Source organism: Pleurodeles waltl, chromosome 7 (genome assembly GCF_031143425.1).
Source record: "Pleurodeles waltl isolate 20211129_DDA chromosome 7, aPleWal1.hap1.20221129, whole genome shotgun sequence".
Lineage (NCBI taxonomy): Eukaryota > Metazoa > Chordata > Amphibia > Caudata > Salamandridae > Pleurodeles > Pleurodeles waltl.
Window position 1 is genome coordinate 1,044,091,440 of NC_090446.1, and position 144,179 is coordinate 1,044,235,618.

Here is a 144,179-nt window from a genome sequence, read left to right on the forward strand (position 1 = left end):
TCAAATTTCATCCCCCACAAATTAAGAACGAAGCATTAATCTTTGATGTCAGAAAAGATAACCATCTACTGGCTGAATTGCACAGTATGAAACTCAAACTGAAAAGTCTAGGGTCAATCCCAGCTTCCCTGCTTGATCAAACTTTGTGAGTAGGTAAATACTTTCATTCACCGAGCGTGATTCTTGTCCATGACCAGATATCAGAGCACGTTCAAACACGAGTTCAATAGGTGCGGTGTACAAAAACCTGTCTTAAGTTTGATGTAATAGACTCTAGCATTACTCCATCTATAATAGTAATCTAGGCCACATATAAAGTACACATGACAAATTAATTGCCTTTGAGTTCATAATATCATTGCCATCAGGGCGGATGCAGCAATGTTTCTCAGTTCATATTTAACAAGGCTTGGTAAAGCCAAAAGGTCTGGCAATGGCCACCAGCGCTTTGGCTTTAGCAATTTTTATTTCGCTCTTGTAGAGCCAATAGCTCTGGCTTTGGCCGCCAGCCTTTTGGCTTTGACAATTGTATGTTGCTCTCTCATGGTTTTTGCAAAACTTTATTGTTGGGGAAACTACCAGGCCCTCATCAATCTTTAAAAAAAAACATAGGCTAAAGACAAAATATTTTTTGGTTTAAGAAAAGCGCACATTACCATAGTAGTTCTTTGCATTTAAGGCAAATGCTTTGTGGGTGTGCTCTTTGTGAAAGGGCAGCAGGCCATAATCCATAGGGAAGTCAGCCAATGGGTGAAATGGGCTGACCCATTACTCCATGATGTATTTCCGAGTGGGAGGAAAAAGAATGTGAATGATCCAACAGCAGACAAATTGATGAACTCTGGCTGAGAACCCCAAATAACTACAGATGTTCTACACATATTTTTTGTAAAATTAAAATGTATTGGCTAACATCAATCGTTAAAAAAAAGCCAGTCAAGATGGTACTGGCTGCTAGCCTCTTGCCTTTGCTAATGCTTATTTTGTAATGTTTTTGTAAATCCTTTTTACAAATAGAGAGAATTGAAAAGGTAGATGAATGGAGAGGCTTGCAAAAAGACAGAGTTGTAAATATTAGATAGATAGATAGATAGATAGATAGATAGATAGATAGATAGATAGATAGATAGATAGATAGATAGATAGATAGATAGATTTGTGAGTTCTCGTGGCAAGTAGTGGTATAGAGGTGAATACATTCAGAGATGTTGCTCCATTAGGATATCAAGTTAAGGTCTAAAATTGCCAACGGCTAATCTGTCTGTTGGAGCATCTCATCTTGCAGACTCTTAGCCATGTAAGTTTTTTGGGGGGTCTTACTAATAGAAAAGGCCTCTGGAGTTTCCAGAACTATTCAACATTCATATAAAATGTCCCAAACAAACCGCACAGCGCATGAAAAACAAAAAAATCCATTATAAGCAGGCAGAGCCGTTGGCCCGTATAATTCACTAGGAGTCACTATCAAGTAGCCTGATGCCTGGGCAGCTCAGAACATCCTCCTCTTGTATCATGGGTGTGAACATTGAAGTCAACATATTTTTTCTCTTTAATTCTGTCCTCTGCAGCTCTCAATTGCATTCTCATAAAGATATAATTTTGTGACGTATTTTACATATTTAACAAGTAAATGATGAGTGCAATGAAATATCATGTTCAAAATACCTTGACCAAAATTAAGCTTTAAAAAAATTGGTACACGCATATGCTTTTCTGTGATGAAGGGTACCAACTGCTATTTGTATTTTACGTTTAGTAGGAAGCAAAGGATTTACAATTAATACATTAGTAATGTATAAAGAAACACTTAGTTTTCTTGATTATGTTTGCAAACGTGTAAAACATTCTGCAAGTTCTGAGAGGAAGCTTTTTGACAGATTTCAGGAATAAAATGTGGGATGAGTAAGAATTCTGTAGCAGTGATTCTAAAGGTTCCTCTTCCTGACTGGCAGCAATCTGTCTGTGCTTAATTGTTTCAGCCCTACTTCTACATAACAACTTAATTGCCACTGCTGTAGTATCTGTTTCGGAGATCGCAGTGAACGCTGGGATACTGGGTCAATGTGGCTCCACGACGACTTGGGAAACTACAATTATTTTTGGCCTCCTCTGTTTAAATTGTTTGTGTACTAATGCAAATGCAATCAACCATTGACCAACTCTAGCGTGAGCTACAGCAGTGAATGTCTTGAACAGTAAAATGAACGAGCGGTCTGTAGCAGTCTGCTTTCAGCTGCCGGCCAAAGGCATAACAAGCATTTGCAATGCAATGGGTCTCGCATTTGCTCGAGTTAGAGCTACGGGTGTTGTAAATCCCTAGCTGGACTTTTCTCGCCACATACATTGAAAATGAAAAGTAAAATAGTTGACATTTTGACATAAGCAAGCGGATTCAAAGAGCCATGGCCGCCATGAGCATGAGGGCAAAGGAGACGCACAAAAGGAAAAAGAAGTTCGCTCAGTCAAACATATTGGCAATCGTGAAATTTTCCATGTAACAGGGTCTGTCTGCAAGGCGGTAGCTAAACCTCCCCAAGGTGGGACAAAAGTAAAGCATTTACCACTGATTACAAAGGATTTTTGAAAGGCAAGCCCACATACAAGTAAAAGTGATGAGCGCGAGGTGGGCATGGTTAAAAGCCACGGGACTTACAACAGGTTAAAGCGCTTGCACGCTCAACCTAAAAACAAAGAAAAGTTTAAAAGATGTCAATAAAAGAAACTTTGTCCCAAAGTAGTGGCACTGAAGTGTACTAATTAATGTGGGGATGATTTCATTGTGCACAGGCAAAAGCCATCACTCACATTGAGGAGAGCCAGTACCTGAAGTATGCTGACTCAGTGCCCGATATTATGTACCGCGGTGGATGGGATTAAAATATTAATGACAATACAGCAGACCGATGGATGAAGAGGGATGACTGACAGTCTTCTCTATGTATGTATAGGTATATATTTTATGAGATTTTATTTGGGGAAAACACCAGACCTAAAAATGAGCACTTTAAATAAATACTTGTCAATACAGAAATGTATTCTAAGGTGCAATGCTTCCGGATGTTAAAAAAATACACTTTAAAAAAAAACATTTTATAGTCATCTTAACATTTTCTAACATGATCTTTGTTGAATTATTTACAGGCCAAATATTTTTAAGAGACGGCTCGTGCACTGGCTCTTGATGCCAGAGTAGACCCTTGGCTTGGTCACCCTGTTAATTTCTTGGCTCTCTCACCTCTATGTTTAAGTCTGTCTAGTAAACTTGCAGCCTGTCAGAAGTTATGCTGTGCAATCTGACTTCACCTTCACTTGACAGGGTCAAGTGATGGGTAGAATAGACCTCGTTCCTGGAGAGGAGAACCAGAGGAGTTAGAGATCGAAACAGCAATGATGAGAGGGTTGTCTGTATTATCCACATTTCTAACCAAGATCCTTTTTGCAGAAGCACATTCCGAGTAATGCATATTTAAATCCCTCTCAGGGCTAAAGTCCTCCCAGCCACCCCTCTCACACTTAGGGTGAGCATGATCCCTGGCCTGCAGCACTGTTTAGGACTCAAATAAGTCACCCTCTTGCAGCTGTTAATCGCTGCTGTTGAGAGGAGGGATCCTAATAGCATAGGTATGTTGGTGTACCTCTAGGGTCTTTTAGGTCCTACTTTTTCAGTATGCTCCCAGCTGCTGAATGGTTATAGGTAGGACAGAAAAATGAAGGGTGAGTGGATGCTGAGTGCACCCTAGAACAAAACCGGCATACTCCACCACCAAGTTTAGCATGGGGGGGTATAAGTAGTACCATTAGTACCCACAATTGATAACTAAGGCTCTTTTCACTTGAAGGTGAAACACATCACAAGCCAATCCTGAAAGTGAGATGCCTCCCAGTACGACAAATACACCTTTCCTAAATAGGCTGCGAGAAAGATTGTGAGAGGACTCCACAGTGACCCACAACCCCAAAGACAAGTATTGCACTTTAAAGAGATAATAGAAGTTAGAATCACTCAAAGTCTGGATGTGGGATACTGTGAGAGGCAATTATACTGTTGCAGGGACGTCAACTCCTTCCAGAGAAGTAGGCAAGGACCAAGTCCAATTCAGGCTCAGGAAGAAGGAGAACATGTGGAATGAAATAGGTAGAAATGGTGACAATAGCAAAACAGCATTAAGACCTCAGTCTGCCCAGCAAGAGACCATAGGGTAGGAACACTTTCAGGATGTAAGACTGTTAGATAAGAGAAAGGATAGGACTATGATGCCTCTGCAGTGCTTGACTGAGGCTGGTGGTTGCTGATGGGGCCCACCGGAAGAGAAAGACAGAAAAACAGAGAAAGGGATCAAACAGAGATGAAAAAACCCTGCAAAAGCGAGATAAATAAGAGGGCCACTGCAGCTTGCATCACACATTGTCCCTGCCAAGGCAGCCAATGACAGTTCCAACACAACTACTAACCATCACACTCCTACAAGTAAGGCAACTCAGATTGTTCCAGGCAAGGCACCCAAAGCTACACGAATGGCTTGGCCGGCAGGTAATAGTCATTTTTAATGTGTATAGAATTAATATTCAACTGCTGTTGTGCTCACTCTACATTAAACACACAGTGGCACCATGTAGTTGATTGTCAAAATCCCCGGTATTGACAATTAAGTGCTGCTGCCGAGCACTGGAAACCACACGCTCAAATTAAGCACTGATTGCTATATAGAGTATGTATTCATATTGGGATTTGCACTATAATTCTTCTTTCTATCTGTCTATAAGGATGATCATTATTACCTTGTTATTAATGTATCTTATTGATTTGTGCAGTGATGTATTTATAAAATATCTTCTTAAAAACTGAAAAACATGGCATAGTTTCAGTTATGAGATTGTGAAAATATTGCAAAGTTCATTCAAATTTTATTTTTCATATTTATCAAAAATCGAGTTCACTTGTGAAAGTAGATTTTGCGAAATGTCTCAAAGGTAGCCCTAGTATTGATATTTTCTTTGTTTTCTTTTGCTTACTATTCAGGAAACAGGGCAATCACATCATTCTCGGTCAGTAACATAGATAGATAGATAGATAGATAGATAGATAGATAGATAGATAGATAGATAGATAGATAGATAGATAGACACTCTTGTGATAAGCAAAGTGCAGTTTATGAAAACATGGTTTCCCCCCCATGGGGAAGCGGTTTCTTAATAAACTGCACTTTGCTTATCTCAGGAGTGGTTTGGTGTATCTTTTCTTGGCTGTTTGGAGATATATGATTGGATTTGCATGGGGCTGCCGGAGCCCTGTTCAGACCACTACCCTGCAGCCAACCCCCACAACGTATGGCCAAAAGCTGTGCATGACATGGGGTTGGGTGGGTATAGGGGGTTGGCCAACGTCAAACCCCACCGTGCATGCAGTTGTTAACTTAACGTACAGTAATTCAAATTACTTTAAGTTTAAGAAAACATAGAAATTCACTGAATTGACCAAAGGTTACAGGGACGTTATAATTAGGAAATAGATTTTAAAAAAACATATAAATTCACTTAAAAAACAAAGGTTACAGGGAGGCTGTCATTTTAAACATACAAAACCACAGAAATTCACCTGTTATAGTGAGAGTTATTTCAAGAAACTCTTAACTCGTGCCCTAAGGTAACTATAACTCACACCCTCGCCTTGCACTGCTAACTACCCAGATACTACAGCACTCTTGACATCTTTTATAACATCATTGATAATATCACTGTAACTTTTGCTGTAAAAATATTCATTAAAAAATTGTGCTTGGCGACAGCACTAGTTATAGTTTCCTTAGGGTATGAGTTATAGATATACAGATATATAGATATATAGATACACTTGCACACATGCAGAGAGTACATTTAGAAAATTAATTAAACAATCTACACGTGTTGCAAATCAGTCTGTAACATACATTCTAACTCAGGTATAATGACATTTATCACTGGATATTTTTCCCTGAATAAGTGATATTTGCAAGCTGAAAATCTCTTTGGCAAATTATGTCAAACTGTGACATTGCTGTTGGAATGACTATTAGGCACTATCTGACATTGTTATTGGCATGAATATTAAGTCTGAACTAACAATTCAAATCTGAACTGAATCTGATCAAGACTGGAACAATACATTTTAAATACATTGTACTCTGACGTGCCTCGAATTGTTGCCTTTTGAATGTATTCATTACAAAGTGGGATTTAGGAATGTTCCTTCAATCACTGCCCCTACAGCGCAGGTGTTACGTTTTTTAATCATTTGCTACAAGCCAACGCGGCTTCTCTTGTTACAAGATAAACTTCTTAGTGTATCATTATAACCCTCTGCTGGGGTCAATGAGGGTTGTTGGACACTCTCTACCTACATGTGGTTTGGGCCTATAACTCGGGTAGAGGGGGTTTGAAAACTGTTATATGTGTTGTTCAAGCTCAGCACCAAGAGGCTCCCCACTCCACTCACTGATGAATGCAACACACAAGAATTACCCCTATTACATAATGTTAAAGAAGGGTAATTGTGGTATCTTATGCTCAGATGTTATGATATGGGACTTCATGTAATAGCCCCTAGTGAGGCACCTATGGATAATGTGGACGCTGTAGCTATGTCAACGAAAAGCTACACTTCTGGCAGCAAACATGTCTACCCTACTTTTCTCCAATTTTAGTTTGGACTTGGACTGCTTGGACTGCTTTTACTGCTCCAAGATAACCCTGTGGTCTCGCCAAGAAAGCCATTACCTTCCCCGCTCTGGTCCTGGCGAGGGCTTTCGGGGTGCCTGGGAGTTGGAGCGCAGCCGTGCAACTTTATATCAGTGTCCGATGCACTCTCAGCTGTTTGTGCGCGCTGAAAACGCCTGTATCAGGGGGTCATATAGCGTTACGCAGACCGGTTTATTTCAGCATTACGATTAAACATGTTTACTAAAGGCGCCGCGCGATGTTAAAGTCCTGTGGCTGTGGGCACTTAATTATTAGTTTCGTCAAACCACAGCCAGGGTTGAATCCAGTGGGATTCGGAAAATCCCGAACAAAGTAGGCCTAGTCACGGAGCTGTAACGTGAGCGTCGGCTACTGCTCCTTCGGCCTGCTGGGTACATTAATAGACCGTACACTCTGAAGAAGTGAGGTTGTAAAAAGGTCCAGATTTAGCTCGGCAGCTGGACTGACGGCCTCGAAGCCCCCGGCCCTGCCCATGCCAGCACCACCCGGCCTGACATTTCAAAGTCTCAGACCTTCCAAGGCTTGGGCGGTGGAGAGAGGCCCACTTGACGCAGCTCCTTGAGTCGAGGAAGGCGACGCACGAACCACACCAGCCAGCTTTGGAACTACACTCCCGCCACCGAGCACCATGATCGAGAACAAAGTCACCAAGATCCGGTTGACCTTTTGTGTCATTCTGGTGGGCATTTCTTTAATGCTGGCGGCGGTGGTGACCGACCATTGGGCTGTGCTGAGCCCGCGTGTCGACAAGTTCAATGCCACCTGTGACGCGGCCCACTTTGGACTGTGGCGGCTTTGCACCAAGAGGATTTACATGGAGGGGCCAGATCCCTCAGGCAAGGGGTGCGGACCGCTGAGCCTGCCCGGAGGTAAGTCTTGTACTGTGAACCTCTAGAGAACCACCGCGCACAGCTGCTAACACTTACAACAGGGAAGGCAATACTACAAGTCCACAAAAGTTAAGAACTTTTACTAAAAGTGAAAGACAGACCAAAGAAATAATTCGTGGCACCGGGGAAAGTGTTCAAGGCACACGGGGCAAACTGGGTGCTTTCAAGCGCTGTTTGAGCAGGTGTGAGCTACAACAACATGCATATTTCCAACCAAGCACCCTACATGGTATTGCGTGGTATCCATGCAGGCAAGTGCTTCGGAGCCCCACATAGGAGCCGTAAGCTCTATATACGTGACACTACAATACAATAACATAGTTTGCATATGCGCATTTTAACAGCCTATTTTCTATCCTTACCCTCTTCAGAGAGGCTCTCAAGAAGGCCCTTCCACAGTAGGGAGGATGATTTGGCCCAGAGGGACATTGAACGTATTGTACCATTTCAATTCTTTTTTCAGTGACCCCTGTATTCTGATTTAAGGCAACCTTAACGGAAGCCGGTGCTCTGGCAGTCGGAATAGGTCATGAAAACCGCCCCGTTTACCTGGATCGAGAGCAACGAGCGGTTAACACAGACGTAGCACTCATGCATAAAATACCATTGCTCTAGGAAAAAAACACTGTGAAGGCATTGAAACAGAGAACTGTTGTCCCAGGTAGCAAGAACAAAATCGATCAAATGTAAAAGAGGGATATAGAAAGAGAGCAAGAAAGAAAAGAAGACAAACTTTTACAAAGTCAATTGGTCCGTTCTTGGTTAATTTTCTTAATCTATTTTTATTGAAAGCATATGCCACACAGTTTAACAGAAACAGTATACAGCCACCTAAAAGTGAAGCCTGTGCTTGGAATAAGCAATTTGTACATTTAAAAAAAAAAATCAATTGCCTATAATTTGAGTAACACAGTTCTAGCAGGCATGTGTACTTTGAAGAGATATATAAACCTTTTTTAGTTTTAATGCGTATGACAACAAATAAATGATTCTTATTCACTTAAAGAAAGGGCACTATGGCCCTCATCTCCGCCGCCCGCCAAGGTTGGACCGCCGAGCGGCCGCGTATGTGGCCGCAAACCCGCCGGCCGCATTACAACATCCCCGCTGGGCCGGCGGGCGGAAAAAGAGTTTCCACCCGCCGGCCCAGCGGTGATGTCGGCCGTAACATTGCAGCCGGCTCCTGTGTTGCGGCCGTGCAACGGGTGCAGCTGCACCCGTCGCGCTTTTCACTGTCTGCTGTGCAGACATGGCATCTTGATGGATGACTGTTGCTGACGCCGTCACTCGGGTTATAGAGGACAGCTCTGACATAGGATCAGAGACTGAGACAGCAGATACTGAGACAGCATCTGAGGGATAGGACAATGGCGCAGACTCTGGGAGTGATTTTTCAGTCAGAGAAGTCCCATTGGATAACTCCGCTTCCAGTAAGTTCTGAGGGAGGTGATGAGGACAGTCCTGCTGTCCCTTCGCAAGCACAGCCTGTGCAACGGGGCAATAGTGGGTTAGCCCAACCCAGAGAGCAGGTAAATGCGGCGGCAAGCACAGAGAGAGTGTGCTCTCTTGGGAGCCCCCCAATTTATGGAGACATCAGAATTATCTATTACAAAACAAACTGGTTTTGTAAGGCAGGCACCTTTGTTTTTGGTCCTGGCTTCGGTGGCCATATAGGGAAACATACTAAACCCAAACATTTCTGGAAACTAGACATCTGGGGGAGTCCACAGAGGTGTGACGGGTGCAGCTGCACCCGTAGCGCTTTTCAGGTGGGGCTGTGCCTCGGGCCCCTGCACTGCCAATGCCAAGTGCATGGGCAGTGCAGGGGCCCCCAGGGGCCCCGCTACTCCCCTTCCCGCCAGCCTTTCCATTGCGGTCTCTACCGCCATGGGCAGGCTGGCGGGAAGGGGAGTCATAGGCCCTCATTACTTGTTTTGGCGATCGTACCGCCAACAGGCTGGCGGTACAAATCGCCATATTATGACCGCGGTGGTAGCGCCGCGGTCACATCGCCAGGACCGGTGGTTTCCCGCCATCGTTGTCCCGGCTGACCTGGGGATTATGACTTCCCTTCCCGCCAGCATGTCCATGGCGGTAGAGACTGTCATGGAAAGGCTGGCGGGAAGGGGAGTCACGGGGCCCCTGGGGGCCCCTGCACTGCCCATGCACTTGGCATGGGCAGTGCAGGGGCTCCCAGGCACAGCCCAGTGAAAAGCGCGACGGGTGCAGCTGCACCTGTCGCACGGCCGCAGCTGCACCCGTCGCACGGCCGCAACACTGCCGGCTCCATTAGGAGCCGGCTGCAATGTTACGGCCAACATCCCCGCTGGTCCCGGCGGTGTGACCGCAGCACTATCGCCGCGGTCCTAATATGGCGATTTGTACCACCAGCCTGTTGGCGGTACGATCGCCAAAACAACCCTGGCGGTCTTTGACCACCAGGGTTGTAATGACGGTCTATGAGTTTTGAATTCTTGTAACATGAAATCAAACTAAGGCAAACTAAAAACATCAAAAATTATGAAGGATAGAAATAAAAAAACATTGGCTAAGTACAGAATTGGCCCTGTAACTGTCACATTACAGTTCACCTCTCTACAGTCAGAAGTGAACATGTGACCAGGCCAGTGGGAGAAGTGGGTTTACTCATTGCCCCATACTATATGTTGCGATGGCTAAAAGTAAAATGCAAATTACAGCTGAACTGAAACAATGGAAGAAGAGAACCCATCATTATAAATAAATAAATATATATATATATATATATATATATATATATATATATATATATGTAATTTTGTTATCATTAAGAGAGCAGTAAATCCTCTTTTAAAAATCAAACCACAACCAAGGACCATGCTGAATAAATCTAACTTGAGAATATTAGCTACCGCTGCCAATTATCATCACATCATCTACAGAGTAGACACAGGCACGATTTATTGACAGCTTCAGTGCCTTTATTAAAGGCTTTATTTTCCGATCAATACTTAGAACTGGAGATTCCTCACCTCTGTGAATAATGGCAGGTGCAAGCCTGACTTTGGACAATTTTTACAGCATAGCCCCACGCACTAGAAGGTGGCATCAGAGCCGTATATAAGAACTACCCCTGTGTGTTGACATCAGTACCTTTCTTATTTCACCTTGGCACACTGATCCAGAGCCAGCTCTCAACTTTGTTCTCATCAGTTGACAACTTTTTCTAATATTTCTTACTTTTCAATGTACAAGAGAACGTGTCCTTTCCTAAAACATCAGGGTTTAAACCTTGCAGGGACTGTTGCAAATATATGTTCATGAGAGATTCCTACGAGGCGTGTATAGTGTTTGGGTTTAGGCCAGAACTCCTAATCATGCAAGGGGTGTGGCCATATGAATCTGAAGGTGATCTGGGAACAGCAGGCCAAGCTGTACATTTCTGAGTACCAAAAGGAATCACATCAGTCTTGTTCCCACTTGAAATCTATGGCACAGACCCATTCCCACTCTCTGGCTGTTCCAGGGACAGGTCATTGTCATGGTCCAAGTCTTCAGGTAAGTCGAAAAGGAAGCAGAAGAAGGACAAGTCTTGCCACCCTCTTCCTGAGTACTCACAAATATGTCAAGGTACCTCTTGGCCTCGCGCCTACCCCTCCCACTCCTAAAACCTCTTTACCACCCCTCCCCGAAGAAAATCTGATCCCAATGCACCTTAAATTTCTGGGTCCATCAGCAATGTCCCAATAGATTGAGACTTGCAGAGAAGCCAAGCTGCAAATTCTCTGCACTCGTTTAGCACCCTGTGGTGTGCCTTCGGGTCCCATACATGTTTAAAGAACTCCACTAAGATTACTGCTGGTGGATATGTTCTCGACACCGTCTGTGTCTCCTGAACCAATTTCAGTTACAGCTCCGACTCCAGAGAAAACTTGAAATCTACTGCCAAGATCCACTCTGGTTCTACTCCAGTGCTGGAGGAGGACACTGTTACTATTAATGTGTCTGACTCTAAACCAAATTCATCTCAACCAAGATTAGGTCCTAGACCGCTTCAGATGCACTCAGTCCCCATTTATTCTGACTGTGTAAAACTGTCTTCAACTAGAAGCTGAACTTCAGTACTCCAACAACTTTTTGGATCAAACTCTGACCAAAGTCAACCAGTTTTTGGTGATGACGGGGATGAATTATCCCTACAAAATGACAACTGTTTGTATTTGGACCCACAAATGACCAGTGGAATGGACACTTCCTTGATATTAGGTTCTTCCCTGGCACCTCAGCAGAAGAAACAGCCACATTTGCTGTGGTCATCAGATGCACAGCTGAAGTTATAGACTTACAGTTATTTTCTGTTAAGATAAAAACAATGTCCTCACAGAAGTATTGCAACCTAGACGGGCTTCATCGAAGCCCTTGTTGCTGTTCTACAAAGTCCTGACTGACATTCTTATGGGTACCTGGGCTAAGATTTGCACTTGCCCACCTTTAAATAGGCATTAGTCTGATGCCACAGGCCTGCTCTTGGTGTTCCAGCTTTCTTGACCTAGCAACCTACACTTGAGAGCCTGGTAGTTCAGGCATCTACCATCAGAGTCAATACCAATTAATTACTAATTACCTAAGGTTACGCCCCCCAGACAGAGACTAAAAAACATTGAGGTATTTGGGAAACAAATGTTCTCCTTGACCAGTCTTACACGTTGGCCAGCCAATGCTAGCACTTCCTGGGTATATCCCACACATTATGGAATATAGTTATATAGTTGCCAAGATCATGCTGGCAGTCCGGGAGGAATTCCATGCTAGCTTGGTAATAACTATTCATATTCCCCAGAACACAGCTAAATATATTATCAGACCAGGGCGGGGCATTACTGATTGCTTAGGCATAGCAGTCAGGACTAGAGTGATGGACTGGTACTAGGCATGGATGATATCCACAAGCCTGTCTGGTGACATCAGGCATCACTTATGGATATGCTTTGATGGCTCTCGTCTGTTTAGTGATAAGGCTGATTCCACATGTGAGCACCTCAAAGAAAGCAGAGCCATAGCAAGCTCCCTAGGACTGTTTACGCCTGCGAGGTAGTATTTACAACAGTTTTGTTCCTTTCAAGGCATTGCCAGCAACAGGCATCTTAGTCCTTTCAGGGTTCAGGGTTCAGGGTCAGGAATCCAACAGACAATGTCCAGGTCCTTTGGGAACAATTAACCAAAAGGGGAACCCTTTAACTCAACCCAGCCTAGGGTAAATAAAGCATCAACAAAACAAGCATTGGCGGGTAGAGACAGATTTAACCTCAGTTATAAGCACAGTCTTGAATTCTGTTACTATTGAGTTTATTTCTTACTCAGAATTATTTCAAAACCAATTATAATAGTCAAAAAACGATAGGGAAATTAGAAAAATGAAAAGGCTTGTATACAATACAGTGACTGAAAACACATAACAAATTGTACTTTACTAGGTATAACAATCGACCTACACAAACACAGGACTTATACAATCACAATTAATGGTATTACAGGAGGACAGAAACACAAACATAAGCCCTATACATTTAAATAGTGGTCACCGTTAACATTTCACATGTAATCCACTTCTGCATGCTAAGGTACTGGGCTTCTGCGTACACTTACTAATCTAGTGTTAAATATTGCTTTCACACTAGTGTATTCTAGTGTACCTACACTCTTTATATTCTCATCAATTATTTAATGAACCCAGTGCTCTTGCACTCTATAAAGTCAACGCGTTTCGGCCTTTCAATTTAAGGCCTCATCAGGACTGGAAAAGGGCAGAAGGAATTCTTAGTTCTTGTAGCCCACATCTGGGGAACCGAACTTGTTTAAAATCAATTCCTGTTCAGAGCCGACTGAAGATGCTTCTACTGTTGGTAGCGAGTGCTGCACGGAACACGGCTCCAAAATTGCACGTGTTCCTAAACGCGAGCGTTCCCAATTTAGACGCCGGTCACGAGAAAGGCGACTAGAAGCATCTTCAGTCGGCTCTGAACAGGAATTGATTTTAAACAAGTTCGGTTCCCCAGATGTGGGCTACAAGAACTAAGAATTCCTTCTGCCCTTTTCCAGTCCTGATGAGGCCTTAAATTGAAAGGCCGAAACGCGTTGACTTTATAGAGTGCAAGAGCACTGGGTTCATTAAATAATTGATGAGAATATAAAGAGTGTAGGTACACTAGAATACACTAGTGTGAAAGCAATATTTAACACTAGATTAGTAAGTGTACGCAGAAGCCCAGTACCTTAGCATGCAGAAGTGGATTACATGTGAAATGTTAACGGTGACCACTATTTAAATGTATAGGGCTTATGTTTGTGTTTCTGTCCTCCTGTAATACCATTAATTGTGATTGTATAAGTCCTGTGTTTGTGTAGGTCGATTGTTATACCTAGTAAAGTACAATTTGTTATGTGTTTTCAGTCACTGTATTGTATACAAGCCTTTTCATTTTTCTAATTTCCCTATCGTTTTTTGACTATTATAATTGGTTTTGAAATAATTCTGAGTAAGAAATAAACTCAATAGTAACAGAATTCAAGACTGTGCTTATAACGCAGGTCCTTTGGGAAAGCAGACCTCTATGTTCCCCACACCTCCATCGTCAGCCTCAAAGCCGCTTTAGTTTTCCCATAGTGGCGCATGACCGCCTTGTGGAAAGCAGCATAAGTCTTTTCCTCCAAGAGTGGCAGAACATAACATCTGACGGGAGATCCTGCAGATAGTTCAAAAGGGCAATGCCTTGCCATTTGTTCCAGCCTGCCACATCTTCCACCCATAACAGAGCAGCTTTAAAAAAGCACCTGCCCATTTTGCTGTAGAATATGCAGATTATTTTAGCAGAAAGAGCAATAGAGAAAGTGCCGCCCTCAGAAATAGGGGCTGGATTGTATTCCTGCTATTTAATGGTGCCTAAAAGATCAAAGCCCTTTGTCCTGTATTTAGATCTTTGACCTCTCAGCGTCTTCCTGCAGAAAGACAAGCTATAACTTGTGGTTCAAGGTATGAATTACTTCATGAAAGTGATTGTGGTGGTCCTATTTTGGGTCAGGGCATAGATGGTCAGTGTATCATTCTGCTGCCCCCATAGATCTTATTTTCCTTGCCTGCATGAGCTCTTGTGGGCAGGGAACACAGTATATCCCCTGCCTGCACCTAGGATGGGTGCTGGCAGGAGAGCCAGCAGAGCCATGGGCCTTCCCCCGTGTCCACCAGCTTTTAAAAAAAGTTGTTGGGTGCCCTAGGTGAAACCGGGGTGCCCAAAGAAAAAAAATAGATACTAATTGGAGCTGTGTGTTCAGAGCTGGTGGAGCTGCAGGTACCTTAGGGCTCCCCCGCTGCCCCGTACAAAAAAAGGGAAAATATATAACTGATGCAACACAATGCTGCAAAACTGAATTGTAAAAGAACGTCTAGAGCCACTCATTTATTATTCATTGCTCACAGGAAGGAGCACCCCATAATGCCCTTGGTGGGTTAATTCGGTTATTTTTTTAAAGCTCTTTGGCGCCCCAGTCTGGGAAAGAGCTCCACCAACATGTTTTCTAGGTGTTGTTGGGGGGGGAGGGCTACAGGTAGTGCAGCATCCCCCTATAGGACATGACCCTGGGAAAGGTTTATGCTGATTTCAAACTTTCCCAGACCTAGAGCTTGTGCTCTTCAGCTCAGAACTTCAGGGACCCTTGACGGTGGTCTTATGGCTGCATTAATTATGTGGCCTGAGAAGTGTTAAAGAAATACTCTGACACATGGTTAATGTAATTTGGAATATAAATGCTTGATTTATGAGTTTATTGACAAACATTGTAATGCTCACTATTAATGATGAATATCGTTGAATATGGCTTCTATTGGTTTTAATATTGAATCCTAATATTATCATTACTATTTTATAAAGGCTTGCATTTATATATAGATGTTTTGACCCCTTTACAAACTCAGTAGGCTATCCTTTATATATTGACATGTTAACCCTTTGTCAAAGCCAAAAGGCTTGCCTCGTATACTGCTATAAGTACTCCTTTGCAAAGCCAGTAGGCCTGTCTTTTATATATTGCCATGCTGACCCTGGTAAATTGGCTGCCTGCAGTTGGGGATTACTTTACATTTAAAAAAAAACCTAGATATTCACCTGAAAAAAACAATGGTGAAAGTGACATTAAAGACTAAAATGACATAACTGATGGGATCATCAATGATGTAATCATGATTTAATCAACAATGTAATTGAACATGTCATGAGTGATATAATATGTGAGGTCATAAGCAGTGCATGGTGGGGCACAAGTTATAGTTAGCTCAGTTAACTGTAACTGGTAGATCTCGGTTGTTTTCTGAGCTTAAAATGTTGTTTTTAACTGACATTTTCACTTAACTTTAACATCACTTTAACCTTTATTTTGTTCAGTGAATATATATGTAGATATATGTTGGTGCTCCTTTAGGATTTGACTCTTTATTAACAGCAAAAAGTAGAACATCTTCAGATCTGTTAAATTTCTCTGACCAAGGAAAGTCAACAAGCATGAACACAGCATGAAAACAGGCAGTAAGGAATAATCTCTAAAATACGTATCTCTTATTACAACACAACCAGCGTTTAGGCTCACTGTGCAAGAGTAGCGATAGCTTACAGCGGTGTTTGTTATTTCACATCTTGATAAAATGAATGCAGCACTGTCATGCAAAACAATATTTTATTATGTTATACATGAATTGAGTTTTAGTTTTTATATCTGAAAATTGCAAATATTTCGACAACTCGCCACGTTACTGTACTCTCCCACATGCAAGAGACCACCATTATAACGTTAACAACTTAAAGACCATAATTAAGTGAACAACTTAAGGGCATGGCCCTTAATGCACAGTCATTTTAATTCCGACAAGCAGAATGTTGGAAATAAGTGAAAGGAAAAGTTGGAAAGTTTGTATGCTTTAGGGCATCCTCTGAAGTATTTTATTTTGGTCTTTTGGCTAAAATGAGCTTGAAAAGCAGTATTGTTTAATAATTTCTATAACGGCCACAGGAAAAGATAAGATTTTGTAAACAATACATTACACAATGTGTCTATTCGTTGAAGGGTGGGGCTCAAGCAGGGCCTTAACAAAGGCTATTGCATATTATGTGTGCCAAAATAAATAAAGGATCATTTGAACAGCAGCAACCTCACTTTTTTCATTAGATGTAACAATTTTGGGACAATAAACAATTAGACGTCATGTGTGAAAAATAATGCCTTTATGTGTCTGACAGTTTTGTTAAAAGGTTGAAACACCCACACCTAACTGTGACACACTGTCAGAGCACACTCTCACCCCTCTTATCACACACAGAGTGCTGTGCCCTCAGGACTCAGATCCGGGTACATCAATAACAATTACAATGAAAGCTGACACTAAAAAGGGAATTGGGCATCTCCCTCTGCATCAGCTAAGGGCATGGAAACCAGATCAAAATGATCCCTGCCAAAACACATATACAAATGTAACCTGATAATATTTAGTTGACACGCTTTACATTCCCCTGGCTTTATGAGAGTTAATTCATTCTCATGAATGGGGCTGATAATAGATTGTAGACTACCCTTGTGGTTTTGTTAGTTAAAGCTACATTTAGGTAAAACCCAAAAGCATTTAATCTTGTTTGGTTTTTAAGATGAAAACAAAATTTTCATCAAAGGCTATAAGACAACACACCCCTGTAAGAACACGAATCTGGATCAGGTAGTAATCTCTATATAAATACTTCTGATTCGAATGTAAGTGCCATAGCCATTAAGGCAGGAGATAACTGCACATCATTAGGCTTAGGTAATGGTTTGCTCACGTTGTGTGAACATGTAAAGCAGACACATGAAACTGGATACCATGTGCGGCTGGATAAGAGCGTGAGAGCCCCAAGTACAGTCAGTAAATGTAGAGCAGGCAGTCTGGGGTGTGGGAAGTGAATAATACATACAGGAAAAAAAGGCAGGCTGAGTTAAGTAATGGATGTGGTGGGGATGGGGTCAAGGAAAAAAGAGCAATAGCAACATGGAGAGTGCTTGGGGAGTGTCTTTGGTGAGGCAAGTCTTTGGCGGGGAGAAACACATGAGAGAGAGAGAGAGCTTGAAAATATATACATTCTCATAGAATGCCTAAGCAAAAAGAAGCATTGTGAGAGCTATTGACTTTGCCAATGTCCTTTAGTCATGTTGTACAGCAGCATGACTGAAAGTGGAGAAGATTGGTGTAGAGTGGAGTGGCATTCAGTGGTGTAGAGTGGAGTGGCATAGAGTGGAGTGTCCTAGGGTAGAGTGGCACAGAGCAGAATGGTGTAGAGTTGTGTAGAATGGAGGGTGTAGAGTAGAGTGGCATTGAGTACGGTGGCATGGAGTAGAGTAGAGTAGCACAGAGTGGTTTAGAGTAAAATTGCATAAAGCAAAGTGGAATACACTGGAGTGGCATAGAGTAGAGCCATGTAGAGTGGCATAGGTTGGCATACAGTGATGTGGCATAGAGCAATGTAGCATAGAGTGCAAAGAGTGACTTGGTGTAGAGTAGTATAGATTCAACTGGAGTGGCATAGAGTAAAGTCACATAAAGTGGCATAGAGTAGAGAGGTGTAGAGCAGCATAGAGTGACGTAGAGTGGAATGAGTGGGGTAGAGTGACACAGTGGAGTTACATATAATGGAGTGCCATAGAGTGGTGTAGAGTAGAGTCGTGTAGAATGATGTGGTGTGGAATGACAGAGTAGAGTGCTGTAGAATCGCATTGCGCAGAGTGGAGTGGCGTTGACTGGGGAGGTGTAGACTGAGTGGAGTAGAGTGGAGGAGCATAGAGTGGCATAAAGTAGAGTGTTATAGAGTGAAGTGACGTAGAGTATAGTGGCATAGAGTTGGGTGGAGTTGAGTAAAGGTGCGTGGAGTAGAGTGGAGATGCATAACAGAGCAGTAGAGAGTGGCTTAGAGTGGAGTGGCATATAGTGTGGCAAAGAGTGGCATAAAGTAGAGTCAAGTATGATAGAGTGCCATGAAGTAGAGTCACTTAAAGTGTAGTAGAGTGGCATAGGGTAAAGAAGAGTGGTGTGGAATGGAGTGGGTGGTGTAGAGTGGCATAGGGTGGAGAGGAGTAGAGAGGCATGGCATACAGTGGAGTGGCATACAGTAGAGTGCAGTGGCATTGAGTAGTGTAGTGTGGAGTAGATTAGTGTAGAGTGAGGTACAGTAGCATAGAGTGAGTAGAGTATCATGGAGTAGAGTAGAGATGCTTAGGGTAAAGTGGCACACAGTGGCATAGAGTTGCATTGTGTGGCGTGGCATAGAGTAGAGTGGCCTAGAGAAGAGTGGAGTGGCATAAAGTTGAGTGGCATAAAGAGGGGTGGTGTAGAGTGTAGTAGCATAGAGTGGAGTGGCATAGAGCAGAGTGTCATAGAGCGGCGTAGAGTCACATTGTGTGGAGAGGAGTGGTGCAAAGTGGAGTGGCATGGAGTAGTGTACAGTAGAGTTGAGTATTGTAGATTTTAGTGGCCTGGAGTATAGTGCCAATGAGCAGAGTGAAGTGGTGTAGAGTGGCATAGAGTGGAGGGCATACAGTACAGTGGCATGGAGTAGAGTAGGGTGTCATAGGGTAGAGTAAAGTGACAGAGCACAGTGGAATGGAGCAGCATTGTGTGGAGTGGTATGAAATAGCATAGCATAGAGTAGTGTGGCTTAAAGAAGAGTGGTGTAGAGTGGCGTCGCATAGAGTGGAGTAGAGTGGCATAGTGTGGAGTAGAGAGGCATAGTGTGTAGTAGATTGGGATAGAGTAAAGCAAAGTGGCTTAGGATGAAGTGGAGTAGAGTAGAGTCACATAGAGTGGCACAAAGTGAAGTGGTGTAGTATGGTGCAGAGTACTATGGCAAACAGTGGAGTGGCATAGAGTAGAATGGCCTGGGGTGGGGTAGAGTTGCATAGAGTAAAGTGGCGTGAAATGGCCTAGAACAGAGTGGAGTGCATTGAGTGCCGTAGAGTGGGATTGCATAAAGTGGAGTTGTGTAGACTGGAGAAGCATAGAATGGAGAGGATTAAGGTGGAGTGGAGTGGCGTAGAGTGGTGTACAGTAGACTGGCATAGAGTAGACTGCAGTTGATCAGTTTGGCATAGAGTGGCATGGCATAGAGTGCATTGGCATAGAGTGGGGTGGAGTACAGTGGCATGAAGTGGAGTGGTGTAGAATAGAGTGGCAAAAAGTGACATACAATAGAGTGGTGTATAGGTGAAAGGATCGGAATAGAGTGGCCTTGAGTGGAGTAAAGTGGCATAGAGTGGAACAGTGGTGTAGAGTAGAGTGGCATGGCTGGCATGGAGTGGTGTGGCATAGAGTGGTGTGGATTACATTGGCATATATTGGGTGGAGTGTAGTACAGTAGAGGGTCAGAGTGGAATCGCATAGAGTGACATGGAGTGGCATAGAGTAGAGTGGTGTGGCATAGAGTGGGCTGGCATAGAGTGGAGTGGCGTAGAACCGAGTGCTTAGAGTGGAGTGGCTTGGCGTAAAATGGCACAGAGTAGAGTGGCAAAGAGTAGAATGGCGTAGAGTGAATGGAGTGGAGTGATGTAGAGTGGCATTCTGTGGAGTACAGGGGTGTGTTGTGGAGTGGTGCAGAGTAGAGTGACAGAGTGGAATGGCATAAAGTGGAACGGCATAGAGTAGAGTGGAGTAGAGTAGAGTGTAATATAGTAAAGGGGCATAGAGTACAGTGGAGTGACACAGAGTAAATTGGAGTGGCGTAGACTAAAGTGTAATGGTGTAGAATAGAGTGGAATACAGCGGAGCAGCACAGAGTACAGTGTCATAGAGTTGAGTGGCTTAGAGTGGAGTGCCATAGAATGCAATTGTGTGGAGTGGAGAGGAGAGGAGTTGAGTGGTATGGAGTATAGTGGCTTAGTGTAGAATGGTGTGGAGTGGACTGGTGTAGAGTGGAGTACAGTGGCATAGTGTGGAGTAGACTGGTGTAGAGTGAAGCAGAGTGGCATAGAGTGAGTAGAGTAGAGTAGGGTGGTGTGACATAGGGTAAAGTGGTGAAGAGTGAAGTAGGGTGGCATAGAGTGGCATTGTGTAGAGTAGAATGGCATTGAGTGGAGTAGAGGAGAGTGGATTGGCATGGAGAAGTGTAGCATGGTGTAGAATAGAGCAGAGTAGAGTGGCACAGAGTGGGGTGGAATAGAATGGGGTGGTATGGTGTGGCGTTGCATGGAGTAGAGTGGCATAAAGGAGAATGGATTGGCTTTGAGTGACATGGAGAGGTGGCATAGAGTGGATTGGCACAGAATAGAGTGGTGAACAGTGGAGTGGCATGGAGTGGAGTGATATAGAGTAGAGTGGCATGGAGTGGAGTGACAGAGTGCCACAGTGTTTCACTGTGTGGAGTGGAGGGGTGTGCAGCAACATAGAGTAGAGTGGAAAATAGTGCATTGGTGTGGCATAGAGTAAAATGGAGTGGTGGAGAGTAAAATGGAGTGGCGTAGAGTAGAATGGAGTGACATACAGTAGAGTAGCAGTAGAGTAGAGTGGAATGGAGTAGAGTGGAGTGGCATACAGTTGCACAGAATAGAGTCACATGGACTGGCATAGAGTAAGTAGAGGGGCATAGGTCACAGTAGTGCAGAGTACTGTGGCATGGAGTGGCATAGAGTGGAGTGCCAAAAAGTGGTATTGTGTGAAGTGGAGTATCGCAGAATAGAGTGGCACTGAGTGAGGTGGAGTTGCATGGAATAGAGTAGAGTGGCATTGAGTAGAATTGTTGTAAAGGATCATGTCTTCTAGCAGGGAGACCCCGTTCTCATTTCAGTTGGATGAGGTGTTATTGAGCATGTAACAAGTGATGAATTTCTATCTCATCAAATGCATGTTTCTAGCATATGCTTTTTATTCTGTAAATGTATAATGAATATCTCTGATAAGCAAGATGAATCAAAAATACATTCTGTAATAACTTAGTAACTATTTAGCTTAGAAATTATTCCAGCAATGTCATAAATCTTATGATTGTCTCCCTCTAACATTAAATTATTTTAATCACTTGCTTTTGGGCTTCTTTCTTTTAGTTTTCCATTCTATAAGACAGAGATGACAGGTTCAATATTAGCTATAGTTTCCTTTCTAATTAGCCTGTCCAGCTTGTTTACCCTTGGTCCTGGATCTGTCCTAGATAATGGAGGCTGCCATCTTTGACAATTGAGACTGCCATTTTTCCTCAAATTATGAATCATCAGCGTCTGCCTAGGACGCAAAGATTGTCTGTGCCTAGCTTTCCAAGAATTCTGAAAGTGTCAAATCATTCAGCTATAGACAAAACCACCCAGTGTGAGGACAGGTACATTTTTCAAGCTCATGTAAAACATCCATAGCCAAAATAGTGTAGGCTGAATTGACATCTTCTCACCTTATATCTTCATAAGGAAACATCTTGGATACACATAATCTGTCAAACATTCCTCAATTTATGTCAGAAATTCCAATCTCTGATAAAATTCAGTGATTCAGTACATAAGGACTGTCACTTGACCACTTGGGGAGGACCCAAATCACAGACTCAGATCCAGATTAGCACAGTACCAGATTCTATCTCGACTGAAGAAGCCTCAGACAATACTTCCAGAAGCTCTGCAGGCATTCCGTTCTGCCTTCCCAAACTGGTGCTAGGATTGTGTTCTCTTGAAGAAATAATCTCCTAGCTGTTTGCCTCGCGCTTAAAATATCTGACGACCTATTCCAAACATACAACAAAACCCTTTGTGCAGGTATACACCGCCTCTGAAACTTATTATTTATTCATCTGCTAGAGCTAGCATAGCACTTAGAGATAGCACAGTGAGGGTATAAAGGCAATAAATGGTGATGTTACGATTTTTACCTGTTTTCACTTATTTAAAAGATAAGCTGCTTTTTATTATCTTCTGTGATGTTACCAATATTATGCACACTAGATTCCAGCATTTTAAAGTAAATATTTTAAAATAAATATGTTGAAATACATTTTCACTTTCTAGTGATCTTGAGTTTGCAAATAATCAATGAACAATTGTTTGGATTACAACTGCCCCCTGTTAGTAACTCAAAAACATTGACACCACCTCATTTATATACTGGATGGGGTTCTGCAGGGCTACAATAACTGTATTTCACATTCACCGCTGGTGCATTAAACTGAGTTCACTCGTGTCACTTTGTGGGTGTGAAAAAAACCCTTGTAGAGCAGGGCCGGAGACTTAGTTAATGCTACAGAGTGGCGTGGGGTGGCATACAGTAGAGTTGAATGGCATAGAGTACAGTGGTGTGAAGTGAAAGAGGGTGGCATAGTATGAAGTGCCTTTAGAGTGTTATTGTGTGGAGTGGAGTGGTGTAGAGTTGAGTGGCATAGAGTAGAGTGACATAGAGTGGAGTGGAGTGCCACAGACTGCATTGGCATAGAGAGGAGTGGCATAGAGTGCTGCAGAGTGGCGTTGTGTGGCGTGGAATGGCGTGCCATGGAATGGTGTAGAGTAGAGTGGCGTGGAGTGGAACAGTATAGAGAGGAGTGGAGGGGTGTAGAGAGGAGTGGAGTGGCATAAAGTGGAGTGGCATAGAGTATGGTGTTGTAGAGTAAAGTGGCACAGAGTTGGTTTGAGTGGAGTAGAGTTGAGTGACATAGAGTGGCATAAAGTAGAATGGTATGGAGTGGTGTAGTGTGAAGTGGAGTGGCTAGAGTAGAGTGGGGTAAAGTGGCACAGAGTGGAGTGGAATAGAGTACAGAGGCACAGAGTAGCATCAAGTGGAGTGGCTTAGAGTAGCATAGAGCAGAGTAGTGCACAGTGGAGTGTCATAGAGAGATATAGAGTAGAGTAACACAGTGGGGTATAGTAACGTGGCATAGAGTAGAGTAGAGTGCATAGAATGGAATGGAGTGCCATAGAGTACACTGGCATTGAGTGGAGTGGTGCAGAAATAAATGGAGTAGAGTAGAGCTGAGTAGTATAGAGTAGAATGGAGTGGCATAAACTGGAGTGATGTAGAGTAGAGTGGCATACAGTAGAGTGGCATTGAGTGTCATAGGATGGCACTGTGCAGAGTGGTGTGACGAGAGTTGCATAGGTTACCATGGGGTGGCACAGAGTAGGGTGGCATAGAGTGGAGAGGTGTAGAGTGGCATGGAGTGGAGTGATGTAGAGTAGAGTAGCGTAAAGTACAGTGGTCTAGAGTAGTGCAGTTGTGGGTATAACTAACTAGCATGTCAATAAAGACGGCAGAAAGGGGGAAAGCAACATAAATAAGAAGCTGTATGCCTGTTAATAGTAGGAAAGCACATTGCATGTACAGGAATAATATTTTAACACTTGTAAAGGAAGAAAATTATGTTGCAAAAAGACAAGGAAGAATACGTATACTTGGTCTGTGCTACAGGGAGGAGCTAACACAAAGAAACAAAGGAAGCTTACTGGAGATTGCAAATTAGAGTGTCAACACAAACAAATAAAAGTATGCGGTGGGTGGGTTGTAAGCCCACTGAGTTGTAAACAATAGGTCTTGCAGCACAGTGCATGCCCTGTGTAGATGAGACCTAAAAAGTAGTGTCTCAGAAGCGAGCAGTATAAGCAGAGAAAGCAGCCAGTCAGAGAGAAGGTAAAGAAACGATGCTACAGGGGAGGAACAAACACAAAATTGACAAGCTGGGACAGAAGAGCCAAAGAATAAGAAGCAGGCAAAAAAGAGTGCTAGTAAGCAGTGGGCAAGCTGCAGGCCCTTGTATGCGCCTGGTAAGCCAACACTAAGGGGGTGATTCTGACCCCGGCGGTCAGAGACCGCCGGGGCCAGGGTCGGCGGGAGCACCGCCGACAGGCCGGCGGTGCCCCGCAGGGCATTCTGACCGCGGCGGTTCGGCCGCGGTCAGATGCGGAAAACCGGCGGTCTCCCGCCGGTTTTCCGCTGCCCATCTGAATCCTCCATGGCGGCGGAGCGCGCTCCGCCGCCATGGGGATTCTGACACCCCCTACCGCCATCCTGTTCCTGGCGGGTCTCCCGCCAGGAATAGGATGGCGGTAGGGGGTGCCGCGGGGCCCCTGGGGGCCCCTGCAGTGCCCATGCCAATGGCATGGGCACTGCAGGGGCCCCCGTAAGAGGGCCCCACTTAGTATTTCAGTGTCTGCTATGCAGACACTGAAATACGCGACGGGTGCCACTGCACCCGTCGCACCTTCCCACTCCGCCGGCTCAATTCTGAGCCGGCGTCCTCGTGGGAAGGTTGATTTGCCCTGGGCTGGCGGGCGGCCTTTTGGCGGTCGCCCGCCAGCCCAGGGCAAATCCCAAAATACCCTCAGCGGTCTTTCAACCGCGGAGCGGTATTTTGGTGGGGGAACTCTGGCGGGCGGCCTCCGTCGCCCGTCAGGGTCAGAATGACCCCCTAAGTCTTTCTCAACAGGCTCGACCTAATAATGGAAACAGAAGAAAAAAGGTTAGAGGAAAAATAAAAAGGAATAAACATATTGAAAGGAAAAGGATGAAGAAAAAACGGTGGGCGAAGACAACCAAAGGAAATACAGGAAGCAGGAAAGAAAAGATAGAATGTTTGAGAACATGATTGAAGTGGTGACGGTGGAAGTAAGAGAGGAACCACAGTGAGCGTTCAGTCTCCTTTTTATTAAGAAAGCCAGTACGATGAGGGAGCAGGTTTGATCAACAGTGCGTCCAGGCTCATCTGACTCGAAGGGAACTCCAGCGTCATGGACAATGGAATTCCCTCGTGTCATCGGCCAAACATTCCACCATGGAATGTACATACGCACACAACACATCCCCCTCCCTTATTATTTTTTTTATATAAAAAAAACAAATAAACAAAAGAATCCAACAGAATCCAACAATAATAAAACAATTAACCAAGGAAAAACAGATAACAATAAAGGTACTGGAGTTCCCATCATGTATCCACGGTGTCCGCAACAGTAACACCTATATGTCCTAAGACATAATCCTTCAACCAACCCGGACGAGTCACTCTCCTTTTCTCCACACACACTGCACCTTCCACATCAAGATCAGATTCACAACTCCCACACCTCACTACTACCACACTCATTAGTTATCTCCTCACACACTTCACCACTTCCGCACTCATTAATAATCTTCTCGCTCTCACTGATGGAACCTTGTTGAACCAAAGAAGGGGAGCTGTCTCCTTCCGATGATGTTCTCAAACCCTTCAACTCATCCTCTAACCAAACAAAACCATCTTCCTTATTCTTAGTACCGTCAATCTCATGCATAGTATTTTGCTCATTGTTAAGTAGGGCAATGCGTTTGAGATTCCAAACCCTACCATCACTCAATCTGACAGCATTATGTAGCACTTCCACCACTTGTTCTGGTTCAAAATATTGGCTCTCACCCTTCTTAACTTTGTAGGGTTTCTTAACCCGTACCCAATCACCCACGACAATCTTGACCGGCTTCACATGATGAGATTGGTCATAATATAACTTGTTCTTTCCTTGCGATTGGTCCAAGTTGTCCCTTGCTAATTCTACTGACCAATGTTCAACACCAGTAACACATAACCACGCAGGGTTATGCTTACCCCTAGGATTCCTTACTCTCATGATAACAAAAGGACTCAGGCCTGTAGTTACATTCTTAGTGATTCTGTAAGCCCACACTGCCTTGAACACAGCAGTATGCCTGTCACATTTCCCTATAGAACTTTGAATTACGCCTTTGATGACCCTATTAAATCTCTCAACAGTTCCATTACCACTAGGGTTATATAAGGACGTAGTTTTGTGTTTGATTCCCACTCTCTCAAAATACATCCTTGCTGCATCAGAAACGAATTGCACACCATTGTCGCTTAACAATTTCGTAGGGATTCCTTCTGACAAAAATACCTTGTCCATAAACTCCAGTGTCCGCCCTCTCTATTATACCAATTTCTGGCCATTTGGAAAATAAATCAATAAGAACAACTACATATTCTTGATCATCTGCCACTGGACCAAACAAATCCACCGCAACCCATTCCCAAGGTTGTCTGGGCAAGAATGTCTGATCCATAGGTGGTCGCAAGGTATACAAACTTTTGTCCGCCGAGGAACACACTTTACAAGACCTTACAAACCTCTCTACCGCTTTATCCACTCCCGGCCACCAAAATAGATCTTTAACCACTGACTTTGTCCGAACAATGCCAAAATGCCCTTCATGGCACAAATCTAGCACAACGTTCCTCATTCCATATGGTGGAATGATCTTATCCCCTCTCAGAATGATACTTCCCTCTACAGAAAGTTCATGCCTAACCTCCCAGTAGTATTTACACTGCTCCGTGAGTTGGTATCTTCCTAGGCCAACCTCCTAAAATAAACTTCAACACCAATTGCAAAATGGAGTCCTCTTCCATCTCCTTACCCCCAAGAGTCCTTCTCAAGTGCAGAACCACCAGCATCATGTATTAGGGCAACATTAAAATCACTCCAAGGATCATCCACACAACCTTCCAACGGACTCGGCAACCTTGACAAACAATCCGCCATACAATTATTCCTTCCGGGAACATACACAATGCAGTATATGAAATCCTTCATACACATGGATAATCTCAATATTCTAGCAAATGCTAACACACTACCTTCTGATGTGAGTAACTTAATCAAGGGTTTGTGATCGCATTGAATAGTGATATTCTTACCCCATATGAACGCACAAAAGTGTTCCAAAGCCCAGGCGCACGCTAAGGCCTCCTTCTCAATAACCGAGTACTTCTCCTCGGAAGGCAATAACGACCTGGAGGCAAACAATATTATCCTCTCCCTTCCATTCCTATCTCTCTGGGATAAGACAGCACCTAGTCCCTTGTTGATAGCATCTGTAGTCACCAAGGCATCCAACTTGGGGTCAAAACTCTCTAAATTCGCTACTTTGCTCAAATCAGACTTTATACTTTTAAATTCACATTCACATACTTCATCCCATACAAATCGGGAATTTTTCTTAAGAAGGTGTCTCAAGTTATAAACCTTCCCCGCAAAATTTGGGACGAATTTTGCACAGAATTCTGCCATACCCAAAAATTATCTTACTTCTTCCTTTGTAGTGGGGGTCACTGCACTAACAATGGCATCGACTAACGACGCCTTCGGTTTCACTCCCTCACCGCTGATTTCATGCCCCAAATATTCCACACTTCTCTTGGCAAACTTACACTTGCTCAGTTCTACGGTCAACTCTTTACTCTCCAACACCTTCAACACATGTCTCAACCTCTCATCATGCACATCACATCCAAAAACGAAAATATCGTCCTGGAAACACATCACACCCAATGACTTCCCAAACAACTTATACATTAGTCTTTCAAACACTGCAGCCACAGGCGCTAGTCCGAACGGCATTCTCTTGAATTGGAAGCATCCGAAGGGTGTGATGAAGGCTGTTAGTTTCCTCGATTCCGTTGTCTTGGAAATTTGATGGTAAGCAGACGATAAGTCAATAGTGGAAAACCAACAGGCACCCTTAAGATTGGAAACCATCTCAGTGATTTTCGGTAGAGGGAAGCGGTCAATCACAATGTTTTCATTCAAATATCTTAAATCAACGCACAAGCGAATTTTCCCATTGCTGCGACGGGCGATTACTACTGGCGAAATCCATTCTGCACTTTCTATTGGCTCAATAACGTCCATCCGTGTCAGTTTTTCCAATTCTTTTGAAACATCATCCCTTATCATCAAGGGTACTGACCTCACCTTATGAATTTTAGGTATTGCGTTTTTCTTTAAGACAATCTCATGTTTGAAACCCACCAATTTTCCCAACTGTTTATCAAAGACTTTGGGAAATCTTCTTTCCATTTCTACAGCCAAAGAACACTCATCACCAACTACCAACACTTTTTCTTTGCTGTTATGGTCCAAGACCATTTGAAGTCTGCCCTGATCCTTCCATCCCAGGATTGATGACCCCCTTTTTGATACATACAGCTTTCCTCTGGCACTTCTATTTTTGAAGGAGAACAGCAGCCATCTGAACCCAAGCAAGTCGAATTTATCTCCTGTATAGCTTTCCGGTCGAACATCCGGTTGAAACAATTGTTTGCCTATTTTACTCACAAATGTTGTATTCCACACTTCCTCGTTCACGATAGTGAAGGGTGAGCCAGAGTCTGTGTACATTGTTATTGGAATTCCACAAATTTCCATGTCACACATTGGTTTCCCTTTGGTCTCCTCATCGGTGATGTTCAAAATAAAATTCCCGTCGTCCGCGACTTCTCTGGACTCACAGGAATATTCATTGTTTCCACTTCCTGTGTGAACACTACTTTCCACAGTACATTTAACAAGTTTCTTTTTATTCCTGCAAACCTTCGCAAAGTGGCCCACAATACCACATTTGCTACATTTCTGTTTCAAGGCTGGGCATGTCTTAGCGTATGCCAAGTGCTCTTTGCTGTCACATCTATAGCACCTTCTCTCACTTCCGTTACCTTGTGAGGTCCTCTGTTCCTTCAACATACTCCGACTAGTCACCTTGTAAACAATGTTGACACCTTTCTCGGTTGCTTTTAACTCAGAGACACATCTCTCCGAAATTTCTGCCTTCCTTACAATGGCTACAATCTTCTCTAGCGGGGAATCACCATTTATCCACAATCCTTCCTGGATGGATTGATTGTTGCTAAGCATAACTACTTGATCCCTTATCAGGTCATCATGTATTGAGCCAAACTTGCAGTCAAGGGCTAATTTCTTTAAGTCCGCTACATAGTCGTCCACAGACTCCCCTTTCTCTTGCTTTCTTTGGAAAACCTTGTAGCGAGTAATCCCAACACAAACCCTTGTTGCAAAATATTATGAGATCTTGCAAAGCTGCATTAAAAACACATCCATCTCCGCTCACAGGACTTTTCTGCATCTTATTATATGTTTTCAATCCAACAGGCCCTAACGAATGTAGTAAGAGCCTTTTCTTCTGTTCCGCAGGCATTTTATTTTCAATATCAATGGCACCTATATAGTTCAAGAAATAGTCCTTCCATTCTGACCATTTAACAAGCGGGGCACTTCCTGCAGCCCAAAATGCTTGTGGGGGAGTAATAGCAAAAATAGGCTGCGCCATGCCACCCACGCTTAGATGCTCAGTCCTGGTAAATGAGTACAATATGTAGTAACTGGCTGTAAAAACTCCTCAGACCTGCTGCCTTAGAAAAATAATTTGCACCTTCCTTCCTTTCTTTCCTCTCCTTTTTTTTTTAATATTGGAAAGAGGAAAAATAAATAAATAAAAGCGCTAAAACACACACACCACTCTAAAAAAAATCAGTGCGACAAGGTGCAGAGCGTCTCCGTTGCCTTGGAGACGCTTCGTTCACAGCGCCGTGTTACAGCTCCTCCTGGAGATGACGCTGGGTAATGCGTCAGATGTTCCCTTGGAGACGCTTCTTTCCGAGCGCACGTGTCAATCCAATGCGTGTTGGGCTGCGCGGCATATGTTGCGTCTCCGTTCCTGTGGAGACGCCTGGACTCCACAGAACGCGCGAGACGAGCGCACGCGGCTATCCAGTGCGCATACGGCGGCTCGAGATGGGGAGATAACAGCTTTCTCCTTGCGCCGCGTGTCCTAGTGAGGATCGCGTATGCAGAAGAGTCCAAAATACATACCCTCTTCACGATGACAAGTGGAGAATTCAATTGCTTCAGTAGGCGCGGGCTGGAGCAAGGCAAAACACCGTAGTAGAGCTTCCAACCTGCTACACTCCCACCATCCTCGTCGCCAAGTTGAAGTGGTGATGGTGGAAGTAAGAGAGGAACCACGGTGAGCGTTCAGTCTCCTTTTTATTAAGAAAGCCATTACGATGAGGGAGCAGGTCTGATCAACAGTGCGTCCAGGCTCAACTGACTCGAAGGGAACTCCAGCGTCATGGACAAAGGAATTCCCTTGTGTCACCGGCCATACATTCCACCATAGAATGTACATACGCACACAACAATGATGAGCTCTGAAATACTTATGCTTTACTTCCCAAACAGTAATTTCGAATATAACTGTTAAGGCAAGATAGATAGTTCATACAGTGATGTAGTGAATAATGAAGATGGATTTTCTCTTAGTGTAATTGAGCTAGCCATTGCTTCCACATGCAGCTGAGAACAGTTTGCACATACTGTACTGTGTGCCATTCATCGTCACAGAAGCTTAACACCAACACAGAGATCTGCATGGAATAATGTTGCCAAGATACAAGCTCAATAGAGGCTGTGGTAGCAGCTATGAGTTCTTTGGCATCTGCTTCAGTCTCGACAACACCGCTTGTAATCTGGGCGGACTGGCCAGTAGCTGATGCCTGACATACCTGCTTTCCACACTCCTTAGAGACAGGGGTGTAGCTCCAGGGGGGATATTTGGAGTGTGACACCCCCCAAATAAAGGTATTTTTTTCTTTGTAGTTGGGTCTGAGGGCCCTAAGTCGAGTTTGCTATCTCTGTGTCGGTATTCCTGAACCAAGAATGAAAGACAACACAGTGACCTTTTAAGTAAACGGGAGAGAGAGAGAGAGAGAGACAGAGATACCCATCTGGTTGCTGAATTTCAAAATGTGAAACTAGATATACTAACATCACCGTCAGCATCTCTGCTTTAACAAATTGTGTATCCCAGGCAAATATTTTCTTTCAGAGCCTCCTTTTTCTTTATTATCATATATGAGCATCCTTTTAAATCTTGAGTTCAGGATGTGCACTATACAAGCACCTCTTTTATTTGATTTAGTGAACTGTAATGTTGCTCTATCTATAGTAAGAATCTAGGCTAGGTTTAGGTTTTACATGACTATTGACTTGCCTCTTAGTTCACTGATGGCATCCTTGTTGTGGGGGGGGCATGAATGTTATTAAAATATTTAATGAATGCCTGGCTATGCAGCGATATAATCTGATGTGTTAAGGTGAAATGCTTCTGCATGTTAAAGAAATATATTTATTTGAATTTTGAAAATATTGTACCTTCTGTTTACATTATTTTAGTTACACGATTACATGCCAAACGTTTTCAGGACACGGCTTGTGCACGGACTCTTAGAGTCAAGGCCGCCCCATTTGTTTGCCTTCATAACCTCATCTATTTTGAACTTGGGCTTAGTACATGGGTCTGTCAGTCACTTGATAAAATGATTTGCAAAAGGTGAGGCCTAGAAACATTGTGTCCTGCCCACATGCACCAATCTGGCAATTGTACCTTCAAGGCTTCTTGTAGCTGCGATGAAGAAGAGTGTGTGCAGTGAAAATACATTTAAAATAAGTGATCCCAGTGCAGGGACTCCAGGCCTTTGTGTTGTATGTGACTGTACTTGTACGTTCCCTGGAAAAACTACGAAGCATATGTGGGAAAGGCAGGGGCATAGCTTCAGATGGGATGTTTGGGCCCCTGAGTTAGATCTGCGATGTCTGTATCTGATTTTCTCATTGTTTTCATTTCACTAAGAGGTTTTACTTTGTTCATTCTTTTTGGTTCAATATCTTAAATATATATATAGTGAATGGTTTACAAAAAAAGTAGTATATCTGCACCTATAGAAAGTACTCTTGAAATGGGTGCAAATGTACTAATTTAGGTTCAGAAAGTTGAGCCAGTCTCAATTTTCCAGGCATTCCACTGGCAAAAAAAACACCCAATGTGTGATATGGGAGAATGCTTGTAAATAGTCTAATCAGAGGCAATTGCTCGAGGTAGCATTCCAACTTATTGTTTTTCACTCACTGTGCCACTTTAGACAGCGTCCCACCTAATGCAAATCAGAATTGACCATGTTGCTCATGGACACAGCTCATCGGAACCTTGGTCATCTCACCCCTCCACTGCACAGCCCTGTGGTTTTTAGTTAGGAACTTTGAGATTCTCTCTCCCCCACCACCAAATACCACTGACTAAGCTATGCCCCTGCCTAGCAGCCTTTCAGAGGAACAAAGCCACATCGAGTCCTCCAGTTCCTCCTCAGACCAAATTGCTTCTACCCAAAAGCCTTATGGTAAACACCTGCAGAAAAAATAATTTTTACCAGGACAGTTTTTGGCCGCCAATTCTTGGTAGAATGTACTGCTTTGGATAGTTATTATTTTGAATGCACATTTCTCAGCCAGCTTCATAATTTTTCCAAGTTTAGTTTTCCCCTGGCTTAATTTTGTGCAACTACTATATGGCTAGGATGGTGAAGTGAATATCTTAGCTAGCTCGTAAATTGGGTCTGGGTACAACATATACCCATTAGTTCAAGGGTTATTTCCAATTAGAGGACACACAGGCAAATAACATACATGTAAACAGCTAAGACGCTTTTAGATACATACACTGCTTCTAAGACGGAAGTTGACCTAAGCACATTTTATGTTGTTCGGAGATGGGTTGGTTTTAGAAGCTGATGACATCATTGGATTTTGACCCAACCACATCCAACATGTCCAAGACAAGAAATGTGGCATGCTTGTGGCACCGAGGTGTATGTTCATGAGGAATTGTTTTTCATGAGGGCTGTTTTTCAGCCCTGCAGGTCCCTCATAGACATTCGTGTCTGTGAAGAAAAGTTAATTTTTCTCTGAAGAAAAGTTAAATTGTCATCGGTGAAGCTGTAAAGTAATTTCCCCCCACTCAATAGCTATTACAGAGCTTTGTAGTTTATAAAGTGCAGTCACAGGTTAACTTATCCCGCTTTAGGGAAGCACTTCGTTGCTTCTGAGATGAGTGATCAAATTACTGTCATGAATTCTCTGCACAGTTCTAGAGCAGCTGCTGAATATTTCAAAGACTGTAGCAGATTTTGTTTTCTTGACGCTTTCATTCTAAGAAAGACAGTCTTAACCTCTGCCTGTCCATACCATGGTGTAGACCCGGCTATTAAACTAATAGCAGTTGTTAAGTTGGAGTTTTTGCGTCTTTGCTCGCAGTAGGAAATGAGAAATTGCTGGTCCCAAAATGCAGAGTGCGCCTGGCTGAAAACTCGAGGTTCATGAAGTTGTAACTCTGAACAGCTTTGGTGGGTCTGTGTCCCCAGATGCCTTGTTGGCACTGGCATTGAGACACCATTTCCCACCTCTTGTACCATGAAAATCACTTTTTCAACAACCACAAGGGGTCTGCGCATCTAGCTCCAGGTCACTGCTTACACTTCAAATATAAAAGCTGGGAGCATATTTAACTTGACACACATAAGTAGCCTCGGTATACTATCTAGCCCAGTCAAGGGTGTGTATTCAATGTATTGTTTAATACTTTTACGGTGAGTTGTTATCGTTGTGTCGCTGCTGAGGAGAGTTGAGGAGGCTGTTTTTTGCGGATTTGCAAAGCTCGATCTAATGAGCTTTGAAAGTCTGATTTTAATTTTTTTTATTGTGTACTTTGGAAACAATACTGGAAATTAACATTTTATAAAATATACCCATTGCCTATTATCACTCCACAAGCTATGCCCGTGTAATTGTTTCACAGTGTCCCTCGACTTTGCTTTGCATCATGCACTTTTACACCAGTATTGAAAATTGAACAGGTGGGTCACAGAGCACCTCTAGTCTGAACTGCATTTTGTAGTGTTCCCTAGCTCTGAGGCAATCACAGGTTTCTAGCAATGTCATTTGTAGTGAACTGAACCATGCACCAATATCTCAATATTGAGCTGGACTCACGTTGACACCTCTGTCCTAATTTGCATCTTGCACTATACTAAAACATCTGCAGAGCTCTAGAGCTCTTACAAAACACCTTTATACTCACTTGCTTCATGAACTCGTATGTCAGTACTGGGGAATGAACAGATTGGCCCAGGCCCTTCAGTACAACTGTCCCGATTTACATCTCAATCTGGCCTGACTCATGCACGGCATTAGCATGGATGTCAATTCATTGAAATGCTAGAGGTAGCGAAATTAACATGAAACGCCCTTTGACCGCCACTTTCACCACACCCACATGCTTACACATGCACACAAATTCACATTTACATACACCCTTTTTCACGTAAACACGCTCTCACCTGCAAGCTTCCATACAACATACATTTGAAAACATTTTTTACTTACCTCAGCTGCCATGGAAGTGCATATCCCAGCTGATTGTGCTCAATTTTTATTACACTAATAGTGAATAGTATATTATTATTCACTATTAGTGTGATATAAAATATCAGAAAACAAAGAGAGTGAACCCCAACTAATGTCCATAAGGACGAGCTTCCACTGTGTACCTGGCACTGAATTTTCCACCTCTGAGGCCAGGGGTCACAAAGGCAGTGCCAGGGGTAGCAAAGGGCAAGCCAGGGGTCGCAGCCGCAACCCCTGGACACCCCTAAATGACATGGGGATTAGTAAGGCACACCCAATGTATTAAAGTGTGTGAGTTTGCACATGTATCTTTATTTTGTCAAAACAACACCAATGTTATTGGACTTACAAACGATGGGGCATATTTAAGAGCCTCTAGTGCCACCTTGGCGATGCCATAACGTCATTTGTTTTACGCTAAGGCAGCTCTAAATTGGATTTTTCCCTGTGCCATATTTGTAAACCGTTACGCCACATAATGCCTGCACCAGGCATAATGTATACAAGGGGAGGCGTCATGGCTCTAGGAGGCCTGCACAAATGGCGCAGTGAAATTTAACAGATTTCACTGCGCCATTTTTGGCATCATTTTTAATGCCTGCTTAAAGCAGGCGTTAAAATGTCGCTCCCTTAGAAACCTATCGGCGTCCTTGCACTTTGCTACACTAGTGTCAACATTTTTGACACTAGAGTAGCAAAGTGCCACAATATCATCAAAAATGTTGATGCTATTGTGCTAACGACCGCCATTGGGTGCTGTATTACAAATACGGCACAACCATAGTGTCGTTAGGTGCCAGTAGGGAGAACGCAGAAAAAGTGGCACATCAGCTCTGATGCACCACTTTTTCTTAAATATGGGCCTATGTGTTGTTTTGTACTGCCAACAGATATTAGCTTGTTAATTTTTGCTCATCACTACAGCAAACCAGCACTAGCAAAGCCAATAGATTTTGGCTACTTTTTTTGCCTATGTTGAACATCACATCCGATGCTGTGCAGCAGGACTAAATCATTTATTTTTTAAAAGCCACTGATGCAGCAAGGTGCATGATTTTATAGATGAATGCACAATGCAGACACGCATCTACACTATGATGTGGCCAATTTTCTTTTTTGTAGTTTCCCTTCCAAGTTGGATTGGTAACAAAAAAAAGAAAAACATGCAAGAAAGGGTTTTTTAAAGCGGTGGTAAGTAAATGTGGGGCGAGGCAGAAGCAACACAGGCTGCAGGTCGAGACAGAAGCAACAAAGGAGCGCGGGTGAAGGGAAGCAACACAGAGGATGCAACTGGGGGAAAAGCAGGTGACACAAAGAGAGAGCAAAGTGGAGAGCTGGTAGAGCAAATGGATGAAAGAGAGCAATGTGGAACCGAAATGTAGATGACAGAGAGCAATGTAGGTGGAGCGTAGAGAAGAACATGGATGAGAAAGCAACATTGGGGGATAACACATGAGCAAGCAGTACATGGAGGGTGGCAGGGAGAACACTTGGGTGACAGAGCAACACGTAGTGCAAGGGGGAGTCAAAAACCCAAGGGAGACATTGGAAAACACATGAAATCTCATGGAATGCTTAATCCCAAAAAAATTAGTAGTGCTTGAAAAGCAAGTAGTGGAAGCGTAGAAGTAATCCAGTCGAAACAGACGTTAATGAGGTTGTGCTCCATGGGAAGAACAAACGCAATATTGAAAATCTGGGACACAAGTAAAAAGCAGGCAAATGAGAGTGATAGGAAAGCCAACCAATGGCAGGCAGTGGGCAGGTTCCAATCCCCTTTATATTCTTGGTGAACCCACATCTCATGCACTGTCTAGTAGGGGAGACCTAAAACCTCTACATTGAAGTACACCGAATTTGGCAACAAGAAAGAGTTTGCACCAGAATATATATATATATATATATATATATATATATATATATATATATATATGCTCTATCACAATGAGCACAACCACTCACAAAGCAGAGTCCTCTTCAGTGCTAGGGACTAGGATAGCAACGTCTGCTTTTTGAGGCCAACATTATTTTTACTTTTAGCCAGTTGGATTTTACTTGTATTGACAAGGTCTTGTATAACTTTAAAGTTATACAAAACCTATGAAAAACAAGCAGTGACGAAAATAAAAAGGCTGGTAGTCAACTCAAACCTACTGGATTTGCCAGTGCTTGTTGTGGTTTCTTGGATAGCTGTGCTAAACTTTTTTAAATATGTGGACATTTGAAATCTATATCTATCTGGGCAGACTGTGCAAATCTGTGTGTGTGTATTCTATGTCTGACAATTTCTCAAAAGTCACCGGCTGTCTTACAAGAAATAACATGTTGGCTCCGGTAGCCAATACCAAATTCGATACATGATCTATTAGTACGCAACCTACATTCCAAAAAACCTCATGGAGTCATGTGGGTGCATGACAGCACACTCCTGAGAAGTCGAAAGTGGCAATATTATTTTAAAAAATACAGCAGACAGACGTGTGTTCGATTTTGGCATGTACAATTGGAGACCTGATGTTCAATCCACGATCCACAATTTCTCCTTAAAGAAAACAAGAGGAATGGTGATAAGAACAAGACAAAAATGTTGTAAGCAATATAAGTATTGCAGAACAAAAGCCCAGACTTTCACTTTTTAAAGTTGCATCTCATAATGTTATGATCAAGTTACTTCTAAAATCCACAGTAAGGTCATTATCATGATCATAAGGTAGCCATGGCCAAAGTAGAAAAAGACATGGAGAGGTGCTCCCTGGGGACTCCTCCATGCTCCTTAGCAGTAAATCCTGCCTCTCCCATAGCTTGAGGTCAATTTATTACAAAAAAGGTAACATTACAAGTAATTCTGTTGCATCCCTAAAAATAAATTACAGTTTGAGTTGGTAAACGTTCCTGTTTGTCAAATATTTTTAGGTATTTGTGTTTTAATCCCAGACTCTGGATGAAACTCTTTAAAATCTTGTTGATTAAAATACCGGCTTTACCCTTACTTGATAGAACGAGGGGTGCTGTGAACACAGAAGATTTTTGATAAATTATTCTTTCAGGTTAAAGTTTTTTTACCACATTATTAGAATAAAGTCCAGCTATAATCTTACATAATCCATTAGGCCCTCATTACCAGGTGTCTCGCAATGCCAGTTCAGTCTGCAATGGGAGTTACTGGACACATCAGTATTACAAGTAACACAGTATCCCATCACTCCATTTCAACTGTCCGTGAGACAAAAGGGCTGTAAATGTGTAATTATCCCATCTAAATCAGGGCCGTAAAAACAATGTCCCCACTTAGTGTCTGTCTCCAACTCATAATGGACCTGTAATTCTACATCCCAAAGATACCAATGCCTCTGGTATTGGTAACTCCAGGTGCTTAAATCGGTGGTAAAAAGGTGGTTACATCGATGCATTTGTAATGAGTTCATTTTGAGCTTTATTTTCTACAGTTCTAAATATGATTTCCTTCATGAGGTGTCAGAATCATCACTTTTTATCTTTGATGAGCTTTTGGTAGGAGTTGACTATAGTTTTGATGTCAGGTCTACTAGCTCCATCTATAGGGCTTTCTGGAATGAGAGTATACATTCATTACATTGTCCATCAAACCAACATCCAGAGCTCAAAGAATGTTGCTAAACCCCTTAATGTGCTTGAGACCGATGGTGTGATTCACACAATCAAGTTTTGATATGACTGTATGTTACTTGACGGTAATTCTTTTTGTTCAAGTTTTCTAAGAAGAGAATTTAGCAACTTATTTGGTGTTTCCATGAATGTATGACTTTCATGGGTTTTCGTACGACCATTGATTTTCTTTGGTAACAGTGAATCTCCAGTGGTAAGCAGGGCTAGGTATTTCAAAGAGCTAGAGGAGTGTAGGCGGTAAGGACAGGTGTAATCTCATTTTCCTATATTTTAGTAGCTAGACCTTTTATGTTTCTTGCGATCATATATGATGTCACTTTTCTGTTTTTCATCTCTCATCTTAGCCATGCTTAAGAGCCATGCTTAAGTCGTAAACAGGGCCCTTGTCATGTTCTTGTGGACTAAGGACCACATTTAAGGGAAAGTGACAGTGCAAGGCGCTGCGCCAAATTTGGCAGCGTCATGCAGCGTCATTTTCAAAATACAGGGAGGCGCCGTATTTACTAGAATACAGTGCACATCTGTGTTTCCCCCTGCACCGGCGCTAAATTTGCTGCTGTGCGCCAACGCAGCTACCCTTGCACCGTAGTGCAAGGATGTCTGTGTTGAGGGGCAGATTGTTTTTGTGCAGGAAGGATCACCTTCCTTCACAAAAACAATCTTAAATGGCGATTTGCTATTTATATGTGTGCTGAAAAATGCAGCTCACATAGATAGAGCAAAACACGAGGAGAAATTAAAACATTTCTCCTCGTTGTGCCACTCTAATGCCATCCCTGGGGTGGCTTTAGGTTTTGTCGCTGCCTCAGGTTTATGAAAACTGGTAAATCTGGGGCAGCGTCAAAATGCAATGGGTTTTGCTGTGGCATGCTCACAGGAACACCTATTGCACGCCCCTTCCACGCAAACTGTTGAGTGTGAAGGGGCCATATTTGCAAAATGGCATTAAGGCACAAAAAGTGACTTAATGCCACCTTGTAAACACGGCGCAGGGCATAGCGCAACCGGAGGGTCATGAAAAGTGACACTGCGGTGGCGGAAGGGGCTCTTAAATATACCCCTAAATTTCCAGTTGGTATTCACCAGTGGATACGCGTCTCAGATGATATTGGGGGTCATTCTAACCCTGGCGGTAAAAACCGCCAGGGCGAATGACCGCAGTAGCACCGCCAACAGGCTGGCGGTGCACCGCTGGGCATTCTGACCGCGGCGGTTCAGCCGCGGCCAGAAACGGAAAGTCGGCGGTGTACCGCCGACTTTCCGCTGCCCGTGAGAATCCTCCATGGCGGCGGAGCGCGCTCCGCCGCCATGGGGATTCTGACACCCCCTACCGCCATCCTGTTCCTGGCGGGTCTCCCGCCAGGAACAGGATGGCGGTAGGGGGTGCCGCGGGGCCCCTGGGGGCCCCTGCAGTGCCCATGCCAATGGCATGGGCACTGCAGGGGCCCCCGTAAGAGGGCCCCAAAAAGAATTTCAGTGTCTGCCTAGCAGACACTGAAATTCGCGACGGGTGCTACTGCACCCGTCGCACTCCAGCAACTCCGCCGGCTCCATTCGGAGCCGGCTTCATCGTTGCTGGGTCTTTCCCGCTGTGCTGGCGGGCGGCCTTTTGGCGGTCGCCCGCCAGCACAGCGGGAAAGCCAGAATGGCCGCCCGGTGCGGTCATTTGGCGGTAACCGCATGGCGGGCGGCGACTGCCGCCCGCCGCGGTTAGAATCACCGCCATAGTGTTATGCTACTGAGTTTATGGGTTTAATTGAAATGCACCCTGACTGTTTATGGTTCTTGTACTCTGTTTGGAGAAGATTTCAAATTCCTTTTTTTAAACAAAGTGTAACTGCATATTGTGTACATATTTTAATCCTCTCATCTCCAGAAATGCCAGCTGATCTATTTGTTACCTGGCATGCATGAATCAGTGTTGCTGCAGAATGCTCATGCTTCTGGAAGTATTTTGTAATACTATACATAATGTTATGGATCACATTTTGCTATGTGTATTGCCTCGCATAAACTGTTTTTTTTTTTGCTACTGTGTTTCTTGCTTTTCAACTTTACATATTCCTCTCTATGTATATAGTCAAAAAGAAAAAAAACTACGCTCTAAGCAAGTCCGGACTTGGCAAAAAGAACAACACTTAAAACATTACAGGAAAACAACTTAATTAAGAAATTGAGCAGACCAAGACATTATCAGATACTCCTCACATTTTGGCGGGTCTCAATAGCAGTGGCCTCACACTGGATAAGAGAGGACGAGGTGTTATAGTGCGCAATCTTGTCTTGCTCAGAATGGGCCCTTCATTAATGCTGCTTGAGAATGGATTTTTTAGTTTGTTAATATAGTGTGTTCTTACACTTGCCACCCCCCACTGGTTGGCTACTGTCAGAATAGAAGGTCTTTCAGGTCTCACTGGTTGGCTACTGTCAGAAGAGAAGGTCTTTCAGGTCCCATAGGTTGGCTACTGTCAGAAGAGAAGGTCTTTCAGGTACATGGCAAGCTACTGAAACAGATCACAAATTATAATATGGATAAGATTCCCAAACATGCACAGAACATCATATTTCATTTTACTCTTAAACATGGGAGAGATTCTCAGTAAACCCAATGGTATGGCAGCCTCTTGAAATGCAGGCTACACGCAAATGTCTGCATTAGCCACATTAGGCTGCCTCGACAATATACTGTGCGTTGATGCTCGTAAAGCCTTTGTATGTCGCACCGTTAGCCAGCCAGATTAATGACAGCCACCTGGCCCCCACGGCACCGCAGGAGGGGGAAACCAAAACAGCATGATGAAAATTCTCAGGACTGCCCTGGACACACGATCCATTCTTGCGCCCAGGGAGTCGGCACTCACCGCTGTCCATAAGCACACTTCTTGCAGCTGCTGAGTCTGTCTCCAAAGGCGTGGCTTCAGGGGTTTGTTTGGGGTGCGATCCTCTCGTCCCCCAAATAAATGCATTCTTGGCTTGAGAGTTGGGTCTAGGGTCCCTGAGCCGGTTCTTTTGTGCCTTTTTTTAAACTTTTTTTTAAAAAGAAATTCACACAGAGAACCACCTAATGCAAATAAGAATTGAACCTGTTCCTCATGGGAAACAGTGTAAAGCAAACCTTGGCCATCCCTCCACCCTTGGAAATACCGCTTTTTAGTGGGGAAATTTGCCATTCAACCCCCCCCCCCTCCCGTCCTCTCCCCAAATCTCACTGAGTAAGCTACGCCCCTGTCTTCTCTGCCTTTAGTTCCTAGAGCGACTCGGATAGAGCTCTTTCCAGGATTTCACTGTTTCGCATGTTAACACAGCCTACTGAATTCCCACTACACCTTGCTCAAATCCTGGTAGGACTGATAGAGCTATATGTCATTCAGAAGTTGATAAAAGTGAGAACCATTGAGCTGTGTGACAAAAATGATAGTCCAGTATTACACCCAGTGGCGTCAGGGACATCATTTACGGGTCACAGCTGCAACACGTAGACTGGAACTTGCGACCCCTGCCAAGATGCTTGCAACCTCTGCGGCGAGAGTGAACTTGTTTGTTGGTCTTACCCAGTATGGTATACCTGTCGAACTGTGTGTATGGCTGTGACCATGTTGGGAACTCATATCTGCCAATGTCTGTACAGAATAGGTGTAAACTTTGAGTGGGGGCAGAGTGCCCAAAGTTAAGAGGAGTTCTGAACAGGTGAGAGTGTGGACACCTGTAAGTAATGGAGAAATCAGTGCACATAAATGAGGAAGGAATTGCAGGATATAGGTTAGTAGAGGCTTTGTAACTACCTATTAATGGGCACTAGGTGCATAAAACTGACTAGGGGCCTGTGTCCCTGCAAGTGCGAGTGGGCTAGGTGCACCTAGTCAGAGGCCGTGTATGCAAACAGATGATGGGGTATATGCTGGAGCACTTTGAGAGAGATTGGCGCATACAGGTATAGGGCTAAACACACAGGTAAGAAGGGTTAAAAGCCCACATATGAGAGGCTTTCGGTGCACAGAGGAAAGGGAACTGCAGGCACACAAGGCTACCCCGGAAATCTCAGCATGTTCAGGTTAAGTCTGAGTAACTCGGGTGGTTCTTTCGATAGGCAACGTGCACAAAACTGAAAGCAATACAGGCACCCAAAAATAAGTGGCTTCTAACAGCACAGATGATAGATGCTATGTGGATGCAGGTGATATGAATATTTGCTTACCGTTCAAATGGGCAAGGTGTGCAAAGGGGAGGTGTTTCTAGGTGCACTCAGGTAAGATGTGGCTGCATGCACACAAGTGATAGGGTGCTGTGCAAACACACAGAGGAGATGTAGCCAGAACATGAAGGTAAGTGTTAGAGCAATAGCTGCCCTCCACTTAGATGTCTACATCAGTGCTTAATTTGTAAATAAAAACATGCTGGTGCCCAAAGCCCTCCTCTTAAACACGCGGCTGCTGCAATTAAATGTGCGAGCACAGAATACTGAGGCAGAGTAATCCTGAAGCCATCTCAGGTTTCTTCAATCCATTTACAGCCACTCCCTGCCCCTTCAGCTCACTCTTGCAGCTTTCTGCTTTCTACCTTTGTGATGCCTTTTCGTTCTTCTCTTCCTCCGTCTTTCCCATGTGTGTCTTTTGCTCGCAGCAAACACTTGAGGCAAAAGAATAAGCGTTGGCCCTCAAAAATAAGTGCCAGTGCTCAGCACCGGAAACAAGAAGCACAAATTAAGCACTGGTCTACATGCAAACATGCAGGTGCACATAGCCAAGAAGTTGCTAGGTGCACACAGGTTTACAATTTTAAATTTAAAAAGTGTTTCGTTGAGTAACACGTATTAATACATTTTCAAAATACAAATCAGTTTGAGATATTCACTACATATAAAGCTAGCATTATTCATGTATGTCATGGGTGTCCAAAGCAGGTCCGGGAAGGCTTGCTTCATGACAGATTTTTACTATCCACATAAAATAAAGTTATTATCCTGAAAATATTGATGTGTGTAAAAAATAGCATGTAAAGGTATATATATGCTACACAAATAGGTCAATAAACTAAAACGCTCTTTCCAGAATAGGCACTCAGATTTTCTGTGCACACAGTCAGATTTGACTGGAGGAAAAACAAAGGATTAGAAATTGTGTGCAAACAGAGTAACTGGTGTTTTTGGTAGGTGTATTTGCTCTTGGGGTTCAGTAGATGCACTCTGTGCACAGATTGACTCCTATAAGGACAGCTTACACGTGTTGCTTCAACGTGGTGTTCCAACCAGGGACAGCCCTTGATTAATGGTTATGAAAATATTAGTCAGCGCGGGCATATTGGGCTTTGCTTAGACACCTACTGGCTTTGCCTTAACACATGGAAAATCTAAGGGGGATTTTAAGGTTGTACTTTAGTCTTTGAGGGTATGTCTAGGCTTGCTATGGTTGTTCTTTGGCAAAGTATGGCTGGTATAGTGTGGCTGGGCCCAAGGTATGAGTGAGCATTTCAAGCTTTAAGAGAATGATGGCTGTAGCTGGTCTATGATGGCTCTTTCTCCTAGTCTATGCTGATGGCTTTTTGTGGCTGAGCCCCTAAAACTTCATCACAACAGCGTAGTGAATAGGTGGCTGATAACTAAAGCACACTTTTATCTACTTTAATATACTTCTGTTGTTTTTCAATATCACATATTATACGTTTTATTTCAATGATTCCACTTTTGTTAATAACACCCGGATCAATGATTGCGTTCCATCACTTTCTGTGAAATTACCGAGGTCAAATGATGTCACTTCCTGCAATGTCCCTAGGTGTCAACAGGCATGTGTTTCACTTTCACTACCCCTTGGCATTTTGGTGAATTTATGTCCATGAATGGTGAGTAGGCGCTATAGAAAAACAGTGTTTGTTATTTTTCAGAACAGAGGGAAGCTCGCACAGTGTTTGAATTCTCAAAGAATGCACAGCCAGACCTTTCAGAGATGTTATAAAACGGTATTAAATTAATCTGGGTCGCCTCAGGCTTCACTCACCTGAGCACTGTGCCATCACTGAAAGGCCTTGTATCAACCTTGATCAAGGTTTTGCAACATCAATTAATGAAATTCAACTTCACTCATTCTCTCGCTAACTATAATGTGATCTGCTTTTCTAATTTCCTTTCACAGTGAAACCAAGCAGCTTTAATAATTCAGAACATATAGAATGTAAAGCCATAGTGCCAATGTGGTCATTCTAAATATGAAAAATGCAATATAATGAATCCCTAGAAACTCAGGCAACAACGACAATCTTCATCACTAAAGCAGTCAGGCTTAACTTAAGGACAAACTATAAAGTATTTATGCAGCACAACTTATGGAGCACACAGACAGTATTAAAGTGAAAACACAACACAAGAAAAATCCCAAACCAATTTAGAAATATAGAGTAAATTGTAATACATATAATGAAACCACTCTTTTTCTGCCTCAAAACTTCCTTATAATTATTCCTTGCTGGTTCAAATATAATTTTGTCTGTGGTACTACCATGGCTTATAGATAGATGGTGGGATAAACTTTTCTTCCTTAGCCAGCATTCTCTATCAAACCACTGATATTTCATATATAGTTTGGCTTTGTTAGTTGGCTTTGCAGGTGTCATGAATCCACCTGCTTTCTCAATCATTCGATCAAAGTGCAAATGAAGAATGCCTTTACTCTCCTTTTCTGCTTCCATTATACTGTTTATGCCACAAAACAAGCCTTTCATTATCATTGATGCCAACCTTCTATACCTTAGCGGGCTCTATTTAACAACTTGCCTATTTGCAGTTGAGGTTATATCTGGGGTATAACTGCTGTCTTTGGGCTCTGGAGTAGGTAAGGAGAAAAAGGGATCCCTTGAAAGTGACAATCAGTGGCTCATGATCACTCTCAATTCGTTTACCTACTTCCATATTCCTGACCAGATGCCAGCTTTCCCTCACGATCATTATATAATTTATTATGCTTGCCCTGTCATTGATGCTGGGACATTGGCCTGGATGATTGATCACCTAGCAAAGGGTTGTGCATATCTGTTTATGTTGCTATATCTCTTTTCAAACCCGGTCCCACTGGCACTTTTAATATATTAGATAGCATTCCATGCTCTCCTCTAGTCAATTACTTTTCCAGAAATGCCTTGATAGAACTGTGGATTTTGTGTAATGCTACCCCCTCTCCTGGACGACCAGGAGACGATAGCCTACCAAACAGCAGCTACAGTCTCAGAGCAATATCTGCTCAGCCATCTGGCAGTCGAGGTCAACTACCCAGACAAGCAGGCAATAGAAACTGAAAGAAGTAGCGATGCAACAAAAAACTGCTCAAAACTGCAGCAGTACCAGTACCAGCACATATGACCAGCACTTACAGCAAGCTGACCACCACACTGGAGGAGCAACCAGCAACCCAGCAGGGATGCGAGTGCGTCACGCCGCTTCATTGTACTCATGCTTACGTCTCAAGTGCATGTTGCAGAGAGGAGGAGCAACCCAAAAAACAATTCTGTAATATTGACATCAACCATGTTTTTGAATTTTCATTGTTTTAAGGCTCAAAACGAACGATTCAACAGAGAAATGTTAAACTATTTATTGCCTGGTGGAAAAATGTTTGGTAGAACAATGTGTGGTGGAAAAATGAAAGTGAAGGAGAAAAGTTCTATTGCGCAATGCAGGGATGTTTTTGAAATTCTGTGGTTCCTATGGTGCACTGCCACTCAAAAGGTATCCTAGTTCTACCAATGATACTGGAAATAAATGCCGATTTACTATTTTTTAAAGGCAACATGGAGTCAATTTCGCAGAGGACTGCCATATTAAAAGAGTTAACTTTCAAGGGGCACAAACCAATACGGAGACACATTGAACAGGGGATAGGGTGGTCAAACAATTCTATGGATGTGCGGCTTGAGGGTTTCTGAAATAAAATAAAAACATTTAGAAATCTTCCAAAAAGCAAGCATCCCTCTCTACTGTTCCAATGCATACTATCAATACAGACATGGTAGGATTTTTATAGGGATAAAAGTAAAAGAAGGGGCCTCAAGGACAGCCTACAAAACTAGGGTCATTTGGAAGCCATGAAGAACTGAATTGCCAGCAATGCTGGTAAAGTGGAACGCCAAGCCAGTGCTCCTCCTCAGGGTCATTTAATGCAGTGACAAGTTTAAAGCTTGACTGAACAAAGAGTTTCCGAGGCCACTATAGAGAGGATATTGAAATCTATATTTTTTTACATATTAAAGGCACTCCTTAGTAAGATCTCGGGCTTCCAACACTGATGGCCAAATGGTATCTGAAATCAATCATTTTGAATAATTATAAACTTAGCCAAATAATGTGGAATACAAAGGCACTGAAGAATTGCACTGAAGAATTGTGGGTTGGGCTTGCAGTGAGTGAGTCTGAGTGGTTCCCTGTGTTTTCCTTACAAATGAAATGATACAATTGAGCATGATTACTTTCAGTCTACTTTTAGGCTTGTGATCACAACATGGTTCAAGCTGGACACCATGTCTTACTGGAAAGTACATGCCAATTTTACACACCACCAGAGCACATCCTTTCCCGCTCTTCAGTGTGCCAGTGTTTACCACAAAATCATCAAATTCTTCGATTGTCTCTTCATATGCCTGTCCCACTGCCAAAGCACCTTTTCTTTAACCGCAATGGAGATTAGGAAGAGAAGGGATAAAATATATGAGGTTCTCGGGATGGGGAGACTGGAAGGTAGCATGACACCTGTTCCTGAGAAGAACTGAACTGGGTAGGCAATTGTAAAAACACTGTGCCCAGCCTTTGATTCAACTGAATGACACCATCACTTGAGCAGCCCACCACACTAACCAAACACGGCTTACAATTCTCCCTTAAACAGCTAGAATGGAGGAAGGCGTCTCAAACTCCTCCCCACAACGCCTAACCCATCTCACAGTTAACTCCATCCTCATTTGAACATTTAACAATCTGTGTTAGAAATGGGGTCTCTAGCTGGCATTCAGTTTACATCCTGTCCAAGTAGGGACCCTCACTCTTGTCAGGGTAAGGGAGATACACAGCTCAGATAACCCCTGCTCACCCCCGGGGTAGCTTGGCACAAGCAGTCAGGCTGATCTCAGAGGCAATGTGTAAAGTATTTGTAAACACACACAGTAACACAGTGAAAACACCACAAAAATAGCCAATATTTACCTGAGTAAACAAAAACCAAACTGACAAAAATCCAACATAAACACTTAAAATGATCACCTTTTAAAGTTTAAAAAGAGTCTTAATCCTCAAAAAATCAGTGGTTGTATTCTTATAACACACAGTACCTTGAATGCATCAAAATCAAAGATGATGTGGGCCACAAAGGAGGTGATGCATTGGAAAGCATCAATTATTTACCCGCTGGAAGGGTGATGCGTGGATTCCTTTCCCGCCAGGTTTGCGATGCGTCAATTCTTTTTCGGCCAGATGGGAAATGAGTGGATTCTTTTCCCGCTGGACTGGCGATGCATCGATTCCTTACCTCTGTGCAGCGTTGATGAAGAAAATGACGCCCAGGAATGATGCATGGAAAATATAGACGCGCAGCAATGATGGATCTGTGCTGAAGCAGGCGATGCGTTAATATCACAGCCGCGAGACAGGTGCTGCATCAATTTTTCAGCCATGGTGCAGGGGCTGCGTCAATTTTTCTACTACAACAGCCTCTGTGTGTGGATTTTACTTCAGGTCATCACCTTCTAACTCCAAGGGCCCAGGGACTGGATTTGACACCACTTGGCAAGTCACGACTCTCAGTGGAAGAGTCCAGGCATTGGCAGATGAATTCTTTGATGTCCCTGAGACTTCACAACAGGAGGCAAGCTCAGTTCAACCCCTTGGAGAACCTTGGAAAGCAGGATGTAAAAAGCAAAGTCCAGTCCTTTCACTCCCAGGACAGAAGCAGCAGACCAACATAGCAAAGCAGCAGGCAGAGTGGCAGTTCCTCTTACAGCATCCAGCTCTTTTTCCTGGAAGAAAGTCCTCAGTCCAGAAGTGTTCTGAAGTTTTGGGGTCAGCAGTTCAATACTTATACTAATTTCTGCCTTTGGAGTAGGTAAACTTCAAAGGAAAATGGTTGTAGTGCACAAGACCCTGCCTCCCCCTGTTCTGGCCCCAGACACACTCTAGGGGGGTTGGAGACTGCTTTGTGTCAGAGCAGGCACAGCCTTATTCAGGTGCAAGTGTCAGCTCCTTCCTCCACTCTAGCCCAGGAAGACCCATCAGGATATGCAGGACACACCTCAGCTCCCTTTGTGTGACTTTCTAGAGGGAACTCACAAATAGCCTATCAGTCTGACTCAGACGTGTATTCAACAGCCAGGCAGAGGCACAGAATGTTTAAGCAGGAAAATGCCTACTTTCTAAAAGTGACATTTTCAAACTTACAATCTAAAAACCAACTTTGCCAAAAGATATCTTTTTAAATTGTGAGTTTAGAGACCCAAAACTCCATATCTCTAGCTGCACCTACTGGGAAACTGCACTGAAAATATATTTCAAGGCAATCCCCATATTACCCTGTGGGAGAGATAGGCCTTGCAATAGTGAAAAACAAATTTAATAGTATTTCACTATCAGGACATGAATAAAACACACCAGTACATGTCCTACCTTTTAAATACACTGCATCCTGCCCATGATGTTTCCTTGGGCTTACCTTAGGGGTGACTAACATGTAGTAAAAGGGAAGGTTTGGGCCTGGCAAGTGGGTACACTTGCCAGGTTGAACTGAGAGTTCACAATTGCACACACAGACACAGCAGTGGTAGGTCTGAGACATGTTTACAGGGCTACTCATGTGGGTGGCACAATCAGTGGGTAGGCCCACTAGGTAGCATTTGATTTAAAGGCACTGGGAACACATAGTGCACTTTCCTAGAGACTTATTAGTAAATCAAGTAAGCCAATCATGGATGAACTAATCATCAATATCATTTAGACAGAGAGCACTTGCACTTTAACACTGGTCAGCAGTGGTAAAGTTCCCACAGTCCTAAAGCCAACAAATACGAAATACAGCACAGGATCAAAAACAGAAGGCCAGAAGCCAAAACGACAGAGGGAACCACATCAAGAGCTGACACGTCTAACAATCTGTCTCCAATCCTGCATCCCTGAATGCCATCTCTTCTGCTTTTGTGTAATCCACTATCCCCACCGAAAAGAGCTGTGAGTTGTTCAAAGAGCTAGACCTAGTTCTAGCGTTTCACCCACAAGGCCCCCTTCTTTTCATTGGCATCTTCAACCATCACATCGATATCTGCAGGAAGTCCAGCTTACCACTCTTGCATCCCCCTCACAACATGACAAGTGCACAATCTCTTCCCACCACTATCTCAGCCAACTTCTTCAAAAGGGATATTTCTTTTTAACTTTAATGATCCACAAAATCAACTTCCCTCTAACCACTCACCAGCATGATAATCATGGTTCCTCCCTTTCCCCAAGATCCACCCACCCAATGTGTCCATGGAAATTTCATAGTGATGTGACGTTGTCCCACCCTATCTGAACCCCTCCCAGGTTACCCGGCTTTCCCCCAAGCTTGGCAAATCATTAAATCGTCCCTTAGAGAATACATTTATTGAATGGGATTGGCACTGCCCCTTCAACCCTCATCTCATTGCCTCCAACGTTATACCACCCTAGTAATTCAAAATATGTAGATTCCCATGAGCTCTTACCTCGTAACAAAGTCTTGCCTAATAAACAGTTGTCCTCCCTCTTCCATCCATTTTGACTGCTCTAGAGCCTGTCTGCTTGTATGGACAAACTACTGATAATTTGCACAGTATGTCTTATTTAAATTGTTCAGCAAAAAATGAACACAAGCATATAGAAATGCAGTTGGTGTAAGACAAAAAGACTAGAATCATCCCCTACATACTCTACCTTTTTCACCTAAACCCACCCCATGGCCTTGCCAAATGTATGCATTTTCAAACAAGTAGCATCTTTATGTTTATGCACCCATTCCTTCTTGAAGGCCCTGAAACATCTACTCTTTCCTTAAATATCAATATAATTTAGAGATCACACTATCATATTATATTTGTTTGCAATATCAAATAATATGTGTTAAATGTTGCTGCAAATACCCAACATGTTTCCCCTCTTTTTAATTTTTTTAAGGATGCAATTGAATGAAAAATACAAATTGTTACGCACAAAGTATCATCTTTCAATTTAGTTACATTTACCACATTACACTTCTCTATTCATAATTTACATTATAACTCTTACAAACAACTTTCTTAATGTGCAGTGGTTCCGTTTACCATTTTGTGAACGACATAATCTAAAGTTATAGTATCAGTAATATCTTGCAATAGTTTTTGAAGAAGGACTGGGTCTGTCTGCAAACTTGGTACCAGACTTTTCTTAGCAGCAAATGAAAAACAGGAAAAGTTTTGTCACCCATTTTGATACTGCATTTCTCTTAGAGTTATTAATGATGACCATTTGTTTATTGAGCAGCATTTCCACGTAAATCTTAACAGCAACATTCGTAATGTGCGCGTATTACAGTTAGCAACAATTAGAGGGTCACAAGGAGTAATGAAAGTCCAGAGCACACTTTCTAGTACTATCAAAAAGATACAGAATATGCTCTTCCTATTTACACTCCAGGTAAACACCACTAGTGTACCCAGGTGAAGTAAAGGTCGGTGGAAATGTTTAAATTTCGGAGCAAGAGCATTAACCCACGAAAAAGGGTGGCATGCTTCACCATCGGGCAGCTCTTCGTTAGGCCCAAGCTTCAGTGCCCATTGGGCCCGTCAGGGGAACTTTTGCCAGAGTTCTTTTTCCCAGTTTGCCCTTTATGAAGGGCCTGATTTAGACAGGGTACCCTGCCACGTAGGTGGAGTAACCTGTCCGTCTGCCCAATTTATCATAGGGGAGGGGCAGTCAGAGTACGGCCATTAGATGGTCTGCCTATTTAGAGCAGAGTGATGCATTTGTTTTCTGTTCTTCATTGCCAGGAATCTCGAACTGAAAAAAATTAATCCCACATCCCGAGAGAAAACTCCCAGGTTTGGGGGTCAATAGTTACTAGGTTTTAACAAACTCCTATTTTAGGAGTTTGTTTTTGTGAAACAAAAATGTTTAGTGCAGACGCTTGAAAGACGGTGGCTGTGCGCGAACCTTAGGGTGCCTTCAAAAAGGCACACAGATTACCGCTGGGCCCACCTTCTGTCCGTCAGGGTGGCGGATATAATGCCATCTATTACCCTTGCGGAGAGAGAATAAAGACTGCCATACTCTAAACAAATCAGACTCATAAACTGAAAAAGCAGGGCACAGAATTATTTAAAGCCAAAATATTTCCAACACATTTCTTTCTATAACAATTGTGAGCTGTTTTAAATTCTTGAATTCAGTCAAAGTCACTGCAACGTATTCTAGGACTTAGTCAATTTTTTTAACTCCCCTATAAGAGTTTAGGTAGGCCAGTGCTTGATATTTGGGATCGTGTGCGATTTTGGCACCCTAGAATTTGTTGTTTGTATTATCAATCTAATTCCAAATGTTTCACTTTTCAAAACTTTCTAAATCGGGAAGAAAGTCACTCTTAAACCAGCGGCCAGCTGAATAGTCCTGCCAGTATCTAAAACGTATTTCTGTCAGCGATGCTGAGCAAATGCAAATGGCTTATTAAAGCGGCTTCCCATGAAGATTGACAATGAAGTATTCGTCTTTGGAAAGGGGAAACCTGCAGCTCGTGGATTGGTGGTTTTGGAAGACCATAAATAGGTAGCTGCCTCAATAAAATACAGCACGCAAGGGCCAGCTCTCGTGATGGACATGCGCATGTGTCTTTGATAGAGTGACAAGGAATCTCACTCAAATGAGGCGCACTCTTCCCGTCGCCTGCCACTTCTGAATGTACACAGTAAACAGAAATTGCTGTGATCAGGGGTTTTATTCCCGTCCCTTGTCGCACTGAAACGAGCAGTGAAACTGAAAACCTGCCCCTTCACAAGCTTTGAGAGTTTGAAAGAGGCCCTGGTAAGAGTTTCAAAAATAAAACTCAGTGGCACCGCGCACTCTGGGCAAATTATAAATGTCTGCGATCAGTAAATAAGCTAATGCCGGTAGGAGATGATCGAATAAATACAAGCTGTGCCAATAAACATACATAACAAAAACGAAAACCAAAAGTGCCTGGCCTAAAAACTATAAGGCTACAGAGAACCTTGTGACCAACTCATTTGGGATGCATCCAATGTGGGACCACAGAGCCAGAGCAGTGTATACGTCTACCTTCATATATTGAGGAAGACAATGCAGTATAGACTTCAAGATAATTTAAAATTAAATAAAACAAAAGTAAAACATATTAATGAAGGCAACAGGAGTGAGGTAAATATGAGTAGAACACATGGAAGGCCTTCTACAGAAGGTTGGTATCATCTCTGATGTGCTCTCTAAGGGTAAAAAGAACATGTCATCTCACCCGGGGCCTATTAGTCATTGGTGCAATTCTCTAGCCTCCCTTCATAGAGAAAAATATTTTATTTCGTAGTACAGTGATAATGTGCTTTTGCTTTCGTCTCTAAACATGTTAAAACTGATATAACCCTAATTGACACCTTTAATTTACTTGTAAATCCCTAGTATATGGCCCCACATGTACCCATGGTCTGTAAATTGAAAGCTTATAGTGGGCTTCAGCACCTACTGTGCCACCCACTACAGTATTACTGTAAAACGTGTCTCTAGACTGCAGCCATAAATGTTTCTATGTCTGAAGGTAAACTTTGCAATGGGATAAACCTTTTTTCTATATCTGACCCGTGCTTCATTGCGGTCGGAGTAACTTTTGGCTTTGACCCGGTCTAGTGCAACCAGATAATTGCAGTTGGTGCTTCGTACTTTCTGGCACCATTTCTTATTCAAACTTTGAAAATTATTATCTCCAGTTCTACTTACTGGATTTTTTTCATTTTGGTGTCACTTTATTTATTAAAATACTCTCTAATTTCCTAATTTGGTTTGGGATTTTTTATTGTGTATTCATTTTATATTATTGTTTGAGTACTGCATAAATACTTAATACAGTGTTTCTAAGTTAAGCCTGGATGCTTTGTGCTAAGCTACCAGAGGGTTAAGCACAGGTTTATTTAATGACTCTTGTCGTTCACTCTGCTAAGGTTTGTGATTATTATTTGATGTGGGTTCTCACTCCCTCAACTAATACTCCAATCTCTTAAAATTAGTGCGTACTGTTTTAGCATATATGAAGTTCTTGTTGATTTATGGATAGTTGGCAGTTGAGGATGATGCCAAGGTTTTTGTGAGGTATGATGGAGAGGGTGTTGGTCTGAGTTCTGTTGGCCACCAGCTGTGGTCCCATACAGAGGTGTTCTTCCCAAGATCAGGATTTCTGTTTTGTTGGTGTTTAGTTTGAGACAGCGGTTTTCCATGCTTGTTGCTATGTTGGTCATGGCATTGTGGAAGTTGGATTTGGCGTTGTGGGGGTCTTCGGTGAGTGAGAGGATTAGTTGAGTGTTGTCAGCGTAGGAGACTATATTGAATCCGTAAGATCTGACGATGTCTGCGAGGGGGGTCATGTAGATGTTGAACAGGGTTGGGCTGAGAGAGGATCCTTGGGGTACGCCCCAGGTGATGTTCTTGGGTGTAGAAGTGAAGGGAGGAAGGCCAATGTTTTGGTGTCTGTTGAGGAGAGTGTGGTGGGAGACTGTATCGAACGCTGCAGAGAGGTCCAGAAGGATCAGAGCTGTGCACTCTCCTTGGTCGAGGAGGGTCCTGATGTCATCCATGGTGGTGATCAGTGCAATCTCTGTGTTGTGGTTGGCCCAGAATCCTGATTGTGAGGTGTTGAGAAAGTGGTTTCATTTGAGGTAGTTGGTGAGCTGTTGGCTGATAACTTTCTCGAGCACTTTGGCCAGGAAGGGTGAGCAGATAGGTCAGTCTGTAGTTTTTGAGGTCGCAGGGGTCGGTGGAGGGTTTCTTTATGAGGGGTCTGACGTCTGCATGCTTCCATTTGTCCGGGAAGGTTGTCATGGAGATAGAGGTGTTGAGGATGTGGGTTAGTTCCATGCTAATAGTGTTGGCTCTGAGGTTGAAAAGCCGGTGAGGGCAGAGGTCAGTGGGTGCCCCGGAGTGGAGGAATGACATGATGGCTGCAGTGGTCTGTGTGGTAATCAGGGACCAGGAGGTTATTGTGTGGCTGGTGTTCTCTGCTTGAGAAATATAGTCTATGTAGGAGGCTGGCCTAGTTTATGGTGTTCACCTATGGTATGGCACCCTATACTGAGTCCAGGGAACCCTTAGTGTTAGTGTTTTGGTGCCTAGATAACCAAAACTCTCTAGGGGTAGCTGTGGAGAGCAGCTCTGGCTTATCAGGGAGTAGTGTAAAGCATTTGCAATACCACATTAGTCAGTCAGTGATGTTCACACCAAAAAGAATCACACCAAGTGTTACAAAAATAAAGTATTTTTTATTATAACCCTAGTACTACCTAACTTTTGTAAATCTCCACTGGGAGATATCTATACTAAACAAATATACTTAGAAACATGCAGGAAAATCATAGAAATACATAGGATTCTATGGGGGGCGGGCAAGCCATAAACTAAGAAAATGGTTTAAGTATGGAGGTGTTCAACCAAGGTAAGTGTGATAGGATTCCAGGGGCTGGGGAAGTATGGAAGTACCCGGGGTAAGTAGTAGAAATCCCCCAGGCACCCGTGTTCAGAGATAATATCTAGCCCAGTGTCCCATAGGCTAATAACGGACTGTCGCGGTTGGAACTTTTAGGCCCCTTCCCAGAGGACCTGAAGAAACCAGTTGGCACAAGGAAGGTTCTATAGTTCCTCCACCCGTGGATACACAGGAGAGTAGAGTACCTACACCAGGTAGCCCGGGTGCATAGGGTGAAGTGACATCCGAGGCCTTCGTTGGAGTCAGTGGGGGCCTTGTTTGCCCATCTTTCTTCGCAACCCATGGACCAGGTCGGTGGAACCCAAGGGTGGATTCCAGGCAAGAAGAACCTGAAAAAGAAAGGGACAGTGTCCAGATCACTCAGAGATGTCCAGGTGGTGCAGGTAGGCAATGCCCATCCTTCTTGGGGATGAGTTCCTACAGGTCGGTGATGGAAGGAGTACAGCTGCAGAGTCTAGATGGCTCAGGAAGATCCTTGGAGTCATCCACGAGCTGTCCCACGTCGGTGGCCAGGTTGCAGAGGGGTCAGTGGTCAGCAGAACCACAAACAAGAATTGACAAAAGCAGGAAGAAGCTCCAGAGATGTTTGCAGGATTTGGGGGATCAGCAAGGTCCAAAGGATTCGACCCTTGGAGGGGAATAAGGACTGGCTCTCAGTAAGAAGGAAAGCCAGCAGAAATCATTGAAGCCCCCACGAGGACCGACTGGTAGCAGGCACAGGGAGTCACAGGGAGGCCTCAGCAGCACAAGTGTCCCACACCGCAGGAGTAGCAGGAAGGTCACTGTTCTTGAAGTTGCCAAGTACTAGAGGGCAGGGCTTCTTGGAACTCAAAGATCTTCAGGAAGAAAAGTCACCAAGCCTTGGTAACAACAACAGACACAGTGCACAGGAGTTCCGTCCCAGTGGCTACAGCAAAGGCCCACTGTCTCCCTGTGGTAAACTAGCACCCTGTGGCAGTACCCCCCTCACACACGCACTATTTGCCTGGTTTCTGGATGCAACTTGGACTGGAGTGCACTGGGATCCTGCAAACCAGGTCCACAGTGCTGGTGTTCTTTCCCTAAAATTGCAAAGGTGCTGACATAATTGGCAACACTTTTAGCTGCCATTATAAGTCCCTAGTAAATGGTACTTAGGTACCCAGGCAGGAGCGGCTCCTTCGCTATGGAGAAGGAGCGTCGCCCCACTGGCTGTGCCAGAAGCAGAAAAATAAATCGATACCAGTAGTGCAGAGAGTGGCAGGGCAGGGCTGGGCTGTGAGAGGTGGGAGGGTGGAAGAGTGCACTAAGTGCCCATGTGTGTTTGGCCGGCCGTGTGAGGCCAGCCATACACACATGCACACTTAGGTTTCTCCACAGCCTATACAGCATCCACAGTCGGGCTGGAGAAACTGCAAAGACCCCAGGCTTGTGTTTGAGTGGCAGACTATGTATAGCATGTAAGCAGCTCCAGGATTGCTGGGGAGCCTGTGATGGTGTCCCAAAGGTAAATGTTGGGACACCAAAAGAGGATCGAGGTGGCAGGTGGCAGCAGCGGCGATGGAAAGAGGTAAGAACATTTTTTTATTCTTTTTTATTCCCTCCCAGCCCTCCACCCTCCACCCATTTTTTCCTCCGCTCAGGCCTTCATCGTGAGATTTGCCACCTCCACCGCTATACCCAGGGCATGGGATACTAAGGGTAGGCCCCTGAGGGCAACAGCACATATTGTGCCACCCTCAAGGGCCATGCATCCAAATGCACCCAGCACTGCTATTGCAGGCTGAGTGTCCTGGTGCAATCTCAAAATGCAAACTCAACATGGCACACAACCTGTGTGCCCTGTCCACCCACACTATACACTGCATGCAATATAGTTAAGTCACCCCTCTGGCAGGCCTTCTAGCCATAAGGCAGGGTGCACTATACTGTATGTGAGGGCATAGCTGCATGAGCAATATGCCCCTACTTTGTCCTTGCCAAACCCGGGACATACTAAGTGAACAGAGCAGCCATTTAAATGCATGTGCTGGACACTGGTCAGTACGAGTTTCCCAGCTACATGATAGCTACTCTGAACCCTGGGTTGTTTGGTATCAAACAACTAAGAATGATAAATACAAACTGGTACCAGTATTGGATTTATTACAAAATGTATCCAGGGGTCACCCTAGAGGTGCCCCCCTGCAAGAACTAACTAACCTGGCAAAGTCGCTGGCCAGTTCCAACCAGCCTGCCTCCACCAGACAGGATTCTGGACCCCTGGGGAGACAGCCATAGCTCTCTGGGGCAGAGTACTAAGCCCTTCCTGGGCAGAGGTGCTACCCCACCTCCCCCAGGAATGTGCACAGTCCTGCCTAATAGCTTCAAAGGACTTACCGCCCTTGTAACTCGACCGCAAAGCCTGCTGCTTTTCGTGGGAGTAATGGTGGGAAAACACACAAAGGACAGGATGAGTGGTCAGCCCCTGCTTGCACCACCCCTAAGGTGTTGCATGCGAGGTGACCTCTCCCTTTAATTTTTCTCCTTCTTGCATGGAAGGAAAATAGGCAATCAGGTGTAGGGAAGTGACCTCTACCCACAGGAAGTGGTCACTTACTGGGTGTAGCCACCCTAAGGTAGATGACCCATTGGTCACTACTAGGTGCCCCCTAAAAAGCCCATTAAATACAGTGCTTAGTGGGCATCCCTAGACAAAGAAATCAGATTCTAAGGACACAAGAAGACCAGCAACAAAGCAGACCCAAAGCTCAAGAACTGAAGTCCTGCTGCACAAAGAAAAGGAGCCAAACCCTGCCTTCTTCACCCAGGACTCTACACTCACCGCTGATGGGTTGCCTGGACATCGGACAGGCTCTAGAAACCCCCAGACAACCTCCCTACTTCAAAAGTTGCCAAAGATCTGTCTTAAGAGTGAAGGCCTCACTCAACAACCACAAGGAGCCAACAAGCCAGTGAGGTCCACTTCACAGACTGGTTGCTGACCAAGGAACCAGACACCACAGCCAGACCAAACTACATCCAACAGACTTTGATGACAAACCCTGTAAGTGTGGCAAGTTTGGTGGCAGTACGCCCTCCAGTGGCCACACCGTGCAATAGCCCTTGATACTGGTCACCTCACATTGAACACCAAGAAAAATAGTCCACTCTGGGCTGTAAAAGGATCAGGAGGAAGCCCTAGTCAAGGGACTTGGGAAAGCACAACGACTTCCTACCAGAGTGCCCCTGCTGACCTCCAAGCGACCCTCAAAGAGACCTACCGCCTGCTTCCAAGGGCACGTTTGAGCACAGCTCCTTCACTCTGCACCCGACCACCCTGAGCCCGGAACCGAAGAACCAGCTGTGCCCTAAGAGTCCCCCACCCCTTGCGACCTGGACACTCCAAGAGGACCCACCAGACTTACCTTTAAGTCCACCTGTGCAGTGCGTTTCCAAGTGGTCCCCTGTAGTGGCCTGGCAACTGATCAGGATTGGATTTTGCACCACTTGGCAGAACAAGAGTCACAACAGAGGAGGCCTGGTGATAATAGCAAGATGCAGGTGAAGTCTTTGCTATACCTGAGACTTTAGAAGCAGGAGGCAAGCTCTGTCAGACCCTTCTAGAAACTTTAGATTGCAGGATGTAGAGAGTTAGATCCAGTCCTCTCACTCCCAGGCAATAAGCAGCAGGCAGCAGGACAACACAGCAGAGCAAACAGCAAAGCAGCAGTTCCTCCTGAAAGCACAGCAGTCCTTCAACCTGGTAGAATATCCGCTGTCCAGAAGTGTTCTGAGTATATGGTGTCAGAGGCCCAGTGCTTTCACCCAAAAAGGGCTTTGATGCAGGGGAACTTTAAAAGAATTCCCTGAAGTGCACAAGGATACCTTTTAACCCAGCCCTGGCTCCAGACCATTAGGGGGTAATCAGCCTTTTGTGTGAGGGCAAGACACAGCCTATTCAGATGTAAGTGTGAACTGCCTCTCCCTCTCCCTGCCCAGGATGAATATCAGTATGCAGAAGAATGCAGATGTATCTCGTGCCACACCCAGCCTTATTGTTTATGGCTGTCTGGAGCGAATGCACAAATGTAGCTGTCACCTAAACCCAGACGTGTATTCAGAGACAGGCTAAGTCACAGAATGGCTAAAGTAAGGAAATTGCAACTTTCTAAAAGTGGCATTTTCAGACCTGCAATTTACAAACCACCTTCACCAAAGATGTACTTTTAAATTGCGAGTCCAGAGACACCAGGCTCCCTATTTCTATATTTTCACAATCGGAAGTCGCACTTAAAAGATGTTTTAATGCAACTCCCAATGCTAGCCTATGGGAGATTCAGTCCTTGCAATAGTGAAAAACGACTTTAAGAGTTTTTCACTATCTCGGCATGTTAAACATGCCCAATTCTTTAATTACAGTGCTTCGTGCCCTTGGGGCTAACTAGGGCCTTCTTTAGGGGTGACTTACATGTAATAAAAAGGAAGGTTTGGGCGTGGCAAGTAGGTACGCTTGCCAGGTCGATATTGCAGTTTAAACTGAGCACACAGGCTATGCAGTGACACAATCAGTGCTGCAGGACTACCAGTAGCATTTGATGTACATGCCCTGGGCACAACTAGTGCACTTTACTGAGGACTTATCAGTAAATCAAATATGCCAATTATGGAGAAGCCACTGTTACCATGTTTTAGACACAGAGCACATGCACTTCAGCACTGGCCAGCAATGAAAAAGTGCACAGAGTCCTAAAGCCAGCACAAACGATGTTCAGCACATAGTCAAAACAGGAGGTCAGAAAGCAAAAAGTCAGGGGAAACCACACCAAAATATGCCAGGTCTAACAGTTAATAGACCATTCAGACATGTATGTGAGACAAATGTCTACTACTGATGAAAGATATCAGTGTAACGAGGTAAAGGCTGTATCTAAAAATTATTTTAAAGATATAGAGGATAGCTGGGTAGCAAAGGTGACAACAATGAGGGGTTTTAACTTGCCAAATAGGTGAATTGCTTTTGGTGGAGTCACAGATGGGCAACAAGAAAATATGCCTGGCTTGGTCATTGGTGTGTTATCGATGTAACAGAAAAGGACATTTTTCAAAGTCTTGCAGGGCATATCTGCCTTTTAAAGTGTCCAATGTCAGTAACACCAGCTTGCAAAATAGGCAGGAGAATTCTTTGGTACAAGAGGATGTTCACTATGGCCCTGATTCTAATCCCGGCGGTCTTCGACCGCCGGGGCGAGGGTCGGCGGGAGCACCGCCGACAGGCCGGCGGTGCCCCGCAGGGCATTCTGACCGCGGCGCTTTGGCCGCGGTCAGAAAGGGTAAACCGGCGGTCTCCCGCCGGTTTACCGCTGCCCTTAGAATCCCCCATGGCGGCGCAGCTTGCTGCGCCGCCATGGGGGATTCTGACACCCCCTACCGCCATCCTGTTCCTGGCGGTTCGCCCGCCAGGAACAGGATGGCGGTAGGGGGTGCCGCGGGGCCCCTGGGGGCCCCTGCCGTGCCCATGCCAATGGCATGGGCACGGCAGGGGCCCCCGTAAGAGGGCCCCGCAAAGTATTTCAGTGTCTGCCTTGCAGACACTGAAATACGCGACGGGTGCCACTGCACCCGTCGCACCTTCCCACTCCGCCGGCTCGATTACGAGCCGGCATCCTCGTGGGAAGGGAGTTTTTCCCTGGGCTGGCGGGCGGTCTTTTGGAGACCGCCCGCCAGCCCAGGGAAAAACTCATAATACCCTCCGCGGTCTTCTGACCGCGGAGCGGTATAATGGGGGCGGAATTCTGGCGGGCGGCCTCCGCCGCCCGCCAGAATCAGAATGACCCCCTATGTGTTAACCTCAGGCTATAGCAATGCTAGGTAGTCATGATAACTGACAGATTGTCGAGTAGCCCATCTTATTGTGATATAAAAATCAAAAATGAAGAGTTCAGATTTGTGGCTGACTCAGGATTTCAATGTAAGTTAATAGGAGAGGAAGTGTTGAAGCTTTCTAGATACAGCGCTGTATAAATCTGAATAAAATCTTTGCTTATGGTAACAAGAAAGAAGAGTTTGGAGGTGAATTTGAGGCAGAGCTTAGATTTGTAGGTAGTGCAGTAAACAGCACAATGTATGTGGCTACAGATGGTTCATGTTTGCTGGTCAGGCATGACCAAGGTGAGTTAAATCTGATTCTGGATTCCAATCATTTTTTTGCAAGAAAAAAATGTGAGTTGCCCAGCATGTTAGTCTAGCCGACCAAGGAAATAGATATTGGTTGGCAAAATATCATGATGTGTTTACTGATAGACTATGTAAACTGGAAGACTTTATCTAGAAACTCATTCCCAAAGAGGGTGCCAAAGTTTGTGTGATTAAGGTTCAAATAGAACCATTGTGCATGAGAGAAGAGTTGAGAAAAGAATTACAGAAGTTGTGTGACTTATATGTGATAGAAGAACCTGAAAATTCTGAGTGGTTGATCTATGTGGTATTGGTCCATTAGATGGACCACTCACTCAGAATGTGTGTCGACTTGCAAAAATTCAACAAAAACATTTAGGTAGATCGCTAACCACCTCCAAATACTGCAGTTGGTAACATTAGAAGGGACTATAGTGTTTACATTGTTAGATATGTCGATGGCATCTCCTCAAATAGAACTGCACCCTGACCTCTACCATTTGATGTCTTTTGTCACCTATGAAGGTGCCTAAAAATACATCAAAAAAAACAACACAGGAGGGGCAAGAAAAATGGGATATTCGGAGAATAACTCCTGGTCCCGTGTGTAAGGTTCCCAATAGATAAGAAATCAAAAAAGGTTACACACGGTTCCACCTAATGCTAAAGGGTTTCTTTCAAGGAAATAGTTCAGCGAGTCATTGAAAGGCGAACTTTATCGAAGCAAAAGCCCTCACTCACCATCCGGTGACATGCTTCATCATAGGGCCAGCTCCCCGTCAGGCCGGCACTGCAATGCCTAACGGGCCCCACAGGGGGGCTCTTTGCCGGAGATCTTTTTTAGAAAACTCGTTTCTGGCCGGTTGAGAAAAGGAATAAAGTGAAGGATTGGTAAATAGGAAAAAAAAAAAAAAAAATATCTAGAGGTAGAATCTAATAATTTTAATGCTCATGACTCAACCTCTGACAAGATTAAAATCAAATAAAGTTGGGAATTGGTGGAGTAATGACCACAATTACCATGAAAGCCAGGTAGGTATAAACCTCAAAAGACAGAGTACACAGGATCCCCTGTGTCACTCTATATGATTGGTCAACATGTTTCTCGCTTGTTATCAAGGAATTACCTTATGCGATTCGTCAGGACCCAATAATATACCTAATCCTTTGAATTGCGAAGTTTATCACATATAAAAGTCAAAAACCCTCCAAAAATTAATGGTAGGGCCACATCGGGGAAGTCCAGGCTAGAAAAGTCAATTCTGATTTTCAGTATGTATGGGCATTGCCAGTAAACCTGCGTCTGGATCTGCAACCCGGGTTACCTACCTACCTGGCTTTCATGGTAATTGTGGTCATTACTCCACCAATTCCCAACTTTATTTGATTTTAATCTTGTCAGAGGTTGAGTCATGAGCATTAAAATTATTAGATTCTACCTCTAGATATTTTTTAATTTTTTTTTCCTATTTACCAATCCTTCACTTTATTCCTTTTCTCAACCGGCCAGAAACGAGTTTTCTAAAAAAGATCTCCGGCAAAGAGCCCCCCTGTGGGGCCCGTTAGGCATTGCAGTGCCGGCCTGACGAGGAGCTGGCCCTATGATGAAGCATGTCACCGGATGGTGAGTGAGGGCTTTTGCTTCGATAAAGTTCGCCTTTCAATGACTCGCTGAACTATTTCCTTGAAAGAAACCCTTTAGCATTAGGTGGAACCGTGTGTAACCTTTTTTGATTTCTTGCCTAAAAATACAGACAGACACAGTTGGGTTGGCATCCATATCTGCAGTTTTCCAGAGTTTTTAGCATTTCTTTCATAAGTGTTGTAACATTCTTTCAGTATGATATTTTGATTTATGCAAAAATATAAAGCTTTACTATGAAAGGTTGGATGGTGTATCTGAGCATCTGCAAGAGAAGGTGTCTTATCCAGGTGACTGGTTGACACCTGTTCGGTATAAGTCAATATGGACGCTCAATGAAGGACCACACGCCAATTATAAATACAATTTAGCTTTACTAGAATTTCAGGTAAATGTAGGCATTTAGCACATTAACAATAGTAGAATAAGAATGGCAATGAAAAGCATCTATTTATATATAAGTACATTACAAAGAGCATCTATGCATATATATCTATATAAGCAAAGAGTTCATTGACAGATATAAGTTTTGATTAACTGTATACTAAAATGTATCACACTACGATGTTCAGGAAGCTAAATATAAATGAGTTGAATACTTCAGATAAGCTTTCATTTACTGCACACCAAAATGCATGTTTCAATTACTGCAGCAGGCTCACACTACGATGTTCAGGAAGCAAAATATAAACGAGCTGAATACTTCAGGTTATAAACACAGTGCAAGCATAAATAATCAGTCATAATAATTGAGCAGAGAAACAAAGGCCTTTCATCCCTGTGTGGAACTTAACTTAGTCCACGAAATGCTGGGAAGCCCTCTACCGCCTGCTTGGACCTCTCTCCCCCTCAAGCATCACGGTCAGCAAAACAGGGAGGCAGCGCTGGCCCATGGCAGCTTTCACAACTCTATCTGCCAGCTTCAAATCCCTCACCCACACTTCAGTGCTTAAATAACTCGAAGCTTGGATTCTATCTCTTTCTGGCATTTTCTAGCTATGTTATCAGCACTTGGCTGCTCTGTCCTTCCCCAGCCTTTGTTTTCATTCCATCTTCTCCCTGTATTCTCGTTCTCAAGGTTGAGACGGAGTCTTCTACACAAACAAGCTTGAAAATAATATCATGAACTTTTCCACGTTGTTTGGGGGGGGGGGTTTCAGCAGGCATCACACTCATCTTCACTGCTCAAGCTAATTAACCCTTCGCGTCACAATGTCTTCCGCACCTTTCCCTATACTGATCAGAAGGGCATGACATTGATCATGGAAAAGTGTAAATTTTCTGGGGAAAGTATGAGTTATTTAGGGTATAATGTTATGTGTATTTGAAAAGCACACTATCACCCACAAGAGTGCTGAGCAGGACTGTGCACTGAGCCCAGCTTATGGTAGGTTGGTTAATTGAAAAGCTAGGCCCTCAACTCTTGTGACCTGAAAAGAAAAACAAACCACTTTACAATACAGAAAAGACTTTCCCAGCACATGAAGTGAAAAGCTTTTTCCTGATCTAATAAAAACGCCACAGCAGAATCTGCTGAGAATTAAAACATCTAGAGCTTCTATTAACGTTTTGTGTTTTCATTCAATTGATGGCCAGCAATAAAACTATTTTGATGCTTATGTATCTGCCTATCCATAACACTGTTCATTCTGTCAGCTATCAATTCAGTCATAATCTGGATTATGTAGGCTGATTGGCCGATACGAATTTGGAGCTTTAGGATTCTTGCAGTTGAAAAAAAAATACACTGACCACTATATCACTATGTCAAAAGAAGGAGGTATTGCTCCATCTGCTAAAATATAAGTAGCAAATTGTAACAGATGAATATTGAAAACTTCCCTGAATGTTTTTTTAAAATTCTTCAAGAAACCAATCCTCTTCACTACCTTTCCCATTCAGTAGGGATAGAATTACAGCTTCAAGTTCATCAGTAGTAAAGGGTTCTATCAAACAGAGCATAATTTCCTGCGACAGCATAGGAATAGGAAATGCTTTAAGAAAGCCACACAAGTTAGAACAATATCTTGATGCTTATTTCAAATATTTTTCTAATGATCAAGGAAATCATATTTATTTAATTTCTCTTTGTAATTCTGCTTTCCATTTTTGGATATCCAAATTAATTTAAGGAACTTTGGCTTTTTCTTAGGTCTGCAAGCCAGGAATCTCCCTTAGTTTTTATTTTCATCATAAATTTATCAGAGATATGTTGCATTAGTCAAATTGGTCTCCTCATAATAGTAGCCATAGAGGTCAGATTTCTACTTTTCAAGAGCTTTGCTTTTTGAATCATTTTTTACCTGCTTTTCCAATTGTTTTTATTAGCATTTATTTTGTGCCTATCATCTATATCAAAGACTATTATTTCTGCTCCCAGCAGTGTCTTAATGGAGCTCTCTCTTTATTTTAAAAAGTCCACTACTGCATATTTTAATTCTGATACCCATGTTTTATCCGCTATATGGATTTTGTTACAAATCCATCTCTTGACAGAATAAGATGCCTTAACATCTGAGCAACTTAATTCTAGTGCTGAGTCGTATGAAAACACTTTAAGGTAACCCAACAGTTGCATGAACTTCAAACTAGACAACATTTTAAAAACATCAACATGTGTGGCAGCCTTATGTCTCACAGAGATACAGGGATATTCTTTTCTATCCAAAAACCTGGCTCTCCAGAGATCTATTACATCCAAATCCTTCTGATACGTGGCCAAAACATTTGCTATTTTGGGTTTGTTCTGCCTGTGATTAAGCTTTGTGGACTCTAAAGCTGAGGACTGAAGAGTCTATATATATATATATATATGTATATATATATATATTTATATATATGTTATATATATATATATATATATAATATATTGCCGCCTATATTAGCCTCACCATAAAGTGCTAAAAGTGATTGAACAAGATCTTTTAACAACTCTGGATTATCCTCTATAGGAGCGTTAAAACTTACTAGGGTCATTTGTTTAGAAAGAAAGAACAGTCCACCACACACCCAACTACCCTCTTTAGCAGTTTTCAATTATGTATTTCAACCTCCAGACACATGGATATAAATATAGCTACCCCTCTATGGGAAGCAATTATGGAAGGAAAGCATTTAAACCCCAACCACTTTTTGAGCATAGTATAATTTGAAAGTCTGTGTAGAAGGTTATGGGTTTGCTGCAGAAGAATAATTGCCAGATTGTGCCTAAGAACCCACGCTTCCATGGCCCGCGATTCTCACCTATTATTCATCCCATTTGCATTAAATGAGAATATTTTAAATGATCTATTATCATAAAACAATACAATTCTAAATATTCTACATTTGAAATATGGTAAATAATCAAGTACAAAACATCTTTGGAGAAACACAGCAAGATTGCAATCAACTTTAAGCATTATCAAGTGCCTATTGCATACTCCCTTTGCCCCCTAAATTAGGAACAAAAGCTTCACTCGAACACAGTACATCCACATAGGGCAATACTTGACATAATTAATAATCAGCAAGTTAGATCATATGATATGCATCAATGTTTTGCATCACTAAATATTAAAAAGTGTTAAATGCATATTATGAACATTGATTGCAATGTGCCATTACAAGGCGATCGATCCCCTTTACCTCTGACTTGTAGTAAAAGAGGACCATGAATTCAGTTAAGCACATCGATAACGTTCATTGGCTTGGATGAGCGTTATGAGATGTTTAAGATGTTCCACACATTGCATTTTGTGATAGTATTTTGTGTATTTGTGTGGCTTTTATGTTGTTGTTCTTTAACATTTGGATTCCAGCCTCATGTAATTATGTTACTTGTAATTTACGATATTAGATTTTGGGTACTGTATTTTATGTGTGAACATTTATTTGATGTTCTGAGAGCTCTGATGAGGTGGTAATAATTCAGGCACTGTGCTACACGAGCTTTTTAGAACCACAACCCAATTTTTCGAAAAACAATCTTTTGCGGCCAACCTACCTATAATGGACATGAGGAGGGCAATTTTCATGTATAATGAAAGCATCGTGTGGTAGCACACTGCCTTCTACAGACAGCACATGTTCTATTGAAATGGCCACTAGCTTTGGACAGACATGCAGTTTTACGGATAACATTTTACAGTACACAAATGATATTGTGTGAGTTTCTGTGTATATTTATGATCTGTGCATCACAACTTAAGTGTCTTGATTTGTTTTGGTCCTATTAAAATCTCTGTTTTCGGCACACTTCAGAATTACAAAAACTGTGTTTCACTTATGCTTTCCTAACTGCTGAATGCATACAGTAGATTTTCAGGTATTTACATTTTGCTGTGTGTTGTAGAAAAACAACATCCTACAGCCCTTTTCTTTTCACATTCCCTATATTCCTTCAAGATTGTCACATAATTCACTTTACTTTTCTTTCTCTGTCTGCAAAGTGAGTGGAGCTTGTAAACCCAAACCGTCCTTGTTAAAAAATCAGCAATCTATCAGAAGACATAACATGACATTTGACCTATATCTCTGTAGCACTGGCAAACATATTATGATAAACACAGCATTCAAAAGCATCCTTAGTTATTCACCGTACTTTCCGATCTACCGAAAATCCATTTTGTTTTGAAATGCATTAATTTCATATAGGCATGGTGTGGACTTTAAAGCTCTTCCTTTCCTTAACTCTGCTGTCGTCAGGAGGAGCTTTTACACTTAATACTTCATACACTTTTTGGTGGATTGCCTTTCTGCCCATGCCAAGCTATCCAAGACAAGGCTGCCCTTTGTGAAACGTTATGTTTGGGAGTGGAACTATTTACTTAGTATGGGATTATCTCGGAGCTCAAATGAATACAGTATTCTCTTTAGGATATAGATCACAGTCAGGTTCCCTACTCTCAGAATTCTCGAGGTGGTAATGATTTGGCACTGGCCTTCCAATGGAAGTTCACCAATCCGCTCTGTGGAATCTATGCAAACCAGGAAATGTACTACTGATGACTCATAATTTGCCCAGGGGAAAACTTGGGTAAGGTAAGAGCAAACAAACACAGCTTCCATTGGCCTTGGTTCTCAAGGCCTAGGTGAATATGACTCCTTCTTAGTGTCTTCAGAGCTTTACGGAGGCCTTTGGCATCTGCCCTCAGGACGCCTGAGGGCAGATGTCACTAGACTAGACTAGACACCTAGTGTTACAGCTGTGACAGGGACAGAGATAAGAGCGGCTGTGAATCGTTTTACATATATATATATATATATATATATATATATATATATATATATATATTCACGACAGAAAAGGCTGAGGTCATACCAGGAGTCCTGCTACAGGACCAGTGGATATCAAGGAATCACTAGGTGCATCTACAAACAAGGACTGGAGACAACTAGGCATAAATTGTGAGAGAAGCAGGTCAGATAGAATTCACTTAAACTGCCTTTAACATGTTTGACCGTTTGTCTGTGCCCCGAAAGGCCTGCATGCCAGACACTCGTCCTCCACACTTTCCACCTGGCCTCTCTCAGTGCCCGTCTAAGTAATCATATTCTACAGCTTAGTGTCACTGCTCTCCTGATTTCCATATATCCCCTTTTTTCTTGCATGGATCAGGGACGTAACGAAGGCCTCTGCAGTGCAGAGGGCCCCTGAGCTCCAAGGGGCCCCCTCAGCACAGCGCCTGGCCTGAGTGAGTCCAGAGGGGGGCCCCCTCCATGTTCTGGGGATCCCCCCCATGTTCTATGAGGGGAGGCCCCTTCCAGTTTCGTTACGCCATTGCCATGAATCCCAAGACCTACATCATTTGTGTTATTCAGATGATATAATTTGTCGTGCTATCTATTATGTCATGTGTACAGTCACGAGGAACACATGGAGTAGGATTAGTTATGGTTGTGCAATTAACCTTAATCAGACACTTCCAGGTGGTTTTATGCTCTGGATTGCAACATACCCTCACTTCAACTAATAATTTTCTGGAAAAATGTTGTTACCATATATGGCTGGCAAGTCATTTTAGAAGAAAAACATCCTGTTTATTAGTGTCTTTCAGTTAATTTATTGGGTTTTGTAATGCTATACTGTGGCCACCTTTCCCCAGCACCAACAGATCATGAACCTTTCATCATCACTTGTATGGATACCTAAGCCTACAGTAAGGAATATCTGCAGCTTACATTCTCCATGGATTGTATCAAATAGCAACGTCACATTTCTTTGCATTTTGTATATGTAAACTATGATTTAAAGAACAATAATCTTCATTACTCCTGATATAAGCCTTTCCCATCACAGTCCAGACTAAATGAGAGAAGCCCTACCCCGAGAAAGGCATAGCTTCCCCCTCAGTACCGCACATAAAGCACTTTTGCCTTAGGCATTATTTGCTTTTACTGCATAGTATTCCATTTTGTTGTTTTCCTTTTCTGAGCCCGCCTCTTCGTACCATAATACAATAGCTGAAACTTCTCTTAGCCTGGAATATAAAGCTTTGGATAAGCTGGGACATTGACAGAAGACTTGGATAAGGAATAATGAAGAATGCTAGTTTATTGTTATGTTATGCTGATTTGTATAGTACACTGATCACCTGAAAGGGTATCCAATTGATGGGAAGGAGTGTAGGTGGGTGGTCCCTAAGGTGCTAAACAAAGAGTCAGGGCCTCAACTTCTTGCAGAACTCAAAAAGTGACGAGGAGGCTCTGATGTGTTGAAGGAGGGCGTTCTATGAGCTACCCCCAGTTATGCTTTGGCGGAGGCAAGGAATGTGTGAGAGTGAGGCAGAGCACAGGTGTCTGGAGGTTAGGTGAAAGTATATGCAGATGTTCAGGTGTTCTGATCCTTTGTTGTATAGGGCTTTGTATGTGTGTGTGAGAAGTTTGAATTGACTGTGCTTGTGAATGTGGAGTCAGTGAAGATTCCTGAGGTGCGGTGTGATGCGGGGTGCAGCATGGGAAATCAATTGTGAGTTTTGCTGAAGTGTTGTGGATGGTCAGGAGTCTGTTCAGGAATTATTTGGAGATTCTAGTGTACAGAGTGTTGCCATAGTCCAGCAGGCTGGATGAGTGCTTGTGTGATGGGCCGTCTTGTCTTCGTTCTTCCTCATAATAGCATTGACTAAATGAAGGTATACCAAGCATTATCCTAAACTAGTTTTCTCAAATCATAAAAATGAATGCATTAGTTCACAGCTGAACATATATTTTAGTTAAGTAATTCTTTAAGTATCTACTGAGACAGAAGACAAAACACCTTCCAAAAAGTGCCAAGACTTATAATAAGTGTGTAAAGGTGTACAAAACTAGTACGAGAAACTCATGTAGATCTACAGAAGTCCAACAAAGCAACTCCTGTACGGTCTGCCATGGGGATTCCTATCCTCTCAGGTTAGGAATGCCCCTAAGTACCCAAGGATGTACTTTTCCGTGCAGCTTAATAGGCAAAAAGGAGACCAAATTTCACTAATCTACTTTTAGTTGCAGTAGATGGCTTCTTTCCTGTCTCCCCAATCTAAAAAACAAGAAACAGAACGTACAAACAGCTTTTTCTTTCCTTATAAATACATAAAGCTTAACCTGCATCTAAAGTATGGAGATTTTCCTCTTCTTGATTAGATACATTTTGATAGAAAATCAGAAGAATTATCTTCTGGTCGATTTGAAACCTAGCATTAACTTTGGGACTGAATCCTGGCCTTGGTTTTAAGATAACTCCATCAGAAAATAACCTAAGATAAGGGCACATATAATCAGGGCTTCAATCTGATGGCTGTGCCACATATTGCCCCATTACTAATTTTTCCTTCACTAGAATGATCATTGAAAAAGCAGTCTATGCACAACATCAAGAATACATCAATACCAACCATCTCATGCATGACTAGAAATCCAGCTTCAAATAACACTACAGTACAGAGACAACTAGACACTGCCCTCTTGACCTGCCTCCTGATATTACTGGACTTCTGGCTGCCTAGAACACCATTGAATGAGATTCACTGGATACACCCTTCACTGTTTCTCCTGATACTGATGCAGATGACCTCAGGGCACCCCCAGGTATCAGTCACCTACAGAGTTCCCCAGGATTCTATCTTGTCTCCTGTCATATTCAGCCACTACCTTGAGCCCTTGGAGCTTTACTTATAGTTGACATCATAATTTACCAATACACCAGTGAAACACAACTGTATTTGACAATCTCCTCTGCTCCAGGCATCCAAAACCTCAGACAGTGCCTGTACCACATACAGACCCAGAGGTCCAGCCACTACCTTATTCCTAACAAAACAGAATTCCTGCTATTTGCCAAGAGCAACAATCAACAACTATTGCAAACCTGGCTCAATGACATCAATATGGATGGATTTAAAACCCAGCTTTCAAACACACCAAATCATTTATAATCACCCTGTACACCAATCTCACCCTCAAGGAATGCATCACCCACAAAATCAAGATAGGTTGGTGCCAGGTTGCTAATTGAGTGAAACCATCCCTCACAGAAAGCAACATAAGAGCCACTGTTCAAGCCATCAAACACCTGCATCTGGATGGTTGCAATGTCCTGCTCCATGCCCTCCAGGTCACTACACTTGACCCCCTCAAGGAAATTCTACAAGCTGCAGTATGCCTCGTTAAGGAGCAGAAGAAAGATGATCACAGGTGATGATCACATCACTCCCACATTGGTAGAACACCAGTGGGTTCCTTTGCCACCCGACCTCCGTTCAAACCCAGCTGTATCTTATAAAGAACCAACATAACACACCTACATACATTCCTAACAAGATCATCATCTCCAGTGGCTCCGGGCACACCCACAGCCAGAACACCATCAGAAATGAATAAAGATAAACAAGGCAGCAGACGCCTTCTATTCACCTAGGGTTTGAAACAATATCCTCGTATCCTTCAAGACTGCCCCAATTTGGTCCCAATTTACAATAAAGCTAAAGACTCACCTCTTTAAAGAATACTACATCATAATGCAGCAACATTCCACAAAGCAGCTATCCCTCCTATCACGCAATGATAGTGTCTTTGCCTCTAGCCCTGTGCTGTGCTCTGCAATACATAAATAACATAGTAACACACGCATACATACAATCACACCTAAACTCCTAGCTGACGCAATTGTCAACAAAAAGATAACTATAGCAGTTAAAAAAAGGAAAATCGCTTTTTCCAAAGGTGCAAATGGAAGTCCTTGAACACTATATAAAACTAGGTGAAGTCTCATTATTGTACAGTGAATGAATACAAAGCCCTGCAATACATTTGTTGAAACAAAACTGTGCTGATCCTGCAAACAGGGCAAACTATTGTCCTTTTTATCTTCTTCACTACCCTGCTAAGGTTCTGTAAAAATTATTTAGTTTTCAGCTCACTTGTTATTTGAAGGGTAGCAATTTGCTGGATTTTTCCCAAAAGGGATTAAGAGCAAATACCACCACAGGGTCAGTGTTGTTGGCGGTGTCGGACATTATTAAGCTCCTGGTGTATGAGGGGAAATCTGCTGCACTCACCCTCCTGGACCTGTTGGCCACTTGATATGGTCTCCTAATATTTACTGTTGCACAGATTTTATGAGACCGGATTCCACTCTACTAATCTCAAGTGGTTTTGCTCTTTTTTTAGCAATTGGTCCTAGCCTGTTCAGCCACCTCTCTTAACGTCAAAGCCAGTAGTGGTTAACTGTGGCATCCCCCAGGGTTCACCTCTGAGTCCTATGCTCTTTAATGTCTATAGGACTTTTCTGACTGGCATTGCCAGAGCGGGTGATTTAATATTACTTCTTATGCAGATGACACAGATTTGATTGTTTCCATTGATAAAAAATCTGAAGTAAGAAGACAAAATCTCATGGTATGTCTTACGGAAATAGTAGACTGGATGCATTCTCACTCTCTAATATTTAATGGGCAATCAAAGGTGAGATGCTAATATTTGTGAAGGCTAACAGTATCTGGAATAACTCTTGGTGTTAAGAACTTGGGCTTTTTGACTGGTGATTCCCTTCAATGGAATAACCTGGACAATGCTGTGTGTGGGAGCTGCTTTGGCAGCATTTCTCTTCACAGAATTTTTAATTGGATCCCGACTTACTGGCATAAAGTTATATTGAAGGCACCCATTACTAGTTGGCTTGATTATGATAATGCTTTTTATGTAGCGATGGACAACTATCTTCCTACTCACCGGCATAGCATCCAAAATATGTCTGCGTGCATAATCTGTAACCTTCCTCCCAGTACCTCTGTATCCTGCTAGTACCTCTGTATCAACCAGTCTGAACTCTTTTTATTGGCTGCCTGTGTGCAAGACGGACATTTTCAAACTGTTCTGCCACGTACATCAGGCAGTCTACTCTACTGGTCCTGTGGTTCTAAGAAATAGAATTTCTTTGTAGAAGCTCTCCAAAGCCCTTGGATCAGCTAACCAAACAATACTCTTTCAGAGATGCATTGCTAGTGCTTGCATGGGTGGATGCTTCTTTACTTACTTGGGGGCCACCCACTGCAGTGCTCACCCATTTAAATTGTGCCTAACCTCTGATCTAACTGCACTTTGGAAACTACTAAAAACTTGGCTGTTCCCTTTTTCAGAAGTTGCTCTTTGTGATAGTGTTGTGCTTTTCCCTCATTGTTCCCTTCGTTTCGTAGTCAGAACTTTGACTAGCACCAGGATATCCCTTTGTGGATCCCTTTGGGAATGAGTGTGTGCTCTATAATTATTACAAATAAACAAATAGATATTGTGTTACTAAAGGTGATCCAAAGGTTTAAATAACTGCATCTCTGCTCACTTTAACTTATGAATTTTAAGTTGCAAACCTTCATGAACCCAATACAAAAATTCATAAATAAATAAAAGAAATCCCATTGGACAGGGCAGTATTTTGTCCCGTCATTTATTGTCCACAGTTCTACCACACATGACAAAAATGCCCACAACTTGATCCACTTTTTTGATTGGTGGGAAGGACAGAGGTTGGATTGCGAGTAAAATGAGCAGCCAGCTCCTTACACACCCAACACTACCGATCCAACCAACATAAGAATTGAACGGGAGGTGGGACATTGAACAGTGATGGACTTGGACTGTCCAAAGTCTTGCTCCATCCAATTGCCTCTTCCTGATTCATTTTAAGCTCCTTTATAAAAGAGTTTTTGTTCCTTGTTCTCAGAATAGGCCAAACCTGTGACCGTGTGAAGTCAGTGTACTGTCAAACGTGGCCTTCACACAGTCACCATTTTGGCCTATTCTTGCCCCAAGCAATGGGTGCACCCAAGGTATGGGATAGCATTTCTATCCGGAGAAGAGATGGGACATTAGAAGGCTGGACTTTAGTTGTGTGCCAAAAGTTCTAGAGTTTTGTGACACAGAAAAAAATGAATATTACTGTTTTTCACCTATACTGCAGGGTATTCTTTCTGGGTAATCAAAAATGGTGGGATTCATAGAAGCCACATCCCCCTGGATTAAGCTGGGTCTGTACTTTATAAATGCCTGTGGTTGGTAGGTGTGGCATCTCAATGCGGAAACTCCCCCATCAAAAATATTTCCTTGTGTTTAGAGTGTAGATCCAATTGAAAACCCATACATCTTGAACCCCATACTCAGGGAACCATTAGGAACACAGATGTGGCAGAGCCCTAGCAGAGATATCTTTCAGTGTGAGGAAGGCTAAAGGGAGTTACTATGTGCTGGGCAAAATAAATGCTGGTATTCTGATAAATGTTATTCCCAGAGCATTACACTGGTCCACCAATCAATCAGGATGAGAAAGGCATGTCACCCAAACTAAACGTGTGTTTTGCTTTCAATAGCTTACCAAAGTTCCCCACAAACAGGAGAACCAGAGGAATACAGATGAGGATCAAGACTTGCCAGGGATATGCTCCAGCATTAAAGAGGCTTAAGGGAATTATCATTTCATGACAGAATTGCTAAAATCTACCCGCCAGTAACAGCAAGGAAGGTGTGGCTTGCACAAACAGATTCCTTAAATTGTTCAGAATGAGAAAATAATTTTTTATAGTCCTAGCTTTGCTATCTGTCAACAAATGAACAGTGCACCATAAAAAACATTATGAACAGACATTCAGGGCCACCTTTTCTTGGTTATTGTTTCAGGATTTATATTTCTATATGAGAAAAACTTAATAGCAAATTTAGTTTAAAAAAAGGAAAAATCTCCACATTTTTCATGATATCCTCAGACAGCAAGGTAATATTGATGAGGAGTTTGCCCTAATACATACCATTGAATATGTTGATAAAGAGTACTCAAAGGGACTATCGTGGTACATGTTATTTTTTTAAATCCTAATGCCTATTGTTTGGTAAATAAACTCCAGCACAGGCGCACAAACACCCGCCAGTGAAAGGATTAAGCGACAATACAGCTAATGCTTCACTTGAACCAGAAATTGATTAAGCCCTGGAAATCAAAGATTATTATGATAAAACGAAAAACGCAAATTAAGGATAACTAGTGCATTGGTATTTTTTCACAAAAGGTGGGCAGGAAAAGTTGAATGTAGAACATAATGAAATAGAAAAATATATTGAAAAAAATATTGGCAACAATAAGTTATATGAATGCTTCAAAACTGCAATGTGAACTTCCAGTTACAAAATGGGTCATTCGTGGTTAGCTGCACAAACCATATCTAATCCCAATGATCTGCACATAACCTCACACATGAGGTCACAGGTGACACCACCAATTACATCATCAATGAATTAAGGGTCAGATGTACAAAATGTTTTGCATGGCGCAAACAGCGAAATTCGCTGTTTGCGCCATGCAAAACGCACATTGCGATGCTCATGCCCATTTTGCGAGTCGGTAACTTGGTTACTGACTCGCAAAATGGGAATGCAACTCGCAAATAGGAAGGGGTGCTCCCCTTCCTATTTGCGATTCGCATCTCGATGCTGAATTGCTTTGTGACCGCGAACGCAGTCGCAAAGCAATTCGCAGTTAGCACCCATGTGAAGTGGGTGCTAACCCATTCGCAAAAGAGAAAGGGTCCTCTTGGGACCCCTTCCCCGTTGTGAATGCCTTTAAAAAAGTGAAACCAAATGGTTTCATTTTTTCGAGTGTATTGCAACTCGTTTTCCTTTAAGGAAAACGGGCTGCAATACAAAAAAAAAACTGCTTTATTAAAAAAGCAGTCACAGACATGGTGGTCTGCTGTCTTCAGCAGGCCACCATCCCTAAGAGTGCAGGGAATCACAAGGGGGTCGCAAATTGCGACCCACCTCATTAATATTAATGAGGTGGGTCTTTGCGACCCCCTTGCGATTCGCATATGGTGTCAGAGACACCATCCTGCATATGGGTTTGCGACTCAAAAATTGCGAGTCGCAAACCCGTATTTACCTACATCTGGCCCTTACTTCGGACCCCAAGTGTTAGTCAATACCTGCCTTAAGAAACTTGTGATCCAAAACACATCATCATTTGGCACAAAAACGTTCTAACTCATTTTGCTAAAAATGAAAAGTTGGTACGATCAGCTGGGGTCTGACTTTTTGACTCGTAGATTGCACTCAAAAATGAAGGATGACCTGAAAATGTGGAATGACCTAACGGAAATTCTTAACTGTTTATTTGTATGCTCCAAACTCCAAAGAACCCAACACCATACTAACTCTTCGTTATCTGAGAACAAGTGTCTCTGCACTCTGGTGATATAAATCTCATATGTCCAACACCGCATACAGAGGATATCATAGCTGTGTCACTATGACTCTTACATTCTCATAAGAGCTTTGTTCAGTGCGATTTGGCCTGGAGCTGATGGACCGAACGGGATTCGCAGACACAACATGAACTCCACAGCCTGATGAGAAGTTGAGCTTCTGTTGAGGCACCTTTTGTAAAAGGTGACGCTTCAGAGGGTATCAAATTGATATATAAGAAGGCTGTATAAGAAGGCTGTCCTTTCCTCTGTAGCCAATTAGGTGTAAATTTTCCCAAAGAAGGCTGCAGTGCTCAAGACACCGAGACACCATGATTGCTGAAAAAAACCAGAGTGTAAGGCCCCTCCTAGTGCCTATTTCACCAACAGCACAGACCTTTGAAAAGATGTAAAGGTACGCCTTCTTTATGTTCAAATCATCTTTTGTTTATTCAAGATAATTATAACATGAAATACCCCATCCAACAGACATCTTCTCTCTCCTCACTCCAACTGCCAAATCCCCTTAGTTACTGTTCACAGATTCTTACTGTGACATACATTCTACATGGAAGTTCTAGATACAGAATGCCACACATCTCCCTCCCTTTATCAACAGAAGAAGACAGATTTGAGTAAAAGTGACAACATATAATACAAGAACAAATCAAAAAGGGAAAACATAAATTTTAAACAAAATCATTTAGAACCTTGGGACGTCTAATAATTCTTGAAGATCTCCTTGGTGAAAAATGATTGTTAACATTACTATGTTTTCTCTCTACATTATCGCTTACAAATTCCTTTTCTCCACAATCACTTTTCACCTTAACCACTCTCCCAATATTCCACACTTTGTGATCTTCAGTTCTTATGGCATTTCCCAGAACTTTCTTAACCTTGAGAGGGGTAGAAAACTTTGAATGTTCTTTTGAAAGACCAAAGCGAGGACTTTTTACTCTGACCAAATCACCTACTCGAATGAGTACTTTCTTCACTGCTCTCTGCTTATCAAATCTGATTTTCCTTTTCAAAACTTTCTTACATTCTTTCAAACATTTCTGTTTGTCATTACATGAAGTATCAAATTTTGAGCCCACCTTATCATTCACCCATGAAGGACAGACTAACGTGTTAGGTTTTCTCCTTCTGAAATACTCAAAAGGTGAGAAACCTGTAACAGAATGAGGAGTCAACCGATAGACTTTGATCTTACAAGACACTTCCTCCTTCCAGCATTTATTATTTGCCAAAGCCATTTGAATAGTTTCCTTTAGTACTCTATTCAGTCTCTCCACCATACCATTGGTCTCGGGATGATAAAGAGCAGTCTTCTTATGTTTAATGCCTCTTTCACACAAATAACGTTCCATGTCCTGCGAGACTAATTGCACACCATTATCAGTGAGTATGGAAGATGGAAACCCTTCTCTGTCAAAAACATCATTGAGGAAGCCTATCACATCACGTGTTTCTACGGAAGTAGTGATTTTCAATTCAGGCCACCTTGAATACATATCCATTAACACAATAAGGTATTTATCAGAGCCAGAATATTTAATCGGACCTAAAATGTCTAATGAAATTTCTTGCCAAGATTCTTTTGGCAGTTCCCTCACTTTCATGGGTTGAACTCTACAAGTTAAAGTCTTATCAGCTTTGGAACACTTCACACACTCCCTAACACATCTTTCGATTAACACATCCATTCCTGGCCACCAATACATAAGTCTCAACCTTTCTTTTGTTTTTGAAATGCCAGGGTGACTCTCATGAGCTATGGAAATTAGTTCATCTCTCAACTTCTCTGGAGGAACAAGTCTAGTTCCTCTCAATATGAAATCACCATGAGTTGACAATTCATCTCTGACTCTCCAAAATCCACATAACTGTTGATCATTCTTTTCAGTACCATCCCATCCACCTCTGATTTTTTTAGAACTTTCTGTAAAATTACATCATTGAATGACTCCAACATCCATTCACTCTCCTTAATTATACCATCCCCGATCATACAAACATCAAAATCATCGATGGGAGAATCCTCGGTCTCAAATATGTCACACACTAACCTTGAACAGCAATCGGCAAGGTTGTTTTCAATTCCAGGTATATACTGAACCCCAAAAGGGAATTCCTGCAACGCTACTACCCACTTTCTGATTCTACCCGACACAGCATCCAAACCCTTCCTTTCAAAAATCTATTTTAACGGTTTATGGTCTGTTCTTATCAAAAATTTACTACCCCAAACAAACTTCCTTAGTTTATTCACCGCCCAGTACACAGCTAACGCTTCCTTTTCGATAACAGAATAATTTAACTCAGCCCCCTTTAAGGATCTTGACAAAAAAAGTATAGTTCTTTCAACTCCATTATGTGTTTGTAACAATACAGCCCCAAGACCTTTGGCACTAGCATCAGACATTATTACTGTTTCATGCCCAGGTTGAAAACTGCTTAAACTCGAAGCAACTTTCAAACTTTGTTTCATCAAGATAAACTCCTTTTCACACTCATTGCTCCAGTTAAAGGTAACACCTTTCCTCACTAACTCCCTCATACATATAGTTCTGTCAGCAAAATGATCTACAAATGTACTGTAAAACACTGCCATACCAAGAAACTTCACCACCTCGTCTTTTGAAGAAGGACTAGAGAAATTAATAATGGTATCTACTAATTCTTTCTTGGGTTCAATACCTTTTGATGAAATCTTATGACCAAGATAATCGATTTCATGAAGTTTGAATTTGCATTTTTCTGCTCTTAAAGTCAAACCACTCTCTTCCAGTTTCTGCAGGACACAGCGAACTCTCTCATTATGTTCTTTTCCATCCTTACCATATACAAGGATATCATCTTGATAAATCTTGATTCCTTGCAATGCTTCTAGCAGTCTTTCCATGGCACGTTGAAATACAGCTGCAGCTGAAGCCAAACCAAAGGGCATACGAATAAACTTGTAGGTACCAAAAGGGGTAATAAATGCTGTTAGATTTTGAGAGTCTTTATGTAGAATAATTTGGTGGTAGGCAGACGTTAAGTCTATAGATGAGAAACAACTCGCATTTCCTAACAAAGATAGCATTTCATTAATGTTAGGTAAAGGGTAATGGTCTACTACTATACATTTATTTAGTTCTCTCAAGTCAATGCAAAGTCTTGGATCACCATTGACCTTCACCGCCATGACTACTGGGGCCAACCATTCAGTGGCTTCCACTTCTTCGATAATGCCATTTTGTTTTAGTTTTTCTAATTCTGCTTTCATTTTTTCCTTGACCATTAACGGTACACTTCTTACTTTACTAACCACAGGTGTGAATTTTTCCCTCATCTTAATTTTATGAAGATAACCTTTTTTTTTTAGTAAACTAGTCTTCGTCTTGTTCAGCTGCTCTGTCATGAAATTCACCGCCACACGCTAGAGAAACTGTGCAGAGCTGTAGAGCGATGACTACTGACCAGCCGATCTGCCGAGCTGATCTGTGAAGCACGAAGTCGCGCAAGGTAGATAAAATAGGTTGCGGCAGGCGCGATCTTTGCCGTCCGCTGTTTCTATGTTTACTGACGCGCCTTCGTAACTCCGAAGCACGAAGTCGTACAAGCTAGAGAAAATACGTTGCGGCAGGCGCGATCTTCGCCGTCTGATGCCTCCGTGTTTAGTGGAGCGCCTTCACAACTCCGAACAGGTGCCTCCACCAAACTGAACCTCCGCGCTCGCAGCACCCTTACAAATCCTGCGACTTCATCAAGCCGATCCTCAGTGATCGCAGCGTCGGACTTCGTTCGTGTAGAAAGAATCTTTGAAACCTCTTGAGCAAGGTTACTGGCAAAGAAGCAGTGTTGGGGTGTTCATGAAATCTCGATGCATCCCATCCTCGTCGCCAATGAAAAGATGTAAAGGTACGCCTTCTTTATGTTCAAATCATCTTTTGTTTATTCAAGATAATTATAACATGAAATACCCCATCCAACAGACATCTTCTCTCTCCTCACTCCAACTGCCAAATCCCCTTAGTTACTGTTCACAGATTCTTACTGTGACATACATTCTACATGGAAGTTCTAGATACAGAATGCCACAACCTTGGACAGCTACTGTCCTCTGATGCCTTGTGTAGAGACTTCTTCAGTACTTTAGTATCAATCTCCAAGTAGTGCATGCAGTAAAAGTGATTATGTATAGCAGTGTTGAGGACAATGTTTAACAAGAGTGTACTTGGAAAGGCCTGTCTTGTCAGCTCTGATTGTCTGATCCTTTCCTCCGAGGCACTAGAGGGAGAAATGGAAGAAGTTCGTGCACCATCTAATGGTGGAAATAATTTATGGCACAGAATGCTAGATCAACATTGGAAATCTGGGCTCTTGTTATCATCTAGCGACACCTGTGATTAGTTTGGATTAATATCTCTCCCTTGATATAGGTTTCTTTTATGGACTGGGCTGAAAGAGTTAATCCCCTTTTCCTTGATTTCATCTTGAGGACCGTTCTAAGAACTTTTCTGCTGCGTGCCCTGGGCATGAGGTTGGCAAATGTGTCTGCAAATTACAGTGCTACTACGTCATGAGTTTCCTGTTAGACTAGTGTATGAGATGTCTTCCTTATAGATACATAATGCAAGTAAAAAAAGTTTTCATTGAGCTATACCGTCTTTATGACAATTTTGAATGGGGGTATCTGCCGATTCCAGGTCAGGTTAATCGACGGCCAGTTTGGTGGTGGCCTGGTGTGTTTTCTACAACATCCCTTTAATGTGCCCCATCAATGTTTGTACATTGTATGGCACTATTTTTTTTAAATTATGTTTCCTTCTACCATACAGCAAAGAATTGCCTTATTTTGTTGGTTCTAATAAAATGTATGTAAATACAATAAAATATGTGCGGCCGATCGAATGTCATCCTGCACAGTAATAAGAAAAGGTGGATGGGGAATCGTACAGTATCGTGTTTTCCTGGAACAGATGTTATTTGGACAGAAGAGAGCCTAATTTAAGAAAAAAACGATTTGAGCACCGTCCTTTTACTCTTGTGTCTAGTCACTCCACTTTTATTCCCCAGGCTTGCCATGTCTATGGTAAGCAGATCCCTTCGCTCTGGGACTAAAACAGCAGCACAGGCAGTCCCCTGGGCCTAAACTGGACATAGCTTCTGAATTCTAGGTATGCAAGTGCCTTGGCTTGCGTGAAAAATAAAATAAGCAACACCTAAAATCTCATCCCATGCCCCACCTGTTTCCATTCCATGGGCTGGCCTGGCCTTGTAAAACAACTGCTGCATATCCATGCGTGTCAGCTGCCTGCAAGGTGCAAGGGTGACTTTCTGCTAGATCTGTTTGAATTATCCAACAGCACTAAAGAATGCTCTGACTTGTAAGCTAAGTGCATGTTTATAATTGAGAAAGTGATACTACATTCCCTGGTTTGCTTAGCGTTGTTGAACGATAAACCAGCGCTGGCTGAAATTAACCCTCAAGACACTGGACCACTTGACAGCTACATATATCAAAAAGGCACATTTGCAATCTATAGATTTCCTCCTACAATCCAGGTTGTCTGTTTGCATTGTTATATTTTAGTGTTTTTAGGTTGAGCATAGCAGCACGCAAGAACTGCTTTTCCGATGTGTTGTCATCTATTTGGACTTTTCCCTAAATCCACCTCACGCCCATCACTAGCCTGGAGCTTGGGCTTGCCATACAAAAATCCTTTATCATCATTGGTCAATGCTTTATGTTTGTCCCTCCTTGGGGCTGTTTGGTTACCGCCTTCGACAGCAACCCTGTTACATGGCTTATTGCACTTTTGCCAAAACATTTGACTGCGAGCAAACTTCTTTTTCCTTTTGTGTCTCTCCTTCATGCTCATGGCGGCCATTGGCTTGGTTATGTGAAACTATTTTACTTTTCATTTTCAATTTATGTGGCAAGAAAAGTCAGTTAGGATTTCACAATGCTAATAGCTCTAACTTGAGCAAATGTGAGACCCATAGCATTGCAAATGCTTGTTTTATATTGTCTCTCAAAAAAGTCATGCAAACATAGGTGAGCCACGCAGATCCTGGAACTCACCCTTAAAACAAAACAGCTCTCTACTTGAGATACACCATGCAGTGGACTCACCTGAAGGCTAAACCTTTTGTGATAGCTCCCAATCAGCTCCCAATCAAAATGTTTTATTGCCAAATAGTTCCAGTAACTTAGTTTCCTTCCTCATTACAGCAATCAATTGCTTCTCTTGGAAATACTGGTGTAATATGTTTCCCCAAATCTAAACAGTTGCAAGACCAACCTAGAAATGACAGGAATAAGACTGCAAGTGTTCCCTACTTACTGGGTACTCAGTCTCAGATAAAAAGTGTGCCTCCAAGGATTGCCTGACTCTCCGGGATAGCCTGGATGAGGAGCCAGCACCTACATCATAAAGAGGTCATGTGAAAGCTGAAATTAGGTAAGCTATTGCAGTTACCACAGTTATAATAAAGACTGAATATCCAGCCAAGGCTGCCATACAGGTACACAGAAAGCAAAAGCCACAGGATCAGTCTGTAGTTATGATTAGGTCAGAGGACCACATGTACTAATAATGGATTCTCGAAACGTCGACACAAATTGTGCACTGACTTTTTGCGAATTGATCTCCATACTATTAGGTAGGTTTGCAAAATTCCCCTTTGATTGGGTCAAAATCAGACCTATCTCATGAATATTAATGAGGTAGGTTGCAAACTGCAACTCACTGTGATTGGAGGCCATCATAGGACGATGCCTGCTATGGTCAGCAGACCACCAAGTCTGATAGCTTTTGAATAAAATATACTTTTTTTTAATTCAGACCTTGTTCCTTAAAGGATACAGGCTGCTATTGAAAAGAAACATGTATCTTTCCTTCAAAGCTTGTTTGAGATTTGGCAGTGAGCCCGATGGGGAAGGTGTTCCAAGTTTGTGACTATGGGCCTGATTAAGATATTGGCATATGGGTTACTACGTCACAACTGTGACATATATCCCATCCGCCTAAATCCAAATACCATAGGAAATAATGAGATTTAGATTTCGGCGGATAGGATATCCATCACCATAGTGACGGTGTAACCTGACCTCCAACATCTAAATCAGGCCCTAAGTTACCACTGAGGAGTTTGTAACTTGTCGATGCTTTCCAACCGGAACAGCAGTTGCAAACCAGTGATACGTCTGATACCAAATCACAATTTTGGAAGGGATGCCCTAAACATGCCCCTTCCAAATTGCAATTCAGTGTGCATTTTTAAACCCACTTTGCAATTCAATAAGCATTTACTGAATCACAAAATGGGCTTAGTGAATACCATAAAGCCATTTTGCGGATGCAAGCCCTCCAATAGGGAATCGAAGGGTTTGCAACTACACATTGGCTAAGCAATCTGACCCAGAGTTTCCATTGAAAAAACTTTTTTTCTGTTTTATAAATAGCATAATTTTGTTACTCTGCTGCAATCATTCTAACAAAAAAAGGATCTTCTGTTTGGGTTCTGCATGGCAAGTTTAGTATAGACCAGTATTTCCCAAAGTGTGGGGCACGATACCTGGTGGATCTTGAGACTTTTTTAGTGGGTCAACCGAGCAAAAATAAAGATGCTTTAAATTCTGTGTTTATGTTGACACATTTTCTGCTACTTAGAAGACAGAAGTCAAAAGTAAGGCTATATCTTCTGACAAATGTCTGCTTATTATTTTACTATGTAATTGTTGTTTACTTTTCTTTTTTCACGACCACAAAGTGAGAGGAGTTTTTACTGTGAATTATGTGACAGTCTTGCTGGAGTACAGGAAGTGTGAAAGGAAAGGCTGTAGAATGTTGTTTTTTGCAACACACAAAATATAAATAACGGTAAATGAACTGTATGCATTCAGCAGTTAGGGAAGCAAAACTGAAGCCCATTTTTTTTGTAATTCTGAAGTGTGCTGTGAGACATTTTAATAGAATCAAAACAAATCAGGACAATTCACATACAGATGAACCAATGATGAATACTCACAGGAACCATATTGCCACACATTATCATTTGAGCGGTATATGGTTGTATCAGTAAAACTGTGTATATGTGCAGAGTTAGTGGCCATTTCAACAAGAAATTATCTGTCTGCAAATGGCAATGTGATACCACATGATGCTTTTGTTACATCCCAAAATAGCCTCAGATCCATTAAAGGTTGGTGGGTGATGAAAATGTGTTATTCTAAAAAGTGGATTGGGGTTCTAAAAAGTTTGGGAACCACTCTTCTAGACCCATCAAAGTGCAGGGGAGGGTAGTTCATAAAAATTTAATTTCCCATGTTACCTACCATAGGGTTATTTGCTCTCCACTATGGAAAACACGTACAAAATTCCACCAAATTTGAATGGAGAAAGTTACTCATGTAAATCGTGTATATCCATTCAGCAGCTTTTGAGAAATTTACATTACAATAACATGTTGGTGAGCTTGGAAGGTTTAAAATGTTTGAAACATCTGGGCCGCTAACATACACATTATCACTGAACCCAGTGTTGAGGACAGTAACATACACAAATTTTAAAAATAAATAAATCTAAATGGACAAGGAAGCTTGTTTCCTGTCATCCACAAACCAGAAGGCTCAAATTAGCTAGCCTCGAGAGAAAACGTAGTGAAATAAACGTAATGAAAGCTAAATACAACAAAATATGCTGTCTTTCCTTAAAAAGTTAACAGAAATTCCAGAAGGCACTATAATTGTTTTATACAGGGACTAGTATACATTACCTTTGGGTGCAGCTACGGCAGACTTTGGGTTAGAGGAACTAGTTTAGGGTTAATTAATTTGGTCAAAAGGAGTACTCAATGTGCTTTAACGCTTGGAAAGAAGCAAAGATAAACTCCACATAGTCTCTACAACACACCTTCCTCACACAATGTCATTGAGGAAATGTACTCCATAATAAAGGTACATTTGAATGTTCATATTGATCCACGGCCTCGGCAGGAGAGTGGTTTCACTCTCTTATAAATAAATTGCAGGAGGTCCATAGTACACCCCACACCCACGTGGTAAAGCTAGATGGGATGACTGCCTGGGCTTTAACTTAACAGACAAGCAGTGGTTGATGGCCCTGGAATGGGTGAAATGTATGTCAAGCAATGCCCAACTAAAATCTCGCAATTCAACTATACCCACCAAACATACCTCACGCCCCATCGCCTCTACAAAATATTCCCGGGCAGTTCATCCCTTTGCCCGAGATGTAGTCATGACGACGTCACCTTTTTTCACATGATGTGGTAGAGCGGCTGATTCGCACCACCTGGTCCCAGGTGCTACACATGTTTCGGAGATAATAGACACACCGTTCATCCCAGACACACTCCTTTGCCTCCTAGGGGTCACGAGGGGAACCAAACAGACCAAATACTATTTATAATCTGTAGACTTTGCATTGATATTGTTCAAACAGCTCATTGCCATGTCTTAGAAGGCGGCCTAGCCTCCCGCGATTGATAATTGGTTACGAGTAACCACACGCTGGGCCACGATGGAGGCTAGTGCATTGGCACAAGACCGCAGGCCACGGGGAGGCAAGTGGGATAACCATGCTCTGGGACCCTTATTTGTTGAAGTTATCAGATAAACTGGCCTCTTGCACTGCCTAAGATGCATGTACCAGTAACCCACCCTTGGCGGCCGTGGTACTGACTCCAACCTAATCACCACTCCTACTTCACTGAGGGCTTTGCAATACTTCCTCTCTACCTGACTGCAATTGTGAAGGTGCTGTTGAAAAGGCCCATGTATCCCATACAATTGAATGCACCCTCGATATCCGCCACTACTTTCTTCACCTTAATGGAGACACCTCTTTGGCAAGGGCTAACAGCTTTGATTTATTTCTTTAAGTCTATGCCAACCTAGACCCAATTAACTGTTACTTACCCACCTTGTCCTCTCCCCTTCTCTCCCTGCATGTTTGACAGGGTCTTTTCAGGCACGTTATGTAATATGATGATATTCTGTTTGTACATTTGTCACACTGGGGGGAATGATGTAAGTTGCCATCCCCACTGATTGTAGTGGAAAATCAACATACTGAGCTATCATATGTTTCTATCTGTATCAGATTCTTTGCCTTTCGGCTGACATGCCATTGCATATGTATGCTTTCTGATTGACCTGCAGTGTGCTTTACCTTGCTGACACTTGCTTGTCATCTCCTTCTTTAAAAAACCAATAAAATACATTTTTAAATGTGAATGTTTTGGATATGTATGCTTTCATAGAGAAAAGTTTGTCCCAATTGGTAACTACTAATCACTCATGCTGTCAAAGCGGTGCATATCTCTAGAAGCAATCAGTAATCTCTAAGGACATCCCTCTGGAGCAGATATACGTGATTTGGTCAGTTAATATGGATAAGGACTCTCTATTAAAGTAGTGGTTAATGTATCAAAAACAACATTTAAACCTATAGATGCTGACTACGGTATAGACGAAAAGAGCAATACCAACAAATAGAAACCATACTTACAGAGTGCTGCATACTGAGCGTAAGGGACAGGAGTATACAATAAGTAAACCATGCACAATATATGCAGACATACTATAGACTCTAGAGAGCTAGTTCAGTCTTTCCAATTACCGATTGCCCCTGGGTTCACAATCTGTCTATATTGTATCCTCACTGTTTATCAATTCTGCTTTCATTTTCAGATTCAGAAAAATGGCAATCAAAAATTACTCCGGCGGCCATATCAATGATGTCATCAACCCCATTTTACATCTCAAGCAACCCAGCAGTGCACTGAGATTCCCAAGCAGTCAGTACTGTCATGTCACAGTAGGCCAAATTGGGATAGGGCAAAACTGATCCAGCCCACCCCCTCAATCAAAATGCCCTCTTGTTGAAGTTTCGGTCAGCTTGACTGGCTGGCGTCTAGGCCAACCAGATTGACTGAAATGACCTTTGCTGAGCCCATGTCTGGCAGGGCAGGAGCAGAAACTGAAAATCAGATTCCTGAAGAAGTTGCAGATAGGTGGACGAAGTGAAATGCCTACACTGCTCACATTTCACCTTTCACCTGAACGTTTCTCTCACCAGTGGCCTGCACTGTCATGTCATGTTGCCATTGAAGCCTTCTGGTTGAGTGCGTTCACCTACACAGTTAAGAGACAGTTTTTCATGTTGTCACTGGGGGTAGAATTACATGGCAGAGAAAAGTTTGACAAGATACATTAAAATCAGTGCAGGACAATTTATTTCCAGTAATGGAAAAGCAAGGAGAACAAGAACCACTTAGAATTACAGAAATGGATGAAGTTGAGATCGTATGTGAAACTTAAAAAAATTAATGAAAAATAAATATTATAAAGTCAGACATTGTAAGAGAGAAAGCCACTGATGTGGTCAGATTCGTGTAAACGTAGAATCTGTTACTTATATTTCCTTAGCCTTCAGCAGGGGAAGGCAGAAGGCCACCAACTACCAGGTGAATGCCAGTTAGCGTCAAACACGTGTCCAAGGATGTCCATCATTTTCTGTGCCAACACCGGCTGGCAAACACTTGACTAATTGTGTATATGAACATTGTTTGAGGACTGCATATATCGGAATGCACTGCGAAGACTGATTTATATGTAACTTTATAAATCATTTATAATGCTGATAGAGCTTAAGACTTCCACCTGATTGAGAATGCTCATCCTGCCTTTGCTTTGAAAAACAACTATGCAAATGTGCCTCCAAGTACAAATAAAGGTGGCCTTGTGGCTTAGATTCATTGCTCCAAACACCCCTTCATCCGTGCAGAAGTAAATGTTGTGTGCAATATTTATTTACTTCACAGTGGACTTTAAGGGGACTCCACCTATGAGCTATTAGTGTACTTTACAAGAATCAGGAACCTTCCGACTAATATCATAAGGGTAGCTGCCAGGGAAGGTGAGGGGGACTTCAGAGACAAATTAGCGGAGGGGACATGACGGTGTTTTCAGTAATTTCCTAAAACGTAGGAGGCTGGGGTGAGTTTTTTGACGTGAAGGTGGAGATTTCCATAGGTTGATTGCAAACCCAGTGAAAGACAGAGGCAGAGCTTGGGAGGGTCTGAATGTTGGAGATTCAAGAAGCTCCGGGTCTCTTGCCACATGCCCCGCACATTCGGCATGCAGCTAGAAACGTGATGTGCACCGGAGTCCTAAGGGCAGATGCATTGCTTTATGTAGAAAAGAGGTTTAAACAAAAATAAAACAATCGTTAACAAATCAATCAATCAATCAATCAAAGGCATTTGTATAGCGCACTGCTCACCCGGAGGGTCTCAAGGCGCAGGGGGGGGGGGGAAACGCTACTGCTCGAACAGCCAGGTCTTGAGTTGCTTCCTGAAGGCGAGATGGTCTTGCGTTGTCCGGAGGTGGATGGGGAGGGAGTTCCATGTCTTGGCTGCCAGGTAGGAGAAGGATCTTCCTCCGGCGGTGGCTCTGCGGATGCGGGGGACGGTGGCGAGAGCGAGGCTGGCGGAGCGGAGCTGGCGGGTGGGCTTGTGGAAGGTCAGGCGGCTGTTGAGGAACTTGGGGCCCAGGTCGTGGAGGGCCTTGTGTGCGTGGGTGAGGAGTCGGAACGTGATTCTTTTGTTGACGGGGAGCCAGTGCAGGTCTCTCAGGTGTTCGGAGATGTGGCTGTGTCGGGGGATGTCCAGGATGAGTCGTGCTGAGGCGTTCTGGATCCGTTGGAGTTTCTTCTGGAGTTTGGCGGCGGTGCCGGCGTAGAGGGCGTTCCCGTAGTCCAGCCGACTGGTGACGAGGGCCTGGGTGACCGTCTTCCTGGTCTCGGTGGGGATCCACCGGAAGATCTTTCGAAGCATGCGCAGGGTGTTGAAGCATGAAGATGAGATGGCGTTGACTTGTCTGGTCATCGAGAGGGAGGAGTCCAGGATGAAGCCTAGGTTGCGAGCGTGGTCCGTTGGCTTGGGGGTGGCTCCCAGGGCGGGGGGCCACCAGGAGTCGTCCCAGGCGGATGGTGATGATCCCAGGATGAGGACCTCCGTCTTGTCTGAGTTCAGTTTCAGGCGGCTGTTCTTCATCCATTCGGCGACGTCTTTCATCCCTTCGTGTAGGCTGGCTCTGGCGGCGTCCGGGTCGCTGGTGAGGGAGAGGATCAGCTGGGTGTCGTCGGCGTAGGTGATGATCTTGAGGTTGTGTTGACGTGCGATGGTTGCGAGGGGGCTCATATAGACGTTGAAGAGGGTGGGGCTGAGCGATGACCCTTGTGGAACTCCGCAGATGACTTCGGTGGCCGCTGACCGGAACGGGGGGAGGCGGACTCTCTGGGTTCTTCCGGCGAGGAATGAGGCGATCCACTCCAGGGCCTTCCCCTGGATGCCGGTGTTGTTCAGGCGCTGTACCAGGGTGCGGTGGCAGACAGTGTCGAACGCTGCGGAGAGGTCCAGGAGGATGAGGGCCGCAGTTTCCCCATTGTCCATTAGGGATCTGATGTCGTCTGTGGCTGCGATGAGGGCGGTCTCCGTGCTGTGGTTGGCTCGGAAGCCGGATTGCGAGTGGTCGAGGGATCCGTTGGTCTCGAGGAAGGCAGCTAGCTGTCTGTTGACGGTCTTCTCGATGACTTTGGCAGGAAACGGGAGGAGCGAGATGGGGCGGTAGTTCTTGAGGTCGGAGGGGTCTGCAGTTGGTTTCTTCAGCAGGGCACTGATCTCGGCGTGTTTCCAGCACTCCGGGAAGGTGGCGGTGTTGAAGGAGGCGTTGACGATGTCACGGAGGTGGGGTGCGATGATGTGGTCAGCCGTGTTGAAGATGTGGTGTGGGCAGGGGTCCGTAGGGGATCCGGAGTGGATGGTGTTCATTGTGCGTGTTGTGTCTTCGGTGCTGACTGGGGTCCAGGTGCGGAGGGTGGCGGTGGGGGGCATTGGTTCGGTGGTGGGGTTTGTGGTTGGTGGGCCGAAGCTGTTGTGAATGTTGGCGATCTTGTCGTGGAAGAAGGCTGCGAGGTGAAGGTGTCATCAGAGTTGGTCGTGATGCGGATGGTGTTCTTGTGGAACCTGTCTGGTTGACGCGGTCCCTCCTGGTGATTTTGTAGCCTTCTGGGACGGCGATGGCGACGTCGGGTGCTGAGGAGGCGTTCATCCAGGTTTCTGTCAGGAAGGCGATGTCTGGTGCTGTCGAGTCGAGGAGGTTCCAGAGTTCGACGGCATGCCTGTGAACGGAGCGGGTGTTGAGCAGGATGCACATCAGGTGTTTGTTGCTGGGGCTCGGTTTAGTAGGTGCAGTGTTGGGTCGTAGGCTGGTGAAGCGGCAGGTCAGGCAGGTGAAGGGTCCGTGGGTGCGTCTCGGGGTGGCTCGGTAGCAGGCGGTGTTTCGGCCGGCGTTGAGTGCGTGGAGGGTTCTGGCATCGTAGCTGTGCAGGGTGTGCTGGCGAGGGCGAGGACCAGGGGGTCTGGCGCTGGGCGCGGTCCAGGCGCGGACGGGCGCAGACGGGCTTACCTTTGGCGCACCTTCGGCGCTCAGTCGGAGCTCCCGCTGCGCGCGTCCGCTGCGCGGTCGCTCTGGGGGCGTCATAAGTAAGGAGCCGGGAGGGAGGAGCAGCTGGGTGGCGGGAGCGGTCCGGCGAATGGAATCACAGGGGGGCGGGGCCGCAGGGAGGCAGCGGCGGGAAATCCCAGGAGTAGCGAGCGAGCGAAGGAATCTGCAGGCAGGAGGCGGCAAAGGCAGGCAGGAGCGGCAGCAGTGAGTGGGGCGACCAAGCCCTGTGGAGGGCTGAGCGGTCACACTCTGTGGTCCCCTACGGTCCCCTTAAGTAAGGAGCCGGGAGGGAGGAGCAGCTGGGTGGCGGGAGCGGTCCGGCGAATGGAATCACCGGGGGGCGGGGCCGCAGGGAGGCAGCGGCGGGAAATCCCAGGAGCAGCGAGCGAGCGAAGGAATCTGCAGGCAGGAGGCGGCAAAGGCAGGCAGGAGCGGCAGCAGTGAGTGGGGCGACCAAGCCCTGTGGAGGGCTGAGCGGTCACACTCTGTGGTCCCCTACGGTCCCCTTAAGTAAGGAGCCGGGAGGGAGGAGCAGCTGGGTGGCGGGAGCGGTCCGGCGAATGGAATCACAGGGGGGCGGGGCCGCAGGGAGGCAGCGGCGGGAAATCCCAGGAGCAGCGAGCGAGCGAAGGAATCTGCAGGCAGGAGGCGGCAAAGGCAGGCAGGAGCGGCAGCAGTGAGTGGGGCGACCAAGCCCTGTGGAGGGCTGAGCGGTCACCAAAGGCAAAAGGTCTGGCTTATTTGTGGCAACGCATTTAAACTCAGGCATTCAAAAATGCTGATTCGGTGCGTTGCTCGCACAAATGCTATCAATCACATTAACGCCTGGCCTGTTGGCTTTGCACTAAAGAAAAAGTAGCAAAGAAGTAATAAATATGGTTGTTTTTTCAATAAATATGTAGGAGATAAAGGTGTGGATGTGACAAACAGGGCGATGACTTTGGGTACTTTTCAGATGCAATACATTCCCTCAAGCATTCAAAGAGAAGTACTCAATAAGAGACGGAATGGTGGCCCAAACAGCCAGTGCTTTAAATTGGCATCTACTTCCAGGTACTCAGCACTTCCACGTTTTATTTTGACCGAGAACGAGCGAGCACTTCTCTGTAGAGGTGTAATGTTCCTACTGAGAGAGTGCCGACACTTCTCAGCAACAAATAGGTACACTGGGCCAGTGAGTACCAGCCCTTCTATATTCCAATTTCAGAGGCGATAGAGAAATACTCCTGCGAGTGGAGTCGAAGTCCACTCAACGCATATTTTAAAGCATGGGTAACAGTACGTCGCGCAGACAAACAACTACGATGTCAAGCCAGACCTAAACAGCTAGAAGAATCTTAATTTCCGTAGGTATTAACAGTTTATTCATGCAGTAGCCTTTAAAAAAAAAAGTCCTCCAGCAAAAAACAGGTTCTTCTGTTTACCGCATAGATTTTAACAAAGCTGAATTGAGGCCGATTGCGAGTTCACGTCGAAAGAAAAATAAATGAAGTGTACTTCCACTTGATCAGGTTCCCACTTTACACCAGGCTCTGGCAGCTCTTGGGTGCCACGGAAGGGACGTTAAAGGTGGTCGATAAATCTTCACCGGCTGCGTCCCTTGCGGAGCACCCGGTGGCGCCGGCCGCAAAGTAGCACAGCTGCTAATGAGATATTGAACACCCGCTAGGCAGGGCCCGCCAAGCACCGGGGCTCTAACTCTGGCCGCCTTATGAAAGCGCAGACTCGTCAAAGGACGCCTGTGGGTCGGCAAATGCGCGCGCTTTTCAGCCGCGCGGCTCGGTTAGGAGATTGGTCCACAGAAATCACTTCCACGCCTATAAAGCACTAATAGGAAATAATTTAACAGTGTCACTCGCTACATTGATGTTCACGGACGAAAGTCATTACTACTCACAGCAGAAGGCTAGTAAACATCACGTTGGAGCCTGTGTGTGCAAAGTAAAATTGTGTTAATCTTGTTTTAACCTCATCACAAATGGCGCCTTGTTTACAACTGCGTGTCCTGCTGCAGGTGAGGAAGAACAGCTAAAGCATTCGCACACCACACAACAAGCCTTTAACTGGAGGTTCTACCACCGATTGTTGACAAAAGATAATAGCGCCAGGATCCATAAGATAGAACAGTCAAGGCTGTAGGGAGACCCCAGCGACCCGTGCTCGCCTGTGTCTCAATACCCCAAAGACAGTCCATCCTCCTAGCCTGGGGTTCATAAAGTTGTGCAATATTTGTTAACATCGATATAATGTAAATTTGTGATGCGCACCAGAGAAACAGTTCATATTATTAACAAGATGAAAATTGGTGTTTCCAGTCATCTTAGAAGTTATGTGTTTTGACAGGTTTCAAGTACTTGCTTTCAACTTTTAGTCATCCAGTAATCTGGATTTTCCAGCCATTTTAGGAGTTCCGTGTTTTGACAAGTTTCAAGTACTTGCTTTCAACTTTCAATTTAATTCAGAATTTGGATGGAAGAGTGGATTGTAGGGACCAAGGCTCCAATTTTAACATGACAATCAGGAAGCAACTAACTCCTGCCATCTTTTATTGGGTCTGGTGTTAGGCATCCGTATCTTCAACTCCACAGACAGCAGGAGCACCTGATGTGACACCACAGGGCCCGTGCCTGCTGCCAGTTTTGGAATTTTGCAACCGGGCCTACAGGGAAACAGGAGGATGGCAGCTTTTCTGCCTCTACTTGAGGCATAAGTCCCTGACCGTTTTATGTGGCCCTGACCCTACAGGAACGCTCCCCTGAAATTAGAAAGCCTTCCTGGCAGGGGACTCTTTGAGCGGAGCTGGGCATTTGGGGGAGGCTTGAATTGGCAAACAGCTAGGAGAAGCGTGGGACGGAACCAGCTCCTGGGACATTTCTACCTTAAACAGAGATGGTTCCTGGCGGGAGCTCAACCTTCACTATATCTTGACAAATAGCCATTTCAATTAACCAAAGAACCTGGTACCCAGTAGGCCGGTTCTTGGTGAAACAGTACCCACTTACTACCCAATGCCTTAAAATTGGGACCAGACATACTATGATAAATCAATGTAATCCTTTTGCCACCAAACTGATTTGCATGGATTAGAATTTGCAGAACAAAAACACTTAAAATGCGTTTTGTGACAGAGGTGATGGATGGGTGGGATGAGAAACTTCAAGGTACATAATGCATTCTTTCAGTACAACCTTTTCTTGTGGGTAATATTTCAGCCACTGCACACAAAGGAAGAAGATGATTCTTCATGATGGAGCCCTAATCAGGGTCACCTGCTGCAAAAATGTTCACTGTGCAGTGTGCCTCTGCTGGTTAGAGCAAACTCCATGCTGTGTCGACTACCTGAAAAATGGGGTGCATATCTCACAGTTTAAGCCCCAGAAATGCAAGGCAGCAACCAGTAGCTGTTGGCGGAAGTGACTGCTATGTTTTTCCCTAATGGCCTGCTTCATGAAGTCATCGGATTAGGATTGTATGGGGCGGAGTGTTGAATGCTGCTGATAGGTCTAGAAGGATGAGGGTTGTGGTTTTCCATTATTGGGGATCATCTGGATGTCATTCGTTGCACCTATAAGGGCTGTTTCTGTGCTGTGGTTGGATCAAAACCCTGATTATGTGGCATCAAGAAGCTGATGTGGTGAGGTGGTTGGAGAGGCGCTTGTTGATGGCTTTTTCCAAAACTTTTGCTAGATAGGGAAGGAGGGATATCGGTCTGAAATTGGCAAGTATGGTCGGGTCAGCCAAGGGTTTCTTCAGGAGGGTGTTGACAGCTGAGTGTTCCATGGTTCCTGGAAGGTGGTTGTACTGGTGGAGGTGTTGAGGATCGGGTTGCGAGCCTCAAGGCTAGGGACTGCTCCTTTGTCAAAGTTGCAGTGGGGGAAGGGGTCCACCGAGGCTCCAGAGTTACCTGTATTCTTGACTATTGTGGTTTCCTCTGTGCTAATGCTGTCCCATGTAGTAATTGTGTTGTCTTCGATTGTCACCAGGAGACTTCTTGAGAGTCTCAGGGCATCTGGTTGTGAGGCAAAGTTACTGTATATGGTTGGAATCTTGCCGCAAAAGAAGATAGAGAGGTTGTTACATAAATCTTATGATAGGTTGATGCTGACAGTGGCAGCTGTGGATGTGGTTAAGTCTTTGACGACTCCAGAGATTTCTTTGCTGCTTTTCATTCAACTAGGACCTTCCTGTCGCCTTTGAAAGTGTCTCTTTCCACTTCCCTTTTGCTGGCTGTCCATTTCCATTCCATTTGCACTGTCGCTTGGTCATTCTTAGGTATTCTGTGTACTAGCTGGCTTGTGTTCTAGTTTTTTGTGTTGCTTTGTTTCATGGGAGCCAGAGTGTCAGTGCAGTTGGTGAGTCACTAGTTAAAGCTCCTGAATTTCCCACAGTAGGAGGCATGCAGGCTCTCGTTTGTTCTTATGAAGGGCTGTCATCCAATCTGCCTCAGTTAGGTTGTTCCAGTGTCGGTGTGCTGGGCTCGCTGTCAGGTTTTTTCTGGGTTGATGTATGTCAGCTGTGAAACTTACTATGGTGTGGGCTATCCAGGTGACTGGCCTTGGTTCATTGATTGTGTCTCTTAAGCACATTATTAGAGCAACTTTAAAAAGGGAACAGAAAATAAATCATCTTCTAACATGACACCTCAAGTGCCGGCTAAATAAAAAGCCATTATTTAAAGTTAATATAAAAAGCACACTTTACACTATTATTGTCACCGAAGAGAAAGGAACTATTATAAGTGGATTTGAACAATTTTGTGCAGTCACTCAAAGTGAAGAGAGGCAATGGTTAAAGAGATGTGACCCATTGCCCCATGCAGAATGTTGTAAAGGGACACAAACAAAAGTGAATAATAATTTAACAGGCCAATTAATTAAGCCCACTGACCAAAAAAGCCCTCTTTACATGTATAATATGTATGATATTTTTGAAAAATCAGTAGTCTGGTGTGACAGATACAGCTGTCTCAAAGACTAGATGTAAAAATTGAGAAAGTAAAATGAATGAGCAAAGAGAGACCAAGACTATCAAAATCGCTTAAGTAGATTCACAGATATTAACTTTTGAAGTTTTAAGACAGAAGGCACATAGGAAAAGTCAAACACTATGGAAAAACAAAAATTTACGGTAGACCAGGACCTAGGTGTAATTTCAGGCCTACCATGATGGAATACAAATTGGATACACAAAGAGGGTTGCCCCGGTCAAAAAGTTTATGTTCAGTCTTAGGGCCTTATTATGAGTCTGGCGGACAACAGACCACCAAACTCGCAGTGGTGGTCAGACTGCCGCAGTTCTGGGGGTCCGACCGCCACTTTACGAGGTTGGGTGGCAGACCTACCAACCTACCGCCGTCCCTTCCAGGATCTCCGATCCCCACGGGATGACAGCGGTGCAGGTCGTAATCAGCCATGGTGGCGCTGAAGTCAGCGTTGCCCTTCTGATTAGAACCTTGTTCTCCGCCGTCCTTTTTATGGCGGTTCAACTGCCATGAAAAGGCTGATGGAGAATAAGTGCAGGAGCACCCATGCTCTGCAGACAGTGCGCATTTCGAGGGTGCTGGTGCCCCCTGCGTTTGGCACCATTGCCTCCGGATCTATTATGAGCTGGCGACAATGCCGCCACACCTTTCGCACTGGTCTGATGGGTGGAACCTTGGTTCTCACCTGTCAGCCCAGTGAGAAAGTCGTGATAGAGCCAGTGGGGAGACAGCCGCCTCAATGGTGGTATCCTCACCAGACTCGTAATTAGGCCCTTAGTCTCCAACTGCTGTGAAAACATCTTCTAGTCAGAACTGCATCCCCTACCTCCGCAGGGCAGACTTCCTGGCACAAGGGCTAGTATTACATAAAGCATTTCAGGCACAATAGGTGTGAGATTTTAAAGATAAGCCGGAAATAACTTTGAAGAATTTTTCTAGTCCTTTCCCAGGAGGAGGTAGAAAATGATATGGCACTACAGTGAGAAATACCTTAATTTTTTTGCTGGGTGCACAAATCTTTATTTGTTGTGTGCCCTATTTTTATATATCAGCATCCTGCCTTGTGGGCTTAGAAGACACACTATAAAGGTGCCTTATAAATATTTACATATAGGGTTTTCCTACATGACATATGCATTTTTCCTTGCTAAATGTAACTATAGTGAATTTAAACTGCAGCTGAGCCACAGCACAGTGATCCTCGTTGCAGAAATATATCTGTGGAGCCCACATATTCTATTTTACTTTCAAGACCACAGGCACACTCTAGGCATTTACAATGGACATGTACGGAAGTTAAATAAGCCAAATGGTGAATTCCCATGCACAGCACATTTCAGAGGGGAATCACTGACAATTTACTTTTGTTTAGGAGTCATAAACTGCAGAGTCCTAAAAACAGAGTACAGAAAAATCTGAAAATCTGGGTTGAAAATGCAGGGAAGGCCGATTTGCTATACCCTCGGATCATATTAAAGACCTTAATGACAAGGGATAAATAAACAGCTGGGTACAAATGATGAAACCCTGATCTGTAACTCCAACTATTTGCTCCTTGGCAGACTTATGTTACTGATACCAGTGTCTGGCACTGACCCACTTGCTGCTTGCAGAACAGCACCCCGATCACAAACACAGTGCTGCAACGTGAAAAGTAATGACTAAAAGCTAGTAGTGTGATGAACGCCCTGGATGAGTAAGCATTCACAAAATCAAGTTAATGGAAAGTCTGAATGAGATAATTTAAACCGGAAGGAAGCATGTGAAGGCCACCTATAGAGATCACAATTAATAAAGTGTTAATGAGACTTCAGCGTCACTTCAGAAGTTCAGAGGGTGTTCAAAGGTACCACAAATACAGAATGTTGGAGACAACAGAGCTCATAAAGTAATGTACTCTAGTATCAATAGTTCCTTGAAGATCCAAAATGAATGACCGCAGCTGAAATAAATACTGAGTACTAACAGGAAAATACAAACTTACCTTGCCTCCTAATGCCACTGATCAATCTTAGTTTTGGACCAAAGTATTCCCCACAAAATGAAAGGGGAATTGTGATACTATAAACGCTTGCAAAATGCACACATTTATGGTTAATGATGCAAACCTGAACACCAAATAAAAAGAAAAGAAAATCAGGCAAAGAATGGTTTCTAGCACAACCTCTTGAGCAGAAGGATACTAGACATACACCTGAAGGACAGCACTGATTATAGCTCTCAACTAGGCCTTACCGCCAACACTTTGATTGGTGCAATTAGCAAAGACTGCTTGGAGGATCCAAGGCCCTATTAGCCACTGTACAGGGATCCATGAAAATACTTCAGGCCAATCTTGTGCGTTGCACAGGCTGTGGGGGTTGTCTTGAATTAGGTTATCAAACCCACTGACTCAGCAAGATCACCAAGAGTGTGAGTATTATGTTGAAAAAGAACTCTATAAAAACAAAGTTCCTTACTATCTTAATGGTTTAACGTCTGAAGGGTTTGCCAGTCAAAAACTCTTTCCTTTTATGCTTTTTGTTAAGTATTGTTTTTACTTAGTCTGGCCTCCATTTTGGGAAATACCTTCAACATCTGAAGCATGGTGTCTCGTGAAAAGCGGACAGGAAGGACAGTCCGTTGATCCATTAGCGTAGCAAAAGTGCAATGTAAAGGTTTGCATTTTCCCACTGGTAGAAAGCAAAAGAAAATGGAGCCTTTTGTTTTGCATATTTGATGTCATAATGGAGCTTCATTTTGTAGATCTTACTCCATCTTTAATGTACTTTCCTGTTGGTTACCCTGGGATGACCAAGCTCCACTGTTGGAGGTCACCTTGGCAAAAAGCAGATCTGTATAATCGGACATGTTCCTCCTTCAGTCTTCAACCGTGGAACACTATTCCTTCTGACCTGCAAGGTACACCATTTTCATCCCACCTGTCTCTTTTTAAGCACTTTTACTATGCTGGTGATATTTGCTTCATTAGTTAGCTGGCTAGCATTGGGTTTGGGTGCTGGAAGACAGGAGGAGATTAGGATGACTGGGGCAGTTGCAAAGGTCTCTTTTGCCCTTTCTTCAGCAGTGTTCAATATTGAATCTGTGTGGTAATCATATATTTGATATGCTGATCGTATCTTTTTGTACTTCTGTTTTTAAAAATATCTCTGCCATCCTGGGTTTGATTTGAGGTATATCATATTTATCACCTTTCATTTTTAATAATTCGTTTCTTTATTCTTCATGGAATACAGGGTTGTTTTTGGAATAATCTCACAATTTTTTGTACCTGCATGAAGTTGAGAAAATAAAGAGGGAAACTTCACTCTCAGTGCACACTATTAATCTTATTTGACCTCGAATTGCTTATGTTTTCATTTGTTTTCTAGGTTGGCATTTTTGAATCAAGTCAAACTGATTCCTTAGCTTTTTCCAACCAATAGTAAAACTCTTTGTCCAGTTTGTTGCTGCTGCTTATCTACACATCTCAGTCTTCTTCCCCTTTCCTTCTCTTAGATATTAACTGCACATACTTCAAACATTTCACCTCTGGAGAGAATGCAGAGATATTCGAAGTGACAACTCAGAAAGGTAAGACACGCCAATGAAAGACACATTGCTCTTCTTATGTATAGAAAGAAGCACGTTCCAACCCCAATAATACATTTTAAAGCCTGAATATTTAGCTGTGACCCGTATTTACTGTGTAACTAAGTAGCCCTCAATGCAGAAGAACTGGCCTGTCTGCAGTAGCATGATTATAGTCTAGTCAGTACTTCTTGGAGCCCAGTTGCAGTAATACTCAAGCAGGGCTCTAGGAGACTTGCAAGAACGTTGTGGAAATGTAATCAGTAACACCAGGCGGCTAAGAATTGCATTTTTATTGCCTTCCTTTGTAAAGTAGTATTTCAATCTTACAAAGTTTTAAGCAAAGTTGCCGGTCTAATGTGAGTTGAAAAGCATATTTTGATACTAAATTTCCAAAAAACATTGATAGAAAATCCTTAACCCTCACTGTAATGAAGTCTTTACATTACACTAGGTATTAGCCAGTTGTACAGCTTGCAGATAAAAAATCTGCTGCTACATTTTCCCGTAACTGCTCAGCTGTGCCGGATGCCTGGTCCACCCTGTCTGGTGGTGCAGCAAGGGTTCAAGTGGTTCTAAGTGGCAAGCGAGAGGGTCTGACTCCCCGGCATGGGTAGTGAATGATCACAATAATTAGGATGCAGCGGGCCCCTTGCACCCATTGACTCCAGTACCACTGCACCTGCTATGTTAATAATAGCTAAGCCCCTAACTCTGCTCTTTAACACACCAGGGCCTGAAGTATACATCAGGGGCCACTGTCCCAGCCTGCCTTGAGGCTTTAACTCGGTGCACCTGGCACAGACCAGGGCAGCATGCCCAATTAAACTATAAATGTGCTGTCCTGACCAGAGGGACTAAAGTCTGACAGTCACATCTGCACTGAGGACAAGACATCAGTGAAAAAAAGAGCTGCGGTTTGAAACTGTGGCTTCCTCTTCCACTGGAGGCGGGCGAGCCTCAGTCGAAGAGGGGGCAGGGATCTCACACTAGTGTGTGCAGCGTGTTACTGCACCAGCCTACACGGGGATCCATGAGGGGGTACCTGGAACCTTACAACCCCCTTCCAAGGAGTTCCCTGACTGTATGCCACCTTCAATGCAGCATGCAGTCAGTTCTCCTTCTGAGAAATGATTTGCCATTGTGCCCATGTCTGTAATACAGTGCAGATTCAAACAGAGAGGGTTTACTCATTTGCACTGGACCATGCCAGTGAAGCACCACCCTTGTATGATTGTGCCGGTGCACAAATTGCACTAGCACAATCCACATTAGAGTAGAAACAGCAAGCATGTGGGACCCTTTCGGTAATACCAAAATGCCGAAACAAAAAGATGCACACATCCGTTGCCCTCGTAAGGCTCAAAGTTAAACACAGCTCCAGTTCATTTACATAATTTTTCCCTGCAGCTCCCGTCTTCCTGAGTATCTAGTAAGTTTCTCATTACCCATAGGCCAGTGTGCTCGTGCTGACGAGGCGGCAACCTGTGCACTGTCTGTCATCCATAGTGAGCTTAAAGGGAAAGAGACAGCTACGTGAAGGAAAGCCTGAGACTTAGTATGGTTTTGTCCTCATTGTCCCTTATTTTGTATTTCTAGAGTATAGCATATCTGCAGCAGCTATTGCCATCATCGGAGTTGGGTTCATGGTGGTGGCGACAATCTGCACCCTTCTGTCCTTCAAGGAAAAGCTGGACTACTTCTTGAAGCCGGCGGCCTTGTTTTATGCATTTTCAGGTACGTCTCATCTTCAGTACATACCTCAATGAAAATGTCTGTTTTAAATCCCAATAAACGTTTTATATCGAGCATTAAAAAAAGATGACAATTTCTTATTGTACATTCGCATACACTACTTCTGCTATTAATCTTGTTTGAGGACAGGGGGTTACCACAGGAGTGCACCTTTCTATTGTACAATTAAAAATAAATGTTTAACTTACTCTAATATAGAGGCTGAACTAATTTGACCCGTTTTGTAGAATATTAAATAATGAGAATCGAAAATATCACTGGTTTTGAATTGGGATAATGACATCCTATTATTTTTCTACCAAGGGGTCAATTTGACTAAAAACGACGTGATTTACTAAGTAAAGTTGTGTAAATTGTAGTCCCCCCACCCACAGACTGAAGGATCTCACTATCACTACAAACAGTCAACAAGCATTTGCAATGCAACAGGTCGCCCATTTACTCCAGTTAGAGCTATTAGCGTTGTAAACTCCTAACCGGGCTTTTCTTGCCACATAAATTGAAAGAAAAAGAAAAAAAACGAGCGTGATTGCGGTATGTAAAACGGAGCGCCATCACGCTGAAATTGAAAACTAAAAAACCAAGCGTGATCGCGCTATGTAAAACCCAGTACAATAGAGCTGCATGGAAAATAAAAAGATAAAGTAAATGCTGATATAAATAACTTCGTGTATTTGATTCCGCAAGGAGGTTTCCAGAATATGAGCATCTCCTTTCAGTTCAGACACGAACACAAAGATCTAAACGCAGCTATGTTTTATATGTGATGCACATAATGTAAAGGAAATCTCTGTATTTCCACATCCTGGCTAAATTGTGACAAAGTTGTACTTTTCAGGAGGAGCGGGTCAAGGTCATAGCATCAATCCTCTAATACATATTCACTAACTTGGCACATATCCGTACACTCACTGAATGTCTATTGCACCTCTATGAATATAGGATGTAGAGATAAGCCATCTAGACATGGCAGGCCTCACTTTCAAGGATTCCTACAGGCTCATCCATGACTGCAGCTGCTAATATATGGATGAACAGGGTTACCTCTTACCTTCGAGTATAGTGCGTGGTCTGATCTTGTATACACCAAATATTTTGTAAATTTGGTTAAAATAACACTTTTTTCCTGTGAGTTTTACAGGAACGATACAGAAATATGTTATTATATTAATCCATTTATCAGTTATAGAAATGAATACTCAGACAAATAGTTACATCTCCCTTCCACTCTACTGGCAGGGCAGGTCTTGGGTGCAAGAATGCAAGGGAATTCTCAGGTTCGTGCAGTGTGGGCATGCAGAGTTGCTGCTGCAGAGGGGTGATGATCTTGAATATTCTGGCAGAATTTGAAGTAAAAACACACTTTATAGGAAACTATGCTACACCTTCTACAGGAAACATGCCGTAATTTGATGCAGAAATGAGTGAAGTTTGCAAAATAATAATTTCAAGTCACAACTGGTAAATGAGTCAGTCCTCATTATTCAGATCGATAGTATTTGTCATTTGCGGATGATTTGCTTCACATTGTGGGTGACCAACACCCTTGGAACACCGACCACCCCCAAGTGAATTATGTCAACATTGGTCGATCAAGGTAGAGGAACAATGTCAGGGATGACGATGGGTAAGAAGGTTTTCCAATATTAACAGATTTCTCCTGTTCCCAGGCCTCTGCATCATGGTGTCCGTGGAAGTCATACGGCAGTCTGTGAAGCGGATGATAGACAGCGAAGACACGGTCTGGATCGAATACTACTACTCTTGGTCCTTTGCCTGTGCCTGCTCGGCATTCGTCATCCTTTTCATCTGTGGGATCACTCTACTCCTCATATCCTTGCCTCGCATGCCCCAAAATCCTTGGGAATCTTGCATGGACGCAGAACCAGAGATGTAGAAACCACTGTATGTGTAAGCTCCATGCTAGGAGTGTTGGGAAAAAAACACCATTTACATGTAGGTGGACTCATAAATTCTTTCGAAAGGGAGTTGAACTATTGAAAGTTCAACACAATATATCTATTGCAAAAACAGCACAGGTATTACTGACTATCACTGGTGCCTTTTCACATTGTTTTTTAATTACTTTTGTCCTTTATTCATTTTTACATTGAACTGGTGAATTGTACCTTGAACTAAGAACAATGCGTATAGTAATGTCAATGGCATTTTATCCAACACTATCTTATGAAAGATTTAGGTTGGAGAGAGACTTGCCTTTTCAAAGGGATTTTTCAAAGTTAGGAAGGAGACAGCAAATTGTTTAAACCCGGGTTTCTCAAATTCTGGCATGACAGTAGAATAACCCCACTGGGGGTCAAAGACATGGCTGACCATGGTCCCAAAAAGCGTGCAGTAGAAAGAGATCTCATTAGTATTTAGTATTTTGACTACAACCACCAAATGTTTTCTTTCACTAAATATTATACTTGTAAATATGTTTTATAAAAAATGTTTCTTTAGGTGGGCCAGGAATGATCATTTCTGTTAAGAGGAAGCAGAATCAAAGCACAACAGGTTTGAGAGACCTTGTTTTAAATTAAGGTGGCTTGTAAAGCCATCGGAAGATCCGACATTAGCTAATCTGCGCACGAAGAGCTGTGCGGTCCATTGTGCAATTTGGAAGGAACAACAGTAGAAGACATTACAAGTCCTGCAGTCCTCATGGAGGATAGATTTATCTGTCAGTTAATCGTGGGTTTGACTGCTGCTTCGTTCATGCTGGTTGAAGAGATACAGTGCACAAATGGTTAGACAGAACAAGAGCTCAAGACTGCGCTTATTGTCAGTGTATGCAACAAGAAATGCGCCCATTCTCTTTTTTGATTTGAAATTTTATAAAATAGTTTGCAAACAATATCTTTTTCAAAGGGATGTGTTTACTTAAAAGCTTTGCAACCTTGTAAACTTAATAAAGGTTCCAAGACATACGGCGCTCACGTGTGGCTGCTCTCTCTCTCTCTCTCTCTATCTCTGTCTCTCTCTCTCTCTCTCTCTCTCTCTCTCTCTCTCTCTCTCACTCAACGGTACAGTAGTTGGGATCCACACCAAACACCTTTGTTTACTTTCTTTTCCTGCAGAGCCCTGTCTCCCTTTTCTGATGTCAATCAACCTTCAAGGGAGTACCTATCAGTAGCACACCTCTTCCTTTTCTGTGATAGATCATTTTCTCTCATAAACTGTCAACATTTTTCTTCCTCCTTGATTCTGCATTGCACTCTCGTTTTTTAGGTCCGTTTGCTCTTTGATCTGTTCTTTGATCTGTTATGATTCACTGTTTAAAATGGGCATCAACCTTATTTCGCACATACTAATAACCTCACGACTATTCAGTATTGGTCCACTAAGACAGCAACGTATAATCTAAACACCTAGTGCTAAATTGATCATTATTTGCTCCAAGCCAGTTTGTAGATGTTGTTTACCTCTTGGAGACAGAATACTATCTGTTGTAGGATTTTTCGGGGGCAATTTGGAAGTTTCCTAGTATACCCTAAATACTCCCATGTACCTTCAAGATGTAGAAGAGCAAAAAATGTTTTGGGCTTGTGTGAGCATGTGAGAGAGGAAATCTTAATAAATGTGACGAAAGACAGGGAGAAAGCAGCTCCTAGATGGCCACACAGATTTCTGGGTCAATGTAGTCATAGCTTATTTCCCTGCATTGTTGTCCCAAAAAAGAGTGAATTTTACCCCCAAACAATAGATCTGCAGTAAATCCTATAAAGGACAAGTTAATATGCTTACATAAGGGACAAACTTAGTGCTGGGTGACTGTTAAGCACACCCCAACCCTCGAGTTTCACTGACTATTGGCTGTAGTGGAAACTGGTGACGAACAATATAAGGTCTAGGTTTGGAGGCCTTCAGACAGTGTTGATGAACCTGTGGAAACCAGAAGACTTTGTAGTACTTTTATATGGATGCATCAGCACTTCAAGGAAGGCCCTTCCTCATTTGGCGGTGGAGCTTTAGGAGCTTTAACAAATTGGAGTTACAAATGAACATTGCTTGAAGTGGCAGAAGCTGTGTAAAGGAGGGATTGAGTAGCTGAGCTGCTGTAGAGCTCGCATGTACAGAGATGCAGAGAAAATTATCCCTAGGCTACCAGATGGTTACTATGATTGGTGGGGATGCAAATGTACCCATGGACAGCACAGGAATGAGGAGGTGTTGAATCTGTGAACGGCAGAGGCCATGTTTAGGAGTCTAAACCACAGTATGGAATACGCCTTGTTTATAGGGAGCAAAACCACAATGAATGCTAGGCTTGCTGTTCCCACGAATGAATGTCTTTGCAAAATTTGAGCCACTTCGACAGCCTAAATGAGAATGAGAATTAGAACTAGAGTACTGAAGGACGCATTAGTGAGGAAGATAATTAGAAAATAAATAATATGAGAGAAGTGCTGAACGACCTTTGGAGATAGGAACCCTTAATGAACATTCTGAACTTCTTCACATAACCATCATCGAGTTTAAAGCCAATGTATGAGCAGACTTGTCTAGAAGTACAAAGCAATTCATAACAGCTGCTACGGCAACCTAACCCAGCACTCCATAGCCAGTCCTTTCTAGTTCTGTGGCTTACAACCAAATCAGTACTCAGCTGCAACGTGTACTGCTGCCACTAATGCAGAAGTGCATTTAGAGCATGCTTATTCCATGCATTCCATAAAAAAGTGAAGCCAAGAATCCTAATTCAGTTTCAAAGGTTTCTGCTACTCTTCAGTACATCATGTCTAGATAAAAACAGCCAAATAGTTTCATTCCTTCTCCATAAAGGAACTTGTTCGATCTTATGAACATTCAAAACTTACATCAGTAGTTATGGAGTATACAATCTATCATTATTTGCATGTACAAATTAAAATAAAAACATAAAAGCATTACATACAAAACGTGCCAAGCATAAGCTGGTGTACACACTGTGGAAAAGAAACATAATTTATTCAACCAGTATAGAGTAACAATAATGGTGTACAATTAAGCATGATGAACATATTCATTAATTATTCATAATGTATGTCAACAACTTATCCCAAGGTGGTACAAACGTAGCTACAAAGTCATTAAACATACCTAATTATATATGATGGAACAGTTATCTTAGACGAGGGTCTCTCCGGTGTGATGAACTGTGGTCCAATATTATATCTACTGAAATGTTTATAGGATACTCCATGGTTCATCCATGTAACAAAAACAACAACAATGAATGGTGTCTTAGAACATTTGAAATAGATAAAATGCAACAGCTTTAAAACATTATTCTTAATGCAACTTATGAAGATATACAGAGAGCCCAAGAAGAATAACCTATCCCCTCAGTGATCTCATTAAAACAGCTTAACAAGTGTGATGTTATAATTGTCATTTCAAGTTTCCAAGTAATTAGTTTGTAGTAAATGAGCCATACATGCAATCGCATTAGCATTATTTCACTGACATTAGCCTCATCAAATTCATAACCTTCCTTAATAAGTACCCCTTGAAGACAGTAAAAAAAATCATTTGGATGATATTAGTTATGACAATGCCCATGCTTGCAAAAGTAGGTCACATAAATGGCGTAAAGAGTAACATATGAATTACTGTGAAGACACACAAAAAAAACCCATAGTCAGAAAAGGATCCTCATCCATATGAGAGCAATAAACGCTTTCTGTGAATATCTGGCAATAGGTATTCGACATACCCTATATGAGCGTACTTGGATATCCCAGAGGACAGATGTAAGTTTGTGCTTAGTCAACATTTTAGGGATTCAACAACTGTTGGGCTCCTTATCCACAAACTTGAGCCACAAATTAACCATAACAGCAGCTCTGTTAAAACATGAAAAGGAGAGAGGATTAGGCAGACCGCACAGCCATACAGGAAGTGGAATAATGTAATATAGTGTGTCTGCAAGCAACGTTAGTTATAGAAATCAATTATAAAGCAGGCTGATCAGTATCAATAACCCACACGTGTCTTGACAACAAAGATATCACCCAATAACATTATGAAAAAAAGCACCTGAGTTCTGGAAATCTAAGTGCCACACATTTATTATGTGGATGTGCAGGCAGCATTGCAAAATAGCAGTTAAGTTTTAAAAATGCACCTTATTTTCATACTTGTATATTCTATCCTCACATTTTTAGCACGCTACTGGACATCAGTTGCCAACAAATAACAGAAAAAGCATGCCCCACTCCCCCCTACATGTAATGTTCACACATGTTGAATAGAATTTCTAGAGCCGCATAAAGCATAACAAACAAAAAGTCACGTGATGTCTCAAAAATTAGTTACGTAAGTACATCTTACAGTGTGTAGAGTAATATGTAAGACAAAGGCCCCTAGTTATGAAAATTGGCACACAACTGCATACATTTTTTTAAACGCAAGCTAACGCCATTCCCCAACGCCCTCCCTGCGCCATGTTTATAGAATGGCGCACAATGGTGCTAAAGACTGGCCAGCGTCTCAAAAGAAAGACGCTAGCCAGCGATGGATGGTGTTAGGGGAAATGGCACTAGTGGGTCAAAGATTACGTTAGGCTGATTAGCGGCAAAATGTCTGCCGCTAGGCAGCCTTGCATCATTTTTTGACATACAAACAGCCAAAAAATCACTCCTCTCCAAGTATAGACAGGAGTCATTACCACTACCCCAATGCCCACCACAGGAGACCAGTGCCAAGATACCCAGTGCCAGCCAGGGGGCCCTATGTAAAGGGCCCCTAGTGGCACACCACACACATAAACTTACCTGGGATGGGCTCCCCCTTCTAGTGGTGTCCCTGTGGTGTAAGTGGTGGTGATGCTGACCCTACCTCTACATTAACGCCTGGTCTGACTAGGTGCTAAATAATGGCACTAAGCGGGCTTAGCACTGTTTAGTTCTGCCTCCTACTTGCACGTCGTTTCAGCGTCTGGAGTTAAATATGGCACTGGGGGCTAGCATCTTTTTTAGGAAGGTAAAAGCCTACCTTGCATCTCATTGACATAAGGTGGATTGACGTTTCCTAGATATGGCGCTAACTCCAAATTTTGACACTAGACTGGTTTAGCTTCAAAATATAAACATGGAGCGCCGCTTTAGCATCAAAATAAATGACACTAAGGCAACATTAACTGTCCATAAATATGGGCCATGGTGTCTCTATCGCACAACGAAAATCTACACAAAGAATCTTGTAGATGAAAAGTGAAAACTCTATTTTTATTTCAAATGAAATAAAGATGAGTGTAGTTGAAAAGTAAAGATATTGCTGAAAAAAGGGTGTTGATACCAGGACAGAAATAGCATGGTTGGTTCGAAAATGTGCTGCCATTGTGACGAGTTCAAACACAGGTATTCACATTTGAGCGTTGGTTATGTAATATAAGACAGTAAATGGTTGTGTAAACATGATATATAACCTGAAACTATCAATGTTTTCAATACTATCACAGATAGGAAATCATTGTAAGTGATGGGAAAGTCTGCACCATTTTGTGCCATTGAAAAGCAAACGGGTATGTATTACAGAATGAAAACTGGAATAAAAACCGCACAGCCTGTAGTACAATAATATAAAGGACAGGAAGCTATTATGAGTAACCAGTGCCTGACAGTGCCTGGTGGGACTCCAAGTCCCAGGCACCCCTGCACTCTCCCTACACTTGGGGACACTCGCGGGCGCTATAAAGCGCACCGCGCAATGCCGCTGCCTGACAGTGCCTGGTGGGACTCCAAGTCCCAGGCACCCCTGCACTCTCCCTACACCTGGGGACACTCGCGGGCGCTATCAAGCGCACCGCGCAACGCCGCTGCCCCTGCCTGACAGTGCCTGGTGGGACTCCAAGTCCCAGGCACCCCTGCACTCTCCCTACACCTGGGGACACTCGCGCGCGCTATAAAGCGCACCGCGCAACGCCGCTGCCTGACAGTGCCTGGTGGGACTCCAAGTCCCAGGCACCCCTGCACTCTCCCTACACCTGGGGACACTCGCGCGCGCTATCAAGCGCACCGCGCAACGCCGCTGCCTGACAGTGCCTGGTGGGACTCCAAGTCCCAGGCACCCCTGCACTCTCCCTACACCTGGGGACACTCGCGGGCGCTATCAAGCGCACCGCGCAACGCCGCTGCGCGGGACGCCTGCGGGCCGCACCCGGGCACAGCCTGGGCCAAGGGCGGGCCCGTCCTTCGCCCGTCAGCGACCGACTGAGGCCGGGCCGGGCCATCCCTCTTTAATTATTTATATATATATTTTTTTTCTTGGCTTGGATACCACGCAGTCAATAATGGGGAAGCGGAAGGCAGATGATGTCCCTGCGCCATATTCTGGTGCCAAAAAACACAAGAAACGAGCTAGCAGGAAAGCAGACGACCTTCCTAAGCCTATTAGGAATCAAATTCAAGTTATTGACTCCTTGTTTGAGGAAGTAGAGGCAATACTTAGGAGCCCATCTATCACCGCTCCCCTCCCCCCATTTCTGCCACTTCGACTCTTAGGAAGATTCCGGATCTATTTAACAAAAAACTGTGGACACCTCATTTGTCTGTGGAAGCGGATCTCCTCTCGCCTCCCATATCTAAGGCTGCAATTCTTCCACCACCAATGAGGCATACTTCGAATGATGAAGTTGTAGAATGTATCCAATCTAGGGACTCTCTGCATTTAGACTCTATGACTGTAGTTTCTAGCGATATCCCCTGCTCAAACAGATTTCAACCTCTATCTACTTCCAGTGAGAGCCCGGGTTGCTCTCCACCTTTAATTCCAGCGGAACCTGACACAGAGGAATTGGACTGGCAGATCCAACGTAAGAGGTCAATTGAACTGGAAATTGTTTCCCAGAAGCTGGATGATTTAAAATCTTTGGTAATGGTTATTTTGGGCAAAATTTCTGGACTATCTGATCAGAAGGTATTTTGTAATTGTAAATTGCCCAGTACGAATGATCACATTCCTGAGTTGACCGGAGGGTCCAACGCGCTAGCAACATTAGATACTGGGGATAATTTAATCTCTTACCCCAAATGCCTAAAATTGGGGGCGAAGTCCACGAGCATGGCAACTATTAAAAAGGGGAGTTGTCTATTTCTACCCGTTGACAACCCCACTGATTCCGGCCGTATGCTTAATCCTGCCTTAAAAAATAATGAACAACGTCTTTCCCGTACAAATCCTTTGCCCAAGGAAGCTAAGGACGGGAAGGGTGCACAGGCGCCCGTAACTCCACTCAGAGTCTTATGTCAAGGCCAATCTAAATTAATTCAGGCGACAGATTCAAAGGGGAGACATGATCAGAGTAGAAATGATGCACATATCTATATGACAGCGGTCCCTAGGCTATCTGCTCGTCAGAGAGAGTCTCATGAATCTCTCATTAATAAAGTTGTCTATTGGATTCGCATACAGAGGAAATGTCTGTCTGTCATCCGTTCTGATATTCGGGAGGTACGTAGACATGTTCAACCAGACTCAGACCTTGATTACATTTCAATTCTTTTTTTCGACACCTCCATGGTCGATAATCTTATGGCTTTCAATTTTCGGACTAGTTTTCTGAATTCTGGCAGAGACATCGGAATTGGCCTCTGCATGTATTCACCGGGGGGGGAGACACAAAGGATTGATAGACCATCTAATGTTCTTGTTGGAGGGGTCCAGGGTCCACTCAATAGTAATCGACTAGTTCTGACCAAGATCCGTTCCCCCCGGTTATCTGATTTAGACTGACTAAATGATGTTCCTCCCTCAGTGTTCCCCATTACAGTTGCTACGACTCACAGAGGCAAACGACCAAGGGCTCTGAATTCCACCGTACCCCCGAAAGCTAGGCCCACATTTGTGCTCTCTGAACTTAACATTATGTCTTGGAATGTGGCTGGAATAAAGAAAAAGATGGGAGATCCTGGATGGGTTAACCTTATCTCTAAGCAAGATTTATGCCTTTTTCAGGAAACCTGGGCAGAAGAGATAATATATGTTGAGGGGTTCACAACTTATTTTGTCGCAGATCAACCTGCCTCTGGAGGCTTTGGTAGACCTATGGGTGGGCTTATGATTTTAGTGAATAAGAAACTGCAATGCGACCATTCTGCATTATCCCTTAACTCGTTAGATTTATTGGGTGTTAGACTTACATTTCAGCCTGGTTTTACAGTGACAATGGTCAATGTGTACGCGAGGTCCGTCCCCCCCCAGCATGGAATCGAGGGTACTTGCTCAGCTAGCTGAGCATATGGAACTTTTGCATCCATCTAACCATCTGGTGATAGGGGGCGATATAAACTGTTCCTTCGTATCCAAGAACCTTGTAGGTAATTTGACAACCGAATAAGATGAATCTTGGGGTATCCCCCAAGTGAAGGACGATATTCTTAGCATCAGTTCTTGTGTTGCTACGCAGATGGCCTCCCTTTGCCTACGTTTTGGACTCAGGGAATGCAATGGTGGGACTAGATCTTATTTAAATCGTGCCCCCACTTTCAAGCGGGGGTGTTCTTCCAGCACTATTGACTATTTCTTTGTCGACATCAGGCTCTGGTCAAACACTTTGGATATGAAGGTGGAACCCCGCCATGATAGCGATCACCACCCCCTATGTCTTACTTTATCCAATAAAGCTTTTGGGAGAACTCAACATCTAGAGACCACTGACGTTCCGATCCCTTGTCCGAACTTCAGGCAAACCCGTGTTAGTTGGCCAAAAGTTACATCTAATCCATTCATGATCAAACAAATGTATTCTTCCTTTCTACAGCTGTTCTCTCGTCTTGAAAAGCAAGAGGTCGATAGTATCCCAATCTTGAAAATCCATGTTGAATTGACAACCATTCTACAGAACTTTTTTTATAAAGAAACCACTGTTAGGCATACTTTTGATACCATCCGATCTAGAGAATGGTTTAATAAAGATTGCGACCTTGCCAGGCTCAATCTTAAATTGGCCCTCCACAAGTACTCACAGGAGGAGATCAGGGCCGCTAGATTTAGTTACACCAAAGCCCTGGACCTAGCGAAGAAAAATTGGGAATTTGAGATCTGGCAGAAGCTGCTGGAGGCATTCGAAAATCGAGACGAGGGCTCCTTTTGGAGGTTGTTGACCAACAGGCATAGAGAGGGTAATGTTACTCCAAATCTTCATATCCAGCCTGAAAGATGGGTGGCTCATTTCTCTGAGATTTATGCTTCATCCACGCAACAGGACCATGAGGATCATAGGGGCATTGAACGCAGACCTCTCATTGAAGGTCCTGCGGAGGACATTGTTTTTACAATTGCTGAAATCACAGCAGCTATTAGTTCTCTGAAACCCGCTAAGGCTCCTGGTCCTGATAAGATACCGGGGGACCTGTTTAAGTCAGAACCCGTTATTTGGGCGTGGTATATTAATACATTATCGAATGTCATCGCAGCAGGTGGCCTCATTCCGTATTCGTGGCTTGGGGCCGAAATTATCCCTATCTACAAAAAAGGAGATGTGGGACTGCCCGTAAATTACCGCCCAATTAGTCTCATTGATAATCTTCAAAAGATTTTCTCTAAGCAAGTCCTAGACAGGCTTATGGACTGGGTCCAAGCCAACCAGGTCATATCTCCCCTCCAGGCTGGTTTCCGTTCAAGAATTAGCACTATGGACCAAGTTTTTAGATTCTTCCTGCTACTCTGGAAATACGTTACTTTGGCCAAACAAAACTTGTATGTTGCTTTTGTTGACCTAAAGTCCGCTTTCGATCTCGTTCCAAGACAGAAACTGTGGGAAGTCCTAAAAAAAATTGGCGTCCCGAGGAATTTGGTGCACCTAATTCAAAGATTGCACAAGAACACCTATGCTCGAGTAAGATGGGGTAGTCAGGGGGAACTTACCGATCGCATTAATATCAGGCGGGGGGTACGCGAGGGCTGTGTCCTGGCACCCACTCTTTTTTCCTTGTTCATTAATGAGGTGGTGCGATTGTCAAAATGATGCCCCTTCACTGAACAATTCAAAAGTTCCAATCCTTTTATTTGCTGATGACTCCCTCTTGATCTCTAAAACACCTATGGGCCTTCAGGTCCTCCTGGATAGGTTCAGTGTGTTCTGTGCAGACCATGATTTGGAACTTAATTCTAGTAAAACAAAACTTATGATCTTTGGTCTTGGTTGCACAAAACAATGTAACATCTTATACAACGAGGTTCCTCTGAGCAAGGTATGCTCTATTGATTATCTAGGGGTGAGAATCAGCAATGATATGAACAGGCAGGCCCAGGTAGGAAAAAGCCTAGCTCTCTTAGCACACAGGTCAGGGGCAATTTTGCGTTTCCAAAAGTCTAATACTGCGAAAGTTGTTTCCCCAGCTATTAAAATTTATCTAGCCAAGGCTCAGAGTGCTGCGGTTTATGCCGCTGAGGTCTGGGGTTGCTCCAAAATTAGCAAGTTATCTGTGGGGGAAAATAACTTTGTAAGATCGCTCTTGGCATGTCCTCGTAGTACGCCCTTGGTTCCAGTGTTTTTGGACTTAGGGTTCCCCCACATTTCTGATGTAATAGCTCTAAGGCCTTTAACTTTCTGGGTTCGCATCTGGACCACCCCTGAATTAGTCATATATAAGGAGTCCTTGCAAGATTTATTGAACAGACCAAATGTACTTTCTATCCCTTGGTTCAAGTACATTTCGGAATGGTTCCACACCTTGGGACTCAGTGATTTTTGGAGCCAGCCTAATAATTTAAGGAGGGTTCACAAGGATCACTTAAAATCAGTTCATTGGTCCCATGTTAGGGAAAAATATCTGTTATGCACTTCACATGGTAGGCTGACGTCTCAATTTCTCGATTACAAGTGGTTTCCCCACTTTGAACCCTTCTTAGACTTGATTACCGATCAACTAAGTAAAAGTTTGTATGTCCGGTTCAGGTATGGATGCCTCCCCTTGAAGTCCTTTTCCAGTTCATGGTGCTCCACCCCGCTAACCGATCAATGCTCAAGTTGTAACGGCTCTGTGGAAACTGTAGTGCATTTTATGTTTATTTATCCTGCCGATGGCATTGTCCGGCGGAAATGGCTCCGTCCCGCTTGCAGGAATATGGGGATGAGAACGTGCAAAGATGACCTAAGGTTGATGTTGAGAGATTGCTCCTCCATCCTAACTTGTGCGGTCAGCAAGTTCCTTGCGTCCGCATGGCATATACGTACACATTTGTTTAAAAATCACAGTGATCTGTTATTAATTGAACCCTGATTTAAATTTATTTAATTCAATTACTGTTTATACGATAGCTTTTACTCAATGAATTTCTTATAAAATGTTTGATGAGTTAAAGGCAGCCAACAAAAAGAAATTCTGACGTTTCCCCCCCATATATAGGATGGGAGACATATGTTAAGATTTATATCAACTTTTTCTTTCTTGTATACTCGCAGATCTCTCATTTTATCCTTATTTTACCCTCATTATTTACTTTTTAATCTTGTTATTATATATCTATTATGTACAGATCATGGTTTTATTGTAGTAAGTTATTGCTTTGATGGTTTAAATAGACTGAATAAAGCTTGTGTGACTTGAGTAACCAGGATGGTAATATCTGTATTGTTCACAGCAGCAGCTATGGCATTCATATAAAAAATAAATAATAACGAGAACAATTCAGATATCTCAAGTGGAGAACGTAAAGCTAAATGGTGATAGTGTCATACATTGGGCTAAAGTCAAAATGGAACCAACCATTAGCAGGGTGTTTAATCTGTAGCTTGTTAAATGTGCATAACATCATACATTCAGTCAAACCCTTATAAACATATCAATTTTGTAATGCAGGCAGGCATTCTATTAAGAAAAAATGGAAAATGAAAGAATATAAATTGAAAACATACATTGTAGAGGATGCAAATACAAACCACATTCATAAAACAAGATATCAAACAGTTAATTGATACATTTCCCATGGTTTTAATATAGGCACAATCAAACATTCATTTTAATCAGCTACACAAATAATGAAGTTTATTGTTGGTTTTATGGCCCTGTTCAATGCACCTAAGGCAACTGTGCAAAAGTAGTTTATTAGTTGTGATGAATAAAGGTCCACGACAATTAATAAAGGCCCTATCCTGTTAGGCTCAGTTAAAGTTTTCAATAATTAAAACCTAAGCTCAGGCCTTGGTAGCTATGGCACAGAGTAGGCAAGCATAACATAAAGAAAACCTGTAAAGTATTTAGAAGTACCTTAACAGTTAAAACATCAAAAACACAACGCAATAAGAACCCCACTCCAATTTAGAAAAAGTATTGTCAAGTCCAAGAGGTCTGACCTTTCGCATAGCTACACTACTTCTGGTCATCACGACAAGCCCTTCTTGAGTCAAAAGCAACATATTTAAGTCTTTGACGAGAATGCAGCCCTTCAAAGTGTTACTAGATGCCCCTCGCACATAAAAAAACAGTTTAACAAGTCTATTATAAAAGATGCAACAACTCGAGTTGTTATTATATGTCCCTCTTGAGTCAGAGGCAATTACTTCAAATGTCCTTTTAAGCTGTGGCTTCAACATAATAATGTACATATATACTTTTGTTACTCTAATGAATTGTACTTTTGTGTATAGCATAAGTAAATATGCCAATGTTTATATATGATGAGATAATATTGCAACTTTCAATAAATGTCTTGATTATTATGGAACGCTGTGAAGACAACTTAGTATATGTACTAGCAATAGCTGATTAATTGAAGTGCCTTCACCCTCATCAAACTACTTTTTGAGTGACACTGTACTTCTGTTGCTTTTATTAAAGTCCATGGCCTTGTGTTATGGCAGGAAGAATCAAAATGTTAATGTGAGTTAAGCAAAGCACTAAAGATATTTGATGAAGTGTTCCTTTATTCTAAGATATGTATATGTGTGTGTGTGTGTTTTTATATATATATATATATATATATATATATATATATATATATATATATATATATATATATATATATATATATATATATGTGTGTGTGTGTGTTACTGTATAGATACACACACACATACACACACTGAAAAAACCAAAGGTTGAAGTGACGATAGTTGAATATTTCAGTGACAACATAATGTTTTAAACTAAAAAAACACTGAAATTCACAAGTTATAGTTTACTCTAGTAACTATAACTCATGTAGGAAAGTAGCATCTTTCTGACATATCCCTACTTTTCGCCTGGTGTCAGTGTATTTAGACTATAGTACACTGGGATCCTGCTAATCAGGATCCCAGTGTCTGTGCTCTCTCCTCTAAATGTGGTTGCTGGTAAACTTTTACACCCCACAATTGGCATACTGGTGCACCTATGCAAGTCCCTAGTATATGGTACTTAGGTACCTAGGGCACTGGTACACCAGGGGTCTCCCATGGGCTGCAGTATGTATTATGCCACCTATGGGAGCCCAAGGGTAGGTCGCTCCCCCTGCCGCTGCAGCTCCACCAGCCCAGGCTCCTGAGACCTAGCAAGCCCAGCGAATTCACAAATATGTACCCCCCCACCACCGCCCAGCCCCTCGCCCTGCCCCACGCTACTCACCTCCTCTCCTGCTTCTTTTCTTCATCTCTGTTCTTCCTCTGTGCTCTTCTTCTGTAGTCTTCATCTGTACTCTTCTTTCTCTCCTGCTCCCCGTCTTCTGTCTTCATCTGTGTTCTTCTTCTGTGTGCTTCTCTCTCTCTCCTTTGCACCGCGACCTGCGTGTGCTTTCTTCTTCTCTGTCCCTCTTCTGGGCTCTTCCCTCTGCTGCTCGTCGCTCCTCTTCTTCTTTACCTTCTTCTGTGTTCTTCTGTCTTCTGATCTTCGGCTCCTCTTCTGCTCCTCCTCTTCTTTTACCTGCTTCTTGGTTCTTCCCGCGCCTGCCCTCCTGCTCCTGTCTCGTCCCTCTGACCTCCCTCACTCGCCACCCCCTCTGTAACACCCCTATCTACCTATCTCTCTATCTTTTCCCCTCACTCGCCACCTCCTCTGTAACACCCCCTATCTTCCTATCCTTTCACTCTATCTCTCTCTCTATCTTCCTATCCTTTCACTCTATCCCTCACCCACCTCCACCTCTATAACCCCCCTTCCCTATCTTCCTAACTTTCCTCCCAGCTCTCTTCCTAAACTCACCTCCACCACCCTTAACCCCCCCTTCCCCATCTCTTCTCCCCTCTACCTGTCCCCCCTCCCTCCGCTTTCCCGCCGCCACCACCTGCACGCCCCGCCCACCCAGCTCCCATTTGTCGCCCCACTCCCGTCCCCGCCCCCAGCTGACCCCTCCCCCCCTCCCTCTTATGGCGGCCGCTGCGCGCCAAAGGCAAGCCCGTCTGCACCCGCCGCGCCTGGCCCGCGCCCAGCGCCACGACCCCTGGTCCTCAGCACTCCCAAACCCTGCTGCACCGCTAGGACCCCTTCACCCTCCAAGCCCTCAACCCAGGACGCTCCAACACCTGCTTCCAAGCTAACCCGAAACTGACCCACGGACCCTTCGCATGTCACACCTTCAAACTTACCTTCCACCATGAAACTACCACGACCACCAGCCCACGCGCCATCAACCACCTCAAATGCATCCTGATCAGCCCTCGATCCGTCCACAAGCACGCCGTTGAACTCTGGGACCTCCTGGACTCCACCGCACCAGACGTCGCCTTCATCACTGAGACCTGGATGAATGCTTCCTCGGCCCCCGACATCGCCATAGCCATCCCCGAAGGCTACAAGATTTCCAGGAAAGACCGCACCAACCAAGTAGGAGGAGGAATCGCCATCGTCTTCAAAGACTCCAGCAGCGTCACCACCTCCACCGAAGACACCCCGCTCACCGCCGAGCACCTGCACTTCCAGATCCGCACAGACCCCAGGACCACCCTCAGAGGATCCCTCATCTACCGTCCCCCCGGACCGCGCACCCTCTTCAGCGACTCCATCAGCGACTTCATCTCCCCGCACGCCCTCGCCTTGCCAGACTACATCCTCCTCGGCGACCTCAACTTCCATCTGGAACAGAACAACGACCCCAACACCACCGCCCTGCTCGCCAACCTCGGCCTCAAGCAACTGGTGAACACCCCCACCCACATCGCCGGACACACGCTTGACCCCATCTTCTCCGCCAGCAAACACGTTTCCTTCAGCCACGCCTCCGCTCTACACTGGACCGGCCACAGTTGTGTCCACTTCACCTTCCAACGTGAGACCTGCCACCTCCGCACTCAACCCATCCCTCGTCGACAGTGGAACAAAATCCCCGAAGAACAGCTTTTCTCCACACTCATCGACAACCAACCCACCTTCGCCGCCGACCCCAACGACGCAGCCCTCAGCCTCACGAACTGGATCACCAACTGCGCTGACAACCTCGCTCCCCTCAGACGCCTTCCAAGACAGTCCAACACCAAAAAACCTCTCTGGTTCTCTGACACCCTTAAGGAATCAAAGAAAACATCTCGCGCCCTCGAAAAAGCCTGGCGTAAGGACCACACCGCAGACAACATGACCGCCCTCAAGAACGCTACCCGCGAACACCACCACCTGATCCGCGCAGCCAAAAGGAATTTCTTCACAGGCAGACTGGACAAAAACAGCCACAACAGCAGAGAACTCTTCAGTATCGTAAAAGAGTTCTCCAACCCCAATGCCAATGCCATCACGCCCTCTCAAGACCTTTGCAACTCCCTCGCCACCTTCTTCCATCGTAAGATTACCGACCTGCAAGATGGAATGAAGGACGTCGCAGATTGGATGAGACTCAGCCGTCTGAAACTGAACTCAGACAAAACGGAAGTCCTCATCCTCGGTAACACCCCGACGGCCTGGGACGACTCCTGGTGGCCCATGGCCCTTGGCACCGCACCGACCCCCTCAGACCACGCACGCAACCTCGGCTTCATCTTGGACCCACTTCTCACCATGACCAAACAAGTCAACGCCGTGTCCTCCTCCTGCTTCCTCACCCTCCGCATGCTCCGGAAGATCTTCCGCTGGATCCCCACCGACACCAGAAAGACCGTGACCCACACCCTCGTCACGAGCCGCCTGGACTACGGCAACACCCTTTATGCTGGGACCACCGCAAAACTCCAGAAACATCTGCAACGAATTCAAAACGCCTCCGCCCGTCTCATCCTCGACATACCCCGCAACAGCCACATCTCCGCCCACCTGAGACACTTGCACTGGCTTCCCGTCAGCAAAAGGATCACCTTCCGTCTCCTCACCCACGCACACAAAGCCCTCCACAACCAGAATACCTCAACCGCCGCCTCAGCTTCTACGCTCCCACCCGTCATCTCCGCTCCACCAGCCTCGCTTTCGCCGCCGTCCCTCGCATCCGCCGCTCCATGGCGGGTGGGAGGTCCTTCTCCTACCTGGCGGCCAGGACTTGGAACTCCCTCCCCACCATCCTCAGGACCACCCAGGACCACTCCGTATTCAGGAGACTCCTCAAGACCTGGCTCTTCGAGCAGCAGTAACCCCTTTCCCCTAGCGCCTTGAGACCCGCACGGGTGAGTAGCGCGCTTTATAAATGTTAATGATTTGATTTGATTTGATGCAAACTGTGTCTGCAGACCTGCCATTATAGCCTACGTGAAATGGTGCAAGCACCTTTCACTTCAGATATAGGGCTTGCCTTATATCGCAGTCACTGCTCTTGGACACTGTAAGCCACCCCTCTGGTAGGTCCTTCAGTCCAGAGGGAGGGTGCATGTTCCTAAGTATGAAGGTACCCCTGCATGAGCAGAGGTACCCCTACAAACCCCAGATTCCAATTCCTGCACTTTTTGGACTTTGGGACCCTGCCTTGTAGATAAATCCACAAGACCTAGACACATCTGAAAACTAAAAATCTGGCTGAGTCCAGGGTGGTGTGCTTCACATGCACCCAGCACCATTTTCTCACCCACAATGCCCTACAAACCTCCAACTTTGCTGGAAAACACACATTTTCCCCCCATTTTTGTGATGGAACCTTCCGGAATCAGCAGGAATCCAAAAAATTCCTACCACCCAGCATTGTCTCATCTATACAGATAAAAATTCAGCCCCATTTGTCAGCCTAAATATGTTTTTTTTTCAAACTGCCCTTTTGGACCCGCTTTGGTTCCCCCTCAATTTTGACATGTTTTTGGCTCTTCCCTGTCAAAGGCTCTTGGCCCACCTACACAAGTGAGGTATCATTTTTACCAGGAGACTAAGGGGAACGTTGGGTGGTAGGAAATTTGTCCCGGTGCAGTGATCCCACACAGAAATGTAGGAAAACTATGCTTTTTTAGCTAAATTTGAGGTTTGCTGAGGATTCTGGGTAAGAAAACACTGGGGGATCCACGTAAGTCACACCTCCCTGGTCTTCCTCAGGTGTCTAGTTTTCAGAAATGTTTGGGTTTGGTAAGTTTCCCTATACGGCTGCTGAGCCCAAGACCAAAAACGCAGGTGCCCCCATGCAAAAAACAGGTAGTTTTGTATTTGATATTTTTGATTTCCCTGGGTGCCGGCTGGGCTACAGGCCAAAATTCCACAGCAAGGCACTTTGCAAAAAACAGCTCTGTTTTCTTTGGGAATATGTGATGTGTTTACGTTGTGTTTTGGGGCATTTCCCTTCGCAGCCACTAGCCTGCCCACACAAGTGAGGTACCATTTTTATCGGGAGACTTGGGAGAATGCTGGGTGGAAGGAAATTTGTGGCTCCTCTCAGATTCCAAAACTTTCTGTCCCCGAAATGTGAGGAAAAAGTGTTTTATTGGCCAAATTGTGAGGTTTGCAAAGGATTCTGGATAAAAGACCCTGGTGAGAGCCCCACAAGTCACCCAATCTTGGATTCCCATAGGTGTCTAGTTTTAAAAAATGAACAGGTTTGGTAGGTTTCCCTAGGTGCTGGTTGAGCTAGAGGCCAAAATCCACAGCGAGGCACTTTGCAAAACACAGCTCTTTTCTTTGGGAAAATGTGATGTGTACAAGTTGTGTTTTGGGGCATTTCCTTTCGCGGACACTAGGCCTACCCACACAAGTGAGGTACCATTTTTATCGGGAGACGTGGGGAAATGCTGGGTGGAAGGAAATTTGTGGCCCCTCTCAGATTCCAGAACTTTCTGTCACCAAAATGTGAGGAAAAAGTGCTTTTTGCCAAATGTTGAGGTTTGCAAAGGATTCTGGGTAACAGAACCTGGTGAAAGCCCCACAAGTCACCCCACCATGTATTCCCCTAGGTGTCTAGTTTAAAAAAATCTACAGGTTTGGTAGGTTTTCCTAGGTGCTGGCTGAGCTATAGATCAAAATCCACACTTAGGCACTTTCCAAAAACCACGTCAGTTTTCAATGTAAAAATGTGATGCATCCATGTTGTGTTTCCTGTCGTGGGCATTAGGCCTACCCACGCAAGTGAGGTACCATTTTTATCGGGAGACTTGGGGGAACACAGAATAGCAGAACAAGTGTTATTGACCCTTGTCTTTCTCTACATATTTTCCTTCCAAATGTAAGACAGTGTGTAAGAAAGACGTGTATTTGAGAAATGCTCTGTAATTCACATGCTAGTATGGGCACCCCAGAATTCTGAGATGTGAAAATAACTACTGCCTCTCAACACCTTATCTTGTGCCCATTTTGGAAATCTAAAGGTTTTTTTGATACCTATGTTTCACTCTTTATATTTCAGCAAATGAATTGCTATATACCCAGTATAGAATGAAAACCCATTGCAAGGTGCAGCTCATTTATTGGCTCTGGGTACCTAGGCTTCTTGATGAACATACGATCCCTATATATCCCCACAACAAGAAGAGTCCAGTAGACGTAACAGTATATTGCTTTAAAAAAATCTGACATTGCAGGAAAAAGTTACAGAGTAAAACGTGGAGAATAATGCCTGTTTTTTCACCTCAATTTCAATATTTTTTATTTCAGCTGTTATTTTCTGTATAAACACCTGTAGGATCTAAACAAATGACCCCTTGGTGAATTCAGAATTTTGTCTACCTTTCAGAAATGTTTGGTTTTTCAGGATCCAGCATTGGGTTCACACCCATTTCTGTCACTAACTGGAAGGAGGCTAAAAGCACAAAAAATCGTAAAAAATGGGGAAAGTCCCAGTAAAATGCCAAACTTGTGTTGAAAAAGGTGTTTTTCTGATTCAAGTCTGCCTGTTCCTGAAAGCTGGGAAGATTGTGATTTTAGCACCATGAACCCTTTGTGGATGCATTTTCAGGGAAAAAAAACACAAGCTTTCTTCTGCAGCCCTTTTTTACAATGTTTTTGAAAAAAACTAAATTTTGGCTTATTTCTTAGTCTCCTTCAGGGAAACACACAAACTCTGGGTACCTCTAGAATCCTTAGGATGTTGGAAAAAAGGACGCAATTTGGCATGGGTGGCTTATGTGGACAAAAAATGAGGGCAAAAGGCCTGGCAGCAAAGGGGTTAAAGGCTCCCCCAAAGGTGGGTCCTCAGGTTAGTCGAGCAAGACTCTCAAAGGAACTCTCTGCAAGACATGTTCTGCTCCTTGCCTCCAGAACCGCTGCTGGTCTGCTTTTGGAACTGAAAAAAGACTGTATCCATTTGGGAGGGCTCCCACTGCAACATTGTTTCTCCAGCTCCTGCAAAATTTCTGCAACCTCTGTGGCTGTGCATCCTCCAGGGTCACAAGGACTCTGTTTGCATCCAAGAAGCAAGAAGGAATCATCCTTGGAGTGAAGACGTCACTGCAGCTGGTGGATCCTGCTGTCCCACGAACATCAAAAGGCTCTGCAACACCGGTGGAGGTTCTGTGGTCCTTTCCGAGTTCCCCTTATCTTCTGACCAACTCGGGGACGGTGGGCCCTTGCTGCAGCCACTTGACCAGAAAACATGGGCACCTCAACTGTTGCTTTTGCCAAGGCTTGTTTACGCTTCCTCCAGGAGATCTTCAGGCTCCAAGAAGCCATAGCCTCCAGCACTCTGCAACTCCAAGTTCAGTTTCCACTCTGCAGCTCCTGTGATGTGGGACCCCTGTTTTTAATGTACTGCTGAGGCCTCCCTGTGCCTGCTGCCAGTGGGTCACTCCTGGGGGCTCCTCTAACTCTGGCTGGCTTTTTTTTCTGCTGAAGGCCTACTCTGACTCCCCTCCAAGGGTTGAGTCACTAGGATCTTACTAGTCCCTAAAAACCTGCAATCTCCCTTGCAGCAACTAAATGCATTTGCCAAGGCTTGTTAGTTGCCCTGCTGGCCACTGACCCTCCTGCAATCTAGCAGTGAACATGGGACAGCCTGTGGGTGACTCCAAGGATAACCTGCATCCCCTGGACTCCGCAGCTGGACTTCTGTCCTGCAGGAACTTCCCCTTTAAGAGGATGGGCATTGCTTACCTGGACAGCCTGGACATCTCTGAGTGGCCTGGACACTGTCCCCTTCTTCTTCAGGACCGCCAGACTTCTAATAAGGCCGTAAGTGTATATTTTGTGTGTAGATATCTCCAAGTGGAGATATGCCAATGTTAGTATAGTCTTAGCATTGTAATAAAGAAACATTTATTTTTGCAGCACTTGGCGTGGTTCTTTCTTGTGTAACAGTTACTGTAGGAAGTTGGCTCTGTATATACTATACTAAGGTAAGGTATAGTGTGCACAGACTCCAGTGGTTTCCCAAAGGCTTTCCAGAGGCCAAAGTAGATAATACTAATATTCTCTTTTTTGGTAGAGTGGACGAGCAGTTAACGCTTATCCGAGGGCAGTGCTAAACATTTATTGTACACACACAGTCAAGAAATGAGGCACACACTCCATGACTAACTCGTCCAATGTTTATGTATCAAAAAATATACTTTGTTACTTTATTTCTAGAATCAAAAGGATCTTTGGTGCAGGTAAGTACAGTTTCAATAACATATCACTTTCATCAAATGCACTTTGTAAATCAGAGTTAATATAGGTTTCAGGTAAGCAATATTTTTCAATAGCAAAAGTAGACACTGAGCAAAAATCATTGAAGGCAATGCAGTGTTAGGGGATGAAAAGTACAAACACAGTTTACAAGTATGTACTCAACTTACAGTCCCAATCTTCGGGGTTAAGGAGTCCACAGGGCAAGATTTAAGAAGACACCACAGGTGCACCACCAGCAACACAGGGCCGGCCTGGTGCAGAGGTCAAAGTTGGTATCAGGTGCCCCATGAAAACCAACGGAGAATGGGGGCACTTAGAAGAAAACAGACTGTAGGTAAGTACCTGCGGTTTCAGGGCACAGGCCCCCGGGGTTTAGATCAACACCAGGAGGGCACAGGTCAGCACTAAACACACACCTTAAGCAGCACGGGGCAGCCGGGTGCAGGGTGCACATTCAGCGTTGGGTGCCCAATGTAATTCAATAAGGAACTCTGGGTTCACAAAGAGGCTGCAGGCTCGGTCCAGGGAATCGGATGAAGAAGACCAACGGCTTGACAGGTAAGTGGAGATCCCACTGGATGTCAATAGACCATCAGCTTGATTGCCCAAGACCAGGTAACCTTTAGATGTCTGGAATCTTCACCGGAGTGGTCGCGGTCAGGGTTGTCCTCTGGATTCAGGCTTCTGGCATCGTCATGTTGGTCATAAGGGGTCAGCCCAGGGTGGACTCGAGGTCAGAATCACCTGGGGACCTTCCCTGGACTGGTGGACTACCTGGACTCAGGCCGTGGGTGTCATGTGCAGAGTGGGCAGGACTTGCGGATTCGGAGAGCTCTAGATTCCTTGTTTGAGGGTTCTTTGTCGACAGGGCCACTGTCCTCAGGAGTTCTTGGTCCTTAGGGAAGGCAGGCAATCCTCTTGGGGTTTGTAGAGGTTGTTGGTCCTGCAGGATGTAGTCTTTTTGTAGCAGGAGTCTTGAAGCTCCAGACAGGCTGTAAGGGCTGGGACTAAGTCAGTTGTTGTCTGGTGTCTTCACTGCTGGGGCAGCTCTTCAGTCCTTCTTCTTCTTTAGGTCCGCAGGAATCTGAAGAGCAAGGTTCAGGGCTGCCCCTAAATACTTGATTTAGGGTTGTTACAGGGGTAAGAGGGCAGTAGCCAATGGCTACTGACCCTGAGGGTGGCTTCACCCTTCCTGTGCCCAGTCCCTTTGGGGAGTGTCCACATTCCTAACCCTACTGGCTAACATCCTCCAAAACAAAATGGAGGATCCCAAAATGAGAGGTTCACATCAGCAGCTCTGGGCACCCTAGGGGTGGTCCCAGCTGAGCTGGACACTCCTTCTCTTGCTAACTAATTTTCCAGCTGGGCCTGCTGCTAGAAAATGGGGCTTTTTCCGGGGGTGGGCATCTCCACTGGTTGGAGTGCCCTAGGTCAGCATAACAAAAGGCAGGAGCCTTTGAGGCTCACCACCAAGTGTCGCTGTTCCTGCATGGGGAAGGTGTGGAGCACCTCCACCCAGAGCAGGCTTTGTTCCTGACTCATGGGGTCAGAAATGTTCCTGGTGGTGGCAGGCTAACATACACCTGTCAGCTACACAAAACAGAGTTGGGGGAATTTCAGGGGGCATCTATAAGATGCCCTCTGTGTACATTTCTCAATAGATCCAACACTGGCTCAGCTGTGGGTTTACTGAGCTGAGACGTTTGATATCAAACTTCCCAGCATTCAGTAAAGCCATCATGGAGCTGTGGAGTTGTATTGACAAACTCACAGCCCATGTACTCAATATGCCTTCACTGCACTTACAATGTCTAAGAATGGACTTAGACACTGTCGGGGCACATTGCTCATGCAGCTGTGCCCTCACCTGTGGGATAGTGCACCCTGCCTTAGGACTGTAAGGCCTGCTAGAGGCGTGACTTACCTTTGCCACAAGAAGTGTTTTGTAGGCTTGGCACCCAGGGAGTGGTGCCATGTCGACTTTACCTTTTTCTCTACAACAGCACACACACTATCTGCAATGGCAGTGTGCATGTATTTGGTGAGGGGTCTATTAAGGTGGCAAAATACATGCTGCAGCTCTTAGGGACCTTCTCTGGCCACAGGGCCCTTAGTACCACTGGTACCTTTTACAAGGGACTTAGCTGGGTGCCTAGAGGTGTGCCAGTTGTGGAAGCAATGTTACAGTTTAGGGAAAGAATACAGGTGCTGGGGCCTTGTTAGCAGGATCCCAATACACACACAGTCAAGTTAGCATCAGATATCAGGCAAAATGTGGGGGTGACCATGCCAAAAGAGGCACTTTCCTACAGCTACTGGCTGACTACTGTGGTATTGTAAGTGCTTTACACTCATCTAAGGTAAACCTGAGCTGCTTTCTACAGCTACCCCTAGAGAGCTTTGGTTATCTAGGCACCAAAACACTATCACTAAGGGTTGCCTGGACTCAGTATAGGGTGCCACACCATACATGTACACCATGAACTGAGCCAGCCTTCTACACCCCCACCACACACAGTCTTGTAATCAATTATGTTATTTCAAATGTTGCAGGGTTATCAATGACATTATAGAACACACCATGAGTCAAGTCATATGTAGGGTAATTAGCCGTGCATGGCGAGGGTGTGTTATTGATACCTTAGGGCACAAGGTATAGTTCCTAGAGATAATTATAATTGGTGAATAAAATGCCACGATCTCAATGAAATTTTCACCTAACTATAACGTCACTTTAGCCTTTTTTTCAGTGAATTGGCAGGGTTTTAATAGGGTTTTTTTTAAACATAAAGTAGTATTTTATTGCCCTATATTAGGCCAATCCCCTGATGGGCATGGCTGAAGGCAAACCCTTCACAGGCTAGCAACCTGCACATGGCCTTTGGCTGTGTGGTTGAATTCAGGGCATGGACTGCATGTCAGGCTCTGAGTCTAAACCCCTGTGGACAACTAACCTCCGCTGTGTGGGTTTGGCCACAAGACCTGTGGCCAGGTTCTGCAACAATACCCCACGAGCCGCCAACTCCCACCTCACATGGCCTTTGGTCATGCACAGCGTGGGGTTGGCCACTGGGTCTGGTCTGTGCCCACGCCCCATGTCCAAGCCCCACACTCAATCAGACTTACTAACTTTCTCAGAGAGTCATAACACCAAATATAAAAAATGGGCCTACTGGTTTTAAAAAGAGGGTAGCATATCAACATATATAAAGCAGATCTATCATCTTTCTCCAAAAATCACCAGTCTTTTTAATCAGATCTATATTTCAGTAATCCACACAATGCAATGTTGATTAATAGTGATTACTATGAAATGTATAATAAAGTTTCAAAAAATAAACATGTATGTACGTCTTTATTTTAACATAGTTTTTATAATTGAACTATGTGGGATGAAAAATGTTAAAAGAAAGATTCACAGACTTTTTTCAATAAAGAAGAGTAGAGCCTAATCTAGAAATGGTTTTAAAAAAATATGGTAAATTCTTCTAGGCCCATGGATCTAATGACTTAAGAGACTTTTTAAATGTTGCTAGGGGGCTGATTCACCTCCTGGATCCCCCCACAACATCAAAAACATGTGTATTAAAATGCCCTAGGACAAAGAGCAGTGAATAATAAATGAGCAGCTGCTGCTCATTTATTATTCATTTTTAAAACAATGTACTTTTGGTGCCCCGGTGCCTCCCTGGAAAACCCATATGTTATTTTAGAAGGGAAGAAGGGTGTGTGGCCCCCTCTCTGTGCCTTTGCAGGTCACATGGACCCCATCCCCCAGGGCCCTACTTTTTAAAGAGAGGGGGGCGGGCGGTCCTCCCTCCCTGAACCACTCCGGGCCTTGGAGACTCCATATGCCAGGGCTGTATTTTTTGTATTAAGAGGAATTCTGCTGAACGGAATTACACCAAATTTGGCAGGAAGCTAGATCTTGGTTGGAAGATTGTGCCTTATGTGATTTGGTGTGAATCTGGTCAGTGGTTTTTGAGAAATTAAGGTTTTAAAATATTTGTATATTTGGATTGTTGGGTCCGCAAGAGGCTTGCAAGAGTCTTCCAGGAGCACCAATTTAAAAACAGAGACCTTTTATTCCCTTGAGCCATCTCGCTACTCCATGAGTCAGACTCCCGTAGGAGTGAGTGCTCTGTTTGGCTGCCAGCAACATGGGAAAACATTTTTTAACAGCCATTACGAGACTTGTGGACTTAGATGGCAAGTTAGGGATTCCCTGTCTCCCTGGACCCCATGCACAAGACCCAAAAGGTCCCACCATGAGGTAAAAAAGAAATCTGTGGTTTTTGCCACAATCCCACAGAACTTCCGTGGTATTGTAGCAAAAACAACAAATAACATGGCATCTGTCATTTTTTTAAAACATATTTAGGAAGAAGGAAGTTAGTAGGGCCACCCTACTCTTGCCCACTTTAGGCTCCGGGAACCTCATCTCCAGGGCTAAAAATATTATTCAAGGGGACAGGGTGTGCAGCCCCCTGAGCAATGTTTCAGCCTGAGACACCATAGCCTGGAGCCCAATATCTTGCTTATGAGAGGGGAAGTGCGGCCCCCTCCCTGACCCACATTTGCCCCAGGGAACCTCATCTTCTAGGTCCCAATGTGTTTATTAAGAGAAGCAAGGCCCCTTCCCTGAGCCTTAAAAAGTCTGTGGGGACCCCATTTTCTGGGCCCGGCTCACTTACTGTATCCCAGGAAGCTCACCCCTGGGACACAGTATTTTTCCTGCCCGCTCCGACGTAGGCAGGTAAAGATATGTTGTCTTCCTCTCCTGGAGGGAGCATTTTAAAATCTCTCACCAAACAGGAGAAAACACAAAGGGGGTCATTCTGACCCCACGGACGACTGTAGCACTGCCAACAGGCTGGCGGTGCTTCATTGCCCATTCGGACCGCGGCTGTAAAGCCGCGGTCGGAAAACCGGGTCCGGCGGTTTCCCGCCGGATTTCCCCCAGCTGGGCGAATCCTCCATGGCGGCGCACCCCCTTCTCGCCAGCCTGTTTCTGGCGGTTTTTACCGCCAGGAACAGGCTGGCGGGAACGGGTGTCCTGGGGCCCCTGGGGGCCCCTGCACTGCCCATGCCACTGGCATGGGCAGTGCAGGGGCCCCCTAACAGGGCCCCAGTATGCTTTTCACTGTCTGCCTAGCAGACAGTGAAAAGCACGACGGGTGCAACTGCACCCGTCGCACACCTGCAACACCGCCGGCTCCATTCAGAGCCGGCTTCAGTGTTGCAGGCCTCTTTCCCGCTGGGCTGGCGGGCGCTATTATGGCTAGCGCCCGCCGGCCCAGCGGGAAAGTCAGAATGGCCCCAGCGGTCTTTCGACCGCGGAGCAGCCATATGGCGGTTCCAGCCAGGCGGGTGGCGACCGCCGCCCGCCGCGGTTGGAATGAGGGCCAAAGTCTGGTCCCAGCTGATGGGAGCTCTAAAAATGCTCCCTCCAGTTGGAAGCAGACTTGTGGTATGTTTTCCTGCCCGCACTGATGGGGGCCAGGAAATAGAACAACATATTGCTCCCTCCTGAAGGGAGCTGCATAAATAGCTGCTTCTCCCTCTGGGATTTGGTCCCCACAGCCAAATGAGGCTTGGGGAGGGGGGCTGAACAGCCCCCCTCCCCTTTCAAAATAAATAGGGCCCTAGGGAATGGGGACCCCAGGGCTTTGGAAGGCCCAGGGAGCAGGTCTGCACAACAACCTTTCCCTTTTAAAATAAATACAGCCCTGGGGGATGGGGTCCTCCAGGCCTAATGAGGCTCATAGAGGGGGGGGGTAAAGGGGCACATGGCCCCCTCCCCTTTTTTATTATATTTGGCCACAGGGGATTGGGTCTTCAGGGCTTAATAAGGTTCGGGGAGGAGGGCCAAATGGCATCTCTTCCCTTTTTTATTTGGCTTGGGTCCGGGGGAAGGGGTTCCTGGAGACTGAGAATGCACGTGGAGGGGGGCTGTTCAGCCCTCTCCCCTTTTTATATCATATGTGGCCCCGGGGATAAGGTCGCCGATGCCTAGTAGGGGTCAGGCATTCAGACCCATCCCCCTTTATTGGGTTTGGGCCCAGCGAATAGGGACCCCAGAGCCTGAAACTGCTTGGAGAGGGAGGACATGCTGCCCCTTCCCCTTTTTTATTTTATTTGACCATGGGGGCTCATGGGGGATGGGGTCCCCAGGGCCTAATAAAGCTTGGGGAGGGGAGCAATGCTGCCCTTCCCTTTTTTATTGCATTTGGCCCAGGGGTTGGGGTCCCCAGGGCTATTATGTTTCATTGTGGAGGCTGCATGCCCCCATCCCTTTGATTTTGGCCTCAGGGAATGCGGTCCCTGGTGCCCTAGAAGGCTCAGGTAGGGGGCTGTGAGCCTCCCTCATCTTTTTTGTATTATATTTGGTCCCGGCAGATGTTGTCCCCAGGGCCGGTTATGGCTTGGGAAGAGGGGCTCCAAGCTCTCCTTCCCCATTTAATTGTATTTGGCCCCAGGGCTATGGTCCCCGGGCCTTTTAAAGCTTGGGGAAGGGAGGTTCCTTTTTATTGGAACTGCTGATTAAAGGTCGAGGAGGGGAGCTGCACACCCTCTCCCCTTAACATATATGTGTTTGCCCCATGGGAAGGGGTCCCCCAGGCCTGAATGCCAGCCATTTGCTGAAAATGTCAAAGGCAGTGCATGGTGTGCGGTTGGCAGCCTGCCTGGTGTCAGGCCAAGCCATAGCCAATTCCCTGCTACGCATGCCAAAGGATGTTAGCAGCATGAGGTTGGCTGCCTGCCAGGAGTTGGAAGCAGGGTCTGAATGCAAGACAGGCCATGCGTCTAACCACATGCCACACATGACGAAAGGCTATGCATGCATGGGGTTGGGTGCTTCCAGGTGGCTGCCAGGCTCTACGGCCCACTCCACACCTTGTGCAACGAAAGGCTGTGTGCAGCATGGGGATGTCGACATCTTAGTTGATGTTGGGCAGTCAATCAGAACTAATCTTTTGAAGTGTTGGATCCGTGGATTCTCCACGGCCTGATATGTACCTAAATGTTTAACTTTCATTTATTAAAAACTACTTAACTGATTTAAACCAAATCACAAAAAGCACACTTTCTGAGTAAAGATCTAGCTTTCTGTCAAGATTGAAGTAATTCTATTCAGCTGTTTTTGCTGTAGCTTCCTTTGGGAAATTACAAGGGGAAAATGTGTTTCGGGAACCCCCTTTACTCGACCCCTGCTTGACAGATCACCCTGAAATTATATATAGATCTTTACCAAGTAAGTTGTGATTGAGTATCTATACCACCAAGATACAAATAAGGCCTTAAGTCTCTTTTTGCAGAAATTTGAATTGTGAATTCTTCAGCAGGGCAAGGTTGCAGCTGTATCCAATGTGGAGCTCCATGAGCCCGGATACCTTCTTGCCAGGGATCCACTGAATCAGATTAGATGCTGCAGAGAAGCTCCTAACAAAAAAACCTGATTTCTTAGACCAGCGAGGTTCAGCCTTGATCGGATCGGCTGGGGTGGTTTGTCTCAGTCCTCAGGAGGCCTGAAAGTCCAAACATTTTCTAAGTCTCAAGTTTTTAGAATGGTTGGAAAAGTCTGGTACAAGGGGGAACAGGTCTTTCAGGGCTTCTCAGGTCACAGACAGCAGGTTCCACAAGGGTTCTAAAAAGGGTGCCTCAGGATGCCACCTATATGCTTGGCATAGCTATTCGGTTGGGGGTGACTTCTGGTCATTTCCTAACCAATGGGAAAAACGTTCCTGGGGTAACCATACCAATTTTTGCAGCAGTTCCCATTTGCCCTTGTGACAGGCAAGGCCCGGTTTGAAGGCTGAACCCCAACTGTTCTTTCTATCAGGGCAACAGAAAACCCTTCTTCACACTCAAGCCATTGTCTCTTTTGGAGTAGTTTTCACATCTCATCAGGGCTAAGCACTCATTACAATACTGTTAAAGAGCAAATGCAAATTAGCCTCCAGGAGCCTCAGGCAGGGAAAGGTAATTTTCTAAGTTACTTTTCCTTAATGATAATTAGAATTTCGACTTCACCATTAAGTTGGGATTTCAATAAGTAATAAAAACAGCGGTATAACCATGTTGTTAGCCAGTCCCAAACCACCAATAGCAGATTTAATATTTAACATCCCTTCCCAGTGTTTCTTTGTGGGCCAGCCAGCCTTTCCAAAAACAGCATTTTGTGTTAACTTTAAATTTCTACAAGTCCTACTTTTAAATAGCATACACCGTGCCTTGCGATCAAGTGGTAATCTATGCAAACATAAGGAAACAGAACTCAAGCTAGATGACCCAAATTAATGACATTAAACATAACACATATATTGTACATTGACACAAATGGGTTCTATAAGCTGAGAGTCAATGAGAATACAACAGAATCTTTCATGAAGCAAAAATGTATTGTGGAAATGGTATAGATCATGCAAAGCTGGGTTTCACAGAAACAAAAGCCTCCTCAAATCTAAGATCCAGCATTTATTAGGAATTGGTGATCCGAGAGCTTCCTCCACCAAGGCACTAAATAATAAAAAAGGAAAATAAAACAATCATATCCAGGTAAATATGAACATAGGATTCTAGCATTGTTAGTTTAGTCTGAAAGAAAGATAGATTCCGAACCACTAACAGTCAAGTTTATTAATTTCTTTATTGCAAGTCAGCTACTGGACGAAAGTAAGGTGCAGTGCTAATCACAACAGGCAATGTTGATACTGTCTGAAAAGTTATAACTTCTCCATGTAAATAGCACATACATTTTTTGTAGCCTCAGACCGCGCGCACAATTTTCTACTCATGATAGAATAAAAATAAAAACAAGTCTGTCCAAAACAAAGATGTAACAGTATTTGGTGCAAAGAATGTGGTGATGGAGACATGGCATGGTATCCGATCAGAAACACAACTGAACCCCAAAAATAGATGAATTTATTGCCTCATGTTCTGAGTTATTTAGTCATATCAACAATAAATAATAGATGTCGAGTTAAATATGTCATTTAATGACATATTTGTAAAACAATTAAATTATAAGATGACCTACAGCACTTGAGGAAGAATAGATGTGAACAATTGACAAAAAAGGCACAAGGCAAATGATGGTTCCACATGAGGCAATTTGAGAAGATAAATCAATACCATAGGCACCCCCGAAATTGAGTCAAATTTTGTTCTGCAACCTCACTTCACAAAGCACTAAGAAAAGTTGTGGCCTATTAGTGACGAGCAAGATTTTGAAATATTGTACATATATTTTGGGTACTGGATATTCACTTAGTGGTTGGGATGCTACCTTGATTGAGGTTATAATGTCACACTTAAAAATTACAAATCTTTATCAGAGCAATCAATCAGATACACCACACCCACAACCAACAAAGCTATTATAAGTGTAGCAGGACCAGTGGCTGTGGGCCCTTGATGTGTGATGGTTAAACTACACCTCAATTGTGATTGTTTTTTACTACACAATGGATGACAGGAATTCATTTTCCTGTTTGAATTGGGGCCAAGGCAAGGCATCCTTGCTACACCACTGGTAAGTTATAGTACCCCAAGTTGCGCAGACTTGACCCTTACTATGCAAAAAAGCAGGTGTACATCCAAAGGCAAATTATGTAACATTTAAAGAGCAATGTGTTATATGGGTAAAGAAATGTGCTTAACAGCAAGCCCCAAGATTATAGGTAATTGGGTTCCGCTTTTATAGGGGCCATCCAGTGTAGACAAATTGAAACAGTTCACTCTGCCCAGTCCTGCATCTCTAACAATCACCAAATGGTGTTCGAGAATGTTTAATGATGTCAGATGGGGATCAGTTGTGACATCATTCACCGGATGACACCTTTAAACTTCAAGGATTGTTCTTTAGGCAACATTTCCAATGTGGATGTGCCTGTGCCAGAGTTAATGATTTCCTCTAGTAGATTGTTGCAGTCCTTTCAGGAAATATGGACCATGGAGGCAAGTCCTAGCCACAATCAGTTCCAGAATCAATGCAGCAGCTATTGATTTGTTTATTAGTGCTGTGGATGCCATGTTGTTGATTGCACAACCTGAGGACCTGGATGGTCAACATGTTCAAAACTGTGATATCCGTGGAACACTGTATATCTTGCTCACTTTCTCTGTATCTCTAATATGGAAAATGTAGAAACAGACTAAGGGCCTCATTATGACTCTGGCAGTCGGAATACTCCAATCGCCAAAGCCGCTGCGAGGCAGCAGCCGTCATACCGGCTGCCTCCACTCAGCCCCCCCCCCGGTCGCATTACCATGTTCCCGCCAGGCAGTGCAGGGGCCTCCACGGCTGGATCCCCGCCAAGGAAAGGCTGGCAGACACAGGAGGTGTGATCAGCACAGCAACAGTGAGCTCAGCACTGTCGTGGCTGACCACGAGTCTGCCCGCTGTCAGCCCGTTGGGAACTTTGTTACCAGCAGGGCTAGCAGTCTCCTGACGGTCAGACCTCCAGGGTCATAATGTGACAGTCGAACAGCCTGGAGTGCAGCGGTCCGACCATCACAGCTGGGCTGGTGGTCTCAAGACCGCCAGCCTCGCAATGAGAGCCTAAACCTAAGAAACAGATCTTGTTTAAAAAACTAGGTAATTTTAATCAGCCTGGAATTTCCTAAAAACTATTTAGATCCTTGAATAGCTTTCTGCAAATTTTTTCCCTCACTTTCTCAGAAACAAATTACTTCGGAAAGATAGCTTATGGAGTTAATTATTCCCTTTAACAATCTTGAGGTCATGAATTTGAATCCTGGAAAGAGAGACTGATCCTATCATTCTTCATAGGTTGGTTGGGTAATAGTAATGTATGTAATTTACAAACTTTAGACTGTCTAAAATCTATTCCAACACTATCTCCTTCCCTGTGAAGTCATGCTAAGGCATGTAGTCAACCACTTTGTTTTCCAGGCTCCCTGCCAAATGCACTCAGTGGTTGCAGAGAATTTGTGAATGTTGCAGTTTGCTTTGGTATGATTTCAAGTCCAGTTTTCAGTCTAATGTAGTAACACCTGGATAGCCACCAGTGGAGCTGCTACTGTTATTTCAGGCATCGAGTTGAGGTGGAGTGGGTGCAGGGAGGATTTTCACGGAACCATTGCAAAGTACAGCCTATTTGATGTGTTATATGCCTCCATTTCTCTTCTGCATGGATGGTCCCTTGCTTTTTTGGTTAGTATTAGCAGTATATGTAAAGTTGAATTACATATATATATATATATATATATATATATATATATATATATATAGAACCTATAGTTAGGACCTAGTTTACATAGAAAAATTGTTTTTCTACTTGCCTATATCTTTGGTACTATTTGACAAATCTTCACAAATGTTTCCCCAAAAAAGTAGAAAATGCTCTCTAAAGTCTTGTTGTGCATGGAAAGTTTTTGGATGATCCGTCAAGCAGGAGCAGAGCAAAAGGGGGAGGGGTTTAAAAACGTGCATTTCCAATGTTAATGCCCATTGGTTCTTTAGAGACGCCTGCAGCCCGAATCACTGGGCAGAATTACACCAATTTGGAATAAAGGTAGCTTTTGGTCCGGAGATCACACTTGTTTTATTTGGTGTAAATCCATTCAGTAGTGTTCAAGATATTAAAGGGAAAAGAATTATGTATATCTAGGGCCGTGGATCCAGGGAGATCTCCTGCTGAGATCTGTATGGCTGACAACACTTCAAACAAGAAGTGTTGGCAGCAATTTTGGGACTCGGATTCAGCAGATTCCCGAAAAAAAAGGAAAAAGGGCAGGGTATTTATGAATTTCTATGGATTTGTACGTTTAAAATGTGAGCCTAACTATAACATCACTGTAACCTTTCTTTTCTTAATGTGAATTTCTATGTATATATATATATATATACAGATATATATATATATATATATATATATAGAGAGAGAGAGAGAGAGAGAGAGAGAGTTTCTGGGTGATCCGTAAAGCAGGGGCCGAGAGAAAAAGCAAAGTGCGGTCCTAAAATGTAATTTTCCTTGTTAATTCCCTTAGAAAAATTTGAGAACTGTTACAGGAAAAAACGGCTGAACAAAATGACACCAAATCTGGCAGAAAGATATAACTTTACTCATAAAGCCTCTCTTTTGTTATTTGTTGAAAATCCATTCAGGTGTTTTTGAGACATACGAAATAAATAGTGACATCTGGATGGTTGGACCCTCTACATCAGATTTCAGCAAAGGAAGATTATCTATAACCAAGAAATCCATTAGGAATTCTGGTGGTTAAGAATAAAGATATAACGGAGGTATTCTGCAAAGATGCAACTGAACTCTTTTTGAGTTCCAATCACCACTGTCCATCAGGGCAGTTAATTCTGATCTGGAGCATTTAGCCTTCAAGAGCCAGGCAAATATTTCACCAGCCTTATCATCCTCCACATGCTGCTTGTCCATGAGGTACAAAATCTAGGCATCTTAGTACCTCATTAAATGTAATGAGATAACCCTTATTCTCCAACCAATCTGGAGAAAGGCTATGATCCATCACACCAGATGTCTGAGAAGTTTATGCCATTCTCAAACTGGGTCAAGTCCCTCAGCACCACACCTTTCACGCAGACTACCTCCTCAATACAACCGCCGCATCACCACTACATTAAGCACCTCCAATTTAACACCCACATTTCCCAAAACCTTATTCTCCTTAAAGTAGTTCTTGATTACATTTCTAATTGTCCTCCTGAAGACACAGTTTTCTGATAGAGGAAACATATTACTTCCATTTTTGTATGCACCAAAGCGGCACAGTACTGGTAATTTGTGGCTGTAGATAGGTTTACCTAGGTATTCAGCATTTGTTGACCAACCATTTCAGAATTTAAGATAAATATGTCTAATCTAGTGTGAAGGTTATGAACTGGTGAATAAAATGGAAAATCCCAAGAGAGTGGCTGTGTATAGCAAAGTCATTGTTTGTGATTTGTAATTCCAGATTATTTTTGCTTTTTTTTGGACCTTATTTTCACTTCTATTATCAGTCTGTGTTCTCTGACACTGCTGTTCAGTTTCACAGTCTGTGTGCTGTATCCTTAAAACTGTAAATGTAAAGTTGATTCCATCCAATTGATGTAGTTAACTTTCCAGTAAGTACATTGTATGTTGGTCCCAAAATTACATGGGTGGTTTGAATGATAAAGGTGGGTTGCAATATGTATGTATACCGCCCACATAAATGATCAAAATGTATCACTCTACGTAGGTTGCACTATTGGAATCAGCCTTGGCTAAAGTTTAAAAACATGGCAGTGACCTATGGCATGGAAAACTGGCTTTACCAGGTCAGATAAACTTATTTTTAGGCATTAAATGAGTCACCCCTAAAGAGAGACTTGTAAGTCCAGGAGGCTGCATTTTTCAGAGAAAGGCCTGCATAAGAATGAAATTATTTTCCATCTCCGCCAGGGAAACTTTCATAGAAGTGATCAAATGTTAGTTTTCTTACTTAGGTTCAAAAATCTAATTCAAAGGAGAAAGTAGATTTCTGAAAATGCCAGTGGAAAAGTTACTTTAAGAAGGTACACTCTGTGCTGCTTGATGGAAAACCAGTTTACATCTTGTTTGCCTCTCAGCCCTGCTCCAGCAGCCCAGTCCATGGCTGTCTGCTTACAACCCTGCTCACGGAGAACAATGGTTTTATCTCTGGGCCCAGGTAGCAAGCCTTAATAGCTATTCCTTTCAGTTGGTGATGACATACTGGATTGGAAGGAACTGCTACCATTCATTCTTAGGACTCCCCCAGACTTTCTGTCTCCACTTTCAGCAAGATGCCAAACCAGATTTAAACCTTACAGAGGTAGAAAGGGGAGTAGCATATGGAAGTGCCAGAGCTTCTTCAGATGGAGAACCATGTTGTTTCAGATCTCATGTGAAAGTCTTCACTAAACCAAGGCAGGAAGTCTGCAAAAGTAAGTGGGGAGATTTCAAGAAAACAATACTGGGTGGAGGAAATTCTCCAACCCCTGGCTAGTGTGCAGGATATGACTGACATCTCACTACCACATCCTCAGCATAATCCTAGACCGGATAAGAAACCATCTTGAAGAAATAGGACTCTATCTCTGTCTGAATGCTGGAAGAAGGAGACCCGAGGACTCTGAACTCCTATCCAAACCCAGCGACCAGAACTGCTCTCTCTTTTTCCTACTCCAGGGACACAAAACACAGAAGAGCTCCTAAGTACAAAATGGTCTAGCTGATCATTGAGGACCACTGAGCCATGGGTGGAGAGACATCTTGCCTAGAAGCCTGCCATGCTCCGGGCTACAGGAATGAAAAACGTGATTAAGTCTAAGGGTACAACATTGGAAAGGGACGAGGTGACATATCTGTCCCAGTGGCAAAGCAACCTGAGCAGGCTTGACAGAGCTTTTGGCACCAAAGCCAATGGCTTCAGCAGGAGCTTAATGACAACATATATGTCTCTAAAGTATCCTTAATGGTTTCAGATTTAGACTTTCCCCCTATGGGCGATTTTGATGTCCATAAAGTAAACCAAGTCCCAGAGTAAAAACCTGGGACTTACTCCATTTGGGGCAGCTGTCCTCCAGTCTGACACACTCATGCACCTAGGTCCATCCGAACCACAAATCATTGCTTCACATTGTCACTTTACATTTTGAAGGTACCTTTTCATTTAAAACTTTAAACATTCATATCTCTGGTTCCACTTTGTGGGTATTGGTATGCTATGTTAGTGATCTTTATAAATGTACTGTATCACCAAAGAGGTCTTTAGGGATCAAGGATTAGGTAAGTAAAATGAGTAAAGGAAGCATTGAGTTAGTAAGACCCATAGAAAAGATAGGTTTTAAGATTAGGTCTGAAACTGAGATGAGAAAAGGTTCCATGAAGCTCACAAGGAAGAGAGTTCCAAAGTAATGTAGGAAGAATAGGAAAAGCATTGCTGCCACATCACAATGTCCAGAACCTACGAACACAGAGTTAATCAATACCAGAGGATTGAAGAGGGCAGGCAAGAGAGTAGCAGATGAAACTTCTGGATATGATAGTATTTGAGAGTTGCATCTGGTGTGAGTGATGAACTACACAAAGAACCTTCAAGAAACGTCTACATAGAACAACAATCAGTGAAGTTGACAAAGGATTGGAGTCACTTTTGAGAACCTAAGAGGAGATGTTAGCAAACAAGCTGCTTTTTATGGACAGATTAAAACTGACTGGAGCAGTCAAGACAAGATCCTATTAATGTGGCTATTGCAGCACGTCTGTCGTACAAGGCAAGAAAAGGGAGGATTTTACAAAGCTTAGCAAAAAACATGCATGCCAACAATTCAGTATAGGCAAGAAACTATTAAAAAACAAAAGACTAAACCTCAAGGCTCACTAAGGCTATTTCAGTGGATCAGGCATGCCATTGTGAAGGAACAATAATGTGGATACTAACTTTGTTAAGATTGTGATTCTTGGGTCAGAACTTCAATGAAAGGAACAGGACCTTTTAAAGATTACGGTCTAAAATAAACTTATGCTTGACGGACTAAAAAAACAGGACCGTTTACAAAGGTCTACAGAAAAGCAGAGATTAGACTACATCAACATTGCACATAGATTTATTTGTTTAGTTTAAAGAACATGGAGAATTGATTGAGTTAAACGTGAAGAACTTAACTGTGGTGTTACATTTATGCTGTGGTGCATGAGCTGGTAACGCTTCTGAAATAAATACGTTAAAAGCCAAAGATGAACAGAAAATGTGTAAAACTCTAAGGCCCAGATATACAAAATTCTTAAATCGTGACTCGCAAATAGTAATTCCATAGAATTCGCTATTTGTGAGTCGCAATTTCTGGTGTACGTATCTAGCGAGAGTAGAAATTGAAAATAAGAAATAAGTAAATAAGAAATCGCAAAAAAATAGCGATTTCTTAATAAGAAATTGCAATTCAAGAAATCCATACCAAAATGCACCAGAAAGTCCAGGTGTGTGTGATTAACCTGACATGGCCACTCCCTAGAGGCCCAGAGACAATGCAGCCCACACAGTGAAGGAGGAGCACACCACACCATGGTTGCAGAGGAGAGCAGGGAAGCTGGAGGCAGCCGAAAGAGCAAATGGAAATTGAAATTTTCTGAGTGAGCTTGAGGTCCTCATTGAGGAATGTGTTTCAAAAAGTGACAAGCTCTTTGGAAAGTCCTTCTTTTCCGTACCAGAAGCATAAAAAAATAAAATCTGGATTGAGAGACAAGAAAAGGTGAATTCCTTGGGGGTCTCCAAGAGGACTATACCAGAGCTGCGCAAAAGATGGCATGACCTGCGCTCCAGAGCAAAGGACAAGCTGGCCTGCAGGATGGTTGAGGGGTGTGGGACATGAGGAGGACCATCTACACAACCCTCCTGACTGCCATGGAGCGCCTCATTGAGAGGACTCTGGAACCTGCCAGGATCACTGGAGTCCGAGACATTGACACCTCCCTCCCAGCAGGCACCAGCCAGGTAAATGATATACCTTCATGTCTCCTCTAAGCTATCCTGTTAGGCAAACCACAGCACATACAACCCAGTGTGGACTACTCCAGTCAGGTGTCTGACCTACTCATCCAATGCATTATGGGAGTTGTAGTGTACTCAATCCCCATGCTGTACTGTGTGCAAATGGCTACATTTAGCAATCAGCCACATCTCGTAAACCACATGCACACATGTAGTAAAGTCACAACATTGTTGAGTTCAAAGTAATATAATTTACCAATTAGTAATGTGTGCATATGTGTCCCACAGAACCCAGCCTCGACGTCACAGAACCTGCAGCAGGTAGCAATGTCCAGGTAGAGGGAGCAACAGTGCCATCAACCACCCCATGCACCTCCACCCTAACAGGCAGGAGAATCAGGACCATAGCATTGCCCAGCTTTACGGTCAGTGATGTTGAGGACTCCTCCACGAGGAAGCACACCACAGCAGACCCACGGCCTGTCAGCATGACCACTGTGCCACCTTCTGCAGCTGCAGCAACACCAGGCGTCTATGATGTCTTGTAGAGGAGGATCATCCAGACACAGCACCTTCAAAAAAAAGATAAGCGGTGTATCGAAGAGTTGCAGTGCCTGAACAAGACAGTGGAGAAGGGGCAGAAGCGTTGGCACTGTGTAATGTAGTGGGAACACAGACTGCAGTGCATTCGGCATAGACAGTTTATCAGGCGCATTGACACAGACACCAGGGCAATAAACCAGCTGGCCCATGGCACCTCAAGCCTGGTAAGTCGTACCATAAACATCCAGATGGAGATGTCGCACTGCTGCCAGGATGTTGCAAGGGGCCTGGTGCAGGTGACAACTGGATTGGAAAACATACACACCCACAACCTTTGTTTGGCCACAAACCCACCCCAACCTGCGAGCGAGAATGGCTCAAGTATGAGTGGTGTGTCTGCTCAGGGGACCTGCACCACTCAATGTACTTCCCACCTACAGTCTGATTCAGATAAAGCCGCAGGACCAGGGTGCATAGCATCTGGCAAGCGGAGTACAGCAAGGGGACAGAAGTAAACCCACAAGGAATTTCCCAGTTACACTACATTTGGCACATTTGCCACACATTTGTACATACTGGTTTAGTTTTTGTAATTTGTCACTCCACCTGAATAAAAGGTGTTCACTGGAATGTGCACCAAGCACTAACCTATGTGTGAGTCGTTTCATTTATTTCATGACATGTTATGCCTTACATCAGAAGTAGTTGTCTGTGATTTCTGTGTATCTTGCCCATCCCTCAGCCGCATGGGTGCCGTCCTGTTGATCCTGTAGTGGTTGTTGTTCATCATCAGAGTCTTCATCAGATTCATGTTCAATGATGGCATTGTGTAGTCCTCTCTTCATTGTTATGTTGTGCAAAGTGGCAAAGGTCGCTATTGTCTTACAGCATGTATGTGACCTGTAGAGAAGTGCACCTCCAGTCTTGTGGATGATCCGGAGGTGGGATTTGAGTATGCAGAATGTCCGCTCAAAAACTGAGCATGTTGCTTTGTGTGCCCTGTTGCACTGTCTCTCACTTGGTGTCTGGGGGTCAGGTAAGGTGGGAGGATCTATGGGTGAAAGCCATATGCACTGCCACCTTTGGAGCATGAGTGGAGAAAGCATTGGGTCAGTTGACACATGGACTGTTCGTGCAATGATTATGGGGTGAATTTACCAAGCGGAAATCTATCTCCATATTCCCCCTGTGCCAGTCAGTTGTGTATTTCACTGTGGTGGAACATGAATGAGTCGTGTGTGCTGCCTGGGTACCTGGCAACTAGGTCAGTGATGGTACAGGAGGTGTCAAACACCACCTACATATTCATGGAGTGTGTGCTCTTCCTGTTCCTGTATATATATTCTGGTGCAGATGGGGGCATATGGCATTATGTGTTCCATCCTCACAACAAGCGACAGGAACTGTGCCATCCCATAGAAGTTGAGTTTTGCCTGCTGCAGTGTTTGGGGGGTATTTGGAAAATAGATGTCCTGGTTCAGCTTTCCTACCATTATGTCCAGGAACTTGTGAAGGAACCTTAATAATGCACTTTGAGACACCCCCGCCACTGCTATGACTGACTGGCTGCTTCCTGAAGCAAGGAGATGTGGGCGACATAATACCTGCACTTGGGCAGTTGTGGTAGCTCCACAGTGTGGGGCTATATGTCAGCTATCAGGTCAAGTTTGACAGCCTGTATCTGTCTATTATCTCTTCCTCTGTCAGGTTAAAGAGGGTAACCCTCACCCTAAAAATCCTCTCCTGTCTCCTCCTCCTCCTGTCCCTGAGCCTGGATCCTCATCTGAACCTCTAGGATGTATAATGCTGCTATTTTGTGAGAGGCAGATGCATTTTGGGACTCTTTTTATAGTTTGCACATAATTACCACCTAGGTCAGATCAGTGGTAATTGCATTTCTTAACTGGCATTTTTTTGTTCAGTCGCAAATTGCGATTTCTTAATACATGCAGTTGTGAATCGCAAATAAGGAATCTGTAATTGCAATCCCCTATTTTTGAGATTTCTTAATTGTGTTTCATACAGCATAGGAATCACATTTTGTGACTGGGTTTTGGGCATTCGTACATTACAAATGCGGATTTTGCATTTCGTAACGGCCCTAAATAGCGATTCGGTCCGTTAAGAAATGCAAAATCGTTTCGTACATCTGGGCCAAAGTGATCTATTACTTAAAGTTTTGCATGATCTGTCCATATGCATTTTACCCGCTGTGCTCGGTTTAACACAATCAAAGGAGTATTCAGTTCTCAGTGAACGCCAGGTGCTAACATTACTGTGCAGTGTCTCGCACCTCATTACTTTTTAGGGTGCGACCAAGCTGAATCACGTGCAACAGCATCTGGTAGGGCAAAGGAGGTCTAGCAGTGCTCTCGTCGAGAACGAAAATTAAGAGAGATTACTGGAACCTCTAGGCAAGCCTACAAAATTTAAAGAATGTGAAGAGCGTCTGTGAAAACTTGAAATACCAGGCGAATGGTGATAGACAGGCCCCTAAAATGTAAAGAATTTGAATTTTTAGACAATTTCTGTAAAGAAGTGGTTCCGGAAAGGATGAGATTTAAAAAAAAAAAATCATGCATTCAATGGGTAAAGTCAAGGAGGCGATAGTTCTCCTCAATGGCAAGTTTATCCGGGCTATCAAAAATCTTATATATGCTTTTTCCCCCCTCTTCCCCAGTCAGGCAGAAAATACCTCACTAGACAAATTGCAAGGGGTGTTTCTCTCTGTTTGTTTTGTTCCCGATCCATTTACGTTCAAGAGAACACAACCAGAGCTGCTATATTGAATTCAATTAATAGACATAGGGCCATATTTACAAGGCTCCGTGCCACAGGGCGGCTCAGCAAGTGCCTCGCTGTGCCAACCTGTGCCACTTGAAAAGAGCAGAAATGTGCCGTATCTAAAGGATACAGTGCATTTCTGTCCTCTCCCCCTGCGCTGGCACACAAATTGCTACCATGCGCCAG

The 144,179-nt window shown here is 43.8% G+C and overlaps 1 protein-coding gene across 1 annotated transcript; it reads left to right on the forward strand.

Moving 5' to 3' along the window:
- The first annotated feature begins 7,119 nt into the window (after window positions 1-7,119).
- CACNG1 (calcium voltage-gated channel auxiliary subunit gamma 1) lies at window positions 7,120-104,296 on the forward strand. The gene is made up of 4 exons (XM_069199891.1): window positions 7,120-7,604; window positions 99,535-99,609; window positions 101,206-101,343; window positions 103,032-104,296. Exons 1-4 carry the CDS (start codon window positions 7,364-7,366, stop codon window positions 103,256-103,258), a joined length of 681 nt encoding a protein of 226 aa, XP_069055992.1. The 5' UTR covers window positions 7,120-7,363; the 3' UTR covers window positions 103,259-104,296.
- The last annotated feature ends 39,883 nt before the right edge of the window (window positions 104,297-144,179 follow it).

Excerpts from the sequence above, each read along its gene's own strand:
- CACNG1 (XM_069199891.1), top strand. The coding sequence starts at position 7,364 with ATGATCGAGAACAAAGTCACCAAGATCCGGTTGACCTTTTGTGTCATT. Across the intron at positions 99,610-101,205 it reads CGAAGTGACAACTCAGAAAG|AGTATAGCATATCTGCAGCA; the intron begins GTAAGACACGCC and ends TTGTATTTCTAG. Across the intron at positions 101,344-103,031 it reads CTTGTTTTATGCATTTTCAG|GCCTCTGCATCATGGTGTCC; the intron begins GTACGTCTCATC and ends TCCTGTTCCCAG.